We start from the raw sequence: 143692 nt of genomic DNA on the forward strand, positions 1-143692 counted from the left end.
TTCATTCATCCTAATCTGGTGGGTTTTATCTTATTGGATTCGGTTTTCCATTGACGAGCTGAATGTGATAAGAAATAATCTACTCTAAACCAAGAATAAGACGCACCTACAGTATTTATTATACTAAAAACTTGCTATTCATCACAGCCTTGCAGCTTTGCAGCCAAATTTCTTATCATAAACGATTAATTACGTCAATACGTGTGTTTCATATCTCAAATTCCAGCTTCAAACCAATAAGTTTATCAACTAGTGACAAAAGAACCAACGGATTCGTATATAAAGAGAAGGCTCTGTATAACAAGCGTTGTAGACAGGAGAAACCAGCGTTGATGATGAAACTGTTTGTTGCTATCGCTTTAGCGTGCCTGGCCGTTGCGCAAGTAAGTTAAATATATAACTGCTGCCTCATTTGTTCATATTGGATATAGCTACTATACAAAAAACTAACAATCGTGTGAAATTTCATTCTTAGGCCAACGTGCTCAGTTTCGAGTCGTTCTTACCATTGCGTGAAGCTCAGCAACGTAGCCCACGAATTGTAAATGGATTCCCAGCGGCTCTCGGACAGTTCCCGTATCAAGCTTTCCTAGCCGGTCAAACTGCCGGTGGTGGAACCCTGTTCTGTGGTGGATCCCTGATTTCGGATATTTGGGTGCTGACTGCCGCTCACTGTCAAGTCGGTATCGTACAGTTCACCGTTCGCGTCGGTACAATCAGTACTACTGAGGGTACAGTACGTACTTCCGATTTGATCATCTTGCATCCAGCGTACAACGCAAATAACCTGAACAATGACATTGGTCTGATTCGTCTGAGCGAGCCGGTTCCTCTTGGCGGCAACATCCAGGTCGTTTCCCTCCCAGACGCCAATCTGGGTGAAACATTCCTGAACCGTGAGGCCACCGTCTCTGGCTTTGGACGTATTAGTGATGCAATTCAGGGCATTTCTCCTACTCTTAATTTCGTACACGTCAATATAATTTCCAACATCCAATGCATGGGTGTCTATGGCGCGGCCACAATCATCGATTCCACCGTTTGCGCCGTCGGTCGTGATGCTGCTAACCAAGGTACCTGCAATGGAGACTCGGGTGGCCCATTGACTGTCAATGAGAATGGACAATCCGTTCAGATCGGTGTTGTGTCATTCGTCGCAGCTGCTGGTTGTGAGGCTGGTTTTCCTTCCGGATACGTCAGAACGACACACTTCCGCGACTGGATCCGGGAACAAAGTGGGGTATAAAAAAACATAATAAAAACTTCAGAGGTTAAAAGAATAAATTTCAAATAACCGTATATTGCGATAACAGCTAGATGGATCAACTTCTTGGCATGTAATGTCATAAATAAGCAAGCTTCATCAACCTTATTATCAAATGTTCGTCAATCCTCTCAGTAAGAAACGTTATCGCAGAATGAATGAAATTTAATCGGTACTATTTACTTATTTTACACTTTCCCAATAATAACAAACGCGCCGTTTAACCAGTCTACCATTAAAAAGTCACATAAGGATGTCGCGTATACCATAAATACTCACGAAGTAGACAACCGGCTCGAATCTACCCAGCGAACTCGCATCAGTTAATTTTTCTCTTATTTATTTTATTTATTAACGACGTCACCCTAGCCATAGATCATGGTTTCATGTTATTATACGCTGACGACCTAAAACTGTACTTGACTATTCGCAACCCAAGTGACTGCTTTCAACTTCAGAACTGTTTGAATGTCTTTAACTGTTGGTGTATATCCATCGGTTTATCACTAAATGTTAGTAAATGTTCTGTTATCTTGTTTACGCGAAAAAAGTCACCGATTACTTTTAAATACAAGCTATGTGACTCTGATCTTTCTCGCTGTGAAGTTATACGTGATCTTGGCATTTTACTAGTCTCTAAGCTTAGCCTTAACGCGCATGTGGGTACTATCATACTGAAAGCGAACCAAATGTTAGGATTTTTGTTGCGTGCTTGTAAAGAATTCCGTGACCCGATGCGCCTTAAATCTTTGTACTGCAGTTTAGTGTTGCCCGTTGTCGAATTTGCGTGTGTGGTTCACCTGTGCACAGGAATAGGATCGATCGTTTAGAAGCTTCCAACGCAGGTTTACTCGAGTAGCTCTGACCCGTCTTCCCTGATGGAACGACGCGTCCCTGCCCGACTACCCGACTCGGTGCCTGCTGCTTGGAATTAACACGTTGAAACGCCGGAAGACGATTTCCGAGGTTGTTTTTCTACATAAATTACTAACTGACCAAATTGATGCTCCGTTTCTTCTATCAGATATCGCTTACTACGCACCAAGTCGAGCCCTCAGATCTAGATCTTTGTAAGGCGTTTCTTTTCGTCGTTATGTTTTTGTGCTCGTGATCCTTTGCTCCGGATGGCATCCGCTTGTAATTTGTCTGCGCATTCTTTGGATATGAATATGACTGCGGATTCGGTCAGTAGTCTTTTACGTTATGTTCGCGTTTAATTGTTAAGTCTAGTCATAAGATTTATGTAGGCCATAAGGCCAGATAAATTAATAAACTGAAGTTGAAAATTTTACAGGTGAGAGTTAAGGAGAATTCCTCCTCCGCGACCCTCTACCGTGGACAAGGTCGATATAGCTGCCTATAGAACTATACGCGATCAAATCGTTTAAGCTTGCTCATAGAAAAAAGGTCGCAAGGCTGCACTGCTGAAATCGGTTTTATGTAACATATTGTGCGTTATGTGCAAAAATGTCATTGTGTTAACTACAATTACATTGTCGCAACTATCTAATTTACCCCAAACAGATTTCTTTTGTAAAATAATTAACCACTGCAGAATTAATCTGCTGGGGTATATAAATTACAAATAATAAAATGTAGGTTATGCTGCTTGATAGTGAACTAAAACCTTCAATAGAAAGTTTGTAGACAGTTGTTCGACTGCAAGTATTTTCTGTGGTTTATTTTTATTGCTAACTTTCCAAGGTGGTAAAATTTAGTTTTTTTTTTTTTTTGGAAACATTGAACCACACTTACCACCCGCAACCAATTCAATTACGATGTGGAACAGTGATTGATGATGATAGTATGGAAAAAAATCAACACTCTTATTTTTTTTCTCATCAATCTGAAATAATCATTATGTGATCGGGATAATATGATGAAACAATTTTATCTCACTCTGATAACCAATCCACAAGGTTAACATAAACAAAGTGACGTCATTCACTTCAACAAGGCAATGTAGTCTGTTAAGGTTCATTACATTACATTTCAAATTATTCTATCGCTTGTTTGAATAACTATCCCACCAAATTCACATTGAATATAAATCCGTAAGTATGAAAATCCACTCACGAAAACAGAAGATTCCAGAAAACTTTTCACTTTACTTCCGAACTATTGTACTTTTCACAACGATTTCGACTTAGCAGGAGAACATTACACAAATTCGGCTTTATTTCAATTTGTTCAATCGGTTTGTTATTACCGATATTTATCCAACATTATTGTAAACTAAAGGAATTATTTTACTAAAAGAAAAAACATTCTTCTACGAAAATCCCACAGTATTAATTCATAATTTTTATTTTAAATTTTTAATGACACGAGTTTTAAATAAAAAATTAGTTTTCCTTTTTGCGCTAAGCTACGATCTAGTACATTTTTTGACTTGTGAAACGACTTGTGGATTGTGGCAACATAATCCACTTTGAAAACAAGCATAATGTTGATGAAATTGCATGCTTTCTTCATCGGATTAAATACATTTACACTTTCAATTATATTGTAATCGAATACAGTAGCAGTATGCATTCTTTGAATAAATAAAATAATAGTATTTTAATAACAAAAATTGCAGTAAACTTCCTAAATTGTTTAAGTTTTAATATCGATTTTTTTTAATTGAATGGTTCAACATACGAATTCTTAGACTACATTATAACTGGTTGGCTGCCAGCACCCTAGCGCAAATTGATTCTTCAATGTTGTTGTTGGAGCTAACCTTTGGCCCAAAATAAGTGAAATTTTGGACGTTTTCAACAATGTGTTCTTCCTCTTGTACGTCACCCCCGCGTAGGCTTTCGACAATTGTTGGCACGGCCGCTGATGGTGCCACCATCATCTTGGTTTTTCCCTCGTCAATCGGCAGACCGAGGTTATTCCCGCTTGCTCAATCCTTTGGTATGCTTCCGCCACATAGGAGAGTCGTCTTCTTCTTCTTCTTCTTCTTCTTGGCGTAACGACCTCTTGGTCATGCCTGCCCGTTAAGGGCTTACGAGACTTGTTTCCTTGTTGTACGTGGATAGTCAGTCCCTCTCGTACAGGGGAGGGTCCGGTCCCGGTTGGGATTCGAACCCACGCCGTCGAGGTGGTGAGCCTAGGAGGAGGAGAGGACACATAGGAGAGTCTTCTACCAATAAAATCTATATCATCACCGTATGCCACGATCTGGATTGACATATAGAAAATGGTCCCCGAAGTTTCCACCTCCGAGTCTTGGATGGCCCTCTCTAGCGCTTGGCTAAAGAGTATGCAGGCAAGCCTTAGCGGTAGCAAAGGAACTTGAAAGTTTTTCATCCACCTTCAAGCCTGACCCTGACAAGTGACGTTGATCATGGTCATTTTACAAGTCTGAGTATTTTAGCTGAGATTTTTCAACACTCACACAGCTCAAAAATGCCGATGTAGTTAGCAAGGTTCTTACCGATTCATATCGATATACTTGAAAAATAATCGACATATAATGTGGTATCTATTGCATACAGAGCAGATATAGTATTCTGTCTGTATTATATTTTAAAAAAGGTTGTAGATTATTGTTCAAAACAAAATTCAAATACCATTTAATGTCGGAGAGAAACTATGTACAAATGAATTTGTTTTTTTCCATCACTAATGAAGTATCGATACCAAATATAATTGTCCTTTACGAACCACTTTTTAAGCAGTAGTGTTAGTCTATATATGAAAATTTGCAAAAAAAAAAAATTTAAAATGGTTTATGGCTCTGTTGCTTAGATTTCGGTACTATGCGTTGGGTAGCATATCGTTAAGTACTTCTTTTTCGGATGAACTAAGCTTATCCGGAAACTTGATATCGAATGCTACAAGCAGATCGCCCTTCCTAGATGGTTCTTTTGGAAACGGTAGCCCATATCCTTGAATGCGCTTCACAGTGTTAGGTTTGATGATTTCTTGTTTTGTACTTATGCGCAACTTTTCACCAGTCATTGTAGGTACTTCGAATATTACGCCACAGAGAGCCTGCAAATGAATACAGAATGAGAATTATCTAAAAGTAACATTTTAACACGGATAAATTAATTGTGACCATTTGTCACAACATACCTGTTTCAGAGTTAATCGAGCGGTATATCGAAGATCGCTTCCTTCACGCCGAAACCATACGTGAGGCTTGTCGCGTATGATGAATACGATGTCAGCTGGTATTTTACCCTTCGTTTGATCACCCTCTTTCTGGAAGGTTACTTTCGTACCTGACTTCCAGCCCGGTTTGATTGATATGCTGACGCATTTATCTTCTTTTTTCGGGGTACCGTCTGGTTGCATGACTCGCCGAGAAATCTTCATCTTCTTTACACAGCCGTGATAAATCTCCTCCAATGTTACGTACAGATCGTGTTCGATAGGAGGGTCCTGAATTTTTTCTTTCTTTAGCGGTGAATGAACGTTGAAGGAATGTGACCTATCAAGTATATAATATATAAGGTATATAAGTTATATAAAAATAGCTTTAGGTGATAAATTATAAATGAAGCAAATAAAATATACCTAAATGCACCTCCTAATCCATGCCTGTTACCTAAGCCACTTAAGGGCGTGAAGAAGTCATCGTCATTAAAAATACTACTGTTGAATAGACTGTCGTTGTGCATGTCAAAGAAGGAACCAAATGGATTGTTGGAGCCAAAAAACTGGGCAAATGTTGCACGAGGATCACCGTGGAATTCGTAGCTAAAGTTTTGTGACGAATTTGTCGTACCATTTGATGCACCTGTAAGAACAAATCATTTAGTTTGCTCTTAATAGCTGCTAAATATCAAACTACTTACGTCCTTTCAATCCTTCTTCGCCGTACTTATCATACATTTCACGTTTCTTTTTGTCCGACAGCACCTCGTATGCTTCAGCCACTTCTTTGAACTTCTCTTCTGCTCCTGGTGATTTGTTCTTGTCGGGATGATATTTTAGAGCAAGTTTCCGGTAGGCCTTTTTAACATCTTCATCTGTCGATCCTCTTGGTATACCAAGGGTTTTGTAATAATCCTTCCCCATTTCTCGTATTTTAAGGTGGATTTATTGTTAATCGTCGTAAATTTATAAAGAGCACCAACGATTTTATGTGCATCCACTTTTAGAAGCAGCTAACATCAAACCAAATTGTTTCGTCAGTTATCCTTAAATCGTACACTGAGAAGAAATAAAGAAAATATTTTATTACAAAGCAAAGCAATTAACGTTCCACTGTCACATATAAAATGCACATATGACACAAAGGGTCAGAACCCATAGTCGACACATGATCTAGCATGTTTCTAAACAATTAATTTATATTATCAATATTTAGTTGGCAACAATTGCAATAATTTTTTAAAGTTTGGGCTAGCATTAATTAACATTGAATTTATTCACGAACAATTATTATTCAATTCGTAACTCACAAAAAACAGATGGTATCACAAATCATATATGTCAAAACAGTTTTTTTTACTGCACTTTACGTACATCGTAAAGAAACATCAGTGGTTGTTCTTTCGTTTTACCTTACATATTCCATTTACTCTTCAAACATATTAAGTTTAAAAATCAGACATCTTATAGCAAATACTCACAAATACAACCAATTCAGCATGATCTTGAAATACTGCTCTACAGATTCTCTGGTGTTGCTTTCGTAGTTTTCTCCCCATATATTCTGTTCTTTGTCAGACAATAAATGAACAAGAAAAGGGCAGGGGCACGAATAAAAAGAAACTCCCGATCGCTAGACACCAATGAGTAACATTTCAAATTGCCTCTTACCTTCTCCGAAAAACAAAGCTTCCAAGGATACGTTTCAAGATCAAGCAATAAATGAATGCTTGTAAACTTTTTTGTAATTCTTACGCAGACGTATTTAACACCTTATTAAACCACATTACTCACACGAGAATCACTGAAGGTTGCCTTTATTGTTGGCAATATGTAGTATGTAATAAAGCTCACAAAAACCGTCGCGACGGTGTACAACCTTCACCGGTTTGGATTTACTAGTTATTCATCCACTTTCTCCTTGTACTTAATCTATATATTACAATGCACTGAGGATGCACATTAGGGCAATGAGGGTCATGATGAGTTTAATTAAGAAACACTTTTTTCACCTTCGTAAACTTCTACGTCTTTTTTATCATATAAACATATCTTAGCGATAGAGTGCTGGAACGGTATACCACTGAACCGGCATTTGGATACTTATTATTTGCCTTTATCTGTCTTACTAAACTCTTTGTGAACAAGCATAACCCAAGAGGGTAGCCACACCTGCGTTGTACACAACCTGCGTATAACTTGTAGATATTTGTTGATAATCTTTTGTCAAGAAAATTACTGTTAAACTATTTATACTGTATAACTATTTATACTGAAGTTAGTAAAGAACCGTCTAACTTTTTTATAAATTTAGGAACAATGTTGTCAATTTTGCTTTGTTTTGAACAAGGTTCCATTGATACCATACAAGGAACTTGTAACTGGAGTGGAGTCAAGGTGTTTGACGCAGCAATAGTAGAGGTACGCTATCCAATTCTGTTTGCCCGATAATATGTCATAAGTTATTGCCATATGGTACTGCCAGACCATTCCGAGACAAGTAGTTCTTACCATATCAGAAATCATGATATATGAGATAATCCGATGCATCATACCATACATGTGTGAAGTGCAGAGCAGCTGGGGTTCACTAGTTCAATGAAACTTAAGTTTTACTTGTATCTGCTCGACGTGCCAGAAATTGTTAAGGGTAAAGAAAAACACATTTTTTGTCGATCCGTACTATCCAAGAAAGGACTGCTGAGCAATAGGGGTGAGAATTTTGATTGCTCTAAACGCAAAGACGAACGAACGTCATGGTACAGCTACTTCTTAGCGGGTAAGGTAATTAATTTAAATGAAATGCCTTCCAATAAATCTGATAAAACTCAGGATATTCTTATATTTTTATATGAAAGTCGTATCGTCAAATCTTGTTTATAGTAATATTAACAATAATATGATGAAAAATTCAGTAGTTTCTGTCAAACAATTTCTACGTCAAGTTATTATAATATAAAATTCACAAATATCTTCTTTATTCGACTGTAAAATTTTACGCAGCATGGAGGACATACCTATGATATCAACTCTTCTGAAGGATGATCGAAGTTATTCAGACATTGTGAATCATTCGTTTTTCCTTGGAGATATCATCAAAATACACAGCTTCATTCCATATACTAAATGGAATACAGTTCAACGAAAGGTTCGCAGTTTCGTCAATACGATTTTCAACTAGATGTAGTACATTTATCTTGATAGTCATACTTATGAGCATTATCAGATGATGACTTTGGATTCCTTTGGAGTTTATACAGTCATTCTGAAAAAATATGACACAGTTCCTTTTTTTTAATCAAGACACAAAAATACCTCAATGACCTTCCGCTCTAAAACTAATTTTGTTCGCAAAAAAATATCTATTACTTGAATTGTAAATAACCTAACCTGTGCGAAGTTCTTTGAGCTTTGCTGAAGAGCAGCATTTATTCAATGGTTGCTTACATTTGAATATACGAAACACGACACCAGCACTGAAAAGCGGGTCGAAATTTTTGGAAGACGGTATAAACATTTAAATTTTTTAAACAACTATAGTACATTCGCTCTTTGGTTTGAGATATTCGAGGTTACCCAACGGGTCGATACTTTTTCCCTGGAAAAAAGTTTACTCTGTATTTAAATCTTTTTTACTCGAGTATCAACTAACATCCAAGGCCTATATAAATAAAATATAGGGAAACTTTTTTTTCACTTAACAACCATGTTATTAATATGCCATTAAAACATGGAGTATGCGTCACTGTAACCGATAGGAAGTTTAAGTGATAAAATTTCTACTTAGCTAAAGATCAAGCTTCCATTTTATTCTGAACTGCCAAACGCCATCTGGTACAACCTTAGTACTGGACTGGACTAGTCTGGTACCGAAGAGACACAGAGCCCCTGTTTTCGATTCATTATTTCAAAAAAGGAAACCTATCACACCTCCCTAAAAGATTCGTTCACACAGCACCAAAACAACGATATTGCAAGACCCTACACCATCATTTAGTGACTGCCTTACATGAAATAAAAACTGATGGAAGTGTGTCTGCGTGTCTTTGTACCACGAGAAGACCAGTTTGTATCCCCACTCGTGCTCGTTGTACCGAAGAGAAAAGATCACGACGCCCAAACCTAGTAGCGGCTTACACAACTGAAACATATCAACATGAAATTATCATGTGCTTGTGCATGTATATATGCGAAACTTGCGGTTCGCTACAAAATCGATTGAAAAGATGATGACCATAAATGGTATCGGAATTTCAGTGCTGCATCCCTGTTACCCTGGCCCCTTCAGCCATCTAAATTGCGACTAAAGACGAAACTACACAGTATCAATCCATGTCCCACAGTGTTTCTTGTATGCGGCAATATTCGTCAAGCACAGCATGTGTTCATAATTTCAAACGTATTCTAAAAACGACTCAATCACCAATGAAGGCAAAACAACTAAGAGAGTATACGAAAATGCATCAAACACACGATAACATTGATTGTGTGCGAATACAAATCGATAGGCAATAGGTAGTAGCCACCAGAGCCTCGTTTGCCATGAAGTTTCAGAGGTCATCGATTAAATCTCAGTTTGGATCTTTCCGAGTGCTCAGAATGTAGTCTTTCCATTAATGATCATTGGTACGATTTGATAAACAAACATAAAATCAGAACTCACAAGCCTCTGAGAAGCGAACATACAAGATAAGTATGTTGCAGCGCATTCAAGAAAAGTAAATCGCGCACCATAGCTTAAATGGACGGGTTTGATCTCTAGTGAGCAACAGCGAAGTAGACAAAATTGGATGGAACAAACACAAGAAATATTACGGTTGATAATTGCTGTTAAAACACAAACCAGCCGATGAATATTGTTTTATAACTTTTAGCCTTAGATATATTATTTTTTTCAAAAAAGGCCTTAGATTAAATTCAAACCTAGATCTCAAACAAAAATTTCAGATTTTTCTGCTCGACCAGTTCTGATAGCCGCTCCTAAATTGCTTGTAGCCGGTCATTTTGACCGCTCTTTTTAAGACTTTGTAGAGATGAGGCTTTTCTATTTTTGAAGATTTTTCAAATTTTTCAATTTTTGGTTAATGTTTGTTGATAAACCTTGTAGTGTGTTTGTCGGTGATTACGATGTTACGAAGTCAGGTTTGTTTTTTTTCGCCAAATGTAGATTAAAATTATTGTACGATTTGTTCAATATCAGATGGAGAACAGGAATTAATTTTAATCTTTATTTTTGGGAAGAAACAAACCTTACATCGTGAACAAACCCAATAAAAATTGAGATGGATTTTTTGTATGAAGCACTAGAATTTTCTTGCAGAACGGACTTTGCCGACCTCTGGCTAAGTACATTAGCTTTCGAACTAACACTTTTTTTTAAATCATATGTAAAATTTTGAAAAAATAAAAGTTGAATATAATTCAATTCGACATTTTTTGCTTTACACTACGTTAGCTAATAAAAAAATCGTCAAATAATAGCCAACAAATATAATACAAAGAAACATCATGTTGATATTGTTTGGATTCTTAACAGATTTATTGTTTCATCGTGACGCGTGTGTATGTGTACACAATTTGCATCTATGAAACCCGCAACAAACCGGACTCCAATCTGCCGATAAAGTTTAAGGATCGCATATTCGAGTGTATAGAATCATAACGAAGTGCACAGATGCCATGAAGGATTGCAAGATGCCATATTCCGGTTTCATGATTCGATAACTGAGTTCTCAAAGGCGATCAACGCCATTATCCATTGAAAAAGGCTGAAAATACGCATTAGCTCATGTTATTGAGAAATACTATTATTGTGCACGCTTTACCATTCTTCTTTGTGAATAATTGAATTGAGAATAAAAAAATAAATTCCATCGCTAAGGCAAATACATATTCAATAATACAGTAACAAATCAATACGAAATTTACAAAATCAAAAATACATCATCAAGAACGTATAAAAATGCAAATTGTAGTCATCATGATTTTCATAAAATGAAAGTACTCTTGAATATTTTTGAATTATTATTTAAATCAAATCAAAGCAATTTAAATTACTTTCTTTTGAAATTACTCTCAAATTTCTGGTCTATAATGAAATAATCTGTGATGCATAATGAAATTTACATTGTGTGCGTCACCTGTGGGAGCCAAAGATTGGTCAAAATACGTTGGTATCTTCCTCATTGCTAAAGATTTTATTTCAAATCTCATTACCACTGTGGTTTAAAGTTTTTCTGCTGCTACGAACACTATCCCGAGATACTAACCAAGTTTTACCAATACTACATCACATCTCGCAAGCAGTCCGGCTAGTATAAATGAACAAATTCCAAAAATAAAACTCCGTACAAAGCTGTGAACAATTTTTTTTGGTTCTGTTTTTTTTTTTTTACTTTTTCATTTTTGAGGCATTCGGATACACTTGGAAACAGATGAATGCCGCAAATACCACGCTACCTATATCCTCCCTACTTCGAAAGGTTATATACTTGTCCTTAAAAAGAGTGGGAGTAACCTCGTATACACGACCAAAGCTGTTGCTTATTTGGCGATCCCAGAATCTACGATTCCTCAAATATGAAAAGAAATTGGTTTGTAACATTCACAAAGCCACATGATTGTCAAATCTTTCGCATCACTTTGCATATCAACAAACTTTGTGCATAAAAGTTTTTGAAATACAGTTTGCATAAGAATATGTCTTTATTACGGCAAAAATATGGAATATGTTCAGCAAATTGCTGTATGAAATGGGTTTATAAGTACAGGCAGATCATTTTCACTATACTTTTCATTATTTCCACACTAAAACAAATCCTAGCTCCCTATACGGATATGCTGGATATATGGACACCTCAAATAGAATAAGACTAAGCGGCGAGTGTCGTTTCGAAACGCATAGCGTTCACATAGCGTTATTAATATCATCTGTATTTGTTTGGAGGATAACCATCATGGACAGCCGCGCATGTTTCCCTGCATGTGATGATAAAGATTCGTTTAAATATAGACTATTCGCTTCGTTTCAGTATGTTTAAAAATAAAACGATCGCAAAGTTTTGCGAGAACGAAACCGATTAGGGTCAACCTGGTGTAACCTGTTGCCACGATTTTCAAAAAAATTTAGAATAGCACAAAAATCTAGTAGTTAGTTAACTGTGACCAATTCTGCCAATTACAACGATTTATGGCCATTTTTTTTTTTGTAACAATTTTATGTAGGGTGTATATTTTTACTGGTGGCTGCCACAATATTGCTAAAATATGATCGTTGTTGTAATACCGGTTGTTGAATAGAATTATGAGATGAACGATTTTTAATAAAAATATGCATTTTATGATACCTTTTGCTTGCTATAGCTAGGATTTCTTATCTCATCTTGTACACAATGTAAATAATGCTAATAGTTTCGCCAACATTCCATTTCTTTTAAAGATCAATAGCACTTATTGAGACGCATGTAATATGTTGTAATGATATGTAATTGAAACTTAGAACTGCATCAATCAGCTGCCAATGTGAAACAATAAACAATCCCTAATACAGTCCATGTATAAAAAATTGGGCGTACTTTGTTACCTTTGAAACACCGCAAATGACGTATGCTCAATTCGCTCCGTTATGTTGTTGGTAGTTGTTTTTGTTTCTTCGTTACTCGCGAGATCAGGTTTTGGAAGAAATCACGTCACGCTAAGACCGCCGAGACCTGTTCGGAAATATTTTCATGTTATGAAGGCAACTTGGCACATCACTAGTCAATGCTAACTGCTCTATTCGAGTTTCTGATTATTTATTCGAACGTTCCGGGATACAAAAACCATAAAAAAAGACTTGATCGCACCTGTGACACTGCATTTCACTGATGGATCAAAGCTGTTAAACACATGCACACCTAACACCAGGAACACCAAGGACACTGGACAATTCTATAATGCACTGTATTTATCCACTCCCGGTCACTTTAATCCTAACACTAATATTCAACCGTTGGTAACAGCGTAACACTCTCCTAAAATACTGTGCGTATCGGCATGACGCACTGGGTTATTACACACCTCGTCCGGGAACGCTTTGGCATTATAAAGCATAGAGAAAATTTGTTGTGTAGCTTGTTAAAAAATATTTCTTCGCTAACCTTACCCAAGCAACACGATCAATTTAAGGCCAATAGGATACTTTCACAGTTTACCAGAAGGTATATGATGGATGAATGAAGTCGAACTACGACTTTGGGTACTGATGATCATCACAAAGTTGATCGCCCGGCTAGAAAAGACATCCAGTAACGTTTTTACCCCGAAACCCAACCACACACAAGTAAGGTACGAACTAATCTGACACAGATAGCGATCTCGATACTCGTGTCACATATCTTGCAGGTTCGTTCAGTTCCCATGCCATAACATATCTTAACTCAGTTCCGAGAACGCGATCTGCAGGATTCCAAGTAACGTAAATATACAATACCAACTCTTATCCCCAGCCGCAGAGCATGCAGTTCATCCGAATAACATGAATTTATTTTGTAGTGCAAAACTTTTTGATTGAAATAAAATTAAAAGAAATTCAACAAACTTTACACAAAACAGGAACAGCACATTACATTTTCAATGCAACTTGAAAATGTCCTAATGTTGTTTTCAACGAACAAATATACTTTTGAAGTATACTGTTGTATATAAAAAAATGATTTTACAAATATCACAAACAACCCTGTCTTGATGAGAAATTGGGGCTATGCTAAAATGCTTTATTGGTTTTTTTCTGGCGTTTTTTCTTCGATCTCTCCATCACTTATCGCAAACAAGTTGTACTTTTGCACGATGTAAAACAATACAGTAGCTATTTTTATAAAACCCATAATCCCCATTACCGTTACGCCTGAAAGTAACTGCAAAATCTCATACACAACATCGTTTGGTGAAAAAAATAGTCATATTTCATTTACCATACATTTGAATTTCATGAAAACTTTGCGACAAGAAACTACAAAAACATGTCGTTGTGATCATTATACGTTGAATTTAAAGTTAACGCTGCTCCTAAACTACAAATTTATTTGAAAGTTAATATGTTGGCACTAAATATTTGACTTATGAACAATACCACCATGAAATTAAGTATGAATTACTTTAAACCACTTTTTTTAAATAAAAAGTCGTCTCCAACCGAAACCAACAAATACGAGATATTCCATCATACGAAATATATTTTTGTGCAAACTGCTGACACAAGCCGTATATCAGTCCTTTAGCCTAAACATTGACTGTGAAGCGCTCCAGTAGATCGTTGTTCTCTAAAAAACATGCTCATTGGGTTTGCTGTCAGCACGACCTTTTTTCATTTTCTGTCATATGCAAGCTGAACCGCGCTGCATGATTCTCTATATAAGATCAATGGGACACTTGAAGCAGCTTTTCAGTTTGGTGTGAAACGTGATCGTGAGTAGTTTTACCCCTTCGTATGCCGATCGAATGTTGTGATGGTGAAACTTTTATTCGCGTCTACTTTTACCAAAGACAATTAAAAAACTAGTTAAAGTGTTTTTTTTATTATTTAAAAGTGTGCAATTGTGTAAAATATTTCTCCCAGAAGTTCAATTAATTATATTTATTTTGTCTCGATATTCATGTTTCATTACGTCCCATTGAATTGAGCTCCAATACAACCAGCATTAATCCGACTAAATTTAAAGAATATATACATCAATATTAATATCAGCAAATATAAAAAGCGAACAGCGAACTTAACTTGAGTTTTACCGCTTTCGTTACTTGAGCTTTCGTCCTCATTTTGCGCATATTGCATATCAATATTCCGTGACCTTGACTACCATTAGAAGGACGGTTACTTTAGTCCGTGCGTGTACAAAATGTGTGGATATTTTAAAGGAAATCTGGTTTTAGAAGGAACATATTTTACACAGGGTGGCCACCTACGTGCATTTTGATTAGAAGGAAAACTTTTGAGATGCACATTGCACAAGTCCGTTGAAGGTAAACTGCAAAATGTGCAATGTGCTCAACCAGTTTCCTCAGCACTATAGGTTTATTCTTTTGCAATAATGTTAATTATTTAGAAGTGTCAGGATCGAGCCTGAAGATCTTACATAATAGTTTGTTGATTTGGAAGAAGATTAGATGAGATTGATTTAAACAAAATATTTATTTATTTAGTTTCTTTCATTGTGTCAACATGTTAGAAATCTTTATATCTGATGTTTGGTATAGTTTGCATAACCTCAACTTTCAAGTAAAATTTATCTATATAAGGCAAAACAGAAACATGGTCCGATGTTTCTGAACCAGTCTCTCATCGCACGCTATTATTCAATTGAAATTCATAATCAGACATTGCTGGACATCCCAGCATCGTACTCTGGTGAATGTTGGGTATAGTCCGTAAGGCAACGCCTTGTACAACAAAACTCAACTTGCAGACGCTGATATCGATTCAATTCACATCCCATTTCTCCGCAATGTCGATGGTCGGATGTTGCTAGGAACGTAATATCAAGCTGAGCAACAATATGACAATTTATGGCAACGGTTAACCAACAATCCTGAATGTACATCTAGGAAAACTGTTGACTAACTCTGTACACAAGGACGGATTACAATCAGCAAACAGTTATCTATTATTAGTGGTATTAACATATATTTGTTATTCACATTAATGTAACTTAGTATGATCACATTAATCTTACTACTTTTTGTTCGAGCAATCAATCCTGATCTACTTAAGTGCATTGTGCATTGGCTTCGTTCAGGCTCTTTTTTTGGTGTTAGATACACAATGTAATGGAAATATAATAAATTGCATTTGTAATTTCTCACTTGAATTATTAAAAAATATAATGTAAGTTATGAATATAACTCTACATATTTCGTAGAATCCTTTGAACAACAAACACCCTTTTGAACAGGTCACGCAAGTAAAAATGGTCAGCAGTGTGAAAAGAAAAATGTACATCAAAAGGTGTACCTTGGTGGTAATGGGGTTCATTTTTGGTGTATATTTGAGTGCTCCCTGTGCCTTTGCTAGTGAAGATGAATCTCCTGTTGTAAGCTACATCAATAGTGAGGTATTAGGAAGGAAAATTATACCCTATCTCGCCTCTGTTCAGCTTGATGAAAACATTCCAGAGCAGTATCGTTCGGCAACCAAAGCGATAGCAAAGCTGTGGGAAGAATACCGCACACATTTTCAAGGATATAGCACAGTCAAAGGTAAGCCTCATAAGTACGTTGATTTAAAAAATAAAACAAAATTTTATGTAATGCCTTCACGTAAGGTGTTATTGTAAATATTACCTTCCCCAACAAAACATTGTGCTTGCGGATTTATGTTATGTTTTTATGTTAGATGATTAAATCATTGTTAATTTATCAAAATTTGAGATAAAGCCAGTGGTGGATTAACAAACTAGGAGGCCCCACGCGGGAAATCAAACGGGGCTCCCTTTGATCAATCTTTAGGTTTTGATTTTTACAAATATTATATTTAAGCGATGCATCGGCCGCCTAGTCCTAGTCTTTTTTGTTCATTTATTCAAGATTGAGGTGTGTATGCAGGATTTAATTACGTCATATTGTTTCTTTTACTCAAAAAATTATGTGTTTTTTACAATTCGAGGAATAGTTAAGACTATCAAATTATTTTTAAAAGATTTATTTATTTACAAATAATGCAAACATAAAATTGAAACTATGGTACAGGCAGAATGAAAATTCAGATATTAATATATTCAAATAAACGAAACATTCCTCGCTTGTAAATCCTAAAGTAAGTGTAAGTTCTAAATATTTTTTTTATGACACATTTATGATGTCTGTTGCATCAATATTATCTAAAAATTCCCGTTCTTTATAAAGTATTGCTAAACTATTCAATTTTGTTTCACCCATCGAATTACGCAAATAGGTTGTTACCCTTTTCAAAACAGAAAACGATCTTTCTCCTGAGGAATTCGAATTGGTATAGTTAATAAAATTTTTAGATTTACCTCAATGTTTGGAAAAGTGCAGGTCATTTCTTCGTTCACACGGTATTATATTATTTTAAGAAAGAAGCTCGTTTAATTTTTCTTGTACATTTTGGAAACCAACTGCTACATTATTTTCTTTAATAAACAATCAAAATTGTTCGATTTTATCCTCCTAATAATTTACATCAATGTAATTTGCGTAAACTTCTTTTAATTTTACACAGTTATATTATCGCAAATGCTAAAGAAGGTATTGACTCTGAAATCATTCAGATTTTTGTCTGTTCCTTTTCGAATTCGCTCATTCGAATCAAACGATAAGCCAGTTATTCTTGTAGCTTCCCTTTCGATTTCATCAAAATTAGTTCTGAAATTATTTACAAAATGTTTGAAAGATCGAAGTAAAATTGACCATTTTTTTATTTCGCATTCTACGGATTGTAGTGACGTATTGATCGCATTCATACATTGCAAAATTCTATTCCAGATTATGGTCATTGAATGAATTTCAAATTTAGATATTTTTATTAACAATGATTTTGCCTTAATATTAAATATTTTATTTAACGCTTCCCGGATTTGCTGAAATCCAGCTTTGAATGCTGCAATTATTTGTGTGATCCACATTGCCCTCGGGGCCCCCAGATGGGTCGGGGCCCCCCACGGCCGCTTAGTACGCTTACCGTTAGAGACGCTGCTGGATAAAGCATTTAAAAATTTGAGCCCTAGTGTTTGATTTTGGAGACTAAGTTACATGATTGTTGAACAATATTTTCAATCTAATCCCTTTCCAAAGGGTTCCTTTTTTGTTATTCTTTAGAGACTAAATTGTACCCAAACGCTAAAATGTTCAAACATTACAAGGGATGGATCGAGTCGAGTACATACGACTATCATGCAAAACATTTTCCGTGTGAGCAATTATGCCAAAATTCGTAGATGACGAAAGTTTTTCAAACTTTTAAGTTAGGACTTCCCAACACTTTCGTTGCTGTTCCGATTTTAAATAAAATGGTACTTCGGAACTACCCATTGGCTTATGTACTCATCATATTGGCAATTCAAATTCAGAGCAAAGCATTCCGCTATGCAAAGAATCGTAGCTCTTTCTAAGAATGGTCTATTGAAAAATTTCGATTATCATCTACCTAAAACTTTTAAAATTTTATCAATTTTATTCAGGTCGTAGACAGAATATTTCGCAAAAGGCTGTTAGAGTCCTTCTTAGCCAGCACACTTAAGTTTTTTACAAAATTAATCAAAATCAAAAAAGAATAGGAAATTTTAACTGAATTCAGGGACGGAGGGTCCGCGACAGCCGGTTAGAAAATCGACCCATGAGCGCCGGGGCTCCCCTGTACGAGAGGACTGACTATCCACGTACAAAAGGGAAAACTTTCTTTCATTAGGTTTCTACGGGTTAATGGTAAAACCGCCAGTACCGTCCAGTTTTAATATGTCACACATTCTGAGAAGCCTATAGCATGTTGAGTCCTAAAAGCAAAGGAGTTTGTAGTATAATTAGTTTCTTCTGATGTACCAATAGTTTTTTTTCTATGTTTTGTGTGTGTTGTTACAATGTTACTCTACGTTTCTTTTTATTTTCTCCATGCACTTGGTATTCTCAACGCTATGTACAAGCTAGCATTCAATCGATCGATTTTTTCCTCTTTTGTTTGCACATACACCCTAGTATTGCATTGTAATGCAATTCTTGTATATAGTAAACGGCGACACATCTGCATGTATTTGGCTGGAATTAGTATTCGCCTTTTTACCTTGGTGTCCTCTGAAGTCTTGCTATGATGAGCTCTCTGTGCATATTTTATAATACAAATGATATATTTACTCGCTGCAATTTCCATTGATTATTTAGTAGTTCCAGTTCAAGTCCGATAGCATTTGAATTGCAAGATACTAATTTATCGAGATCTGTTAGTATTCAAAGAGGTTTTAATATTGTACTTGTTTGTTTTTTTTTTAATTAACTTAATTGTTTTTTCTTTCTTTTCTTTCACTTAACAGATGTTCCGTTTACGTTAATAGTACCAGACAAAATCGATGCAGGAGCGTTGGATAGAAGTGAATTTAAAACCCAAGAGTTTTTGTTTGAACATACAGTACCTGGGGCACTAATTGAAGTGAAAGATCAAAACACTTATATCAATTTGAATCAACGTCCCGTTCATATCAACTTGTCCTGCATTGATATGTTAATGGCTTACGAAATCAACGAAAGTGCCAAAGTACTCACGAAACGCAACATCACCGAACATCTTAGCCTGGTGTTTATAGTGGGCAACCTTACAGATTCTGGCAACCACAGCGTATCCGCCAACACTAAGCTTAATAAACGCAATATTAAGGAAAACAACAGGTAATGTGGCCTTTTATCGGGAAAACGTAAATCCATTTTAATCCCCTCGTTTGCTTCTTCATATTACAGATACAATGAGCCACAGCGTTTGGAGATGAAAAATGTAACCAAAGAGCAAGTTACCAGCAAAGAAAATCGAATTGGCCAAAATTTAATGAACTTTCTAGCCAGTATGAAATCGGGAACAAAAGTATTTCAGCATTTCTTCTCCAGTTCCAATCTTAGCCAGCTGGCAGATCACAGCGCTTACATGGTGTTTATACCATCAGACACCGCATTCCAGCGATGGCATCCAATCGACTGGGGTTTTTATCCCTTTAGTGTACAGGAATTCACAGACACGGTTCTTCGGAATCACTTAGTGCGAGTTAAACAGCCGCTACGCATGGCAGATCTGCGTGCGACTTCTACAGAACACAGATTCAAAACTCTTGGCGGGGAATACGTCGTACTTAAGAGTAAACGTGAGTGACGGCAAATAAACTGTAAGCATAAACTCGACATGTACCATTTTTTCTTCCACTTGTAGCATCTCCCAATGTGAACAACGTCAGCATCCTTTCCGATTACACACTCTCTAATGGCATCGAAGTTTACATTCTTTCAGAAGTCCTTTTCGTATCGGAGGCAATTGTGTCACGCCTCCATCAGGTAAGTAGTCACACGGATTTTTATTTCAAAACCGACGAACTGCTTTACTAATGAAACTTTTTTTTACATTTTCAAGATGCACAAAGATAAAGAAACACCCCCTTTGTTGGCCTTTCCGTGGTTTGGGGCACAATTTCTTTCCCATTCGTTCTTGGCACTGGAAAGAGACACACGATTCACGCAAATAACTCGATTTCTCAATACGGCAGATATAGCTCAATTCATTTCTGGCTCTAACTATACGTTCTTCGTACCCACGGACGAAGCCTTTGAGCGCTACAGCTTCGATTTACTCCCGGACAACGTGCTAGCCTCGGAAAAAGGAGTAAAAATGCTGCTAAATCATTTCATTCGCGGCCGACTGTACGATCGTGACTTAAAAGATGACGAAGTTATGGAAACGGTTGGAGGGATGCCTATAAAAATTCAGCGATCTTTCGAGAACGTCGTCCGCGTTAATAGTGCCCGTATTGTGGAATCGGAGGTGTTTGTTTATAACCTCGGAACTATGTTCTACGTAGACGACGTATTATATCCAAATCTTCTAAGGGATGAAGTCAAAATAATCACTAACTTTCGTAATGTCGATGGAAACGTTCCAGATACTGTCGCAGGTATTGACGGTTTCACAACCGACCAAATTCCCGTTGGAACTGATCGGCCACTGTCCTCCACTTTTCGAGCTTTAATTGGGCTTCTCACTACCAGTGCCGATGTTGAGTTTATACCAGCGGAGGTTACCGAGCGAGCTAAATTAAGTAATGGCGAACAATTAAAGCTAAATTACGAAGAAATCATAACTCCCAAGGCTCTTCCTCTGAACTATTTTTTTAATCCCAAAAAATAGAATTTTCTTATTTAGCAACTAATTCACATTTATTATTTTGATTCTCCATTAGAATAAAGTTTTCGAAAATGATTTTAACTATTTTGTTTAAATAAAATCTAGAAAGCCTCTAAAACAGTTATGAAGACTACAAATGTTGTTATCAAACCCGTCTGCATTTAAACATGCATCATAGACCTTGAATCCCAATAATGAGCTAAACAGAACAAAAATGTAAAACAACTATATGATTGCCATCCAACCTAGCAACTAAGCCCAGGAATCTCATTAAGTTAAGTTAAGCATAGCCGTTTAGTTATTCATTTTCGATTTGGTATACATTAAAAAAAAAAATGGTTATAGATATTGTTCAAAATCGGTAGTGTTTGAATACATCGGATAACCAAGAAAACAAATAAATTTAAAAGCAATTTGATCACAATGCAAACATACACAGAAGAACGGTGAACAATTATAACATTTATATGATAAATTCGAAAAAAAATTTACTTCTCCTTAATCACAAGAAATATCCGAAATCAAACGGTTATTTTTTATTATTTAAAAATCATTATTTGCGTGTGACCCCAGGTCTAACCGTGCGCTAAACATCCCTACAACACTTCTGCGACCGAAATGTGCTCACCGGAAATGTCAAAGTAATATTACCCCGTGTGACAGGCGGCTGAACTCCAAACAAAAAAAATGTCCATACAAAATGAATGTGATATTTTCTTCTGGTACTCGGGGTCCACACTGCAGCGCGACGTGCCGTTTCAAAAGTAGCCCAGTTTCGGCAGAACAATCGCGCAAGCCAAGCGCGACAGAGGTAGGGGAGTATGTGGAAATATGTATCACATTGGGGCGCAAACTCGGCTAAAATTTTTTGATGAATTTTGAGGTAGTAATGCATGATATTTGTTTAGCTACGTATTTTATGCACCCTGAGTGAGTTTGGCGCTTCTACATTAGAAATTCACTGAGAAAACAAACTTAAACAGACAACGACGATATGTTGCCCCGCCGTAGGAGGTATATATTTCTCCGTCATCTCCTACTTGTTGAAGAGCAGTTTGTTTACGTTTCGGCACCCAAAAAAACGTTGGTAAAAATATTATTAAATGAATTACATTTGTGAAGGCTAAAAATAAGTAGTACAACGAAAAATCCGATGTTTCGTGGATAATATTGCTCGTTTTGTTCGCGTTTGTGATTCGGTTTGTTTACGTTTTGTCCAGCTGTCGGTTTGTTTACGTTTCAAATTGACATTTGACAAGAGCTAGCGCGACGACGAAATTTTCGCTGCTTCTACACTAGCGCGATTTGTGCGACATTTTTTTTGTATGGAGTTCTGCCGCCTGTCATGCGACGTCGCGTTTCGTGACGGGACGTCACGCTGTAGTGTGGACCCCGAGGTAGAAGATAGAAGGATATTTTCTTCTAGTAAAAGGATGCTCGAGATATTGTTCGAAAAACGTTCTTCGCGCGAAAAAACGTCCTACTTTTTAGTGTGGGAGCGAAAAAAATGTAGCACGGGGTCCACACTACAGCGCGACGTCCCGTTTCAAAAGTAGCCCAGTTTCGGCAGAACAATCGCGCAAGCCAAGCGCGACAGAGGTAGTAGAGTATGTGGAAATATGTATCACATTGGGGCGCAAACTCGGCTTAAACTTTTTATTGAATTTAGAGGTAGTAATGCATGATATTTGTTTAGCTACGTATTTAATGCACCCTGAGAGAGTTTGGTGCTTCCACATTTGAAATTCACTGAGAAAACAAACTTAAACAGACAACGACGATATTTTGGCCCGCCGTAGAAGGTATATATTTCCACATCATCTCCTACTTGTTGAAGAGCAGTTTGTTTACGTTTCGGCACCCGAAAAAACGTTGGTAAAAATATCAATTAAAACGGAGTTTGATAACTGAATTTCATTTGTGAAGACTAAAAATAAGTAGTACAACGAAAAATCCGATGTTTCGTGGAGAATATTGCTAGTTTTGTTCGCGTTTGTGTTTCGGTTTGTTTACGTTTTGTCCACTATACTGAGTACCAACGGATTATTTTGCCCGTGGAACTCACGGTTTAGAAGCATCTCGGTAAGTAACCACCCAACTGGCGAATTTTGTCTCGTTATCATATCGTTACCATCTCGTTTGTTAATTTTCGATCTCCATAACGAGACAAAGTGTTGCACCAAAAAAGGGGGTGGGGTGCAACATTCAATCGGTTATTTTGTGGTGGTGTTAGTGCCAAACAGAGGATACGAATGTGTGCGTGCTATTTCACCCTAATGGCACGCACACAACTATATAATCCATTTCGGATGTCAAATGAGACGGAGAAGACGGTGTTGTATTCTGCTCGAGCCGCCAACGCGGAAATTTTTATTTTTCGTAGAATTCCTCCGCTTCTTCAACATTCTGCTCTCCCAAGGGCGGCTTCTTCCTCCGGTGTTATTTCTGTTGAACGAAACAAACTAAGGAATAGAATTAGTGAATCGCTGTTATAAATGGTTATGATTTTGCACTACCACTTTGTTTACTTACCGATTCTAAGATCCGGCCAACGCATTCGTGGACGATCGAACTCCCCATCCGTTTCCCGGACCAGATCGCACATGAGCTGACACTGTTCCCGACTTGTTGATGGATCCTGTTAGTTTCCGTTTAGACGCCATGAACATTGAAAATTCAACACACTCTTGAAGGAACAACACTTAACACTTTTTCACTCGACTGTTCTAGCGCTGGATGTTTCGCAGACTGAAAACTTAATCGCGTCGCGATTGACAGTTGGTGCGTGGTGGCATTCATACAGACGACCTTTTTTATTCTCTACATGATTGACCGACATAAAGTGCACCAACACACATTCGGGTTGCTGTGCAGTGTGGGAATGCTACACGATCGACTCCGCTATTGTAATGTGTCAGACTGAAAGGGAAGATGTGAAAGGGCAGATGTGACTTCTCCCCTAGCACACCGATTCATCATTAGAACGAGAAGGAAGACAAAGTGTGCAAGAGAAAGCTGACAGTTCTGGACTCGCGGGGGTAGGAATCTGTGGAAACGGGGCAATGTTGCATGTCGCCGTCAGTTGGGCAGTGTGATAGAGCAACATCATGACCGTTTATAACAGCGATTCGTGAAATTCATTTCCTTTGTTTGTTTCGTTCAACATAAATAACAGCGGAGGAAGAAGCCGCCCTTAGTGCTCCGGGAGAGCAGAGTGTAGAAGTAGAGTCCGAATTTAATGAAGAATATAAATTTCCGCGTCGACGGATTGCGCAGAACACAACACTGTTTTCTCATTTGATATCCGAAACGCATTATATAAATGTGTGGGTCCGCTATTGCAATGTGTCAGACTGAAAGAGAAGATGTGACTTCTCCCCTAGCACACCGGTTCATCATTAAAATGAGAAGGAAGACAAAGTGTGCAAGAGAAAGCTGACAGTTCTGGACACGCGGGGGTAGGAATCTGTGGAAACGGGGCAATGTTGCATGTCGCCGTCAGTTGGGGATGGCCTGCTGAGTGTATCAACGGTGTTGCACATCGTTTGAAAAGTGTGGGCCAATGAGGGGTGGAAACAGGTGGAGACGGGAGAGACGTAGACGTGACACGGAATTTTGAGTTACCGCTGCCACCTGGGCTGACGGCGACATGCAACATTGCCCCGTTTCCACAGATTCCTACCCCCGCGTGTCCAGAACTGTCAGCTTTCTCTTGCACACTTTGACTTCCTTCTAATAGGATCCATCAACAAGTCGAGAACAATGTCAGCTCATGTGTTAGAATCGGTAAGTAAACAAAGTGGTAGTGCAAAATCATAACCATTTATAACAGCGATTCACTAATTCTATTCCTTGGTTTGTTTCGTTCAATAGAAATAACACCGGAGGAAGAAGCCGCCCTTGGGAGAGCAGAATGTTGAAGAAGCGGAGGAGTTCGACGAAAAATAAAAATTTCCGCGTTGGCGGCTCGAGCAAAATACAACACCGTCTTCTTCGTCTCAATTGACATCCGAAATGGATTACATAGTTGTGTGCGTGCCATTATGGTGAAATAGCACGGACACATTCGTAACCTCTGTTTGGCACTAACACCACCACAAAATAACCGATTGAATGTTGCATCCCCACCCCTTTTTTGGTGCAACACTTTGTCTCGTTATGGAGATCGAAAATTAACAAACGAGATGATAACGATATGATAACGAGACAAAATTCGCCAGTTGGGTCCTGCTTCAACCTTCGACCCTGGATTTTCGTACTCATTCTTTTGGGACTTAGTCAATTTTTCATACAGTTTTCATTTTGCAAAACTTAAAGAAATAACGTCGATTTGATCAATGACCAACAAATTGGTTCAATTTCAAACATATTGTAAAACTAATCAGATTAAACGTAGTAAAAAAGAATGTCCATAATGCACTTTAAATGATTTCAGCACATTTTACAACATTAATAAACATAGAAAAGAGATTATGCGTTCGATTCCATCATTTTCAATATGATTTACGTCCATGTATTTGAAAATAACAATGAAAATCAAATTCACACTTCGACCAGATTTTCAATCACTCCGTGCTAAGCCAAACCGCCTACATTATTATGGGATTTGGTTGTTCTGTGGACAAAGTTTATTGCGGGTGGATAAATTATTTTTATCACCGATTTTTCATGCAATTGTTAAATAGGCGAAACCTCAACCACGTACAAAAAAACATTATCTAATTTAACAAAATTTAGGACTCACGCCGTGTAGGACGTTTTCGCAGTCATTCTACTTCGTCCTGCTTCCCATACAAAAGTGATGTTTGATGTTTGTTTCACGTACCACGTTTTTAAGGACAATTTTCTCAAAATCGTCTAGCGGGCAGAAGGAAATGTCTAGCGTAGTATAGCAGTCATGACGATGCTATGAGCTCACCTTGTGCAGGACACACTTTGCTGAACAACTGTCAACTGTCAACTGTCAATATATTTCCTGAGGGAATGCCATATACTTGAGATACTTTTACCTTCTAACTAAACGTACCTAGATATGTTTTGGCAAATGTTCCAGGATTGCTTTGCAGTGCTCTAGTTAAAGAAGGAAATTACATATCAGAAATCGTTTTGAAGAATGCCGCACGGACATTCTCATAGCGCAGGCTGCGGACATGAAGCCCTTGGCATTGAAAATGAACTCGAAGTTGGCATACAGTATAGTTTGTATGAGAAAATTGATATGAACAACTTGGAATGTTTGAATGAAGAGTTGGAAGGCTCCGGGAAAACCGTATTTAAATCGTATTGTGACAGATTGAATCGCGAAAAGGCATGCTGTTGTATTTTTAATAGGAATAGGATGGAAATTATTTAAAATTTCCTCTTTGTCCGCAGTTCGTTAGAAGTGATGCAGACGAAGAGCTCCTGTTCAACATACCATTTACGGGAAACGTGAAGCTTAAAGGAGTCATCATAATCGGTGCGGACGATGATACACATCCGAAAAAAATGAGGTTGTTCAAGAATCGTCCTAAAATGACATTCGATGATGCAGCAGTCATTGCAGATCAGGAATTCGACCTAGAACGAGATACGCACGGCGTAATAGAGTATTCAACAAAGTGAGTAAAATGCAAATGTGCATGTGCTAAAGTTTCACTAAATTGTATCGAACTGAGAAAATAATTAACACTTCTGCATTCAACATTTCCTTTGGTTATGCCGTCTATTAGGGTAGTGTCATTTGCAAACGTGCATCATCTGTCCATTCATATACCATGTAACTACGGAAACGATTCTACGACGGTTTACTACATTGGACTGAAGGGGGAATTCAGTGAGGCGCAACACCATGGCGTTACAATTTGTACCTACGAGTCTCGACCAAATGTATCCGACCATAAAAATAGTCTCTTCGACTCGGTAAACCACCAAATTCAGTAATAAACTACTCCGATGTTGTTAAAATTTATATTTTTACTTTTATTTACGTAATTATCCGAAACTGAATCATATATAGTTAACGAATAAGAGAACACCCTAGATTCGTCAGATGAATAATGTTCTCATTGTTCACACATTGAAGCCGCCGCAAACCCATAACTATGTAGAAAATTCGATTAAGGCTACTTTCGATCAGGAAACCTGTGATATTGATAAATCCAGTAATAGTTTGTAAATGACCGACCAACATGTACAGATTGAATATGCTTTTTAACTTTGTGATAAAGCCTAGCGCACAGGAAATCAGAAATTTATTTGACTCAAAAAGAAATTTTAATTTTGCAAAACAACACACATATAGAAGTAAATCTTAACAACGATTTTCGTTTCATCCCCCAGAACTTGTAATTATTCTTTAGATGAGGATAATGCATTGCTCCAGTTATGATATATATGGGTAAATCATTCTTCTGTTTCGAAAACACATAAATCATTGCAATATTACTTGATACGCCTACAGACTATACGATAATGTTTATATTTTGTGTATGGAGAATTGTATTCTAATGCTTTGGTGGCATCGATGAATATACTAATATCGCCAATTCTACGATTGTTTCAATGCATATTCAATAGATAAAGCTGTTTAGCTCTTTTTAATTTAATGTTGATTTTCACACTACACGAATGACAACACCAACAACAACATTGTAAGAATATATCTAAGTCAAAAATGGTAGCATTAGTCAAAGTGATTCGTTGTACTACGCCCTCATTTATGCCGGTGTCTGTAAGAAACATACTAATTCATTCATTCATTCATTCCAAATCAAATTGTGTAATAAGCGGCGGTGTGGATGGTAGATCTATTTAGCAATCAAATACATACGTGTATTGGAATGTTGCTATTTTCTGATTCACTACTAAATCGTCTTCAATTACGTTTCGTCTACCATTGCGTGTTACATTCAAGTGTTACATTTCCATTAAGTTCTCAACAAGGATAATTTTGACTGACTATACGTTTTTTGATAATCTGTCGAGTTAGATTACTCTAATGAACATGAAAAGCCGTAAATATATTATCGGTGTCTCTTATCGACTGATGTATGGCAATGTAGTAAGAGTTTTAAACCATTCAATGCATGCTGACGACACATCACATTTTAAAGGACGCAAGAAACTGTGTCCGATGTGTCCGATGTAACTATCACTCGATACATTTATTGTTGATTTTGTATTTTCAATACATTTTCAACAACTATCACCAAACACCGGGCCTTTTTGGCTTTGATGATATTTTATATGGCAAGTCGTTCTTTTAACTCACAGTTAAGTTGAAAAACTATTTTGAATTGCATTTATCAGCTTCTTGAATTTCCCTCTTCTTCGATGTATGCATGCATTTAAACACTATCAAGATATATACAATGCTTAGCCGAAATGGTAAGGCGAGTAAAGATAGATCGTATTTTATTAAGAGAAGGACTCTTTTAGCTTTATGAACAAAACTGTTATTTTCCTGTCTTTCTTTTGTTCATCATTGCTACATGTATGAGCAGCAAAACTATGTAATCAAGTTTCGTTGAATATTATACGTTCGATGCATACAACAGGAGTACGGAATCAGTCATTGTGGCTTTTGGACACGATGATATGAAATAAATTACGTTATTAGATGTCACACAATGAATTTCGAAATCACCTGATGAAATCGAATTTGGATTTCACACGAATATGCCAAAATCGATGATACAGATTCCTCAACTTAAATATATCTTTTGATTCTGATGTATAAATATGTGCATACATATCCAGTAAATATCAAGAGTATTTTTTAATCAATTTCGATATTGGACAAAAAAGACAGAATTCTGCAAAACTTTAATTATTAGCACGTGACCACACAACACAACGGTAATAATGATGTATGTTTGGATATTGCTATGCGATTTGTGATTACTTATTTGTCGGTTTTGCCATTACTATCCCGTCTTCGCTAAAATATATACAATTTCGAACGAGATCTTCAATACTACTTAACTACCAAACAAATGAAAAGAAACCAATCTCTATGTCACGGATGAAATAAACGCAGTATTAAAGAATGTTTCTTAATGTGTACATATTAAGCACCAACAAAACCGTATACTTCGAGTACACGTATCTCAAAATCTCCGGAAGCACAAAGTGGTGGGTTGTTGAACGTTTGGCAACGGTCGGTCTTACCAAAACGTATGTTTTCATCCATCCAAATAGCTTGCCCTTCACTGTCATAAGGCAAAAATAAAAGTATAAATTAAAACTTCATACCACTATACTCCTCCATACTACATACCCGCCACCGATGGTTATCATCTTGGAATCTGCTGCCATGAATAGTTCAGAAGCATGCCCCAATCCAGTGTCACCTTCAATACCGACCCAGGGGTATTTTGCTCGTTCTGGGTAGAGTGAGAAAAGAAACGTTTCTCCCGTACCAAAGTATGCCTGGCGCTGACCACGATCGTCTTTGAGATTTCGTTCATACCAACGAGAGGAGCAATAAGCACCAAACACCTGAAAAGGGAACAAAAGCAAACAAAGCAAATATAATCAAAATTGTTGATACTATATATTCTCTCGATTCAACATACTTCGTTGTTGCAGGTTTTGATCATCAGTAGTGTTGGCTCATGCTGCTCCACCCGTACGTAAAACGTGGTCAAAGAACATCCATGTTCTTCAGTAGTGTATAATAACACAGGTTGATACATCGTTATTCTTACTGGCAGCCAAGACCAAAGCGTAAACAGCTGTTCAAAAACAGAAAAACGATAAGCCATGTGTTATTTACTGAAACCATATAACACAAACACAGCACGTTAGATGGATGGGTAGTTTGAGCAAAACGCAAAAGCAGCTTTTAGCCAATAAAACTCTGCGTTGCGCATTATTATGAGTATCAACTAGAGATGAGCCCAAAGAGCGGGAACTATACGGATCGATCCCATCCTAGGCGCGATCGACGGATCCCGATTCACAAAGTAGCGATCCGGCGGATCCGACGGATCGTCCGTTCAAGCCAAAACCTTGCATGAGATAGTTCTCTATCACTCTGACCTTACAAACTCTTTCTTCCTGGTATCAGTGGCCCATGACAGACCAAAGAGTAAAGGCAGTTTTACTCACCAAACTCCAAAGGGAGTCAAGTCGACGATTTCCATTCTCATAATCACGGTCTCATTCAATAAAAGCCTGGGCCCCTTCCCAGCGGGACGTTAAGTCTCTTTCTCAGTGAATAAAAGTCTCCCTTGGCTCTACGATGTGTCCACGATCCGTCCACGATCCGTCCACTATCCGTCCAAGATCCGTCCAAGATCCGTCGGATCGCCCATACATTCAAAAACCTGGAGAAGTCACTCTCACTGACTTTGGAAGGGGGACCTGACGGCGATCCGTCCACGATCCGTACGGATCCGGCATGTATTCAAAAGCCTGGGAGACCTTGGGCGATTCATTCACGATCCGTTCACGATCCGTCGGATCGCCCATACATTCAAAGTCTGGGGGACTCATACCAAGCGAACATTTTGTCTCTTTGCTCACCATTGTAGCCAAGCTTGGTGAATAGGTGAGGTATTCCTTTCTTTCTTCTATCCTGGTTTGTTATTTTCATTTTCGTCTATCGCTCTTTAATCGACCTTCCTTGGAGCTTGCCAATTGATTTTATGTTTTAGGTCAAGTTCGTTCATTGACGAATGCGCACGTTATTTTACTGTTATTTTGGTCATTCGATTTGCGTGTGGTCGCTTCAACACTGTCGCTACATTTTACTCTCCCGCAGGAAAGGGGACAAAGCTACCGGCAAATTAAATGAATGAGTGGAAAACTGTGAAAAATGAATCGTTGCCCCTTCCCCCCTCAGGCGTAATGAGTATAATATCAATCAGCTAAACAATCCATTTGCATGGGGTATGCCAGGTTCGAGAATGTATGGGTGATCGGACGGATCGTGGACGGATTGTGAATGAATCGCTCAAGATCCCCCAGGCTTTTGAATACATGCCGGATCCGTACGGATCGTTGACGGATCGCCGACAGGTCCCCCTTCCAAAGTCAGTGAGAGTAGTACCAAACGTCCCACAAGCATAGACTTCTCCAGGTTTTTGAATGTATAGGCGATCCGACGGATCTTGGACGGATCGTGGACGGATCGTGGACGGATCGTGGAGGGATCGTGGACGGATCGTGGACAAATCGTCGAGCCAAGGGAGACTTTTATTCACTGAGAAAGAGACTTAACGTCCCTCTAGGAAGGGGCCCAGGTTTTTATTGAATGAGACCGTGATTATGAGAATGAAATCGTCAACTTGTCTCCCTTCGGAGTTTGGTGAGTAAGTTGCTTGGTGAGTAAAACTACCGTTACTCTTTGATCTGTTATGGGACACTGATACCAGGAAGAGAGAGTTTATGAGGTTAGAGAAATCTATCTCACTTGGCGGTATTTTAGAGTGTTGAGAATGTATTTTTTTCTTTTTCTCACGATCCGCGAATCGCCAACGGATCGCGGATCCTTATAGGGATCGATCTAGGATCGCTCAGTTCGTGGAAATGAATCGTCTTGCGCATCTCTAGTATCAACATCAATTGCATGCACGAAATGTTAATTTCAAAAATTCAATGAGTACAAACAACACTTTGAGTAACAATTTTTTGATGATACTGATAATGTCAAAGTAATATAGTTATTAACCAATAGCGTTGAATTTTAGCAAAAGCCTAAATAGTAATAGCGTTAATTTCCTAATAAAAGAATTTTATTTATTGTTTGTAAATTGACCACTAGATAAATTAATGTTAAAGTTGAGAAGAAAGAAGGTAAATTGATATGAACTAAACGAACACATTTCATACGGTTTAATTGCAGTTTTATTTAGTTGTTCTTTCTCCAATGTATTGGTGTGTGTAATTTAAAAATTTACACATCATATATAAAAAAATGGTACCAAACTAAAATTCATTCTCTTAAAAACAGCACCAATACGTCCTTCGAAAAATGAAAATAATGTTATATGAAATCACTTGAAAATAGTTCTGACAAACTTAATTAATTGGGTGTCCAAACCGACTAGAAAAACATAGCAACTGTCGATACACTTTTTATTAACCCAGGATAGCATAATAAACTTACAGAAACCAAGCGAACATCAAACCACTACTGCAGTGAAACGAAATATTAAGAATCTCATCATTGGAACTTACTGTATCCTGATCACTAACTTTGCTTTTTATTGCTTGTATTGGGAAAACTCCCATTGACAACACACGTACATCGGGAGAATGAGCCCCCTTACAATTGATAAGTAACGAAAATTATGTTTTTTTTGTATTTGTGTGTATTGTGTGTTAATTTCGAGCGGATTTTTCGATCGATTCGTTTCGTTTAAAGTTTTGCACAACATGTGTTTATTTATATAAAACCGTTTTTACCATTAGTCCCGAGTTTTGCAGCATAAATACATAAAATAATTTGTTTATTGATAAATTACCAATTATCGTTTATATGTGGCTATGGCAGCTAAAAATAGTAAATCAACAATCTTTCAAAATGCACAATGTCACAACGATTAACAAAAAACTAATATTTACAACTTAGGCCAAAACAACGATAAATAGGATGTAAATGAAATTCACGATATATAATGCGCATTGGAAATTATATTGTAGACAATTATTGTTAATATGATTGCATTCATGGTTCGATTAGGCGAGCTATGATGCTTTATTAGATTAACCCAATTATTTTAGCGAGCAACTTATGCATGAGTAAATCGTACTTGGTTTTGGAGTGAAACGAAATAACCAAGTTAAAATAAGACAACCAAACAAGATGTAATATTTAAATCATCCACAGAGATCGTACAACAATCATCCGAGTACATTGAAAACTAAAATAAACTCAATTCATACCATTGCGCGGCAAGTATCTAAACCTTCCCGATACTTCTGTTACATAAAAATGGTTTCAACCAGGTCAGAATACGCGAAATAAGCCATCGTAACGTTTTCCCCAACAACAAGCGTTAGAGTGGTTGCCGGGATAGACAGAAAAAAAAAAATAATTTGTGTACAATACAATTTCTTTTGTTGGCTTTACAAATTAATCAGAAAGCAAAATGTTTGAAAGAAGCTTGTTTCAAATTCAAGGTGACTTTTTCAATCCTCCATACAAAATTAGCATTTCACTTCGCCACCGTCTACAACATTTTGTTAGCAAGGCTAAACCTGCCTGAGAGGTAATCATTGACCCAACTATTTGTGTATAGTTATACTCCAAAAAATGAAATTTAAAAAAATTACATAAAATTTAGGAAAAAACGGTCCTACTATCCAACGAAAACTTACCTCTCTTATTGTAAGGGTATGCGACATCATTTGTACGTTGATCTGGGATTGACTCGTTGGTAAATTATCGCTAGAACGTGATCTCACCATTTGTTTGGGTCCGCTAAGAACAGATTTGCTTTTGAGTAGCATTTCAGTCTTCAAAAACACTCTAGATATGTACGTAGAACTGAAATTGAAAAAAATATTATTCGTAAAGTATTATTAACGAATCAGTTCTAAAGTATTTTCTTCGCCCTACCTAAGAGCTCTTATACTAAACGCAGTTCGTAGCAGCTTTGCTGGCGAGACTGGTATGCTTTTACAAAACTTTGGAAGGGCATTGTCGATATCGTTTTTGATTGTATCCGCATCCCAATCTGTGTTGTTGACTGTTACATGCTTATGAAAAAGTATCAGAATTGCCAACGAGACTCGGTAGAATACTTTTATTCCTTCGTGGAAGAAGCAATCCATCACTCGAACCAAATGTGGAAATGGAAGTCCACCTAATATCCACCAACACCAATCCATGTAGATAGATTCCGACTTCTGCCCGTTGCACATAGATGATAAATAGTTAAAGGCAGATTTCTGAAAAACAAACAATGTTTTTGTAATTCTTTTAAAAAAGCATAAAAAGTTAACAAACCTTACCGCATGTTTTTTGGCAATTTGCATCACAGTCTTCCAGGTAACTTCGTAAAGTAACTTAGTTTGGGTAATAAATACTTTTTCCTTAGGGGTCACCAGACTCGCCATGCAGTGATAGCATTCCTCCTCTAATGATCGCATGGGGAGTATGAGATGAGTAAAAAATCGTATGTTTAAAAATCTGTTTAACTGTGCACCATCAAATTTTGACAAAAAATAACACATAAAAAGGTACTGTCTAGGCCTAGGTAACGTACGCGAAAAACTATTTTTGTCTCTCACTATCACTTGGTAGTCCAATAACTAATGACCAATCAAGTAAATCATATAAAAAAAGAGAATTTGAGGTCATCGTGATTGGAATGACCGAAAGCGACGGTAACCTGTCAGTTTTCACCACGCTGTCCCATACAAAAAGTAAACAACATTTTGATGATATCGACACGGCCAGCCATTTTTTAGCATTTTTCAATGTGTTGTTCACCTTTTGTAATGGACAGCGTCGAGAAACAGGTAGCGTCGTTTTCGTATCAGCAATCATGACGACCTCAGATATTAGATCTCTTAGAACCACTGGTAAGAAAGAAAGTTAATAACAACCAAGAAACTATAACATTTGAAAACTTTGGTCAGACTATTAGTTTTGATAATTCTTTTCAAATCACCTATACGAAAACCTGCTATTTGATTGAACTATCCAAACACATTGATATTTAGAATATTTTCCAACTACCGGGTTGTGCTAAAATAACATTTCAACAAGCCGGTGTATTGTGTGTGTAATGTATATTGCTCATGTTTCTCCTATCAGAGGCTGCAACGAATTTTCACAACCGCGCAAATAATTTCATGCTCACGACTTCACCGATGGATTCACGTGTCCCGCTTTGACGTATTGGTCAAGGTTTTGTCGTTAAAGATAACCGTTCTCTGCTGCCTAGGGGTTAAACATTCTTTATGTTAACAGAGATTCATACTCATATATTGTATAAACACGTTTATACAACTATGTACAAACTTCACATAGGACCAAAACAAAAACACACTAATAAGTGAATTGGCTTCCTAAACTCAACGAAATATAGCAAACCCTTCTATATAAATGAAAAAAATATGTGTCATGTTCTATGGCACAGGGGAAAAAATAGAATGATGAATATACGATTATTTTCGGTTTCGGTAATACGATTATTTTCGGGTGATTGGAATTTCACCAAAATTACATTATTTTGAGTCGCGAAAACAAACGAAGATGACCGATTTGTAGACATTTGTACGTTGAGCGGTAGCGTAAATAAAGAATATAGACGTCGATTTTTCTTATCGTTTCATGGTCGTTAATCGAAAGGAAACTTAGCTTGTAATGTAATTTAACTTACCAGACATAAAGTGCAGCAAAATGGAGGTAATAGGGTAGAGCGTAGGACTAAAAGTAATGTCTGGGCAAGCGTAACCAAGAACACTGACCACTCGATCGGCAACTGCTCGACCTTTTCGTGTAAGGTGATAAGGTAGACAATGTATTGTGTCTACAAAAGGTGGTAGCATGATGGGTTTCTCGGGTAGTTCCGTAGTGCCGAATACCTGTAACAATTAGTAGAGTAATATTGGTTCGTCATCCTTCAATTCTTAATCTTTTAAGACGGAAGTCTTACCTGATTCACCATATCCCAGTAAAAACCGTCCAGCATGCTTTTGCCCACGTGATGCTGAGCACACAGAGCAGGCCATAGTTGTGAACGGATTGGTGAATTGGTTGGCCATGAATTTTCTCTTAGCACTAGCTTTGCCTCTCGTTTTTTTCCTTGTTGTAGCATATATTGCACATCTTGAAATGTTTTCAAGCTGGGTTTTTTACCTAGAAAAAGAAAAAGAATAAATGTTAGCTAACGCCGCAAAATGTTTTTACTTAAATATCAAGGCATCGTTTATAGTGAGTAAAATACAGCACACGATAAAGCTATTGTTGTTCGATATTCCGTCATGTTCATTGCCGACGACGATAAAATGCCATGGTTGCTCTAGCCTACATCATAGAAAGATTAGAAATGACCACTGTACTTTGAGTGACGTGGGTATGAATCCCATCTCGACTCTCCCCTGTTACGAGAGGACTGACTTCGGAGCATTTTATGAATTTGTGTGATTGCTTTTTGAAAAAAAATCGATAGAAATGAAGGCATGCAAACTAAATTTGCAATTATAAATAAAACTACTCAATACAATATTTCCAATATGATATTGTACGTACAAATATGTATTGTACACATGGTATATATGTATTTTACCATATTCACACTAACTTCTGACTAAATAAAAAAAAAATCGGAATCCTAAAATTCTCAGAAAAGGCATTTTATCCTAGAGCAGATACGGTACAAAAGAAAATTACAAATACATTGAGTCGTACACTTATTATTATGTCCATAACTTAAAAAGAGTTCATGTTTATTTCGTCACGGTGTATTAAGGACAGCAGTCCGTTTAAACCGTTTACATCATGGACCAAAATCGTCAACCCGCACCAAGACAGAACTATTCCCTGCAAAAGGGAAGTAAGTGAATGAACCATTTCATTTTAGGTGAAAAACGAACGGAACATAATCTTAGGAAGGTTTTCTACTCAATGAGTTTGGTGGGTTCCGAAGCTCTGTTATCTCTAATCCAAATATATAACAGCCCAAACTAAATTAAAATTCTATGTTCAAACTCTAAACAAATTAGAAGGAATCAAGCTGAAAACCAGTGTTTTCAGATAACGAATACTATAGATATCACCCTATAGAATTTACCACATAAGGATTAGCTATATTGATGTTCGCAAATTTGGAAAAGGTCGTCATAGGCAATGAGCCGTCATAGGCAAAAATTTCTTGCCGTGTATATTAAAATATAAATCTTATCTTTCGATCAATTTAAGCCTGTGGACAAAACCATAGAACACTTTTAACCTTTGTTTTGACAGCAACATGACAATATCGTTGTAGCTTGCTTCTTTGAATTTTGGTAAAACTAGATAATAATTCACGCCTAAGTATTATTGCTGATTACATTATTCTCTCAAATTGTACTAAATTGTTTTAGTCAATTCATCACTCTTCAGCATCCCCAGTTATCATTTCGTAAGGGAATCGATGGGAAACATATCTAAAGTTGGAAACATGAAAAAATGCATTAGTGAATATTTTTTTATTTTTTTGCCTTTACATGTGATTCCAACGATTGCGTGTAATTCTGTTTATACCATAAATTGTATCGAAATCCCTGAATATTTGCTTCTTAAGCACATATGCAAGCTATGGTTCAAGTAGTTTTTTAACCTTGTACGCTAAAGCTAAGCTATTCATCATCCACATCCATCCGTGATTCCCGAGATCTTGTCTAACGAAGCAGATACTGAGTTAGCAAAATGGGCTTAAATAATATCTACAATCAAATAACAGCGTGTAACACTAAAAAGGCTAGTCTAATGGGAAACATTACAATCTGGGTATCTACAACTGGAGAGAGTTTACTTTCTATCTAAGATGTTCTTGCTTGTGTAAAGGCAGAACTTTACCGACCACTGGTTTACAGCAACAAATGTTGGCAGGCTAGACTGCTCGCACAAATACAATAGCGCGAGGATCATTAAAAACGAACAACTACAGATACGTAAAATACACTACACAACCTGGGTAAGATTGACCACTAAGTAGTTTTCGTATGTTAAATATTATGACTAATCCCAATAACGATATAATTATCATACCTTTGGTCGTCAACAATTGTAGATTAAAACAAGTACATTTGGTGAGCTTGGAAGACTGTAGATATTGAAGCTCAAGGTACAGATCGCAGTCCGGATCTATATAAACGGACGCTCGTTTGCTGAGATTTTCTATCGATAAGCCGTCCGGTGTTTTAGCCACCATTGTAAACTAAATTGGAAAAATAATCCTTATAGGATTTCTTGACCACGTACGATTTATAGCACTGTTATGTTATTATTACACTGTTACTGAATTTTTATTCACTTAAAATCACCAATCACTGCGCTATCAATAATCACTTTACTCTACAATACTGCATGTTTTCATTTTGGTTACACGTGTTAGTAAACATTGAATAGTACATAGTGAGTAAATTATCAATATTCACTGGTCTGTCGATGCACCACAAAAATCATATTCTTAGTTGGAATAGTTTTTTAGGTACATCGTATCCTGAACGAGGATCCTGTAGCATATTTTACAATACACTAGCAAAACCGATGTTATTGAATGCTGTATTCTTGGCCCATTCTTTTTCATACAAATGCTGATGACCGACTGATTGAGATTCCTGAAGCTCTCTGGTTTGACTATCAGATTCATTTGCTGAGAGATGAAACTGTATGAGTATTGTTTACAAAAGAATGCATACAACAATCGTCCAACAGTACTCTGTTCTTCTGAGTAACGCAAATACTTCGTAAGTAGTAGTGAAAATAAGACTGTTGAATGATAAGCTTGATAGCTGGTCGTACCTACACGCTTTTAACGGTGTATGTTCGAGTATAGTGCTAAGATCAATTCATCCTGCTATTTATAACCATACCAAATGTTTACAAAATGTCAATCACACTTAGCAGGCTCACAAATGTAGTGTAGCGAAACAAACGTCAAACTCTTGCGTTGTCCTGGTCTCATTCTTTCATTCAGAATGGATTTGAGACACAAATCAATTTTAAAGTAAAATATTATTTTCTTCTCGTTTATCTACTCTTCAGTAATAATCGTATTAAGAACTCAGCGGCCGTCAAGTATATTCCTATTCCATCTTCATTGCTGTTTGAACAGAACATACACAAAACTTCCTTGTGGATTGCTTTGTCTAGGAACAATTGCATATTAATCAAGCAACATACGCCATTGAGCACGAATCTTATTCCATTCATGACAAAGAGAAAGCTTATTGATGTCATCAAAACGTCTCGTTCATCAGATCTTACAACATATGGGGCCCTAAGCCAGATCCCATTTGATAGTTCAATCGTTTGATGCGTGTGCAACCCAATCAAAGACTAGTAAAGTGTTTTACGAACCTTTTACTGCTAAAAATAAGTTCTGTCTTCTGTCTCGGAACGTATAAAACTGGCAACACATAACACGTGTGAAAAAAGGAAAAGAACCCCAAGCGAACATAATTGCACAAATTATTAAAAATTTTATTGGCTCAAGCCAATGTTTTTCTCCAAAGATTTCCTGTGCTTTGCACTTGAGTTTTTATGATTTTTTCTGTTGTATTTCGCTTTCTACTGCCAATTCATTTTTTATGGTATGAAAACTTAAACGTTTTAAGGAGATTTTCTCGATTACATATATTGTTATGTTACTAAAATTCTACTAATGTTGCTTCAATTTCTTTCACTGAAGACTTGCACTAAATATTATGTACAAAATTACGTTAAACTAAAATTTTCTAGGGTTGTGGGAGCAAACCCAAATGTGATGTTATATAAGCCGGATTTATGCACGCGAAAATACGAACTTTCAAACAGTTTTAAAGTTAATACTCAACAAAACGCGTCGTTTACGCGACTTTCTTGTGGACTGCTTCGGTTATAGTATGATTGGTATGATTTTTCACATATGCAACTAATTCGTAGCAAAGATTGCCACCAATAAATGCATCACGATTATAATGGCTTAACTTGAGTCACTAGTACGTTAGAAAAGAAATCCGAAGATCAACACCAGTCAACCACTACGAACGTCATTTGCACATTCTCGACTAAACCACCAGACCGATAGAGAAAATCCAATCGACAGCTCAATAGTTTTGTATTGGTTGACTTCACTCACTAACCCATGGCCTGTAGTGCCTCACGCGCTAATCAAAGCCATATTCAAACACGCAACCCTGCAGCGTGTAGATGTCGCAGCGTACATCACACAACAAATTAGAGACTATAGTACACAATACATATTCCGTTTTATACAGTACAACCGGCTCGCTATGCTTACTCAACACATCGCATGTGGATTTATCTGTCTTGCGTTTCGGTCCAAGTGGCGTCAGGTGAACTCTCCAACTTTTCTCGGGCCGTTTCTCGCAGGCCCGTTCGGTTTGCACCTATCTTATTTGAAAGCTCACTCTCAGAGGGCTACAAAGTGGATACAGTTCATACAGTTCATCGTAGTTGAGGTAACAATACACTGTTTTCAGGGCCATTTCGTTCGCATCAAGCTGCTCTTTGCCAGTAGTAGGCAGTGAATTGCACGCGCAAGGTTTTTGTTTGGCATCGTTAGGAACCAGTTTGGGTTTGTTATGTTTAACTTTGCCGTTATCGGTAGCAACATTGGCGCGACAACAACGCGACCTTTTCTCGTCGCGCCAATGTTGCTACCGATAACGGCAAAGTTAAACTTAACAAACCCAAACTGGTTCCTAACGATGCCAAACAAAAACCTTGCGTGTGCAATTCACTGCCTACTACTGGCAAAGAGCAGCTTGATGAGGACGAACTGGCCCTGAAAACAGTGTATTCCGTCTTTTTATTCCACTTTTGGTAACCGGATCAAGAAAAAGGAAAGGTACAAGTAACGAGTATGTGAAAAACCAAATCGTAACGCGGTCATCTGATGTGTGTATATTCCAAAAAATGGTGTGAATAGTAAACAAATAAGAAATGCCAGTTAAAACACGGATTTTGGTTCATTACAAGTAATACATTTTCTTTATGCAGCAATAAGTACAGCAATAGGATAATTTTCGATTGTTTAGATTCGCAAACATGCCGATTTGACCAATAAGAATAACTTATGCATTGCTTGTTTATCGGCCGTATTTTAATTGATGTGTGTGTACGTAATTGATACTAACAACAGGCAAAATTGAATAAAAGAGTCATTCTTTAATTTCCTTTTCATAACCCTATGAAAACCGCCTCATAAACCTCTCATAAAAGTCTCGTAAGCCCTTAACGGGCAGGCATGACCAAGAGGTCGTTACGCCAAGAAGAAGAAGAATAATAATAATAATATTAATAATAATAATAATAATAATAATAATAATATTAATAATAAGAAGAAGAAGCAGAAGAAGTGTACCGTTAATTTCGGCTACGTAATCAACCTAGGGAGCGCGGCATGAGGGGGACCCACGGGCTCCCAGGGGGATGGGGGTATATGTATTGAGGGTATTACAATTTGGAGCGCGGAAACGATACACTTCTCGACACTGCCCCATACAAAAGGTAAACAACACTTTGAAAAAAGCGAAAAAATGGCTGGCCGTCTCGACGATCCAAAACGACGCCACCTACGTGTCGAGACGATGCGCGGAAACGAAACGATGCGGCTAGCCATTTTTTCGCTTTTTTCAAAGGTGTTGTTTACCTTTTGTATGGGACCGCGACGAGAAATCTGACAGTTCGTATCGTTTCCGTCCTCCCAATTAAAATACCCTCATATATTAGTGTTGTGCTTAATATAAATCACCTAAGATTCATTCAGATGGATTCATGAATCTTTAGGGATTCGAATCTTCAAAGCTTAATGAATCTTTCGAAACCTTGATGAATCTTCATTCTTTCATTTTTCATGGCTCTGTCACGAATCTCCACGATTCTTTCGATAGCGTGGATGATGCGACCAAAAAAACAGGGGGACCCTCTACCCCCATTTTGCCTATGACTTTTCGTCAGTTGATGCCAAGGTGTATAGATATAGAAGGTGACTTTATGTCGCTCTGGAAGGGGTGCCATATTTGAGAAGATGATGATTTAATAATTTATAGAGGTTTTGAGCCGGGAGGCTTCTTTCACCTCTTATATTTGAGAAGAGTTATGTCAAAAGCCCAATTCTTTTCCGATAACCCCCCTTAACCTTCAGATCTACAACCGCCTACCTGGGTAAGTTTTGCCCTTTTATTTTGCAATTACTTCGAATTGAACAGTTATATCGACTCGAAATTCCTGGAATGCCTCAAGCAACATGTTTTCTGTCATTCTGCCGAAAACCGACTTTTTATTTTTATTCTAAGTATTTTTTTACACCATTTTTCCATTTATACCCCTTAAATCTACAACCGCCTACCCGGGTAAGTCATACGTTTTGTATCAGAGTTTTTATTTTTCTGTACCAAGACAAACCACCAGTAGGTGAAAGGAGGTGCCCCTCGGGTTTTTCTTTTTATATTTATATTGAAAACAATCCTAATTTATCTAAGCCACACTATGAAAGACTGTTTTACTCATCGAACTCCTCGAGCAATAAGTAATGAGATAAACTCGAAGACGATCTACAAATATGCAAATTATGCTACATATTGGACCACACAGCGGCATCGAAAGCATTCTAGGTGAACTTTCATCATTTGTTACACAAAATAATAATTTATTAATTGCAAGAAAATCATGATGTAACGGGTTGAATTAAATACAAAAGAAACTGTTATCATTTGAAATAAAACGATCGAATTTATGTATATGAGCCAAGTTTTAAAATGTTAAGGCTTAAATATCAGATGTAACAATGTATAATGAAGAATTTCCTCCAGATATGCCACCGAATTTACTGAGGAACATGAACATTTCCAAAACGTAAAATTTAATAGAAAAATATTTCTAAATCTTTAAAATTTCACTTTATAAGCAAAAATGTTGAAAGGCACCTAGAAGTTACTTCACCAGAAACTTAAGAAGTATAAACAAACACAATTACTTATTGAAAATGTATGGTTTATAGAGTTAGCGATTGTAGATCTATGGGAAAAAAATATATTTAAATGAAAAAATTACTTACTTATCGAATTTTTAATGTTATTATTTGAATGGGATGTGTTAGAAAACATTCTTAAGTATCATCACTGAAAATTTCAACTCACTACGGCATCTAGAACAAAACATATTAGCTTTGAAGCACAGCAAAATGCAAACCCCCATACAAAACGTATGGCCTACCCGGGTAGGCGGTCGTATGTTAACGTAGGTATTTTTGGTCGTAGACCTGAAGGTTAAAACCCACATGAATCCCCCAGAAGTGTTATGTCATGAAATGTCATTTTACACTGGACGACTTCACCTTCTAATTTATACACCTTGAGTTGATGCACGTTTGGGATTCATGAATCTCTAAAACACAAAGAGTCATTCAGATTCATGAATCTGAATCTGAATGACACAACTCTAGTGTACATATTAACAATACAAACAACAACAAAATCACATCGATTCCAAAAGCATTAAGGTACATTCAAAAAAAATTGTTTAATTATCAGCACGGTCATCATGAGTCTGTGTTTTGATTATTTGGCTTTTACTAGTTATTCAAATTTGCTGCATTATAAATATGTTTAGTTGTTACAGCCAGATACAGATAGGACTGACTGTTACATACAGATAACTTTTAGTATCGCTTTGAATAATCTCAACAGATTCTTTTTTTTGTTTGACTAATGTATGCGTTTGATGGTATTTGTAGCAACCGACCAAGCGTTATCACAAACATCGACTGAATTATACTGATATACGGATTTAATATACCACGTACACCAACACTTAGGTTGTCAGGTACGCATGTATATACAAGTCACGTGGCTATAATCAACTGATTCTTGTAAGCACCGCAACCAAAACATGTTACGGCGATGTTTCATTTAAGATATTTTTGTCGGAAACCCCGTTAGGTTTCAAAAAGCTAGCATAACAGAAGAAAAATATTACTAATTTAACTTGGACTAAGTCACAAAATATCAACACCATATCATTCATTTATTTATTTGCCATTTGTTATGCACAGCATAGTCGCTTTACTTATCTAAACCATATGCTACATTAATGTAAAAACCTTGACTTGAATTTATCTATCTAGCTACAATACGATTGAAATTGGCTTTGGTACCAGCAGGCTTAACGTACAATCAAAGGTGATTTTGTATTAAGCGGTACACGTGAATGGCATGTAACAGTTATTTGTGAATCACACATTTCAAATTATGCAAGTGAGTGGGAAAATTACGCGTAAAGCAAGCCGGAGGCGTTGCGAACTTGTACACGCGAACAAGTTCGCAACGTCTGCGGCTTGCTTAAAGAATCAAACCCAAGGCAAGTAATATTTTTTACTACTGATCAAGATGATCTTCACATAGATCATAGAACACATATCGATCAGTTGATTCAAATTAACTGATTCAAAACTAGGGTATAACAGAACTGTAAATGATTTAATAAATTAAATTAAATTTAATAGATTAAGTTTCTAAAAAAAACCTCATCTCCTATGCTAAGCTATAGAATAAATTTTTATCTTGTGTTGAAGGAAATAGATCCAAAAGCAAGAGGTGTAATGATAACACGGACATCGGAAACAAAGATAATTACACCAAACAAAAAAAGGTAACCAGGTAGCACCACATGATACTTTTACAGGTCAGAAGATTAACTAATAAAAGAATTGCAAATTACGTACCTGGTGGTGTATCGGTTATGACTGAGATGTTTGTTGTATCGACATGGGGCGCAAATGCTTCGTAAATGTCAGCCTCTTCTTCAATTCCGCTCAGCTGTTCTGCTCCGATTGCATTTACTGGCATGGTGAAGAGTTATTCCCACGAAATTCAGTAAACTAACTGTTTGAACTCTCGTTAGTAGTTAGTTATTTGTGATTTCTATTCCATAAACACGAAAGTTGTTCACACGACAGGTTGGGTTGTATTCCTACGAAATCCAGTAAACTAACTGTTTGAACTCTCGTTAGTAGTTAGTTATTTGTGATTTCTATTCCATAAACACGAAAGTTGTTCACACGACAGGTTGGTACTTTTGAACTGAATTTCTGGCAACTTTGGGCAAATGTAACAAAAAAGCACTTACACATGAAATGAACAGAACACGGTGATGAACCTGGCGCACTTGAACGCACTGAGCAGCTCCCGACGTGACGTTGGGTGGCACATGTAGTGATTTACAGTGCTAGCATATTATGCGCCCACGTCGAACCGTACTCTTCATTCAATTGGTTATCTTCTCTATCTTTGCTTCTGTTTATCTGCACCGTATCGGTCCAACGCCGTCAAAGTCGAATGATAATGTTACATTGACAATTTTGCACTGTTTTGATAACAACCGGGTAATGCTCAGGCAGTTCAGCTTTTGTTTCACTTATTCAGTTTTGCAGCACCATTACATCAAAAGCATGTACATTTTTGCAAATAATTGCGACTTTTTTACAACTTTGTGCACTCCCTAATCAAACTAGAACAGAAAAAAGCGTTTGTCAGCTTTTTGTGATAACTGTGACGATTTATCGGGATTAGACACATTGAAACAAGCTGACCATTATCTCGAAAGCAAGCGATGCTGTAACTGACGGTCACATGTGGTGTGAGAGTGCGTATATTTAACGACTTTTGAAATTAGTGTAGCAACTGTTACTCATTGGACTACACTATTTTGCTTTAAATTTGCACTGTTGAACTCATTTACTTTAAAGCGCAATGCTTACAAACTTGTTTGGAATAAATGAATTCCAGCTGCTGTATTACCGTTCCAGTCACGGGCAGGTCAAGTTTTACAACAATATAGCGAATCGCTTATGGGGAGGACAGTGGCACTCCCAGACGAATACAAAACGCATGCATCTCGCCGAAGAACTAGTTCCAATAATTTAAGTAAGATCCTCGAACAGCATGATGAAACCTGTCGAAAAAGAAAACGAAACATTTAGAGTAAAGAAACAACTAACAAATAAAAAAAACTAATTGATTTTATCGAATTCTAACACGGGGTCCACACTACAGCGCGACGTCCCGTTTCAAAAGTAGCCCAGTTTCGGCAGAACAATCGCGCAAGCAAAGCGCGACAGAGGTAGGGGAGTATGTGGAAATATATATCACATTGGGGCGTAAACTCGGCGAAATTTTTTTGTTGAATTTTGACGTAGTAATGCATGATATTTATTTATCTACGTATTTTATGCACCCTGAGTGAGTTTGGCGCTTCTACATTGGCAATTCACTGAGAAAACAAACTTAAACAGACAACGACGATATTTTGGCCCGCCGTAGGAAGTATATATTTCTACATCATCTCCTACGTTCTTGAAGAGCAGTTTGTTTGCGTTTCGGAACCCGAAAAAACTGTCAATTAAAACGGAGTTTGATAACTGAATTACATATGTGAAGCCTAAAAAAAAGTAGTACAACGAAAAATCCGATGTTTCGTGAAGAATATTGCTCGTTTTGTTCACGTTTGTGTTTCGGTTTGTTTATGTTTTGTCCAGCTGTCGGTTTGTTTACGTTTCGAATTGACATTAGCGCGACGTGGCGTTTTTCACTGTTTCTACACTAGGCATCGTCTAGCGCGATTTGTGCGACAGTTTTTTGTATCTCGGGGTCCACACTGCAGCGCGACGTCCCGTCTCAAAAGTAGCCCAGTTTCGGCAGAACAATCGCGCAAGACAAGCGCGACAGAGGTAGGAGAGTATGTGGAAATATGTATCACATTGGGGCGCAAACTCGGCTAAAAATTTTTATTAAATTTTGAGGTAGTAATGCATGATATTTGTTTAGCTACGTATTTTATGCACTCTGAGTGAGTTTGGCGCTTCCACATTTGAAATTCACTGAGAAAACAAACTTAAACAAACAACGACGATATTTTGGCCCGCCATAGGATGTATATATTTCCACATCATCTCCTACTTGTTGAAGAGCAGTTTGTTTACGTTTCGGCACCCGAAAAAATTTTGGTAAAAATATCAATTAAAACGGAGTTTGATAACTGAATTACATTTGTGAAGGCTAGAAATAAGGGTATAATCCCAAATGAAGCCCCCCCGTCGCCGCATCGTCGTCATTTTTTCCACATGTGCGCCTGAAAGTATGCAATAGGTGGCACATCAATTCAGTTTGAATATTTGAACAGTTGAATTTCCGTTAGAAACTGTAATGACTTGAACTAATCGGTAAAACTAAGCAAGATGGAGATCATAAACCAATGAGTTGGACTGAAGAAATGAGTTTGAAACGGCGGCGCGCCCGCAGCGAGCGCAGCGAGCGGACTGCGCTAGGTCTACCGAAAAAGGGAGTTTGTTATAAATTTGTGAAATAAGGGGGGCCCGTGGGCCCCCCTCATACCGCACCCCTAGGTTGATGGCGTAGCCGAATTTTGATACACTCATGTAAGTAATGCATGAGGGAGTTTATGTTGTACATCCTTTCCAGTATAATCATCATCTTTAATTTAACGTGAATTCAATTCAAACGGTTCACACAACGGCACGTTTCACCAATTGCATACCTTTACGGTGCATCCGCTCACAAATGGTGTAGCCACAACAGCGATTTCGGCTGGGGGGGCTTCATTTGGGATTTTACCGAAATAAGTGATAAAACGAAAAATCCGATGTTTCGTGAAGAATATTGCTCGTTTTGTTCGCGTTTGTGTTTCGGCTTGTTTACGTTTTGTCCAGCTGTCGGTTTGTTTTCGTTTCGAATTGACATTTGACAAGAGCTAGCGCGACGTTGCGTTTTTCGCTGTTTCTACACTAGCGCGATTTGTGCGACATTTTTTTTGTATGGAGTTCGGCCGCCTGTCAGGCGACGTCGCGTTTCGTGACGGGACGTCGCGCTGTAGTGTGGACCCCGAGTATGGAGTTCAGCCGCCTGGCGGGCGACGTCGCGTTTCGTGACGGGACGTCACGCTGTAGTGTGGACCCCGTGTACCGCGTCACCCAAATATGGGTGACAGCATTAACTAGTTCTAAAAAGTTTTTGACCCAAAAATAAATGAAAATGCAACATACAAATTATTGTAATATTTTATGTAATTTTTTGGGAAGCTAAGTTTTTGCTTGGCCTTCGAAAACAATCGATTTAACAAATATTATAAACAAATTGTCATTTAAAAAATCGAACTAAAAATTGTGCTAAAACGCTTGGTACGCAACGTGTTAATATGTAACGCCTACGGCCAGCTTAAGCTTTTGGTCGCTAGCCCCGGTTTTCGTTGCTGTCAAACCCCAGTATGATGACGAAAACCAAGGCCGGCCTGTACCTATTTCGTTCAAGAGTTTTTTGTGAAGAACTCGCACAAGGATGCAAATATGTTTGTAAATAATTTTTAAACCAACTGTCACAACACTGACGGAGCAGAAAATAGCTTTGACCCGACCTGTCTTTGAATTATCTTGTTTAGCAGCATTAATGAACGAATCTGACAAGCGCGGGAATGTTAGTTTATACCACAGCTAGTTATTTAAGCTACAATCCAAATAAAACACTTATATCGAATATATTTGTTTCCGATAACGATAGCGTGAAAATTTGATGATGTAATAATGTAAGTTTATTAAACTTTTCTTATGACACCACTCAACTCGTACCGGCAGATCATTTAACACGTTCCGTACCGCGTCACCCAAATATAGGTGACAGCAGTTCTCGTTCTAAAAAGTTTTTCCGGCCTGCTACACGAGCCGCAAACTCCAACCGCAAACTCAAAAACCGTATAAGTTTACGTCAAAATCTTTGCGGTTCGTGTAGCCGCGTTTTGCGGTACCAATTCTGTGAGCCACGCTACACGAGCCGCAAACTCAAAAACTTTGCGGCGCAAAGAGGTTTTTGCTTTTGATTTTTCAATTAACTCAAAAATCTTCCTTCAAAGCAAACAAGATCTTATATCAATGCACACAAAAAGTAAAAGATGGATAATTTGTTGATGAGTGAAGTGTGGCTAACTACCCTATCGCGGGTCATCGAGTTGAGTACCCAAAACTTGCAACAACGTAACAAGCGTATTGTGCGTAGGCAAGAAGATGGCAACCGTTTGCTGGACAATACTGTAGCAGAGCAAGCAAATGAAACTATAATTAACTTTCTTCGCATGAAGAAGGAAGATTTTGGAAGAAGGAAGTTACATAAAAAGTGGTAGGATAAAATATTTTAATCTTTATCATTAAACTTTTTGAAACTTTTGGATAAAATCAGTTGGTGGGCCGGACTTTGCCAACCCCTGATCTATAGTGAATTTATAATTGATATTCTAGCTATAAAATGACAAAATATTACTGTAGCTACAAAATAAACACGTAAATTTATCACCATATGTTCGATTATTTTGTTTTTGAGATTTGTTATGTTTACATTTTATTTCTTCTTCATCTTCTTCTTCTGGCGCATTTGAGTTTGCGGTTAGCTGCCAAAAACTTCGCGGGTGCAGTTTTCAGCTCACGGAGCTGAAAAGTTTTTGACGCAAACTTTTCGGTTGTTCCCCTCTTTGCGCCGCAAAGTTTTTGAGTTTGCGGGTCGTGTAGTGGGGCTCTTTGACCCATAAATAAATACAACAACATAAAAATTATTGTAATGTTTTATGTAAATTTTTTGGGAAGCTAAGTTTTTGCTTGGCCTTCGAAAACAATCGGTTTAACAAATATTATAAACAAAATGTAATTTAAAAAAATGTACTAAAAATTGTGCTAACGTGTGTGTTAACACGTTGCGTACCAAGCGTTTTAGGGGGAAAAGGCCTAAATTTTAAATGGTATATGATGATGGTTGTTCTAGGTTTTGAGTTGCATATATTCAAAAACTGATCAAAGCAGTTTAGAAATATTGGTCCTGCTGACCATACTTTGCCGAATCTTGAATTACATGTCTAACAAAGGGAAGCCTGGTTAAATTACAAAGGTTTGTAAAAATCTTCGGTCAATAGGAAATTTGTGGATGTGCAGACACATTGGTGTCGGGATTCATTAAATCTGGTTTGGTTTTCTGACGACAAAATGTTATGCTAAAGTTGGCTTTGTCACTACGTAAATCCAGCCATTAAGAAGTCCGAGGAAACCAAGTCCGAGTAAGTTGTGACTAATCGATAAAAGCACTATGAAAAAGACAGGCCATGGAGCACAGTATAATACTAGCGGCTGCGTGTGACCGGTCGACTGCGATTGGCTAGCGACATTTGTGACGCCATCATGGCCAACGTTGTGTAAAAAAGATACCCCACAAAGAAATCCATCGTAAGGATCGTTATTCTCATCACTGATTTTAAATTTTGCTCGATTGTGGAACTGTAAAAAATTATTAAAGACTGTTTTTGAAATAATAAACTATTTCGCCCAAGGGATCGATATAATAGTTTATACAAAAACTAATGTTATTTAATTGGAAACTAATTAAGTTCCAAATAAGTCAAATTCGCACAATCTAGCTATCGTTAGTTATGTGCAGTACATCCCAAAAGTCAATAACTAAGAATAAATTATCTTACCTTTCTTCATACACATATACAAATGATACGAAATTATCGGGTGAAAGAACGGTTATTTTCTGCAGACGATAAACCCAAATAAAAATTAGACCAGGTACACAAAAGACATCTGGAGACGTAGTTGTAGGCCCTTAAGATTTCAACCAATCCGGCACGGAACACAGTTTCGCCTTCCACTCTGCAATCAATAGGATGAGAGTCTCACAACAAAACAAATTAACGCGAGTTTATCATTAAAACGCCAGATCGATTTGCTTACAACAAATCACTGCAATCAATGGACTGGTTTGGCAATTGACCCTTGAATAATCGTTCTGCACGGCCACCAAGTGGCTAGAAACAAAATACAGAAGATTACGCTCGCACCAAAATTGGTCAACTGTCATTCGTTGGATAAACACGTTCGTACACACACACAATCACTAATTTCTTGGAGTACACTCTTTGCGAACGTCGGATGATATACACAACTTAAACAATTCAACGCAAAGTATCTCGGACTTTAATGATAGGTACGTAATTTCGTGGCTTGAAAGAAAGAAACTAAAAGCAAAGGAGCAGAACAAAAATTAACGTTGAACACAATACGTTTTCACTGCACAACATTTAGCCAACACACAATCATTCGCAAAAGCTGATGCTTCACTACGAATGGCCGAGATTAGTCAAATCTGAAAGTGGCTTTGTAGCGATATGGACTAAAATCGTTATTCATGCAGCAACTTAAGGGATATTAAACCAAAGCACACAACATAACATACTGAAAAAAGAGCCACGGAACGATTCGAGTTCAGGTGTGGCTATCCGGCTCACATCACAAATATATCACATGTATTGCTATAACTGAATAACAATTTTACTTCAGAATGCAATTTGGTTGTTTTGGACAACTGCGTAAAGTATCGCAAAACGCCAGCGACACTTGAACTGATTTCGACTAAATATTCGTATGACGAAGTGAAGAGCGATAGAAGTTTGTACATAAATCATGCTAGTATTGGTGATAGTGTTGGCAGAATAGAGATTTGGAAGACTTGAAGATTCGATCCTTAGACCGATTCCAAAGATTTGAATCCCATCTGACTGATTCCAAAGATTCGATTCCAATTTGACGAATTCTAAAAATTTGATTAGATTGGGATTCGAATCACATTTGATTTGTTTGGGATTCGTACCAGATCTGATTTGTTTGGGACTCGATTTGATTCGGTTCTAGCTTACAGCCTTTTACGATGGATAGCGTAAGCTGAAACTCGTTGATCGCTTTTGTGAACTCCGTTATCGCACCTTGACACCGGAATATGACATCTTGCAATTCATCATCGCGTTTGTGACCTTCATTAATTCACTGATTCTCATTCTATTTGAATTTGATATGACTCGAAACAGACATGAGGTGAGTTGAATTAGTCACGAAAGGCAGCGCACGTCAGCTCTCGAACAAGCCAAACACGACAAAAACACAAGAACAAACCCATACAATCATATGGAGGTGCTTTGTCAACCTGCATAGAACATGTCAGACAAACAAGTCATACTCGGGGTCCACACTACAGCGCGACGTTCCGTCACGAAACGCGACGTCTCCTGACAGGCGGTCGAACTCCATCCCTGGTGGCAAAATCATCATGCTTTCTCGTTCTGGCGGTATCAATTATCAATTGCACAGAATGAGAAAGCATGCTGATTTTGCCCCCGGGGGCGGGGACTGCACCGTCGCGTAACGCGACGTCGCCTGACAGCCCTAGTGGCAAAATCAGCATGCTTTCTCGTTCTGTCCAATTGACAATTGATACCGACAGAACTAGAAAGCATGCTGATTTTGCCGCCGGGGAGGCGCTGAACTCCATGCAAAAAAAATCTAGCGCGATTCGCGCGACATCGCGCAAGGTTTTTTATAGCATGGAGTTCTGCGCCTGTCAGGCGACGTCGCGTTACGCGACGGTGCAGTCTGGAAAGCGTGAGATACAAAAAAAATGTCGCACAAATCGCGCTAGTGTAGAAACAGCGAAAAACGCGACGTCGCAATAGCTCTTGTCAAATGTCAATTCGAAACGAAAACAAACCGACAGCTGGGCAAAACGTAAACAAGCCGAAACACAAACGCGAACAAAACGAGCAATATTCTTCACGAAACATCGGATTTTTCGTTTTATCACTTATTTCTAGCCTTCACAAATGTGATTCAGTTATCAAACTCCGTTTTAATTGATATTTTTACCAAAATTTTTTCGGGTGCCGAAACGTAAACAAACTGCTCTTCAACAAGTAGGAGATTATGTGGAAATAAATACTTCCTACGGCGGGCCAAAATATCGTCGTTGTTTGTATAAGTTAGTTTTCTCAGTGAATTTCAAATGTGGAAGCGCTAAACTCACTCAGGGTGCATAAAATACGCAGCTAAACAAATATCATGCATTACTACCTCAAAATTCATCAAAAAATTTTAGCCGAGTTTGCGCCCCAATGTGGTACATATTCCACATACTCTCCTACCTCTGTCGCGCTTGGCTTGCGCGATTGTGCTGCCGAAACTGGGCTACTTTTGAAACGGGACGTCGCGCTGTAGTGTGGACCCCGAGATAGAACAAAACAGTTTGATTTTGTCGTGTACCTTGTTTATTCTGCTACCTTGCTGCTTGGTAGAGTGACAGTTCATCACGACATTGGCAGACCTTTCGAACAGTTGAGGGTATTTTAATTGGGAGGACGAAAACGATAGAAACTGTCAGATTTCTCGATGCGGTCCCATACAAAAGGTAAACAACACCTTTGAAAAAAGCAAAAAATGGCTACCCGCGTCTTTTCGTTTCCGCGCATCGTCTCGACACGTAGGTGTCGTTGTTTTGGTCCCGGGCTAGACCCCGGCGGCGCAAAATCGTTAAAAGTGCACCGCTTAGAACAATTGCAAGGTGTACTGTTATGGCTTCTGTTAACAAGACCTATACGAAGGTTACGCGAGGAGCTCTACAAAAGGTCTTTCCCTGTTATTTAATTTATTTTCACGGTGTATACAACTCAAAAAGATAAATCCAGGAGTTTATTTTTACCATGATGATTTTATTGCAAGTTTTGCCTGTACATACTTTTAGTGTTCTTGGGTCCCATTTTTTATCTGCAACCATATCAAGCTGCTTCGAAGAGTTTAACTTCGTACGGGATCAGTCTTCGGGTATGCGTTGGGAGCAAATATCTCACCCATCCAGCTCTTCCTGCTTAGATCCGGTGCTGGTCCGTTTGTTGTTATTTCTAATTAGCACTGCGGAAAAGAATGAATAAACAATTAGATACATGATTTGAAGAAGTTTAGGTTAACAAACAAATCGTTTTAAATGATTAATACGTACTTATAGTTTCCATAAGTTGAAGATGATATTTTGTACAGAGACGATGAAACTTCTTCGTCGATGCTGCACTGGACGTATTGCGTTCCAATTGTACACTTCCCAATAAACCTAAACTTTCTTTAACACGCACCGTACAAATTTGATCTAAAAACTTTGTACTGAACAAGTTTCCAACTATATTTGACTTTATTTATCACAACACCAACAGCTAGACGAGAATGCAAATTCCGTGCAGCTTCTTCGAGCTTCAGCAGACATACACACCCGGTGTGGTGCACATATCCACACACGGGAAACATAGGCTGTTCGTTTTGACAAAGTACAATTTGGCCGCCGGGGGATTCTCCTCTTCCTGCTGGTTCACATTAAGCGCCTGAAGCTATGCAAAGCGCGACACATGCATTCGTTTCGAATTTTTGAACGCTAACGGTTCGCTTAAAATAACATAACGGTTTAAACTACTCACCCAGAGGAGGTTGAATGCGGGTTAACATACTTTTACATGTTAAGTTACTAGTAAGTAAACTATACCACACATGATGGACAGCATGAAACAATGAGTTTAGCCGAAGAAATGATTTGGAAACGGCGGCGCGCCCGCAGCGAGCGCAGCGAGCGGACTGCGCTAGGTCTACCGAAAAAGAGAGTTTGTTATAGTTTTGAGAAATAAGGGAGGCCCGTGAACCCCCCTCATACCGCACCCCCTAGGTTGATTGCGTAGCCGAAATTAACGGTACACACTACGATTCAAATACTCGTAGGTTGAATTTAACGAATTAATGTATCACCAATTGCATACATTCAGTTTAATCGTCCACAAGAGGTGTAGCCACGATCGAAAACATGGCGGCCGGTGCCTCATTTACTCTTTTACCCTAATCTCCCGTGGAGGTTGAATGCGGGTTAATATACTTTTACATGTTAAGTTACTAGTAAGTAAACTAAACCACACATGGTGGACAGCATGAAACAATGAGTTTAGCCGAAGAAATGCAAGCGAAGCGAGCGGACTGCGCTAGGTCTACCGAAACAGAGAGTTTGTTATAGTTTTGAGAAATAAGGGGGGCCCCAGCTGGGAAGTTGCTGGGACTCTTGCTGGAAGTACATGACAGCAGCAAAAAATTTGAATTTCTGTCAGCCGGGTAGTTTCATTTGCTTGCTCTGCTACAATATTGTCCAGCAAACGGTTACGCACAATACGCCTGTTGCGTTGCCTGTTGCGTTGTTGCAAGTTTTGGGTACTCAACTCGATGACCCGCGATAGGGTAGTCACGCTTCACTCATCAACAGATTATCCATCTTTTACTTTTTGTGTGAATTGAAATAAGATCTTGTTTGCTTTGAAGGAAGATTTTTGAGTTAACTGAAAAATCAAAAACAAAAACAGCAGAGACTGACGCGTGCATAGACTGTCAGGAACTTTGCGCTTGCATTGACTGGCGACAGAATTGGCACCGCAAAACAAGGCTACACGAATCGCAAAGATTTTGACGTAAACTTATACGGTTTTTGAGTTTGCGGCTCGTGTAGCAGGTCGGTTAGAACCCACCTTGCCGGCACTGAATGGTTTATATCGTATCGTGACTGTTTGATGGATTGGGATTCGGATTTGGGAATTCGGATTACCCATCCCTAGAACAAAGCTGCGGTGCGCCAAACTGGAATCAACAAGTTTCAAAAACTTTGGTCCCAGCCAAAGTGATTACTATCCAGGTGGGTTCATCCCGAACAAATCGCCTTGATTTTTTTAGAAAAATAAAGGAAACATTTGACAATCGTTCCGAGTTTTGTTTATGTTTACAATTTGCCAGTTGTTGTTTCCAAAGGTTTTTCCGATAGCGTTAGAATGCCGTGTTTATCCTGTTCAGCTGTTTTTGGCAAAAATAACTCATGGAATGGGAAAAATGCGATATAATGAAGATATTGTAGTTTTAACAAACACGTTTCGTGTAGCATTGTAGCAACAAAGTGTTAACATACAGTCTGACAAGAAAATATCCGTACAGTCACCAATTCCAACTTTAAGCCTAGTTATCTCAGCGACTACGTGACCTAGGACAACCATTTAAACGACATATCGTAGATAAACTTCTATTCTATCCAATGAGGTCTTAACATTTCGAAAAAGTTACTTGTAGGTCACTTTGCTCTAACGAAACCCCAAAAAAGGCTCACAACCAATGACAAAAAAGTATTCCTACACCCAACTTTTTTGACCATATCAACCGGGTTGGTGAGGTTCTATTACCCAGCGAACGGCGGTACACTGAAAATCGAGCAGTTTTTTGCCTTTTTCTTTCGGACCCCCCGATATCCGCTTAACGGGGGGTCGGATTACACGCACACAACGTTGAGTCAGAGGTGACACGCACACCAAGCGCGCCAGGCAAAAAAAGGGCAAAAACATAGTTGCTCTCTTATTCCGCTCGCTACTATGCTCAGCCCCCAAGCTTTCTCCCAGCTCGTCTTCAATTCTCACCAATGCGTCTTTTTCTACTATTTAGTCGTCATGTTGTCTCGATAGGATAAGTCAGTGCAATAATCACTCTGGGCTATTTGTCAGTTGGCGATGCCCGAGGTTTAACATCCAATATTAACCTAGGAGGAATGGACATCGTTTTCCATGACGTTCCATTCTCTCTCCCATCATGGCGCACTACCTTGCTCTGCTCAGGTGTAAGCACGGATGGTTTCGCAAACAGCTGTTCGTAGTCAATGATATGAATGGTGTATGTGTTCGATGCATGCATGGGGATTGTTTTGATTGCGGAATGAAATTGCGTCAAGCTAATGTAATGAAATTGCATGCATGAAACTAAGTAATTTCTTTATTTGTCGTTTTGCTTCTTCATTTTCTTTGTTCTTCGTACGTTTTACTATAGAATTGAATGAATGAAAGGACTACATTAAAATAACGATTAAAAATTTATGAATTGCAATGGGTTGAAATATGGTAGTACTGCGTTATCACATTAGCACAACAACCGCAATAAATCCGTTAATCGCTGTATGCATGTTGTACGGGTTGATTAAGGTAAATTCAATTTACGTATGCTCGTGTCAGCTTGAGTAAAGGTTCATCGGATTTCGGTTCAAAGAAGTGAGCCAAAGCCTTTGGTTAATAATCGCCATTCACATTATTGAAACAAACAGAACCGTGCAGCGATTGCTACTAATTTCGAACGCTTGTAAATCTGGAGACCGCTGCATTGCTCAGCAATCAGCTGTGCCAATAACATAGAAAAAAAATCATAACACATACAAACAAACACAGGTCCAATAAGAGTGAAAAAGATAGCACATTTGAGGCATGCTCTTTTTGCACATAGCAGAAAGCATTGAAAGAGAATCCGCAACACGCATACAATGCATATGCCTTGCGCTTCACGCACACCATCAACCGGTTTTTATTCCGCGTTAACCGCAAATGCATGGCCCAATGAGGAAGAAAGAGTCAGGGCATAGCATCAATAGCATGCTATCTCGATCTTGTCCACAGTGGAGGGTCGTGGAGATGGGATTCTTCCTACCCCTCGCCTGTAAAATGAACTGATTCGAGCAAAACCGTTCACAGGGTAGTCAAATTATCAACCTAGCCATTATTTCGAGTTGTTAAGGATCTTAGGTAAAATCCCAAATGAAGCCCCCCCAGCCAAAATCGCTGTCGTGGCTACACCATTTGTGAGCGGATGTACCTTAAAGGTATGCAATTGGTGAAACAAATGCCGTTGTGTGAACCGTTTGAATTGAAATCTCGTTAAATTAAAGATGATTATTATACTGGAAAGGATGTACAACATAAACTCCCTCATGCATAACTTGCATGAGTGTATGAAAATTCGGCTACGCCATCAACCTAGGGGTGCGGTATGAGGGGGGCCCACGGGCCCCCCTTATTTCACAAATTTATAACAAACTCCCTTTTTCGGTAGACCTAGCGCAGTCCGCTCGCTACGCTCGCTGCGGGCGCGCCGCCGTTTCATACTCAGTTTTTCACTCCGACTCATTGGTTTATGATGTCCAACTTGCTCAGTTTAACCGATTAGTTCAAATCATTACAGCTTCTAACGGAACATCAACGGTTCAAATATTCAAACTGAATTGATGTGCCACCTATTGCATAACTTTCAGGCGCAAACGTGGAAAAAATGATGACGATGCGGCGCCGGGGGGGCTTCATTTGGGATTTTACCGGATCTTAAAGTATGATGGTAACAATTTTATATCATCATTTAATGTGAAATGGCCGGTGAAACTAGGCAAACAGCTGCAACCGATAGAGCACTATATTTTTTATGTGATGTGAAGGGAACCTAACTTGGCAAGTTGATGAACCCTGTGGCAAATATCATGCTAAGTCTCAGGAACTTATAATTTGTCGAATAAACCAGGGTATACCTAGACTAAACCCTGCAAACAGACATCTTTCGTGGTTATTCAATCGCTATGACGGGGTGATTGCTCGAAAAGCTATGAAGTCCTCCATACTTAGAGTTCTCCAACATGACGAACGAAGTGTCTAGATCACCAATCATATGATTTGGATTACAACTCTTAAGAAGGTTTTTTGGAAATAACAATAACATTGCATAATTGTGCGTTACAATTTTTTCGTTTCTAAGGAAAGAATAAGGAAGACTGGGGATTTGCAAATCGCTGTATTTTGATATCATTGGCGTGTCAGCACAGTGTTTTATACACTATATACAGACTTCATACAGACAAAATTAAGCAATTTTGGCCAAAAAAACGAACAACAATAGAGACTTTACGTCGAACTCAATCGTCAATACGAGCAACGTTGTTCTAACTATAAAACACAGTTGTTGAGAGTATGTGTTATGGTGTTCGGAGGCCATTAATAGAACTGGAAACATTGAACTAATTATAAATCATCTGTGGGACATGGTCTACTTCGCCCATTTTGTCACTTGGACAAGCCAACCCTTGGTAAAAGTTTAGATGATCTACAATGTTCTCTCTGAGTAAAATAACGATCCTAAGAATAGGCCATGTATTGTCCAAGAGTGACCACTTTATGAGATCATACAAGTGTTGAAGATACTTGAAAAGTGTCCGGAATCGATTTCTATACAACATTTGTCGAAAGATGCCTAGATTTACCATCAACGGAACATTATCCTGATCTTAGTAGACATCTTTAGAACTATTATGGAATCGGGTCAAATTTCCAGCATCTTTCGAAAAGAAAACTGGTAGAAATTATTTCTTGGCACTTATAGGCTATTATTGAGGCAGGTGGCATTGATTGCACCATATTGGCACATCATGTACGGATGGCACATCATTAATACTCATCATGTACGGATACTTTTTTGTCATCGGTTTTGAGCCTTTTTTGAGGTTTCGTTAGAGCAAAGTGATCTACAACTCACTTTTTTGAAATGTTAAGATCTCACTGGATAGGATAGAAGTTTATCTACGATATGTCGTTCAAACGGTTGTCCTAGGTCACGTAGTCACTGAGATAACTAGGCTTAAAGTTGAAATTGGTGACTGTACCGATAGTTTCTTGTCAGACTGTATGTGCCTTTGGACGACCTAACAGCTTTACCCATCTCGTCCAACCTCATTTACTAGATGACTTTGCAATATATCGTAGATGGAACTCAAGGTGTATAAATATAGAAGGTGACTTTATGTCGCTTTGGAAGGGGTGCCATATTTGAGAAGACTTATGTCAAAAACCCAATCGTTTTCCGATACCCCCCCTCAAAACCAATATGAATACCCCAGAAGTGTTATGTCAAGTCATGAAATGTCATTTTACACTGGACGACTTCACCTTCTAATTTATACACCTTGGATGGAACTGTGTCCTCAGTAAAGTTGTGTCTAACTGTTCATCTCCACATAGCGAACTCTCCTCCGTCGAACTGTCGAACTCAGTTCCCGCAACAGCTGGGAAACTCGTAGGAAACTGGTAGGAAACTCTTGACAGCACTAGCAAAGCCCCTCGTTCTGACGTTTAATAACTGACGGATTAAGAAGAAGCGAAGAAGACCGAAACAAATGCGTGTCCACTTAGCGAACTCAGGAAACTCGAAACTCCATACAAGTTTGACAGGAGTTTCACCAGAGTTTCCTATGAGTTCGCTATGTGGAGATGAACAGTAATGAGGGCAGAGTCTTCCGGTAACCGTATCAACTGGAACCAGCAGCTTGCTAACGCGTCGTAATCCTTTTATTGGTAAACAAAACCAGGAACGATTGCCAAAAATAAATTTCAAAATGGCTGCAACGACAAGGCCTTTGAGCTCACCTCCCTTAGGACCCACCTTGGTCACAGCTTTCAATAATGACTGAAATATCTAATTTGTTAATAATTTTTTAGTGGCTCGGTCAATTTCAACAATAGACCCCTCAAATGAAAGGTCTTTTGAAAGCAAATAACTTGATACAACAAAGCTTCTACCTCGATAATTTGTTTAATTAAATAAACATTGAATGGGGTGTAGGTACAGATACCTTGGTTGGTAATTTCAGCTGAAATAACAAATTTGTTAATAACTTCATGAACGCTTAACGGATTGATACATATGACCCCTCAAATAAAAAGTCTTTTCAGGACACATAACTTGTGCTACAAAAGATCTTTCTGTCTTATTTAGTTTTTGAGAAAACTACTCTACTACTACTACTTCTTGGCGTAACAACCTTGTTGGTCATGCCGGCCCGTTACGGGCTTACGAGACTTGTTTTCCCTGTTGTACGTGGATAGTTAGTCCCTCTCGTACAGGGGAGGATCCGATCTCGGTTGGGATTCGAAACCACGCCATCTAGGTGGTGAGCCCCGGCGCTCATGGGCCGATTTTCTAACCGGCGCTACCGCTCGGCTGTCGTGGACCCCCCTAAAGTAATTGTTTGAGAAAACTAATTGTGTGGAAAAGAGACCGCACTCTAGCACTGGAAAAGAGAGAGCTCTACCGGGAGCAAGGTTGGTAAGCCTCGATTACTGAAACGCAAAAATTTGCCAATTTCCCGCTAGGCGATTTCGAGCAAATCGTCCTAAAAAACGTTCTACGTGACACAAACATCGAGCAGTTTTGTATGATGAGTAGGACGAAGTAGAACGATTGCTCGAAAAACGTATACATTTGTTTCATGCCCATACAAAAAAAGTAGGACGTTTGTTCGCGCGTAGGACGTTTTAGAACGATATTTCGAGCTGTCTAGCGGGTTGTTAATTACTATTGATTCTTTCAACCGATTTCCTCGTTGGGGCTTCTTTTGGGTTTTTACCCAAAACTAACTTAATATCGTAGAGTGAAACAAATCTTTAACAAAGTGAGACACTTGGTAATTTTTATGAATATTCAAATCGACTGTAATCACTTTTCGAGCTGAAAATTGAACAGTTTGTTACGTGCAATTTCCGAATCTGTCCAAGTCCAAGGATCGCATGTCGTGCCGTGTCGTAAACCAGAATGCACAACACGTAGGGGTGGATGGGGTAATACGCACCCCTTAAGGAAAACTATAAAATTTTCTAACAACTTGGCTCTTGATTATTGATTTTATCACTGGATAGGATTCTTAAAGGTTCAAACTAGTTACCAATTCAGGAATGTTTGCTTTTTTTGCTAAGAAAAACGTATTTTTTTCAGTTTTGAAAAAGATCAATTTTTGATCGATCTGTATCTGGTTGAGGCAAAACGCACCTTTGCTAGGGGTAATACGCACTACAACAAAGCACGATGGAACGAAGCCGGGGTAAAAATCAAAAATTCATTTTCGGATTTCAGAATAAATTTTCAAAATAAAAGTTTTTCCGTAAACGTACTAAAAAATAAAAAATAATGTATGTTGAATGAGATATGTATTTATGTATCAGTTTTTCGTCTTTATCGTTATTCGCATAACATCGAGATTACTCTCAGTTCGATCGCCATCTACGATGCTATGCGAACAACGACAAAAACGAAAAACTGATACATAAATACATATCTCATTCAACATACATTATTTTTTTATTTTTTAGACGTTTACGGAAAAACTTTTATTTTGAAAATTTATTTTATCATTTAATTTATTTTATACTTTTACGTATTACTTGAACAGCGAAAGCAGGATTTATTCTTTTATATGAAAATTGTCATTAAGTTAGTTGAGTCGGAGTGTTATAATTCATTATCAAACTTAAGGAAGGAGTAGAAATTCACTGCCTGTTACTGCAGGATCTGGCGCAACTCGTTTTGCTTTGCTGTGAACAGGATCAGGATGTCCGAGTACCAATTATCAAGGAGTAAAAGTACGACTGCATTCTGTTTTAACGTTTGCTATGAGCACTGAAGAAGTGCTCTCGTTCTACAGCACTGCTGCGAGAGAACGCAACATGCGATCTCTCAATGTCACATAGCGCTCTCCCGGGGGAGCTGCTGAAGGAGACCAGCACGCTATCTGTTCAAGTGGCCAGAACGGGATCGCCAACGCACAGTCATAATCTGGGAGCGAAAAATGCGGGTATTGCTAGCATACTCTTTCATTATTGATCTCCTATCGTTTATCTCTGTCCGATTCATATTTTGCGACATCCGGGAAGGTGAATGCATAAAAAAATTTTAAAAATGAGATATGTTTTCTTAAACTACAAGATGAAACTAAGAAATGACCCAAAAACTAGATCCTCTGTTCTTCCAGGCTCTGAGAAACAGCCCGTCAAAGTCAAGATTTGTGAAAATATTGCGTGAAAAATTGAAAAAAATCCATCAACTTTGAAGGTCTGTAACTCCTATAATAATGGCCGGAATCAAATTTCACGCACAGTTTTGGAAAGGTATATTATCATGCTTTAAAATTTGTTAATAGTTAAAGTAAATTGAAATGGAATGTTACAAAATATTAAGCATTGTTTCGCAAAACTGATGAAAGATTGTAATATGATGCATACCCACTTATAGTCTAGAATGTTTTGTAACAATAAATGATAGTTTTTTTTTGCGCATACGCGCGCATCTTTACGTTATTCTGTACTTTATATGTGAAGCTTATAGTTTATCACGTACTAGGAGTCTCCATCTGCATCTGCATGCCATATGCAGCATCATGTGTGGTAAGAAATATATGAAATTCTCAATCAATAAAATATAGGTCGAAAATCGTATCGTAAAAATGTGAAGCAGGATAGTGGTTGAACATCACGTAAAAGGGGAAAGACAAGCCAAGTCAATGGCAAAGAATGAAGTTTGGTTTGGTTTGCATTGAATATATTAGGTCGCTTTTTCTTGTTCTACAGCTCACAAACCCATCTTTTTATACCCAAAATTCCTATTAATAAAGTACCCTACACTAACATTTTGTTCTGTTTGTCCCCCCTGGTACTATGTACCCAGCCAGCAATATCTGTCAAAAACATAGGCGAGGGCGAGTAAAAGAAAAATCCCCGCCGCAAGCGGACTGTCGATGTTTGAATGTGTGCATGGGACGGCGATGAATTCAGTGCAAGAGGAGCTTTCGATATGGGCATTACACGAGACGCCATATTTGCCCACCTTTGCGTTGTGAATTGTGATCGACTAAACATGTTTCTGAGTAATTTCAATTTTAAATATGTGATTTAGTGTTCTTTTCGTGATCAGTAGTGTTATATATGTGAAACAGATGGAATAATGAACAGCCGCGTTTGCTGTTTGTGTTTTGGAAGGCAGCTGCCGGCAGCTGTTCTTTGGCGCTGTGCTGTCCCGGATGACTCTCAACCGCTGCAGCCGATAGAGAATGCATCGTCTGTATCACATATCCCAGCATTCTGGCGCTGTGATGAGCAAGAGGCCTCTCAACAGATGCAGCCAAGAAGTCATACCCCGAATCATCCCGGCATTCTGACGCTGAGCTGATCCGGACGCAGAGCGGTACAGTCGATGGAAAAGGCATCTCCCGGATTTTACACGGAGACAGGATGGACATCTTAAGTGTAAACGTATTGTTACCGTAACGAATAGTAATATTGTAATTGTAATTGTTGTTATTTGAAATTCAATGTATATTTATTGAAATAAACGAATATGTGCATTGAAATTATGAATTTATTATTGACATAAATTGAATAATAATAAAATAAAAAAATGGCTGCCTCTACTGCTTATGTGTGCGTGAAGCAGGTGTTTACATGTGTGCGTGCACCCATCGGCTTGGATTGACGGTCTTTCGTGCTTCCGTTAAGCTGGCCGTAAACGTTGCGAACTTGTTCGCGCGAACAATTTGACAACCAGGCATTGCCTATGTTAAGGAAAGGAAAGGAAGATATAAGAGGATATCTTCCTTTCCTTTCCTTAACATAGCCAATGCCCGGTTGTCAAATTGTTCGCACGAACAAGTTCGCAACGTTTACGGCCAGCTTTAGACCCGATTGCGGACCGTCACCAAAAATTGACAGATATTGCTGGCTGGGTAGTTCCAGCAAGAGTCCCAGCAATCTGCCATGGAAAAACTTGCTGGTACTACATGACAGCTGCAAAAAATTTGAATTTTTGTCAACCGGGTTGTTTACAAACTGGTGCATTTTACCCCGACATACTGGGTGCATATTGCCCTCATTCATTATTCCCCACATTTTCAACTAAAATATGAGTAAATTTGCATGCTTTCCGAAATTTTCATGAATAGTCTCTGTCGTGATCGCCAGACATTATTTCTTCTATTTTTTATCTTTTTTATTACTTTCGTTTCTTTTTTTATTCTCGCACCACTGTACTCTTTAAAGTCCACCGCAAGTCTGTTCTCTTCAAAGTCAACCACAAGACTGCCGCCCGCAATCGAGCTCGCGCTTTACCAGCTCGCCGACGCCGGTCCCCCTGTCTTCCTCTTATTCGGTCCTTCTCTCTCAATTTCGCCCGTTTTTTGGCTAAGACCCGCGTTTCTCTTCCTATCTCTTTCTCTGACTCGGTGCATCTCTTCCTATTTCGCCCCAACCACTACAGTCTCAAGCACTGATTCTCAATTCACTAAATTTCGTATTCCTCGTGGGTAAATATCGGTTTTTGCACTTAATATTCCTTAGCGGAATGGTAAGTTACATTATAACAAAAACTGTCTGAGCTGAGAATCATTTTGTTTTGCGTTTATTTCGCGTTTCTGTTGATGTAGAGCTATCAAACTCACAGGGTGACCATATTTCAGGTTGATCTTGCAGGGTGACTACTTTTTACGCGTTGAAAACTCGTTTTTCAATGGAAATGGGAAAGGGTGCGTATTGCCTCAGGGGTGCGTATTACCCCAGCCACCCCTACATTTGTTGTTTACATCATTCATACTAGCCAGTTGCTATTCGTGAGTACGATTTAATCTGGCTACTACATGGAACTTCCGCCAATGAAATGGTCGTGTTGTAGGATTATAGTTCCTACCACCAAACTTGACATGGATTCATGCACAATTAAAAAAAACACAATTGAAAATCCCAGCCTGCCAATGCCAGACTAAACTGCTTCTGATGTTGGTTGCAAACAAAATGCATGGTGGTTAGATATATTAACATCTCGAATAAGGGAATGTTCAAAGCAATTAGCAATTAAATACGAAATATTGATCTTTTATTCCGACGAAATCGTTAAAAAGCATTTTAAAGCAATTCTAAAATGTATTCTAATATTTTCCCTGTCTTTTGCGCGTCTAAGTTTTATCTGAAATTATACGTGAACAGCCGGTACTACAACGTACTAGAATGTTAAGAATTGGATTATTGGACATGTTTCATAAACGTTATCAGTTTTGATGTAAATTATAAATAATTAGATGGTTTTGAACATGTATATTGAAGTTTTATTTGAGCATTGTGATTTCCATATATATGTATATTCATGTATTTAAGATCTATGAGCGACAATTTTTATGAAATCAGATTGCACATCTCGTTGTTCTTACGGTTTAGGACATGAGTCAATCCGTTAAAGTTATATAATTTAGTTTTTTTGTACACTGTGCTTTGTTTCCATCCAACTAAGAATACAGTTTTGTAAAACTGTACTTTCATTGTATTTTTTGGTTGCACTAGCTGCATACATAAAACTGGATCGCTGGAAAAATCAAGGGCAGATGTAAGGTGAAGCTGTGGTTCCTGCACCGTACTAAAGTTGACCGCAATTGAAGCGAATGCGGTTTCCGCGGACAAGGAACCAGTCATGGTGATGCCAGTACTTGAAATGTATACAAAAATATTATTAATTGAGTACCATTCTTCGTTAACCAGTATACAGAAGACTAACTTTTGCTCGACTTTTGATTGTGCATTTCGCCCCCACAGGCTCATAGTAACTTGACCGTTAAGGTCGATGGAAATCGCACCAGTCGCCGAAAGACGCAACGTTGCTCCGCTTTGCGAGTGGAACCATTCTTCATTGTCCTGCAATAACGTGGTCGCCTGATAGGCTGGTGTGCGTTCTGATGCTGTGCCGCTCCACACATGTCCCATTAGTTCTCCTTTTCCACTGAAGAAGACTAGTGGCCTCATGACTGTGCCTTGTATAGAAAGCTCCATACCAGCCATTGTTTCCTCCTCTTCGACGTCGTTGGATTCTTCTGCATCGCTGCTGACAAACGATGACAAACCTCCGGCGAACAATCCTAGAGTGAAAATGCTGGTTTTTTCGTCGTTTACATTGAGCGTCAGATCAACAATGCCTCGCTTGAGAACACCTCCACTCATCTCTTGTAGGCTGGAAATCGAAGCATTGAACGTTGGTGGCTCTGAAAACTGTCGACTTAGTGCCGTGGAAAGCCCTTTGGGGACGAGTACATGATAATTATTTAACGTAGGGTCACCCTCGATAACCTTTTGAAGCAATACGGCAAATTCTCTGCACTGCTCAGCAAGCATTCGTAACTTCTGCAACATATATTGCTTCACCTCGAAGGATTTGTCGTTTGATTTCAATAGCTGCATCAAATGCATCAGTTCGAAGTAGTTTGGTTTCATATCTAGTAAAATATCGAAGGCTAAAGCACGAGCGCTAGAGTCGTATGGACGGAAGACTTGAAAGAGAATGGCATCAAAACTTGATTTGAATTCATCGTTCCACAAGTGAACGGAAAACGATTTGAGGCCTTTCATAGCGGCTACGCTTATTGAACGAGGAGCCTCTTGTACAAGCTTGAGAAGCATGTGCGCCGTAACAGGGTTTTTAAGGTTGTGAAGGCCACGAATGTATCTTAGTTTACAACCATCTTTTGTACAACCTTGAATTCTTTCCATTATAAATGTAGTAACTTTGCGTACCAGCTCCGAGTCATAACCATGCGCTTCAACTTGTGCGTACCGTTGGGTAACAGAAGACAGACATTGAATCAAGCTATCGGCCAATTTTACATTTTTTGGTTCATTCTGGGCTAACTGTAGCAGATCTTCAATGATTTTCTTCTGCGGTCGGGTAGCAATGGCGAGTGCCTGCAGATACCGTTCAGCAAGCGATGTATCTTCCTCATTCGAAGCAACCCTGAATTCGGTTTTGGCAGCTTCATGCGAGGCAACTGTTTGGGCTGCCCCAAGGATATCTAATAATTGTCCCTTAAGCGGTTGGGAAGTTTTTGCTTTGAGTATACGCAACAGTTCTTCTACCGTGGCTTGACGTGCTGCTTGAACCAACTCTATCAGTGTTGTCGATGATTTTCCCGTGCCAATGTCGCCGTCTGTTAATGATTTTTGGTACTTTTTGAAAAATGCTACAGTGCTCTCGCATTGATCGCCAGTACATGCCGATCGATAGTTTTGTATCTGCAAGGTATCACTATCCAGATATAAGTCCTTTAGTACCTCTTCAATGCTGGACCCCTGCAAAACAACAGTGTTTCTAGAAATTCCTATCGCCTTCATTTCAATGGTCGAGTCATAATGTGCACCAAAGTTATCAAATGCGTTGAGCACATACTTCGCGAACTCTCGGCTGAGAACCGTCTGAAGGCACCCTTCGGTGGAGACCGTAAAATCGGTGTTACGAGATATTTTGACTTTACTTTGCAACGGATATTCAGTTCGTTGTATGCGATTCGAATTAAACTGGCAGCTTTCTTTTGATTTGTGGTATCGCGTCGACGAACGAGATGTATACGTAACCTTACATAGACCAGACGGATCCTCTTCTAAGTATGTTCCATCCAGTAACTGGAACTGAAACAGCGCTCCAATCGCTTTCTTCGAATTCCTTACCAGAACCGAATCTGATTCAGTAAAATACACAGCGTTTATGCGCCCCAGCTGCCACCAAGCATAGAAAGGGGTTTCTATGCCTTCCACTGACCCAGGTTTTGTATCAGGTAGACTGGACACTGCTGGATTTTTAACCTAAATAGAATAAATAGATATAACAATAGATGTACCATGAATATAGATTAAATAGATACAACGTTAAAAACGGAAATAATTAGATTCCTGTACACTATTTGCAGGCGATAATGCCCTTATTAGACGAGGATTTTATCTGTTATCTTTGCCCAGACTTTTACTGTCAAAGTAGGCTTTAACAGAGCATTTGACATAAAAATGATGCCCGCTCGTGTAATAACGCCAAGTTCCACAAAATGGGTTTTGCTTCATTTTCATTTATTGATCATTTTCATGTGTGAATTTATAGCGTATTGTTCATCCTAGAGTAATGAACAAAATCTGTTCTTCTTCTTCTTCTTCTTCTTCTTCTTCTTCTTCTTCTTCTTCTTCTTCTTCTTCTTCTTCTTCTTCTTCCTCTTCTTCGACGAGGATTTACTCCATACGGCTATTGAATCCAGCTTCCTGAGCCTTCGCAAGCTAATCTGGAGACATAACATAGACCTCTACTATTGGTTAAGGACCGCGTACTAAGGCCATATGTCCTGATTTTCTGTGGTTATTCTGATTTTCTGTAGGCGTCTACCTCCCCTTTCCCAAATTGTGTGCTGCAAAGAGCAGTTCTTTGGTGATTTTAGGATACTTTTTGAAGTGTTATACTTTTTAATGATGTCTGAATCTGTTAGTTTGCTAATGTAAGTCTAATTTTATATGTTTTGAAATCTTTTTCCATCGTAATGATGGATAAATGATGACGTTTCGTTCCAACAAAGTAGTGTGACGCATATTTCAATAAAAACTTCAATAATATAATAAATCGAATTATCCGAGTGCTTCTAACGATGCCCAATAGTCTTCTGCATCGATAATAACAAATATCAAGTGTCGAAACTAACTTACACACCACTTTAGCTAACAAAAATACGATGAAATATAACTGTCCGACTTTGCGATTGGCCGTCAAAATTCTGACTTTTCCCACTCTATTGTTTATTGCGCCGTTTGGGTACGATTTTTTTCGCCGTTCTTTTTGCACGTACTTCGTAGGAAGGTGCACCAAGAAGATGCAATGAACAAAAATCATTGTTATCAATTCTAAGTACTCTAAAATCGACCACAAAGTCGGACGCATGCTCATTTTTTGAGCGTCCGGATTAACTTTGGGCCCAGTGTATTTCCTTCCGTTTGTCAGATCGCACGAAACTCGTGATCCGCTTGATTACTCAAGCAGCACGAGATGTACGGCGGCTATGATTTATCTGACTTGAGCTCCAGCTCGGCGTCATCATGCGGCCGTGCCTTAAGATAACCTTACTTTTCGCTAACTATTTCAGGTACCCCGTGCACTGCTAACGATCCGCTCTGATGGACTGCCGAACTGGAACTCCAAAATCTGTTCCAAATATCAGAGCAAAAAGTAAACAAATCGCCACTTTCACATAAAAATTCTAATCGAAACAAAATCGGAACCGGTCGTGCCCGATTCCGATTTTGAGGAAGGAATGTATCTGTCAAACGCGTTTGGCAGAAAACTTCTGGGAAAATATTACAGATAAAGTCCTCGTCTAATAAGGGTAAAAAGGACCATTAAACTTCACATCCGTACCTGAATCATCAATAACCTTGAGTCTTGAGTACCCCAAACAGCACCAACAGTTATAACAGCTTGGAAGTGATATCCAACTTGCTTGGAGTCATTGTTAGCGGCCCCTACTTGCAATTTGTTGGATAAGCTAAATTGTTGTTCAGTCCCGACTTGGAATGTTTCGTCGAATGCTAGTTTTTACAAAACCGAAGAAAAAAAAAGAATATTAGAAGAATAAAACTAACTGTATACAACTTTTGTTTGTTCTGTAAATACCATTTCTACATGTTAAAGTAACATCATTTTGCTACATTACAATATGCGTTAATTATAACGTCTTATCCTGATTATTACACATAACATGGTATAGTGTTAATCCAACTATCTAGCGCACAAAACGCAAAATTATATAATACTTTTGCATTTACTAAGTAAATAGTAAATTTTACTTGGAACAATACATAAATAAATAATACAAGTCCAGAAAAAGCAAGTCCTGGTGTGTCTTCACCAGGTGTGAAAAAATACGCAGACTGTATTTATTATCTGGGACCATTACTCACCTGGAGCTAGAGACCGCAACTCTGCAATTGGAAAGATATGTCAATAAAGTGAGTACCAAAAACAAATATTTTTGCAGAAAATATGATTCAGTAATCAAAACATTGAGGAATTTCAGAAAATACTGAAAAATATAACAACAGTCAATTCAAATTCTAATTTATTCAACCTAAATTATCATGAAACAACAGTTTTGAATTATTAGATTTCACTAGAATTTGAGGGAGGGTAATTCTAAATGCTTCTTCAAATATCTTCAACTATAATACTTTCCTCACCACTAACATGTATTCTGCTGATTTATACACAGGAAAAACAACACGAAAATACTCGTAGAAAATATTTCACAAATTTTTAAAATTAGGACGTATTTCAAATCGCAAGTACGGAAACATCCAAACAAAATGTAGATACACTTGGCACAAAGTTAATCCGGAATTGGTTCTTCCACCCCTATCCCGAATTGTGTACTGCAAAGAGCAGTTCTTTGGTGATTTTAGGATACTTTTTGAAGTGTTATACTTTTTAATGATGTCTGAATCTGTTAGTTTGCTAATGTGAGTCTAATTTAATATGTTTTGAAATCTTTTTCCATCGTTACGATGGATAAATGATGACTTTTCGTTCCAACAAAGTAGTGTGACGCATATTTCAATAAAAACTTCAATAATATAATAAACCGAATCATCCGAGTGCTTCTAACGATGCCCAAGAGTCGTCTGCATCGATAATAACAAATATCAAGTGTCGAAACTAACTTACACACCACTTTAGCTAACAAAAATACGATGAAATATAACTGTCCGACTTGCGATTGGCCGTCAAAATTCTGACTTTTCTCACTCTATTGTTTATTGCGCCGCTTGGGTACGATTTTTTTCACCGTTTTTTTTTGCACGTACTTCGTAGGAAGATGCACCAAGAAGATGCAATGAACAAAAATCATTGTTATCAATTCTAAGTACTCTAAAATCGACCACAAAGTCGGACGCATGCTCATTTTTTGAGCGTCCGGATTAACTTTGGGCCCAGTATACATATGGAACGATAGTTAAAGATGTGAAGATTATTAGATTTAGAATAAATGTCATTGTGTCGAGATAGCTTAACAATCAGCCCTTCAGGAAAGGAAGACTTTGCTTCTTTCTTACGATCTATGCACTTTCCTTCACATACGCATACCAGCATGGCAACTATCCTTATCAGTAAATACAACAAATCGACACAGCTTGCATCCGAGTTTCTCTTTCCCCCAAACACCGACAAGCCGGCGTCCACGTAAAACCAAGTTCACTGTGCAAGGTTATCACCAGCAGCATGCTCTGATGTCTTTGGCCGTCTGCTTATGGCAGCTACTTGCTTGGGAACACTGATTTTTCGTGTTAAACTCACCAAATAAAGATAGCAGACCAAATAGCAGTAACCACATCTTCACAACGTTAGTTTTCCAAGTTTCCGGTTGCTTGGAAATAACTAAACAGATTGAATAATATTGTAACTAAAAACACGAACCAACAAATAAAAAATACGCCACGATGGGCTGATGCTAACTAGCCTGTTGACTTCTTCGAGCTGCATAAGCTTACTAAGTTGGAGGAGGCTGGCATTTCATTTAATGTTGTTTTTCTACGTCGGACCGGATCACGAACACATTCGCATGGCATGCACCAACACTTCCATTCCGTGTACGGACGCGTACCGGGTACGTATGAATACATCTACAAAGGCATCTGTAAGAGCCCCGCTACACGAGCCGCAAACTCAAAAAGTTCGCGGCGAAAAGAGGGGAAAAACCGAGAAGTTTACGTCAAAAACTTTTCAGCTCCGTGAGCCGAAAACTGCACCCGCGAAGTTTTTTCAGCTACCGCAAACTCAAATGCGCGAGAAGAAGAAGATGAAGAATAAATAGATGTAAACATAACAAATCTCAAAAACAAAATAAACGGACATACGGTGATAAATTTACGTGCTACGGTGATATTTTATCATTGGCTGGCGGGAGTCATGACTGGCAACAGCATTGGTACCGCAGAACGCGGCTACACGAACCGCGAAGATTTTGCGGGTCGTGTAGCGGGGCCCTAACAGATTGTGTGTGCGACAGAAATCTTTGAATGAAATAGCTCTTTTAGCTCTCTGTACGATACACGCTTTCCAGACTGCACCGTCGCGTAACGCGACGTCGCCTGGTAGGCGCTGAACTTCATGCAAAAAAAATCTAGCGCGATTATTATTATTATTACACCTTTTACCACTGTTTAGCGCGATGGCCAAGGCGCTTAGTGACACCGTCCAAAACATTAATACGATCGCCGGAGATATTAAGACAGCGCGAGCGCCGTTTAGCAACTCCATGTTGTTTTTGAAAAGGCGACCTTAATGAAAATAAATTTTAAAACTCTTTATGGAAATTAATATTTTCATTTACAATTTTCAGAAAGAATTTCCCGAGACATTTTAAAGAACTTTCCCGCTAAACAAAAAAGTATTCTAAAATATTGATACGTAACGGAAAATTCAAACCACGATATGAAGCATCCACCTCTACAATCGACTCTTTGAACAAAAGCGCTCACAAAAGGCTCGGAAAAATGACTGCCGCTAAAAGGTGCGGCGAACGGTCTAATAGGTGCGGTCAACGCGCAAAGGGTGCTCCCATTATCTTAGAAGGGTCTGTCATCTTCTTAATGCTTTGAATGGAGTTGCTAAACGGCGCTCGCGCTGTCTTAATAGCTCCGGCGATCGTATTAATGTTTTGGACGGTGTCACTAAGCGCCTTGGCCATCGCGCTAAACAGTGGTAAAATGTGTATTATTTTTATATTTAACGTGCAATTTTCGAATTGTTTCTGTCAAAATTTGTTTAATTGGGAATCAATACAGGAAGCCAATAGATGTTTGTGATTAAGCTTAATAAAGTCGTACATTTAATGGCTATGGAATATTATTTTCAGCATAGCCGCATATATTTGTTATTGAATTTCTAATTTGTATACTAAGATAGGGATTCTAGTCTAGCATGTGTATATTCTAGCAGCTCTGTATGGCCATGAATTGTGAAAGATGGACGTTATCCCACAATCAACATATTTTATTCGAGCTGCACACGATTCTCATGATTTATGCGTTATTTTACCGTCGACTTTGGTTACCTGATCTTCGCGGTTGTCATGAAGAAAAAAAATAATAACGGCCACATATAATACGATCGTATAGTAACAATCCCGGTTGACTGAAATTGACATTGTTGCTGGTATTATGTAGTTCCAGCAAGAGTCCCAGCAATCTGCCATGGAAAAACTTGCTGGTACTACATGACAGCTGCAAAAAAATTGAATTTTTGTCAACCGGGATGTTTTGAAACGTCGTTATAGCGAGTTAAAATGCACTTGTTTCCATTTCAGCAGGAACTTGAAACTCTGTAATCGGAGATTTATAAAGGGGGCTCTGTTCTTGATATTTCGTGTGTTGTTCTCTTTCCTTTTCGAACTTAGCAAACTTTCTTTGATCGTCGTACATAAGCTTGACTCTACAGCATATAAGAAAGAGAAGCCCCCCTACAATAACGGATGTCGCTATAGTTAGACCAGCTGTCAAAAGATTTACCGATTTGCATTCAAAGTCTTGCACTTTCAAAAATGTTTGATGATTTGCGCCAAGTTCATAGGAAAACTTGTAGTCGCATACGTCTTCCTGGTTACTGAACCTCAAAGTGCAATTGTAGGATACTGTAATTAGAAGAAAAGATATATTCAATATTAGTCTGCCATCAAAACTTATTTCAATAGAACGTACCATTTTCGGGAGGAATAAAATCTAGCCGATATAGTCCAATTTTTTCTCGGCAAGTTTCATCCAAATCATTGCAAGGGAGATCGTTCTTGCGATTTACAGCACAACGCACGCATTCTTCATAGGATGAACAGAGAGTAGACTGTTCACCATGTTTTGTTTCGCAAAATGGTCCAAAAAATGTTTCATTGCAAGTACAACGACCGCAAATGCATTCCCCGTGGCCAGAACAACTTTCTTCATTCAAAGGACTTTTGCAACTACTGGTGTCAGTTGAACAATCACAATTATCGCCAGTCCATGAGTCATAGCAGATGCATGATCCACAAGAACATACACCATGATCTGCTCCGCCGCAAATTTTACCATCGGTTCTATAACAATACGAACAAAGTTGTGTTATATTTTGTACTTCACCCCAACGATCTTTTCGGGCTAAATTAAAATTACGAGTGGTTGAATAAAATTTAGTTTTTTAATAAATGAAAGAATGAATTATACATACCTTGTACACTCGTTACATTCGCAATGTTCACCTTCATAGCCAGGGTTGCAGAAGCATTGTCCACAAACACATTCTCCGTGATCAGAACAAATTGGACCGTTGCTTAATTCATCGCCATCACTTGGTGCAACGCACTGGTCAAAAAGTTCTTTACGATTTTGAGAATTTTGCAAATTACACTCACATGTCTTTCCGATCCTAGAGAAGGAAAATAGATGTCAGTAAATGATTATGTGCAACTTCAATGGCTAAGGATATATAAATAAAAAATTTTATAAAAAATAATAAAATAAAAAGTAAAAATTAATGTCGTAAAAGTATATGTTAAATTTGTGTCATAAAATAAATTGATTTTTTCACTTGATCATACCATCCAGTGTAGCATTGGCATAGTCCGCATACATAGTCACCGTTAAAGTTACAAAGCTCACTTAATTCGAGGGGCATTTTGTTCACTTCGCAATCACATGTATTTCGAAGATCAATTTCAAGTTCCACGGCTTCGTTACTGATTAGAGTTTCCTCAATACGGACCGTCAGGTTCTGCAAACATAAACATTAGATTTTTAGTCTGTATTTTTAAGCTGAATGGAAGGTAAACCTACGTTGAATGCGGGATCCTTAGGGTAATCTAGGAGCCGTAATTCGACATGAAATTCAAATGTTTTACCAATTTCAATGTTATCACATCGATTAATTGGTTGTGGTTCCTTATACAAACCACCACAATCCGTTGAATATCGAAGTTGTAGATAATCGGGAGAGTTGTCCGTAAATTCGACTCGTTTTACAAATTCACGATATCCATCGTTGACCAGCTGAAGAATGTTTGACGAGTCATTTTGAAGGAGTCCAACACTGGTAAATTCGGGCATGAGCTCGCTCAATCGTTTGTAGTAGATCTGCTCTGCTTCTGTCACGGCAAAAATTACCGCCGTCTTAGAACGTAGCAAGACGCGCCAGATTTGCTCCGGTGATGGATAATCATACTTTAGCGCATCGACAATGTTGCCGGCATCGTCAAGATGACATTGCTTATCGTTTTGCTCCACGATTCCAGCAAGCAAGCCATCGCCAGCCATGTGCATAAAACCATCTGTAGCTACAAGTACTATCTTTCGTGTATTGAATCCCCATCCGATTTGTTTGTCGCAAACCAGCACTTGCATCAGTGCGTCGAGGCCAGCTTCCAGGTTATCTACGTTTCCAGTGATATTGCTCGCTTTAACCTGCGCTATAAAACCGTCAATATCGCGCGTTATTTTCAACCGGTGCCGAAATTCATAGGTGGGTTCACACTGATCATTTTCTGAATAGCATGGATTTTCCAAGCGATGAGGTTCTGATTGAATAAACGGAATGGCTGGTTTATCAGCAAAACTTCCATATCCTAGACGATAATTAGCGGTCAGATTTGCCAAAGCCAAAATTAGTTGATTGCCCATGCTCTCTAGTGTAACTTTGTCGTCTCGCATCGACCACGTAAGATCCATTAGATAATACATATCAAGCGGATAGTTGTTTGCCGGTTTGTAATTGAATGAAATCGTTACTGGTGCCACTGTGAAAAGAGCAAAAGTTAAGATTAAGTAGTATCTTATATAACTTCTCCCACGTAACACTCACATACATTTGCCCAAGCGCAGTTTAATTTTCTGTGGACTTATCTGTACTGCTTCTAACTTTTGAGCATCGAAATCGCGATGTGGCTCACTGTTGACGGTTTTCTTGAAAAAATACTTGTCATTTGTCTCGATCTTAGAAGCATTGCAGTTCGATTCAAGAAGATCTTTTTTAGGCATGCAACGTGATTTACGCATCTCGTATAGCTAAAATATAGAAAAGGTTTTAGGTTTTAAGCATCTGTTATTTACTTTCATAAAGAAAAGTTAAGACCTCGAAGCTTAAAAATGTATTTGACCCCAAGGAAATCATTCTCAACTTTTCCGTTTATTCAATCACGGTATTAATTAAGAATTGATTTCTTTCGCTAAAGGTCAAATTTTCTCCCACCAGCATTTATTCTTTCAATGCTGAGTCTGGACATATAACTTGAATGATTTTCGTGATAGTTTTGTTAAAAAAGGGTTCATATAATACGAAACGGATTTAAAATGTAATGAAAAAATGTTTTGTATTAATGTAATGTATTATATATTAAAATTCTTCGAAGGTTCATTGGTAGAATTGGTAAAGTGCATCTATATTTTTATATGATGCGTTGGGCTAGAATGCCTTTGGACATTGGACTAGGGCAAGAGCTTAAAGATCATTCTCATTGATGTAATCCAGGGGTCGGCAAAGTCTGACCCGTTAACCAAATCCGGCCTTCCAGCACATTTCATCCAGCCAGCTGGAGATTGTGAGTAGAACTAATAAGAAAAAACAAAGATTTGTTTACCAGAAAAAACAAAATCGCAACCATGTCATCAACATTGGTATGGAAACAAATGTGAAATCTCCAGGAAATCTACTAATTTGGTTTTAAAAGAAAATTTATGTAATCTCTTAAAATTTACTTCTTACAGCAAATAATTTTCAAAATGACAAAATACAGCAATCTGATACTATTTGTAAGTGGTTCTACGAATATACGGAGATATATTGCAAAAACAGGGTCTTGTAATGGCAATATCATGTACAGTTGATTTCCGACTTACGCGGATAATGGGGACCAGAGAAATCCGCGTATCTCGAATTTCCGCGTATCTCGAATATTGCTTGGCACATAGCTTATACACTGCGTCCCAAAATGATAGCCTCACCCAGTTTTTTCACTCATATGCTATTTTAAATGATCGCAAGGTAAAATAAACGACAGAAACATATTCCTTAATCTAAAAGAAATGTGTTTCACTTCTAATTTATCAGAAAAAAAATTTAATTATAACATTTTGGTCAAAAATTTAAAAAATGGAGTGTCCCATAATGATAGCCTCACTTCAAAAATCATTCAAATTAACAAAGCAACCCAGTTCCTAGCCACGTTATCCGTTGCCAAAAGTAATTTTTAAGTTCTCTTACTTTAATTTGTAATTTAATTTTAACATTGGAAGCAGAAAACAACTCTAGGAACGAGAAAAAAGTCAAATTGATGCTTATCGCTTTAATGGCAAGTTAAATCATGAGATTGGTGTGCTAATAAATAGATTCACAAACGTCATTAACGATTATGTAAAAGATTCCAGTTAATATGAGCTTCAGAAGTCTCCTGGTCGTCTTCAAAATCTTTCCTCGCGTGATAATCGGAGGATTTTTTAAGTTGCTTTCAGTTCAACCAAAGGTTGCCATAGGACAAAAAACGATTTCTGGTTGAATGTGCACAAAAATGCTGTGTTGCGAGCTTTGAATTCATGTTCTGATATTGTAAGAGAGTACATGAAGAAAGTTTCTGTCCTCAAACTTCACCAAAAAGTCGATAGATTGGAGTTTGCTATAGCACATATGACATGGAAGAATGAGTGAAGAAACGTAAGTTGTCACTTTGTAGTCTTGTTCAAATTTTAAATTGATAATTCATGTTAGGTGGATTATATTGATGAAAAAAAGCTAAATATTGATGGATCGGATGGTTACATCCATTACTGGCGAGATTTAAGACGATAGCACGATTTTTCTATCGTCGCAATTTTGAAGGTGATTCGGTCATGATTTGGGCTGCGTTCAGCGGTCATAGTAGAAGTGAATTGGATCTTGTACCAACACGTATGAACAGCGATATGTTTATCGACATCCTGGCGAATCATTTGAAGCCTTATCTGGAAAATCACAACACTCAACAGCTCATTTTTAAGCAAGAAAATGCTGCCGTGCACACAAGCAAGACAACAAGAACTCACCATGCATGATCGAGTATCGAAACAATGTCTTAGCCAGCCGTTTCCCCAGACCTTAAAACAATAGAAAATGTTTGTGGAAGGCTAGTTCAAGAGATTTATGAAGATGGGAGACTATACGAGACCATATAGGAGCTTAAACTTGCTATCCGAACTGCTTGGCGTTCCTTATCAGTAAATACGTAAGAAAAATTATCGGAGAGCATGCCATCACGAATTTTTCAAGCAATAAATCGTAATGGGGGACCCACTGATTATTATATCATGACTTTTGAATCCATTTATGCTATTTTTGTTGATAATTTAATCAAAATCCTAAGTGAGGCTATCATTTTGGGACACCACAGATTTTAGTTTTTTGGACCGAAAGGGATTGTTCATTCGTTTTTTTCAACAATATTTATGCAAAGTAGTCAGTGTATACTTACAAATATTTGTGTATTTTTTGAAAAAAATTATATGCTCGGTATTCGCCCTGCACAGAAAAAACTAGGTGAGGCTATCATTTTGGGACGCAGTCTACTAGGAGTTAAGAGATCGAGCTCTTGTGTACATGTATCATAGAATATTCAAAATTTTACATTGTCCTTTAATATGAATGCAATGCAAGCGTATCCAAACAACATAAATTGCAATAAACGAAATAAAAAGCGTAAGTTATGCAAATGTGTATTGTACATCTCAGGAATTTAAATCGATGTAATAAACCCAATCTACTGTCAAATTTTGCAAACCGCGTATGTCGAGTACCGCGTATGTCGGATATCTACTGTATGTCCAATTTTAATTACCCTATTATACACCGTTTTACAGCTCAGGTAAGCATCGTTCAACTGCTTCTATATCACCGTTCAACCGCAAGTAAACATTTGACGTCCAAGAAAAATACTGTTGCCTATCTGTGCATGGTCCAAACGTAAATGAATAAAGTTCAAACGCAACGAAACATCTGATGCATCCCAGCGGATACGTTTATATGATAAAGGTTTAACTTCGTTTTGTTGATTTCATTTGCAAAGACCATTAGAATAAAAATAAATATAATTTATAACTAATTTACATTTGTATAACTCAGTGACATTAAAATTTTATGATAATCTGCATTCGGCGTAAAAAATTCTTGATCTTCGTAAGAAGTCGTATAACAGTTGTTGTAAGTTTTCGTGGATTTCGGGATGGCATTTCTTCATTATTTTCGTCTACCATGTTCATCAATAACTCACTTGAACGATTAAAAAAGTTCTTTGTGCTCCGCAGCTAATTATTTACCATAAGATTTCCCACTCAATGATTGTTTTCCAACGAATCATTCAATGATTGTTTTATAAAAACCGATAATAGGACGAATCTGGGCAATATTCCGGGGGGTGCATTGACATCGTAGGCATCAAATGTTTCGTTGCGATTGAACTTTATTCATTTACGTTTGGATCAAGATGATTAAATACTGAATAGGAGACTTTTTAGGAGATATTTTTTAGAAAATGGCGACCGTGGCTTTTGACAGCATGGTGATAAACAGCATAGAATGTAAACAACTATGCAAGTAAGCAGAAGGTACGTGAGGTAAAACTTCGACACATTTGGTCGAAAAATCGGTGACCCACTACAGCCGACGGCTTCTTAAACATTTGCCATGCGAACAAAATGAAAGCAATTGAAGAATCGGTTTGTTTGGTTCTCAAGCGTTGTTTGTTTATCTTCTAAGGACGATTCCCGCCAAATTTGAGTATCAGCATACTGTCAAAAGCTATTTTTCGATTTTTTGCAGTCTAGACGTCAAAATGCTCTAGATTCCGCTACCTTATATAGTGTGTATTTATCTTGGTTTGGATCATGCACAGATAGGCAACAGTATTTCAGTTGGACGTCAAATGTTTACTTGCGGTTGAACGGTGAAACAGAAGCAGTTCAACGATGCTTACCTGGGCTCGAAAACGGTGTAAAAGTAAGGCTATAATGGCATTGTCAAACTGACAAGGGACTGTCAAATTTGGACACTCAGTTTGACAAAATAGTATCTCTTGGTAGTGTGATAAGCCAGGACATCTGAGAGTGGGAGTTAATGTCATTCACTTTCGGTTCATACTGGTTTCAGCAGTTCGGAACTAAAATACTGAAAGATTATAAATTTTGTAATAGAAACACGAATCACCTTCAAATCATGTTAAACGCGTCACAGACAGGAAATTCCACACAAAGACAGCTCAGTGATATGAGCATGCTCGTTGCACTCGAACGTCATTCTCGTACGACAGTCCAGTGACTTCATCATGTCGCCATTGGTGACTAGTGTTAACGCAGTAAGGAAGAGTATTAAAAGTTCTATACCGGTAGCTTTTGTCATAGTGGTGTGTTGTGTATTAGTTAGATTTTTAACAAACTATTATTGCATAATTTGAGAAGATAGTAATGATAAATAAATACTATATTACCTCATCAGTGCACCACGCACATCCGATATCAGCATCGAGGCAATCGATACAATTTTTTTGGAAAAAACACTTGGATTGCACCAAAAAGCTTCCCGCTGAAACAAAAAAAAACAAATTCCATACATTACCTTTCAGTACATAAAAATTACTTACAAACGATAAAAGAAAGGCCATCGATGCGTCAATTGTTCAAAACTGACTAAATTTTGCCGGGAACCACTGAGTCTTACTTTGTGAATACACCGCATCTAATAGAATAACTGATACAAGGAGCGATATCAGACTGACGGAAGCCATAGTTGGACACAAACTGAACCATCATCGGATAAGCATTTTTAACTTTCAGAAAGTACAACCACAAGCCTGATAATGTGTATGGGTACCATTTGCCATCACGTTGTAAATTGAAACTGCCAGTTTAGTTAAGATAACTGGCGGCTAGTGCATCTACAGCCTCGTGTGAATCACACTTTAAAGATAAAAATAGGAACTGATAAGATAAGCGACGTTCACGGAAAACAAACAGAAAATAAACAGCACGTCCACACAATTATGTCAGCACATGTTGTTGGACTACACAGTTATTCTTCAACCTATGGTAACACGAACACTGCTTGCTCTCGGATAAAACTCCTGCCTGGTAGTTGATGCAGAATGTTTTGTTTTTATTAGCAATTTGTTTTGTCTACGTCGGCGGTTTGTTAAACATGCTTCAAAAACACATTGTCCACAGTTGACGAAGTTGCTCTTCGTCAAGCAATATGCAATTCGCGTGTTTGCTTCCCTTTTCTTTTTTTCCTCATTCGCCTATGTTTACAAAACTGCATGGTACCATCACACCAACGAGGTGTTATCGGAGCGTAAGGTGGTTAGTAAATGTTGGTTATAAGAAATAACTAAAATTTTCTCTAAAATGCTAGCTTTTCGGAAACTTCAATTAATAGTTTATTAATTGCATTAAAGATCACACGAATATTGGTGTTATATATGTTATGTCCCTAATATCATATTTCGAATTGCAGTACACCTTATAGAGTTCGTCGTTACAACCGCTGTGTCGATCATACTGTAGGGATCGAGTATAGGGTAAAAGAAAGATAAGGAATAGTTAAAGTAAAAAGAAAGAAGAGCGTAACCAAGATAAATACACACTATATAAGGTAGCGGAATCTAGAGCATTTTGACGTCTAGACAAAAAATCGAAAAATAGTTTTTGACAGTATGCTGATACTCAAATTTGGCGGGAATCGTCCTTAGAAGATAAACAAATAACAACGCTTGAGAACCAAACAAACCGATTCTTCAATTGCTTTCATTTTGTTCGCATGGCAAATGTTTAAGAAGCCGTCGGCTGTAGTGGGTCACCGATTTTTCCATGGTCTAATGTAATACTCTGGTCAAATACTTTAGAGCATTTTGACAAATCGTCGAAAGAAAAATACAAGAAACCTTTGACAGTCCGGTTGATGTTGTTTGCTTTTAGAACGACCGTTGTGTTGTGGAGTGCTATTGCGGTTGTGGTAATTGTGTCTGTTTTAAGTAAAATTTTGCGTAATTTGAGCGCACACGAAGGCAGATTTGCAAGGATGCTGCTCACTGCCACGGTTATTTGGCCGTCGGCGATCGGGAGTACTACGTCCGGAAGATGCTGTCTCGGTTTCTTAGGCTACTGAAGATGACCAAAGATCCCGCGTTGCATATTGCTATTGGTCAGGTGTTTGCGTACACGTTGAAGGGTCTTCCGAAGTGCGAAACGGTCAACGGAACAGTAGGCAATGTGGACGACGAAACGCTGTCTTCCCGGTTGACAGAAATTGACATTGTTGCTGGTACTATGTAGTTCCAGCAAGAGTCCCAGCAATCTGCCATGGAAAAACTTGCTGGTACTACATGACAGCTGCAAAAAATTTGAATTTTTGTCAACCGGGTTGCTTCTTAATCAAGCTAGTGAAGGAATTGTCGTCAGTGCTCGTCGTTTTCCCTTTGTTTATAAACAATATTTGACATTTGAGTTTAATCAATATGGTGGACATGAAATCCCCTATTCCGTAACCGTAGTCATTAACTGTGGATTTTTCGACCAAATGTGTCGAAGTTTTACCTCACGTACCTTCTGCTTACTTGCATAGTTGTTTACATTCTATGCTGTTTATCACCATGCTGTCAAAAGCCACGGTCGCCATTTTCTAAAAAATATCTCCTAGAAAGTCACCTATTCAGTATTTAATCATCTTGAACGTAACGGAATGATAGTATGGCCAACGGCATGCATATAGGCCCTTCCAGACGATGGCAATCTTTTCGTCAATCTTTCGCACACATTCAAACATGGTTGTCAGCCATGTGCAAAAATTGCGGATTCTGTCCATACGATGGCAATCAACGTTCATCAATGTTACCAACAATGTTTAAGGTTTCTAAACATTTTTCATGGCATATAGTTATCTTGGCAAAATATGTATCAATAGAAAGTAACAACATATGGTAACTAGTTAACATCACAAAAGTGAATTTAATTAGTGGCATGATAGAAAAACTGAACCAACACTTGCCCACATGAAACTGACTCGTTCTAATTAATAATTTACTTAAGGTTCGTACAGGATATAGCTTAGCTTCGTTACCTTGTTGAATGCCAAACGGAACGCTGTCAACATTGTTCGACATTGCTTTCTAGCTTATCCATCGACCCATGGATAGCTCGTCAATTTGTTCGGCAATGTTGCTTGGCACACACATACAGTCAACGAAATCATGTACGAATACGGTAAACGTCAACATTGCCGAGAAACATTGCTGTCGTCTGGATGAACCTTATCTCGGGGTCCACACTACAGCGCGACGTCCCGTCACGAAACGCGACGTCGCCTGACAGGCGGCTGAACTCCATACCCGGGGCCACACTACAGAGCGACGTCGTCTGACAGGAGCTGAACTCCTCCTTTTATATGGAGTTCAGCTCCTGTCAGGCGACGTCGCGCTGTAGTGTGGACCCCGAGTGATACAAAAAAATGTCGCACAAATCGCGCTAGACGATGCTAGTGTAGAAACAGCGAAAAACGCAACGTCCCGCTAGCTCTTGTCAAATGGCAATTCGAAACGTAAACAAACCGCCAGCTGGTCAAATCGTTACCAAACCGAAACACAAACGCGTACGAAACGAGCAATATGCGGCCACCCTAAACACAAATCTACATAAAATGTAAAATTCATACAAACTACTTCTTCCTTCTATCGATACTGTTGCAGCTCCGCATTGAACTGTTTCACCGAGGCTGTTTACAAACCAAAACAAACGCACACGAATTTGAAGTTTATCAGAATGAAGCGGCATGAGTTGACATCCACACACAAGGTGTTGAGAATATGGCTGTGTGTGTGAGTAAGTCCGCTAAAGAGTTGACATCGAAACCGAAAATGTTGAGATCAATGGCAAAAGCTATGAGTTCTATCGTAAAACGCTGTATCCACGAAACATCGGATTTTTCGTTGTACTACTTATTTCTAACCTTCACAAATGAAATTCAGTTATGAAACTCCGTTTTAATTGATATTTTTTCCAAAGTTTTTTCGGGTGCCGAAACGTAAACAAACTGCTCTTCAACAAGTAAGAGATGACGGAGAAATATATACCTTCTACGGTGGGGCAAAATAAAGTCGTTGTCTGTTTAAGTTTGTTTTCTCAGTGATTTTCAAATGTAGAAGCGGCAAACTCACTCAGGGTGCATAAAATACGTAGCTAAACAAATATCATGCATTACTACCTCAAAATTCAACAAAAAATTTAGCCGAGTTTGCGCCCCAATGTGATACATATTTCCACATACTCCCCTACCTCTGTCGCGCTTGGCTTGCGCGATTGTTCTGCCGAAACTGGGCTACTTTTGAAATGGGACGTCGCGCTGTAGTGTGGACCCCGAGTATCAGGCAAGATCGGAAACGAGTTTAAATTCAAATCAGGCGAAAAGCAGGATGACAGAAAATTCGAATAAGGCGAATTAGCGAGAGAAGTGAGAAAGAAAGAGAGGGATTCGGAACACACGAACCCCCTTGGGCTCGTCAGTCTTATGGTATGTGTCGTAAAGAAAAGTTAAGCGATGGAGGATCGCTTAAAATAAAGATAAAAAAAACCGTAAAAATTGTAGAAGGTGCAGCAGTCGTTTTGGAAAGAAAAGATGATGCTCAACAGTCACGACACATACCTGCCTTTCCCTTAAGGATCCTTAATACCCTTATTAGACGAGGAATATTTCTGTCCGTCGATTTTGGAATATAGTTTCAAACGCCCATTGACAGCAATATTGAATACAAAAAATCGGCACTACCGGTTCCGATTTTCTTTCGACTACTACGCTAGGATTCGTGCCCGGTTCCGATTTTCTTTCGACTAGAATTTTTATATCAAAGTGGTGATTTGTTCATTTTTATTTTATTTTTTATTTTTATTTATTTTATTTATTTATTTGCACAAATTGTCTGCCGCAAGGGTTACACAATGCTTTGATACTATGAATAGACTTATAGTTAATAGGGTAGGAAAGAAGAGGAGGCGCGAAGGCGTGAGCGGAAGTGTAACAAAGGACGATTGTAGTCAAACAGGTGGTACGAGCAGTTGAAAGCAGAGAGCGCTCGAAGGAACGGGTCGTTGGATCCAAAACGCGTATGGCGGGATGGGATATGCAAGGGGGGTCTATCGCGCAGGTGACGTGTAGGGGCATAAAATGGGACTGTAGTAACTACTACAGTTTACTAGTAACTTTGGTAAAAATACCAATGAAAAGTTAGTTTCACAACTGAATTACATTTGTGGAGGCTAGAAATAAGTAGTACAATGAAAAATTCGATGTTTTGTGGAGAATATTACTCGTTTTGATCGCGTTTGTGTTTCGGTTTGTTTACGTTTCGAATTGACATTTGACAAGAGCTAGCTCTTGCGCGATGTCGCGTTTTTCGCTGTTTCTACACTAGGCATCGTCTAGCGCGATTTGTGCGACATTTTTTTGTATGGAGTTCAGCCGTCTGTCAGGCGACGTCGCGTTTAGTGACAGGACATCGCGCTGTAGTGTGGACCCCGTGTTAGGGCAAATTTTCTCTTTAATTTGTTTATTGGTTTGCAGAGTTTTTATCTTTGCAGATCAAGATTAGCCGCCACTTTTATTTATTTTTTTTGTTATGTAAATGATATTCATTAACATTTCAAACAACGTTTCAAATGTTGTATTGGAAAGCTAGACTCTTCAAGCTATTTTAACTTTCCTAACTTTAAACTTGAATTTCCTAACTTTAAAACTCTCAATACACTTCAAACAAGTATAGGTTCCGATGAAACCTCCGATTCGGATACATGCAGAGTTAACCCTTTATTAAAGTTTTTAGTTTCAGAATAATAATGTATTATACTTTATTTCCATATTCATTCCATTTATTGCAGCATATCATACTTCATGTACTGGTCCCCCGATTTTATAACCCATGGTTTGCCTAACAAAATGCTAGCAATCACAAGGAATTTTTACCTGCTTTTTTGACCATGGCAAGATGCTGGCAAATAAGTTTTTTTAAGGCTATTAACACAAATCACTGCCCAGTGATTTCTTTTAAGAACTCCAGCTTACATGCGTCAGAAGAAACATATATGCTTTTATCTCTTAAAACTTATAGTACACGTTCGCCCGTGTACTGTCGATGTACCAGTAGTGGAGATGACTTCGTCGTGTTATTATTTACTGTGAACGAGGAATTCGCAGTGTCTCCCGTTTTGTCACAATCCGAACTATCCATTGGAATTATGTTATGTTGAGGTGCGGCGTCCGGTACCAGCCTTCGTAGGAATCCTGAATTACATCCCCAAGGAAATATCCTGCAAAATTGTAAATAGAGTAATTAGATATAAGAAATGAACAAGCGCGCACACACAGGGTCCGATAAAATATATCTTCTTCTCTATATCTATAAAAATGAATGTTTGTATATTCGTGATGCTAAAACTAAAAATCGGCTGGACCAATCTTGATGGTGTCTTAGTATGATTTGTTCCTTTTTACTCAAGCAAGGCTTAGGAAAAAAGAGAATTTGAAAATTCCCAAGGAAAAGCCGGAAAATGGGAAAAGTCGGTAAAAACGGCTTTTTTCCATATAAAAAAAAAATTACCTTCTCTAACAAAAACGGTAGGACTTATCCCAACGAAGTCTTCTGATGATTTGTTTCTTTTGGCCTAATAAAAACAATGCAAGTTGGAAAAATCCTTAGGAAAAGCCAGAAACCCAGAAAACTTGAAAAATGCTTTTTTCCCAAAAAAATTGAAACTTATAAAAATGAGTGTTGGTTTGTTTTTAAAGCTAAAATTCAAAATTGGCTTAGCCATTCTTGACGATGTAATCAGATTATTTGTTCGTTTTTATTCATGGCAAGTTTAAAGAAAAGACAACTTTAACGTTCCCTAACGAAAAGCCGGAGAATGGAAAGATTTGTATAAATTGCATTTTCCATACAATCAAATTAAATGTACGATGTATAACTAAACTAAGAAACTGCTTGGCCAATCTTAACGAAGTTTTGGGATGACTTTTTTCCTTCTTAACCATACCGATTAAAATTGTAACAAATCATGAGTGCGAATTCACAGATCATCGAATAATTTCATCTCGGTTAATCAACAAGCGATCGCCTAGATCACGTATATTTAGTTCTGATAGGTGTTGAATGTATTTTGTTGAGTGGTAGAAAAGAGATTTGTTGCTAAACACATAGTTGGGTATTTAAGTTCAGGGAAAACTATCAAACAATTTTGCAAGTACGTCGCCGAAAGGGATATGTCGGTTTTGGCCACTAAGAACTCTTGAGTCAGGAGTACAGCAAGCAAAAAAAAAACTTAAGAAACAAGATTCCAACGTGCAGCAGCGATTCTATTCTGAGATTATTGCTTGATTCGCAGTGACTTCGCATATAAATTAAATGCATCGGAGAAATGATTATGCAAAAGCAAGGGTACCCGGTACATGGACATAGAAGTGTGTTTTAATTTTGCTTTAGAACAAATTTACACAATCCATCGAAAACGAATACCTTCGATTTGTTTGAGCCATTGCGGATAGCGATGAGTATGGTGTGCAACTTTACGAGAACACAATTACACTTGCTGAAACATGATAATTACTGGAATCTATGAATGAACTGCAATAACTAAAGCGTCTATACTTAATATTAAGATTATTTCGATGAAGCCACAAAAAGTCCCATTGATTGTGAGATACGTATAAAAATGACATCGCCGAAGATATTTCACATCACTTTTGAAAGGGAAATTTTGAATAAAAAAATCATTGATCTTCAATGAAGCATTGGTGTTGATTGAAAATGGGAGTTTGTTTACGAGTAGCATTCTATTGACTGAGAGCCACGCTACACTCAAAAACTTTGCGGCGCAAAGAGGGGAACAGCCGAAAAGTTTACGTCAGAAACTTTTCAGCTCCGTGAGCTGAAAACTGCACCCGCAAAGTTTTTGGCAGCTAACCGCAAACTCAAATGCGCCAGAAGAAGAAGATGAAGAAGAAATAAATGTAAACATAACAAATCTCAAAAACTAAATAAACGAACATATGGTGATAAATTTACGTGTTTAATTTGCAGTTACAGTAATATTTTGTCATTTTATAGCTAGAATATCAATTATAAATTCACTTTAGATCAGGGGTCGGCGAAGTCCGGCCCACCAACTGATTTTATCCAAAAGTTTCAAAAAGTTTAACGATAAAGATTAAAATATTTTATCCTACCACTTTTTATGTAACTTGAGAACATCAAAATCTTCCTTCTTCCGTCCAGCAAACGGTTGCCAGCTTCTTGCCTACGCACAATACGCCTGTTGCGTGGCCTGTTGCGTTGTTGCAAGTTTTGGGTACTCAACTCGATGACCCACGATAGGGTAGTTAGCCACACTTCACTCATCAACAGATTATCCATCTTTTACTTTTTGTGTGAATTGAAATAAGATCTTGTTTGCTTTGAAGGAAGATTTTTGAGTTAACTGAAAAATCAAAAACAAAAACCTCTTTGCGCCGCAAAGTTTTTGAGTTTGCGGCTCGTGTAGCGTGGCTCACAGAATTGGTACCGCAAAACGCGGCTACACGAACCGCAAAGATTTTGACGTAAACTTATACGGTTTTTGAGTTTGCGGTTGGAGTTTGCGGCTCGTGTAGCAGGCCGGTGACATCAAAATGCCAGCAACTAAAAATGATTTATCACAAATGTTTATGTGAATGCCCCATAGTATCGAAACTAAGATTGGTTGAGTGCACGTACAATTTTTGCTGCTTAAAAAACCTATGCTAATGACTCCAGCTGGACCATTGCGCTCATATAAATTGATTAATCGTATTGAAAATGAAAAACAAGCCGTGAATTGTTCACTGGAATTTTAAAACATTCTTTGTCTGACATGCCGCGACTTAAAGATGGATCTGTTATTGTTATGAGTCGATATCTTCAGACACCAAATCAATGGGGCTTCCCTTGAATTGTAATGCTTTGTTTTTTTTTCAATATTAGTGTATTATTATTATTGGACGAGGTGAACTTCGTTGGGTCAGCTTGTTATATAATATAAATTTGGATACTAAAAGAAATCTGGTTATTTGTTGGTAGAAACTATCAGTAGCTTTTGATGATTTACAACTTTTTTGTATAGCGCTTCATTCACTTTACAAATTGATATCCCCTTTCTCATTAGGTAAAACAAACTCAGGCATTCAGAAGTATAAAAAGGGGAATAAGTATGTGTGAACGTTTTAGTTACATAATATCCGGAACTTGTCGATCGTACAGCAACAACCTTTGATTCTTTGTGGGAATTGATCTTAATATTTTTATAAATGGCATGAGATTCTCTAATCACACTTTGTCTCTCTTCGAGAATAGTTACTGTGACTTATTCTCGAACGGTCTATTGTAGATCGATTGTCTGCCGTTCGGTATACTGCCCGGTTGACGGAAATTTTAATTTTTGCTGCTATCATGTAGTTCCAGCAAGAGTCCCAGCAATCTGCCATGGAAAAACTTGCTGTAACCACATGACAGCTGCAAAACATTTTTGAATTTTTGTCAACCGGAAATCGTCTCAGAAATTAAGAATATCGCTTTGAAAAATTTCTACTCCATTTATTCAAATTACAAGCTGACCCAACGAACTTTGTCCCATGATCAGTTTTGCAGGAACACTCGCACATAGTCGATTACCTCACGTTACCATTCACGATCCAGTACAGGATAGATACTTCATTGTAGATCATTCTTTTCAGCACATCAAAAAGATCAATGTATTCAAAGTGTAGAAACTTTAGTTCTTGCAGTTCGTTCATCGATTCCAGCGAGCATAATGTTACAGCAATTGTAACTGAACATCTTCTTCTTATGTGGCACGACATCCCCTAGTGGGACAAGGCCTCTCTCCGAAGAGAGTTTGTGTGACCGAAAGACGGTATATTATAGATCGGTGGTCAGCCGTTCGTAATACCGGAGGGTGCCAGACTCGAGATTCGATCCCACACCTGTGGTGTGGTGTTTCCTCGCGCTACCGCTGCGCCATGGGCACCCCCCAACTGTAACTGAACATGCTTCTCGAAAAGTTGTACATACCATATTCGTCACAGTCCCGTATAGCTCAAACCAACTGATGGTAGTCGTTTTGGGTGGGTTGTCTAAATTTGTCCTAACGCAAGAAGGTAACACACCTGGATTTCCATGTACTACGTAGCCTTATTTTCGCATAACTATTTCTCCGATGATGCATTCAATGTATAACATCAAAGTAACTGCGAATAAAGCAACGATCTCGAATCGCTGCCCCAAGTAGAAAAAAATAGTCAATCTTGTTACTTGTGGTTTCTTTTGCCTGCTGTACTCCTGACTAAGGAGTTCTCGGTACATGTTTCAACCATCCTCCAAAAAAGCTGGAAACTGAAATAAAAAATAGAAACTGTGGGTTGCAAATAACGTATCGGCTCATTTGATACTTTCGTGCGTGTTTTGAATGCCTTACACAATATAGGCCAATATGATATGAAGTTGGTGTTTTCATACAAACGAAGTAGGATTACCGAGTCCGCTGGCTCCATGGATCAGAAATTTTCGCAATTTGATGTGATGGAATCTTGTTCACCTTCCGTAGAAAAATGTGTACGTGCAGCAAACCTCTTTTCTGCCACATAACAAAATACATGCCACCAACACCTATTAGAACCAAATATACGGGAACTAGGCGATCGCTTGTTGATTAACCGAGATGTAAAAACTCGATCAACTGTGATTTAGGATTTCGTAATTTGTCATAATATTAACGCTAAGGGAAAAAAATGATGGTAGGAGTTATAGTGTAATGTTAGTAGAATTGAAAGAAAAAATTGTAAAATTGATAGATTATATGGAAAAAGCTGTTCGTATCAGTGGCGTCTCGTGAGAAAATGAGATGGTTGTGCACCTTCAAAAAAAGTAATACCTTCTTAGGTAAACCATATAACATGGTTTATTAGAACCAGAACACGACACACGAGGACGAATTTGGTCAGGATGTTAAGTAAAAGAATAGTTTGAGGAACCGTGAATGGTCTATTTAGCTCTGCAATCTTTAATTGCTACTAAATGGATCTACATGAAAAACGAGTTTAACAGCTCATCTACGATGTCCTGCTCAATGTTGATGTATACATTGACTGGTAATTTCACCCTAAATAGAACAATTGCATGAAAAATCATTCGAATGAAACTGTGTGCACCAGCAGTATTGCTTAGACATTTTTTAATTAGCTTTTAATTGTTGGCTATATTTGCGTGTTTGTTTCTTCGATTTTATTCCAAAGTTTTATTTTCTTCCAAATTTACTTCACGAACGTCAATATCTACTCGATAAATATATCCGCGGTTAGTCAATATCTGTGAATCAAATTTTTATTTGGTAAGTCAGACTCGCCTCGGGTCCAACCTGGGTACAATCTAATGTGCACAGGAAAGGCACCTATACATCGACAATTTCACATGGACGCATTCAACACATGCACGAGAGAACTAATGTGTACATATACGATTGGCTGGTGCACTGGCAGAAGTGCCCACCCGTAAACAAAACTGATCGACTTTCCAACTGGATTTTGACTCTTGCTAATAAGAAAACTAGCGCTTCTTGACCGTTCGTAATGAGAATGGTATTATGAGACTGTGGTTAAGAGAAATGTTCTTATTTGATTAAAGATGCTCGTTTGTAGCAGCGGTGCACCAGCAGAAGTGCCCAGCGCAACGTTGTAAAGCGATACAAACAAATCGGGCACGCCACACACACCGCGGTTGCCGCAGCATCTCAAGCTCTACCGCTCCAGAGCTTTTTAAACCGCGTCAAGTATTCAACCCAGAAATGGTGGGTTTTTCGTTTTGTATGGGAATGACAACGCAGCGCGTTGTCAAAAAATCTGGATCGAGCACTTTTTTGAACGCCAGAAATGCCTTCAATTTCAAAAAAAAAGGGACGTTACAATTTTTGATACGAAGTTAATTTTTCAATAAACGATACCATGTTATTATTTATTGTTCGTGTTAAGATGGTATTCGTTATTCGCGATATTTTTAGTAGTTTATTATTCCAAAACTTCATGTGAATAATAAATGTTTCTTATTTTGATTTTACTTTCCCGTGTTGACAGTGGTGAAAAGGATGGAAGGAATACTTCTAGAACAATTTAACTCTCTCGATGTGTTTTCTGGTTTGGTGGTACTTTAACATCCGGCATCCGGCGCGGTTCCTCCCGCATTTCCCATTCCATGTCTCTCACCGCAGATACCGCTTTCTCTCCTCAAGGCTTCTGTAAACTTTTTGCCACGCACTTTCCAAGCGTTTTCGTTGGCCAGGCTCAGTCGGCGGCCCCTGGCTCTACGGGCCTTGCTCATACCCCCCGTGACATCCTCACTTGCAACCTGCTGGAGATCAGCGAGGGTGTTTAGTGTGGTGCCTAATAACGGGCACTTGCTGTATGCTAACCATGTAAAATTATTCCTTCCCGTATCCTCTCCTTCCATCTTCTTACTCCTTCAAGAATCCCTCAATCGCTTTGCACATTCAATTGTTGTGTTATATCCTTCAGACGATCCGCTGGGGTGACCCACCACGACTACTGTATTGGTAGCGCAGCTTTGTCGCGGGTATCGGCTATCAAGGACCTTGGAGTGTGGCTGGAAATCACCTTGTCCTTCTGCGTGCAGATTGATGATGTGGTATTCAAGGCCAACCGTACTCTGCGGCTTATTTATCCCCTAGCGTCGGAGGTACGGGACCCACGCTGCTTGCTGGCGCTTTACTGTTGTTGTAGTTGCGTATGCTTCCGTGGTATGGACCCCAACTGGTGTCATTGCCTTGGGACGGTTAGAGGGGGTGCAAAGACGCTTCACGCGTCTGGCCGTAAGGTGTCTTCTCGGCTACAATGCCTGCTCCCTTCTGGCTCACGAGTCACGATGTCTATTGTTGGGGCTATCCACGAGTCAGACTCGCCACCGGTACACTCAAGCTACTTTCATCGCCCAACTTCTGCACTCCACTGACGCTCCGGAACTCCTGTCCCATATTCCTCTCTATGTCCCTTCCTATATCCTTCAGGAAAGGTCATCTCTCTGTATTCCCACAATCCGTACACATTTCTCCCAGAATGATCCATTCTGTCTGCGCCATGTCTTCCTTCAATAGCTCTAGTCACCTGTTTGATTACAACGTCTCCATCCCTTCCTTTCGCTCACGTCTTACCAATATAACAAATTCCATAATCAGAAAACGTTATAGAATGTCTTCATAGAATGGAAAATATAGCGTCGCATACATAAGTGTAAATTTATAACGACCTAATACAGTTCCCCTATCATTGAAACGAGAGTATTAGAACACTCGTTTAGTTGTCCGTTATAGTTAACGTTGATTATTTGAATTGTTTTGAAAAGACAATTCAGAGCTTTCGGTAGAACGGGACATCTTTGGGAAAGAGCGAGAGGCTTCGCGGCTACGCAAAACGCGCTAGGATCAAGCAAATCGAGTAGTTTCTGCGTTGTCAAATTTGACAACGCGCTGCGGAACGCGGTCTGTGTGGCAGCGGCGAATAATTTTGTGATTCTTTTTATAAATGAATGACTGTGCAGTGCACAGGTTGCTCAGGTGGACGAGACGCCACTGGTTCGTATTCTTCCATTTTTCGGCTTTGCATTTGTAATTTTCTTCCTCCTTTCTTCCATTTGTAATTTTTTCCCTAAATTTTGTTTGGTCCAAAAAGATCAAATAATCCCCAGACTTCTTTAAGATGCGCCAAGCAGTTTCTAAGTTTTAGTTGTAAATTGTATGTTTGATTTTACGATATGGAAAAGTCATTCCCATTTTCCGGTTTTTACTGAATATATTTTCAAAATTTAGTTTTAAAACTTCCTTGAATAAAAGCGAACAAATAATTCGAAGACATCGTCAAGATTGGCCCATCAGAATTTGAGTTTTGGCGTCAAAATCACTCATTTATTTATAAATTAACGTTTCTACGAATTTTCAAATTTCTCGGCTTTTCCTTGAGAATGTTTAAATTTTCGTTTTTACTAAGTCTTCCTTGGATAAAAACGAACGAATCAAACGAAGATATCGCCAAGCCAGCCATGGTCCGGTCGATTTTGAGTTTAAGAGGCACGAACAAACAAAAATCTTCTCTATATCTATAAAAATGAATGTTTGTTTGTTCGTGATGCTAAAACTTAAAATCGGCTGAACCAATCTTGATGACGTCTTCGTATGATTTGTTCCTTTTTACCCAAGGAAGGTTTAGGAAGAAAGAAAAATTGGAAATTCCCTAAGGAAAAGTAGGAAAATGGGAAGATTCATAAACTAAGAAGCTGCTTGCCCAACCTTAACGATGTTTTGGAATGGTTTGTTCCTTTTGTACTAAACAAGATTCATCGAAAAAGAAAGGTATTAAAATTAAAAATTAATGAAAATAGAAAAATTCATAAAAACAGCCTTTTTCCATATAATTGATCAATTCAGCTATCAGTTCAGCTGCAAGAACTAAAGTTCCTACTCTAAACACAATCATCATTTTGGTATGCCAGCTTAAAAAAAGTTGCATCAATCAGTTGAGTCTAATACGCTGTACGACAGTGAGGTCACCGTACAGCTCGTAGAGCTCGTCGTTATAACGGCTCCTCTATTGTCCCTCCTCACATACGGGGCCAAAAATCCTCCTGAGCATCTTCCTCTCGAACACGGCTAAGAGGGTTTCGTCAGATTTGGACAGAGTCCATTTCTCGGAGGCGTATGTGAGCACTGGCACTGTGTATGTTCGGTATAGTCCCAGCTTCGACTGTCTTGACAAGTATCGTGAGTGGAAGAGATTTCTCAGACTGTAATATGACCGGTTGGCTGCCAGCACCCTAGCGAATTTCATCTTCAATGTTGTTGTCGGTGCTGACCTTTGACCCAAGATAGGTGAAATTTTGGACGACTTCAAAAGTGCGTTCACCTAGTTGTACGTCACCCCCGCGTAGGCTTTCGGCAATTGTTGGCAGGGCCACTGATGGTGCCACCATCATCTTGATTTTTCCCTCGTTTATCTGCAGTCCGAGGTTATTCGCCGCTTGCTCGATCCTTTGGTATGCTTCTGCTGCATAGGAGAGTCTTCTACCAATAATATCTATATCATCAGCGTATGCCAGGATCTGGATTGACTTATAGAAGATGGTCCCCGAAGTTTCCACCTTCGAGTCTCGGATGGCCCTCTCTAGCGCTAGGTTGAAGAGTATGCAGGCAAGGCTTGGTGGTAGCAAAGGATCTTGAGAGTTTTCCATCCACCTTCACCTGACAAGTGACGTTGGTCATGGGCATTCTTACAAGTCTGATTAATTTAGGCGGTTTTCCAAATGAGCTCATGGCTTGATACAGTTTTACCCTGGCTATGCTATAATATTCGGCTTTAAAATCAATGCCAAACAAATTAATTCATCGTATTGAAAATGAAGACGAAACCATGAATCGTTTAGGAGAATTTCAAAATATTCTTTAGATTTTTCTAATATGCTGCCGCTTAAAGATGTTTTAGATATGTGTCGACATCGTCATGCACTGAATCTATGGGGCATCCCTTGAGTTATAATCAGTGGCGTCACGTGCACCTGAGCAACCTGTGCACTGCACAGTCATGAATTTTTTAAATGAATCACAAAATTATTTGTTTAGTAATAGTATTGGAATTTACACTTGCAACAGTTGCGTTCAAAATTTACTTAACGCTTTACTACGCTGCGCACTTCTGCTGGTGCACACTGCTACAATCAAACATCTTTAATCAAATAAGAACAAATCTCCTAACCACATTCTCAGAATGCTCTTCTCATTACGGAGGGTGAAGAAGCGCTAGTTTTCTTATTACCAAGAGTCAAAATCCAAATGGAAAGTCGATCAGTTTTGTCGTATATGTACACATTAGTTCTCTCGTGCATGTGTTGAATGCGTCCATGTGAAATTGTCAATGTATAGGTGTCTTTCCTGTGCACATTACATTGTAGTCAGGCCGGACCCGAGGTGAGTCTGATTTGCCAAATAAGAATTTGATTCACAGACATTGACTAGCCGCGGACATATTTATCGAGTAGATATTAACCGTTTGGGTTTGGAAGAAAATAAACATTTGAATGAAAACGAGTAAATAAACTCGCAAACATAGACAACAAGCAAATAAAAAATGTCTAACAGGTAGATTCGAAGGATTCGAAGGTAGATGAGCTTTTAAACTCCTTTTTGAGTTGTAGTAATTAGAGTTATGTAAATCTGATTCAGATTCATGAATCAGAATGAATCTCTGCCTTAGATATGTATTTACAATGAATGAATTTGTGTTCAACTTTTCTATACTTCATTTTTCAAAGAGGTAGTTATTTTCTAGAAAATTACACAAGTATTAAATTTTATACTCACCACTTGATAGCTAGCATCACCCTGAGGTAACCAGGAATTATAACATATTTTTCGTTTCTCTGAACACCTTCTATTATTTTGTCAGCTACATCGTTTGAATCAAGTGTCGGAACCCATCTGCAATAGAAATTTATACGATTTGAACATAGAGTAACAAATAATGTTTCAAAAAGTACTGTACCTAAGGAGACTGTATTATTATCGTGCTCTGTATACAAATCCACTTTGCTATTTAATTCCTTTGTCTAATTAAACTTTGTTTATTTAAATTCCATACAACATTGAATGATGAGATTGACATTCATAGTTGATTTACCATAGTAACACGTTCTTTAGCTAGAAGCTTTACAATGGATAATCAAAGATTTTTTTTAATATACTCGAATGATTCTGTAGAGAACGTTATGTTTGGATCGTACTTTTCGCACTGTTGTCCATTATGTGTTACAACTAAGCTTAAACAAAAACATGATAATTATCTACGACATTTCCTTTTTTAACACTACTTTGATGCGTAGCCCACTAATGTTTAATGCATGCATTAATGTTTTCATTTTCAACGTCCACACAGCCGCAAAACTTTTCACAGAAAAATAGTAAATTTACGATTTAAATTAACTTGCACATTTTATTCTCGATACTGTGGCCATAAATCCTTACGTTCTGTCGACCTGTCAGCTTTTAGCTGAATTTTCCTTTTTGTTTATAGCTTTCATTGAGCTATCTTTTCGAAATAACAGCTGGCGTTAGATAAAAAGGTATCTAACAGGGGGTTTGATTCAACATTTTTAAATAAATTTTCATGTTCTTGCTAGACATTTCCTAACGGGTTCGCTGAAAACTCCTCAGCGCGAACAAAAATACTGCTCATTTATGTAAAGGCCGAGGCGGGCTGAAACAAAATTAGGAACTCGAAACAGCAAATTCTGCTCGAAAAATTGCTCCAGTGTTTGAAAAATCTCCTAATTTTGTTTCAGCCGGTCTCGGCCCATACAAAAATAAGAAGTTTGTTATGCGTGCTGAGGAGTTTTGAGCGTAACCGTTCGGAAAGTATAACGGGTTTTTTGTCGCTTGTGACACCAGTTGATTCTTCTTCTTGTTCGTCTTCTTGGCGTAACGACCTCTTGGTCATGCCTGCCTGTTAAGGGCTTACGAGACTTGTTTCCCTGTTGTACGTGGATAGTCAGTCCTCTCGCACAGGGGAGGGTCTGGTCTCGGTTGGGATTCGAACCCACACCGTCGAGGTGGTGAGCCCCGGCGCTCATGGGCCGATTTTCTAACAGGCGCTACCGCTCGGCTGTCGCGGACCCCCCCGCGGACCAGTTGATTCATAAAATGTATAACTTATCATAGTATCCACACTTACCTAGAGTTGACATCATCGAACATGCCTGTTGACTGTATGAAATATGGGCAAATTACAGTTGTGAAAACACCTTGCGCTCTCAGATGTTCAAGTTCCAATCGTAAAGCTTCGTCGAAACCCACCTGCAAGACATAGAAAAAACTGTGAAGTATGGTTTAGAGTACCACAAATTCTAGCGATACTTACCGCAGCAAACTTACTGGAACAGTAGTCTACCAGTTTAGATATGCCAACATGGCCGGCCAGAGAAGCGATCGTAATTATATGACCATGATCATGTTTCAACATTGCTGGCAGGAAGGCTTTTGTCGTCTATCGTTATCAATAACATAGGAAACGCAATAGATTAATCATTTAAAAATACGACCAAATAATTTCCCTAGAAAGGATTTTAAATAATACAGGGAAAAATTGGAACGTAAAAACAAAGGAGGGATTTGTTGGGGAAAGCAGGTGGGAGAAAATAGCTCAGAGCTATTTTCAACAATCTGTCCTATTAAAACGAGTAAAATAGAACTACAAATAGCAATTAAGTTACAATTGAAAAGCGCAACCCCATTCAACTGATTCCGTCGGTACATCGGTTCAGGTGAGATCATCAAAGATCTAAATGCTATAAAAATTATGAGAAAGAAAGAGAGAATTGCACTTTTTAATATTACGCGTTACGTTTAGTGGAAAAACCTGGCCTAATAAAATGTGGTTCGGTGCTTGTAAGTTAGACTTCATGTAAAAATAAGCCAATGCAATGTGTAAATTCAGCATAATGGCATAATGGATGCCAAATTTTCATCATCCTACCCGTTTTGTAGCACCTATTTCGGCTCGTTTTGTAGCGTCAAAAAATGTATATAAAAGAGACCGAAACACAAATTTGTCAATATGTAAAGAACACATTGGATAGAACAGAGATGTATCTTCAACAATCTATTCCATTTTTGATCCTTTGTTATGGATCCGTTGCGATACTTAATGTTTAAATAATACTGTATTCACTACTCTACTTGTTTCACTAACTGTCATTAATACCCTATTCGTGCTCTGTATTTTTAACATCGAACAATTTTCAAAGTGCTTTATAGACACCAAGTACTCATTCAAATTCTATGCGATTCAAGTGTAGCGCTCGAACGTGAAAACAACAATATTAAAATAAATTGTTGAGAAGTATTAAACTTTTGTTTGGAATTTGACTACGTGAAAATTATTTTTTGACAACCACCCCCGCGAACCCTGCATGGACGTGAGCGATAAAAACAAATAAAAATGTATTGTTGTATTGATATTCAACTCGGGCTCATCGCTTAAATGAGATCCCACTACAAGTAAATAAATAACTTACCCAGAAGTGTGCTAGAACGTTCACATCAAAAGATCGTTCAATCAAGTGATCCGGAGTGTCTAAAAGAGCGCGACCAGAAACGACACCAGCATTATTGAACAGCAGTGTTACCTATAAGTACCCAAAAAATTCCAATAAGAAATTTCAGACAGGGGCCGGTGAAATTGTAAGGTTTTTTTCAAGAATTTGAACATGAATTAGATATTCTTAAAATGTGATGTAAATTTCATAGTCATGAATATTTAGGTAAAAGGGTAAATGAGGCCAGGGCCTAGATCCTCGTCCTCCTATTACGCTAAAGGTTAGCTTAAAAAAATATTACGGTTTAAACTAATCATGCTGTTGCAAAACAGAGCAACGGCATGACAGCTGCCGTCAACGCACGATTGTCACCGAAACGGTAAAGTCGAAAACGATCTAAACGGTACATGGTATATAAACGGCGCGACCATTGAATTTGTCGGTTATTAGAGAATAAAGAGACACGAAAGTTTTAGCTCACTCGAGCTAGTGTTCTTAAAATCAAGTGTTACCTTTTTTCTTCTGTTGAAAATAGCTTTTCAACACATGCAGTGTAGGTGGAATGCAGGTTTATATACTTCTACATATTATTTAACCTTGTAAATTATACTACACAAGATGGAAAGTATGAACCAATAGGTATGTATGAAATTGGTAAAAGTATGAAAGTTCAACTCAAATGGAACTGAGGTTGATTTCGTAGAATAACAAATTTACAATTACTGAATTACGATGTGACAACCGTCTTAACAAAATCAAAACGTACTGAAAATACAAGAGGGAGTTAAAATGAACATGAAAAAAGGTAGTTTTTAGATTAAACTTAATTAGAGCGTACATTTGTGCTACACATCAAAAACTTACATCACCAATGTCTTCTTGAAGTTTCTTCGCATTTTTATAAACCTCTTCTCTGTTAGAGATATCGACTTTGTATCCCTTGCACAGTCCTCCCAGGGATTGTATTAATTTCACAGATTCGTCAAGACCTTCGATACATAAAAAAAAACATGACAAGAATAATTAATTAAACATATTTGACAATCTTACAAATGTAATTGAATGTATATTATAAGTATGTTCATGTAAATGCCATTTTACTTTTGCTAAATGGTAATGAATTTACTAAATGGTAATGAATTATATTTAGACAGGTATAAATGGTTTCTTTTAAAAGGTAAAATCTTCTGAGTCAATCTAGAAAAACGTGGCTTATAGATGGCCTATGTTTCCTTTCTCCACCCTAAAAGCACAAACGTAAAATGTTACACAAGTACAAATGTTCATGTTCATCATACCTTTAAAGGACAAATATAAAGTAAATAAAAAAGTACATGGTGGAGTGACACGTTCAAGGATTTGTATTGAATATGATATGGGTATGGCGGTGGATAAGAGGTTCATATTTTCGTTAATGAATTTTTCATTACTTTATTGGAGCAGTGCAGTTTCAAACTTGTTCTCATAATGCGATCTTGTTTATGAACTGTTTTCAACCCCTACTATAGATATGTGTGTGAGACAAAAGAAAGTTTTATTATAAATTAATAATATCATTTATTGAGGATAGCTAAAGGAAAATGGATCGATTTACTTGGTCGTATCAAGCCCCGAAAGATGCCCAAAGAACTTTTTTGTCTTCTTCGCAAAGACGCTCAATAAACTTTCCACCCCGAAACGACTTAATGCTTGCAAAAAATATCATTCCCACCTTCCCTCTCTTTTTTTCAGTCTGGCTGATCTTGGCCTAGTGAACTGGTATCTCCCGATGGCCGAATATATCACGACATTCAGGCTTAGCATTTTCCTCGAGCCACTTTTGTGAAATCGTTACGAATGTCAACAGGTATTTTTACCAAAACCGGTGCTGATATGTACACTGTGCCAATCGGTAAGTGGGACGGTCAAAAAAAGCACACTTGTCTGACTTTGCGATCAAATTTAGGGTACTTAGAATTGATAACAATCAATTTCGCTTATCACATATTCTTTGTCTATCTTTCTACAAAGCATGTGCAAAAAGAGAGAGTAAAAATCAGTCACCAAGCGGCGCAATGATCGAAAAAGTGCAAAAAGTCATAATTTTGCCAGCCAAACGTAAAGTTGGACACTTGGGATTACCAAGAATTTCTGCGGCTTAAGTGTTGTGCAAGCTAGTTTAGGCACGTCAAATCATTTTCTAATGATTTATGATATACTTAACCATTGTTATATGTACACAAAAAATGAATTTTGATAAATTATTTACACTTTGTGGTTGAAATATGTTACACCACTGAAAGGAATGAAATATTATCTTTTTTATCATATAAATCGATTAAAAATGCCGAAAGTTATCGAGTTTCATCAATTTTACCTAAGTTCCTGATTTGCGATACACTAACAATCGATAAAAAAGCCCATATTGACAAAAATATAACATGAAATGGGTCATCTTACAATAAACTTTTATCAAAAAACCGATGTGAGATTCATCAAAAAACCAACTGAATTGAAGACTTTTCCTCTATTATAGATGTTTAAGAATTTAATAAAATAATGAAAGCATTTAGAAGGTTCCAAACTATTTCCAGAACATACCCAGAAACTGCAGAACCCGCAAACAACGCCTTTACTTTTCAAAACCTTATATAGACGATGATTTTAGATTATGTTGAAAGGTACTCTTCCTATCTCGTACAAATGCATTAATTTAATGTGGTAATTGTCGTCACAGTAAGTATGACTTACATATGAAGCAAACATATATACTTTTGGTTAGAAATGCAGGCAGTTTTCGAACGTAAAACGGAGCTGACGAGTTTTAAAAAAATTGTTGTTTTAACTTCTATTCCTTGGAGGTCATTTGTTAATGTTGTAGGTGTTTATGTGATCAGAATGAACTGAAAAACTTGTTTTTAATTAAAGTACGATAGGTACACATCACAACGTTCATATGATGACGAAAATTATGACAGATGTTGTTGATATAGTTTGACTATTCCAAGATTAAGAGTTCCGCAAGGTAAACTATACTCACTGTAAGCTACGAATAACACAAAAGTTGCTTCTCTAAATCTGTCTCAAAGTTCTGAAGAATCTTTCTGAGTCTCCAGCTTGAAATCCAATAGCCGATCTGAGCAAAATTGTACAGTATACTATGTTACAAACACTGTATAGTATAAATTGGTAACAAAACAGCAATAGGAAGAAATTTAAGTAGAAATGTCCAATAAAGTTAGAAAAAAACTGTTGTCAAGCATCAACAAACAGTCATAGACTACAACAGAAATAACATTAAATACCAAAAACTTCTAGAAATAGTTCAACAAACCACGTATTAAACCTGAAAAGCAAGTGTCCAACTTTACGTTTGGCTGGCAAAATTATGACTTTTTGCACTTTTTCGATCATTGCGCCGCTTGGTGATCGATTTTTACTCTCTTTTTTTGCACATGCTTCGTAGAAAGATAGACAAAGAAGATGTGATAAGCGAAATTGATTGTTATCAATTCTAAGTACCCTAAAATTGTTCGCAAAGTCAGACAAGTGTTCTTTTTTTGACCGTCCCACTTACCGATTGGCACAGTGTATATACAGTAAAACAAAAAAATATCCGTACAGACACCAATTTCAACTTTAAGCCTGGTTATCTAAGTGAATATGAGAGCTAGGACAACTATTTAAACGGCATATAGTAGTCAAACTACTATTCTATACAATTGGTGATTAATATTTCGTAAAATTTACTTGTAAATATCTTTGTTTTAAGACCCCACAAAAGGCTCAGCATCGATGACAAAAAAGTAACCCTACATGATGAGTATTTTGATATTTATTGTGCCAATATTTTACATTCAATGCTTGGTCTGGCCTCCACTTGCTTCAATAATAGACTGCAAGTGCCTAGGCCATTGTTGTAAAATGTCGATATTTTTTGTAACATTAGCTGTAGCCTACCTGTGGAAATCATTGTTCATTAAAAACAGTGAACTTAATCATGAAACGAATTGTGGATTTATTACGTGAACCGTCTAAAACTATCATCGTAGCAGCGTATGAAGCGCATCCACGTTCAAATGAATGTCTTGTGAATGTCGTTTGAATTTTTCATACGCAATGTAAACCTTGTTTTTCGGTAATTACATTTAATTTCGTAACGACAAACAAGCTTAACACATCAAAATAAGTTAGAAAATGTGATTTATAATTGTTGTAATTATATTTTTGAATTTCAAACTGAAAATCTTAGCACTAGCGCTGCAAACGCACACAGGTTTGAGTGAATGACTTGTTTGACTGGTGGATATACGAATGCTAACTAGGGGTAAAGTGCCCACTTTGAGAAGGATCCCAACAAAAGAAATCGTTGCACTCATTCTACCGACCGTATCACGATAAACTTGGTATGGTAATGTAGAGGGGGTCCGCGACAGCCGAGCGGTAGCGCCTGTTAGAAAATCGGCCCATGAGCGCCGGGGCTCACCACCTTGACGGCGTGGGTTCGAATCTCAACCGAGACCGGACCCTCCTCTGTTCGAGAGGACTGACCATCCACGTACAAAAGGGAACAAGTCTCATAAGCCCTTAACGGGACAGGCATGACCAACAAGGTCGTAACGCCAAGAAGAAGAAGGTAATGTAGAGTAGCTATCTAAGCATGCATTCAAACTCATATTCTCAAGTTTATTTGATGTTTTCATTGAAAAATTATCAATTTCCAAACACGCTTTTTGTCGCTATTTTGGCCCACCTGTATACCACTTTTGGTCTACATAAAAAATGATTATTTTATGTGTTTCATGGTTTAAATATTCGTTAAAATAATTAAGAAACTTCTATTTACTTTTACCGTTGTTAAATAAGTAAGATTAAATGTTTAATTTGATATTTTTCTTCCATATCATCATCAATGGGTTTTCCAGTTATCTGATCATTTCAATGTTTGAATTTAGCGTACTGTTCCACTTTGAGTAATGAACAAAATCGGTTGCAAACGATAGAGCAAAAAGTAAAAAAATCGCCACTTTGAGATAAAAATTCCAGTCGAAAGAAAATCGGAACCGATCGTACCCAGTTCCGATTTTCTGACAATGGCGTCATTTCTGTCATTGGCGATTTGACACTATTTTACAAAATCGAGTAATATTGGTGGTCTAAAAAGGGTATTCTAGTGGCATGCACTCCAAAATTACATGCATGGGCCAAAGGTCCCACACTATTGCCAGATCATTTGAAACAAGGAAAAATTATAACGAACGAATGAATGAAATTTGAATGCAGAGTTTCAAACAGATGTCTACAGTTGAATTTCAATGAATTTCACCGTACTTAACACTGGCCAAGGCATTATACTACCAAGTTCTGAATCTTAGCATGGAATTTACCACACTTTAACTACACAAGTTGATTCCCCTTTACATCCGATGAAACAGATAGTTCTCTGACGGTTGCAGTTGTTTGTCTAGTTTCACCGGCCATTTCATGTTAACCGTGATATTAAGCTGTTGCCACCATGCCTGAGCCTTAATAAAATAACTTGAAATATTAACAAGTTTGTTACTTTTACTAATACGACTTCACCAAACCGGAACATTTCCTCAATAAATTCGGGTGTACTTGTTTGTCATCGATGTCGTGCCTTTTTTTGGAACAACATACCCTACAAATAATTTTTTTGAAATAATAAGTACTCATTGCTTAGATATCTTACATTGCCATTGTTTATCTACAATATATCGTTGAAATTGTTGTGATAGGACTCGTATTCGCTGAGATAAGCAGGATTAAACTTAAAACTAGTGATGATACGGATACAGGCTGGCCCCGGTTTTCGGCGATCTCGGTTTTCGTCGGTTTGACAAATCGTTCGAAGCTGGTTTATAGTAGCAATGCATTTGATTGCATACGATTCAATGCATTTTGTATGACAGAGGATCCGAACATGGACTCATAAACGAGTGGTGCAGATTTTCTGCTTCAGACTACTTTGCTCAATCAAAAATGTCTTTCAATTGAAGCACTGAATGTATTATTGTAAACCTACACGACATGGAAACCAAAGAAGTAAAACGGAATATAAAACGGTTGATGATAATTGATTTGATGGTAAAACACACAAACTTTGTTATAGTTTGATCAATCAAACTTCATATCAACCACTGAAAATTCAGACGAGAAGAATGTACACAACCAACGTTTATTTTGTGTCAGTCAAGCCTTGAGAAGGTATTATAAACGTAAAAACTGTAATCCGCTAGCCTCGGTTTTCGTCGCTGTCAAAGTCCCGTTTGGTGACGAAAACCGAGGCCGGCCTGTACTTTATAATCCAACTGTTTTTTAAAAGCGTTTGCCGCGATGGTGATCATTGTTCGTTCCTACGATGATTCATGCGATGATTATACGATATCATAAGAAACGTTTTTATGAAACGTTTTGGTAAAAGAAATCTGAAATTTAAAGTTTAATAATTAATTAATTTTGCATAAGAAAATTCATTTTTACTTTCGTTAATCAACGTAGAAACGGTCGACGACTGGCATCCCAGCATTCACAACCACGAGCAGTTGACCTTGATTCTTGTGCATTTGCAATGCAACTGCTTTGTACTCCAAAACAGCAGCCGCTCTTTCAAGCATTTTTATTCTATCTTACCATCTCTTTTGTTCGCTCTTATTCACTTTTTTATAACGCTTTTTTAGCTTGCTTGCTCGCTCGATACCAACTTGTTTTTCTAGATGTGCATTTGAAAGGTCGTCGAGCTTGCCACTCGACTCACACCAACTCCACTTTGATCAGTAAGTTCGACGACAGGTAAGCAAGTAACCTCGGTCATCTTTACTAGGCGCGACACTATCTTCATTAGGGTTGTTGTATCCTTTCTTAGATACCTCTACTCGTTTTGTCGTTATCTTCTGTTGTTGATACAAGAAAAGTTGAATTGAAAGAGAATATAAATAATTAAATGTTTTTGTTCTTGTGGGAATTGTTTCCAAACTATGACACACTCTATGGCACAAAATCCAGAAGTACTGAATTGATTTTACAACCTACTTCTCTTTAATTGATATACTTATTGAGTATATATATAAAAAGCTCCCAACTTTGGCACTAATTATTCGGAGTAACAGAGACTTATTTAAATCATGCTCGTCAATTTGGCCGCTATTTTAATCTTTTACACATTTTTGCCAAATAAAAATACAGTATTCGTTTCTATAAAACGCCATCCCATTTCGTATATCTTTACTTTTATCCTTCTTTAAAAATAATGAAAAAGTTTCTTCTATTTGGCGGAACGACCTTGTTGGTCATGCCTACACTATTGAACTATTAATAGGAGTTGAAAACAATATTTGATCGTGTTCATGAGGAGCTTCCTTTTATAGAGCTCGTGTTTGCTTCAAATATTTGTTAGTTAACTCCCCACACCATAGAAAGATATTTTACTCATCGAAAAGTTTTGAGCAAGATATTTTGCATCGTAATTATATGATACCTCCATAAGTTTCAGCTGTTTAACTGCTAAAGAAACCATGCTACAATAATTGTTTACACACTTACCTTCTTGATTAATATCCCACAGCACTACCTTAACTCCCAGTTTTATGAGTCGCATAGCGAGCAACCGTCCCAGTCCACCTCCACCGCCTGTCACGAGAGCTATCTCACCATTCAAATTTTTTTTGGGTATGCCAAAAATTGTATAATAGAACGCCTGAAAATAAATTCGTGGAGAAATAGGGATATGAAAATAAAAGTGTTTAACCATATCTCGTGAAGGGTATTAAATGTACGAACAACAAACGTAAACGTCCCTGGTTTTCACGGACAATTGTCACCATTGAAAAAAGCAAACAATTGTGGAAAGTGAAGTCGACAGCGGAGAAGACTCGTATGTTTACTGCCGATCAGTGGCCATGGTCATGACATTATTTGTTATTCATAAAAAACTAACATGACGTATTTACTTTGTTCAATTGTATAATATCCATCTTCAAGGTTAAATTTTCCACGGTCAGACATACGTACATTTAAGATCATTTGCTGGACTACCCCAGCATCATTTTTTTTTTCTATTTTTTAATAAGCTTTGTTGTACTTTGGGTGTATTCAAGGTTAGACAATTTGTTCATTGGACTTAGGGGCGCGATGACTTATTTTTTTATTCATTGCCTAATCAGCAATCTTCTCATGTGAACTGGATTTTCATTTGAGTTTCAAGCACAGACATGTTTGTGAATTATAAATTCGCTGCTGCGGAATACAGCGCATGGGTGTTACACCCATAAAAATCTTAATTCGATTAATCAGACTGGTGCTTAAGGCTAGAGCAATTTTCGAAATCTGATATTGCCGCCTGCAGCTGTGTGAGAAGCTACTAGAAAATATTTTTTCTTAAGCGATTGTGAAATCCTCTTCTTGCACCATAATGTTTTCCATTAAGGTAAGTCGAGTACAAAGCGGACTCATTGCACCTTAAGAAAAAAATTTAAATGCAGACACTCTTAAGGGTATGAACTCACCATTTCAGGCAAAAATGGCAAAGGAAAAAAACGTGCTTACACAACCTTGTCTTCACTATGGGCCACAAAAACCTGAAACTACACAGACATAGGAGGAGGACGATGGAGGAAGCTTTACAGTACGTTGCATCTAAGTCGACGAACCATCTAAACTTGAAACGAATGGTTGCGTAATTGTAGGAAACACTTGCATTTTGCACGTACGGCCAAGGTGTGTGCGTGTGCCTTTACCATTAGACTAGTCTGGCCGGTAAATGAAGTTTAATACATATGCTATTCGGGAAACTATCTGACATACATAAGTAAAATGTGATCTCAGCGATCCGAGCCATAAGATAGGGGAAGAGATATTTTATTATGTGTTGTTATATTACGCTCACTTTAAGCATATGTCACTTTTATTCGAAATTCAAATAATTTTCATGCAATATTCGAAAAGATACATAATATTTGGAATGCCTTATAGTTATGCATAGTTTAAATTATTAACCATATTTGACGACAATAATTATAACAACGATTGATGTGTAGTTTTTGTAAAAACTATCATGGGTTTCAAAACATTCCATGGTTTCTAGTGTCTAGATTTTGTTTATTTCATAACGGACAGTAAGTGAATATGTTTACTAAAATTTTAAATACCTACTTGAAGTATGTATCCTAGTGATGCCAACAAAAACACTAGCACATCCACTATCGTTGCACCGATTGATGGCTTTTTCCGGGAAGGATTGATCTCGGTTTGATCAAATGAGAAAGGTTTTCCGTTCGATGATAACATGTTCCAGCTTGATAATCAATATCCTATTTAGTTGAACAGCTACGATTTTGGATGAACTTTATCCAGGATAGATTTTGTTGCTAGAACTCACTCAAACACTTTCACTATTGCCACTTTTCTGGGGTGTGCATTTTCCACTTATTATAGTAATTATTTTCAAACTGGGAATATTACGAATATTTTCATGAAATTTAATTAAGTAAAATGCACTTATTTGAAAATTGACATTACAAATAAAGAATTTAACATAATGTCTTCCCTGTTCGTCCGAAAAAAAAGGAATTATATTATGTAACAGATGCAGGCGAAAGACTATAGGATACATACGATCAAAATCACACTTCATGTTACAAACACTCGATTTACATGTAGTCATAAGCAGTTGGTAAATAATAATATTACATTCATCACTCTACAAGTGTTACGGTGTTCTCACGTACTTGCGCAAAACAGTTTTCAATGTATATCACTGGTTTTTCTAATGATCTAGAATTTCGCCTAACCGGATGTATCATTTGAGTAATTTTATATTTCACTGTGTGCTAATTTTCCACAATAGGCGCAACACAATTACAATCTATAGCGTATGGGTGTTGCATGTTGTTTTCCACATTTCACCTTCATGTTGTGTGTGGTCTTAACGTTGATAGTATCCTCTCACAGTGCACGCATAACTCGATGAAATTAGGCAACATGTTATCATTTATGTAATAAAAAAGTGTACATGACCTTTCAGGAGCCAGCAAAGAAATATGCAACAAATAGTTGATTTTAAGCAAATCTTCACAACCACATAAAAGCGAACGGTGTGCAATGCAATAAATTACTCACAAATGTTTTAAAACTGCGAAAACGTAAAGCTTGCTGAGATAAAAGCAACAAACCCTTCGTACGTCATATGAGACTAAATTGAACGCTTTTCTAGAACAGCCGACAAGGTACTCACGTTCGCTTTCCAAGCTCGTAACGATCGCAACCAACATAAAAACGCGAAACTCCACCACACTCTACGGTTGGCAAGCAACTGAACGTGAGGACGGTGGTAATTGAAGTTTGTAATAACCTGCCCCTACAGTTGTCCATCTACTCTTGTCGAAGGTTTCGCTTCGTTCGTGCTTGCGTCTCGAGCGACGGCCTGCCATGGCCACTTGCACCACCGGTCTTCTTACATCGGAGCTGGCATATTTCATAGTTTGCTTTTTTCCATCGTCGTTGTACAAAACCATGGCCGCAGACCACGACAATCTTCCTTTTTGACTCTGTCCATTCGCCATTAGCTCGTCTCAGAAGTATTTTCTTTTTATTTACATCGAATATTCACTCTCCTCAGCGTTAATGCCGTCTCGTTGACCAATATGTTCTTTGGGCATCTTTGTTTAAGTCCACCAATAGTTCTACACGTCTTGTGTTTAATTACAAACCTGGGATGAATAAAGTTTTTCTTGTCTGTAGCTTGTGATAACCATGCGGATTAAGATGCGATACGTTCAAGGGAGTAACTCCAGTAACTTGTCGGAAAAGAATGCATATAAAACCATGTCTGTTTTTGCGATTGTTTTACTGTAACACACTTCAAAGTTTCATCTCACTATTGGTCATGACACTATTGGTGAATACACACTTGCAGAAAATTTATTCACCCATCAAATGGTAATGATTTGGAAAAGATAATTCAAATCCCAAGAACAATTCTTGAGATTATACTAGCACAAAAGTAACTTGTTGGAGTTGGAGAAAATAAATCGTTTTCTAGTTGAATTTATTCTACATCTACGTATATGTATTTAACTAATGATAAACTATTTAAAAACATATATATTACACCATTGTTCGAAACGTTTTTTTTACGAATCCTGTTATTTAAAAAACTTATCTCAATACAAGACAGGTAAGTAGAATTTGATTAAAATTTGGTAAATTTTCAAAAGGCTAGTGCAAGAAGGGTTTAAGAATCTAAAGATCAAATCGTAATGATAATAAATTTTATAGCATGTGAAAATGAATGTTAATGTCGAATAAATGTTAAAAACATTCCTCTGTAATATCACAATGTTTTCAATTATATTTTTAATACTCTAAAACAGTACTTGCGAAAAGAGATATAAGCAGCGTTTGAAGTGTTTTAATGAACACTTTGAACACTTAAGAAAATACTACAAATTTTCTTTAAACCTTGAAAACATTTCCATTTAAGAAATTTTAAAAGGCGCATTTCAACACTATTCCATCAGTTTAATCTCACACTCACTTTACACTTCGAAACTTTGCTAATATATCTTTTAAATAACAATTGGAATCAATGAGCATTTAAAAGCACATTTCCACAAAATATACCAGTGATTACGATAAGGGGCTGTTCTCGTGAAGCTACCACCAAAGACTGAACCACCTGAAAAAAAACTAAGCAAAACAACACACAGCCTTCTCGTTTGACAGAGCGAGTCGTACTGCGCATGCTGGTCCAACATAGACGGTGATGTTCAGTCAAAAACGTATGCGGAGGTTGTTGGTTTCATCATCTTATTTTGAAGGAGGCTTGAGATTGTTTTCTTTTGCATCCAACATTGTTTGCAATTTATGGTCCTTAAATCCTATCCTAAATCCTAACGGACGGTTATCATTTAGCGGACGTATAGTATAAAAGCTATTGATCCATAGAGCCGATCCATAGAGTCTTTGCAGCAGTTATGTTGAGAAATCTTTTATCTTGGCATTGATTTGTAGTAAAACGTGACAATGAAAGTGTGTACGCTTGGTTTCATTGAATTTGGGGAAAGGACAAACTCTCAACTGATCTTCAACGTTCCGCAATACTATGGTGTGAGCTTTGATTCGCACCACAACGACCGAACCAAGAGGCCAACACTGCAGCCCGTTGCCATTTAAATTTCAATCTTTGCTCAAGTAAAGCTCAATCTCAGACAACACTGCGCGGCGACACACAGACATGGTAAGGCAAAACAAGGGAGTTCAGGCGCACCTGAAGCAGAATAAGCATTAGAGAAAGGAGGTCAATTTCATTATGCGTACCAGGTGTGCCAGGTACCGTCCACTGAATGCCGTTTGTTACAATGATGGCTTAGTGCAATCACTCCAAATGCTCATATGTACGCGCGTTAGTGAGGTGGTAGTCAATCGAGCACTAGCTACAAGATCGAATAACGATCATAATTACAGTTGCCAAATGTGGTAATCTTTTTTCGTGCCGCATATTTCGACTATCTAGTACTGAAATATTATTTTGCTGCATAAGATACGAATAAATAATTAAATGAATACAATAAGCCAATTCATTCAAAACACAAAATTTAATTTTCACGTGTATTTACAACGCAACCATTGATGTTGATAAAATATTTAAATTTATAATGATTTTGTCCAGTAGTATCGTTAGTACACTCTGTATTTATTTTCTTTCTATCCTTCATATCATCGTTGTTACAACATAAAATAAATAAAGAAGGTATGTTTCACAAAATATTGCTTTTTTTCAATAAATAAGATTATAAAACCGGTATAATAAATACTATACGCTATGAAAACTGTTTACAATGAATCACACAATTTCTCTTACTTCATTCTGTGCCTCTGTAAGTTGAGCAAATTCATCCAGAATATTAAATTTGTTTTTCGTTTTGAATGTTAACAAGGTGATTGTTCTTCCGGAAGGCAGGGTAACAATTAACGACTGGTAGCCGTGGCCATCAATCATGTCACTCTTCGAATAGTAAACATCGCTGAAACATGCAAATAAGTTGATGACAATAATTTTGTTATAACTAATCACTTGAACAATAATCTTAAACGTACCCAGTTTGGAAGGAAATGTTGTCTGTCGCGTACTGAGCCAATGAATCAATTGCTTTGTTGGCGCTGTCCAGGTACGCACCAAAAATTCCTGAAAACCATTGCTCAACACTTGGCCAAATCATGCGACCAATCGGCGTTAGAATAACTTGTAGAATCGGAACCATTGTATCGTATCTAAGTAAAGGTGTAGAACTATCGTCTCGAGATTCACTAAAACCAACTCCAGTTACTTCACTGTCTGCAGAATTTTCCAAACCAGTCAAATATTTCCAAATCGGTAGACCATTTGTAGGTTGAATACAGACGAACAATGCTGCAGTGAATACTGCAAGAACAACACTTGGACGCTAAAAACAGAGCCAAGAAATATAAGAAATCTATTCTTTGCATTAAAGTATAACCATAATAATATGAATTACCATATTTAAATTGAAGTAAACCTTTGGTTGAGGTGTTACCACTTTGATAGCAAAACTGTAACTGAACAATTTTCGAAGAATTCCCATAACATTTGGAAATGGTAGAGGAAATGTTAAATTGCAAAAGTAATTAGGAGCATTATACACATATACACATAATAGGTAGGTAGAAAATGAATCCAACAGAGTCAGTTCAAATAACCAGCTCCAGCAGGTAGTTCTGCCCTTGGTAGTTGGCCCAGCCCATGGTCAATTTAGCAGTTATGCAGCATATTTCGAACAATTAAAAGAAGAATATGCAGTCAAGGCAAATGTGGAAATCAAACCGGTAAGTCATAGAGCGTATAAACATGTTTAAGTGGATAGATCCATTGCTTTCAAGGAATTTTACTGTCCTGTCCTGTAGTAACTGTATAGGAAATTATGGGTTATGTATGTAAGAAATAACACAGAAAGCTTGTTGCGAATAATATCAGACTGTAAGCCAACTCGGGATTTGTTAACGAATCGCCACATTATCAATAAGCTCAAGTGCTATGTTTAAGGATTTGGTTACATTCAATACATTGAATTACCGATGAGCAAAACTAAATTAAATTTGCAAACAATAAAAGTAAACATTTAACTGGTTTTCTGTAGCTGCCGATTTTTGTTGTGGTTACACTATTTGTTAGACAAACCGAGATTTATGCAAAAGGTGATATAAAAATTGCAATTTTGCCCACGAACTCTCCTTGTTTTACAGATTTATAAGAAATTTCCATTTACGGTAGACCTAGCGCAATTCATTTGGAGGTAAAATCCCAAATGAGGCTCTCCAAACCGAGATTTTGGCTACACCTGTTGTGAGATGGTAAACCTACCACATGTTGCGTTGGGTTTGAATTAGATATCTCGTTAAACTAAAGTTTATGGTTATACTGGACAGGATGGACAAAATGAACTCCCTAATGCGTTGCTTGCATATGTTCATGTCAGCTTCAACTAAACAATAAACCTTGCGGTATGAGAGGTGCCCCGCTTATTTTACAAATTTATATCAAACTCTCTTTTCTCTTTGGTATACCTTGCGCAGTTCGCTAGGTGCGTTCGCTGCGGGCGATTTCAAGCCGTTTTATTCCGTTAAACTAATTGGTGTTGTTGGGTTTGCGACAGCCGAGCGTAGTGCCGGTTAGAAAATCGGCCCATGAGCGCTGGGGCCACCACCTCTACGGCATGGGTTCGAATCCCAACCGTGACCGGACTCTACCCCCTGTACTCGTAGCCCTTAACGGCGCTGGTATGACCAACAAGGTCGTTACGCCAACAAGAAGAAGAATAATTGCTTTTGTCTAGTTTAACCGTTTAGTTCGAACCGTTTTTACTTCTAATGGCGATGTAAGGCTGGTGTCAGTGCTTTACCGCACGATCTTTTGACAGGCGAAAATGTATGGGATTTGACAGCTGCAAGGTTCGCACGATTTCTCCGCACGACAAATTCAAAATCATTTGATTTTATCGGATGGACGCATCCGATTTTATCTGTCAACAAAGTTGGACTTTATAAACTCGGAGTTGTGCCTTGCATCTAAGAAAAATAATAAAATTCATTTAATCGTCTTCGAATTTAAAAAATTACAGAAAAATTGGCGGACCTGTCGTCCGACAAAACATCGTGCGGTAAAGCAATGACACCAGCCTAACGGTTCAGAGCACTTCGCACTGAATTCATGTGCTTCCCCTTGCCCACCTTCAGGCGCAACCTAGGAAAAATATGGCGACGATGCGACGAAGACTTGACTGTTTTAAGTTAGTTTGGAAGTTTAAATTTTCAATTCTTCTCGGTAATTCTCGTGCGTATGAAGCATAGGTATAGTATATACAACCCCAGCAAATTTAGATAGATGAATAGGTCTTTCAATAGGTATACCATTGGGTGGGTAATTCAGCTTCAGCATTCAGCGATCGGGTGCTTCATAGCACATGTTTGCTCGTTGGGTTGTTTGGGTAGAGGTCATCAAAACGGTAAACCGATTTTTCCCGATTCTTGTCCGTATACGGAATGGATATGTGTTAATGCACACCATGCGAACGTGTTCGTGATCCCGTTGACTCTCTGAGGGAAGCAGAGAGAACTACTAGAAAAACTAAAGAAAATGGTAAAAATATATTAACTTCCTCAAGACAAAGTTACGTGTCTCGAATATACCATTCATTTGAGGGGTCATTTGTCAAAATCGGTTAAGGAACTAAAAAGTTATTGGCAAATGGGCATTTTTGAACATAAATTGCAATTTAAAGTTTCTTCGCCTTTTTTACCGTAAAGAGCTATTTCAAACCCCTGGTTGTTGTGTGAACTCAGTAGCATTTCGACCGTAGGGTGTATGGGAGTAAAAAGTGTATCGAACTTACTATCTATAAGCAGTTTCTATCCTGCCATCGCAGTGAGTGAAGCAAAAAGGCGCTTTATAAAAGGATGGTGCTCAAATTTCGTGGACTTTGAATAAGAAATCAATCCCAAAAATCATAATATGAAGAATAAGTTGAAAAATGTGTAATTAATTTGACCAACGTGTAAAAATTTTATTATTCTCTAACTGTTAATAATATTGGGTCCACCTTGTGGATCTAATAACATCTAGTTTAATTTATTGCAAATTCATCGATTCTTCATGCTAATGTGCTCGTGTTTGCGTTTTATTCTGTTACTCTTGATGTTAAATTTGAAACTGTGCCTTAGGTGAACATGTATCATTTATTCTACCCCAGCAGTGTTAAGTTGGAAAAATACAATCCATACACTTGGAGTCTCCTTGTGATGGCGTAATCAGAGAACAGATGAACTGTGATTTTTTTAAATGTTTTTGACGTTCCAACAATTCTTTTACAACATGTGAAAAGTGCCGCAGAAAATAAATTCAATCATACGGCTTATCATATACAAGTTTATTGCTTTGCATTTTCATCTATAAAGGACGCGAGTAGTAACCAAAGTTGTATTTTCTCGTTGCCAAAGAAACCTTGAGAAGTATTATGTGAATGAATGTAAAACGATTCTATGGCCGAGTGATCGAAAGAAAAGTTATCACAAAACTATGCTGATGTCAACGAATGTCATACGGTGGTTGAAAAAGGATGATAGGGAAGGAAAATATTGTTCATATACCCACACATACTAGACGCTCGTTGCCTAAGGGGAAATGTGGAATATACACCATGTATTTCTACCAAGAATTTCCACGTGCGTGCATGTGTTGGTGATTTATTTTCAAACCTTATGCCGTGTTTCCCGGGGGGTTGTCCTCATTTTTAATTTTTTTCATGGTACGATTCATATCGATTTTGCATGTCTCATTCAAAACCAAGTACAGAATTCCAACGACACTAAAAATGTACTCCTTCAGAGCCGCTGAAAAGGGAAGTGACATTTTAATCACAATTTTCGTTTTTCATCACTTTGACTTAGATATATATTTTACACCAGTGTCAGTATTTCTCAATAATCGTCAACAGCAAAACATGTTATGGCATTCATTAATATAAAAATGGGTGATTAGGTGATAAAGTGAGGCCCAAAAATAATATGCTCAGTCTAGAAAAGTTGTGCTTCCTACGAGCACTATTTATATCAAAAATCCAAATCCCAAGCGGAAGACCGACATCTGACTTTGGGCTATTTTTAGATTACCTATTGCTGTCTTATTCTGGACGAAGTGGTGATTTTACTTCCGATAAAGTCATTTTTCTATCCGAAGTAGCAATAATTTCATCCTTTTAAAACGTCAATGATGCGTACAATCATTTATTGGGTTGCTTTACGATGATTAACGGACTTAACACGTTGACTGCCAACAAATGTTCAGACTTTTTTCAAAGCAATAACAAGTAGACTAAGATTCTCTTAAGATAATTTTACACAAATACTAAAGCCTACTTCTATATTACGTCAATACTATATGAGCTTCGTGGCAAGTTCCGAATTGTCAGTCACCCACTATGTGGGTCAGTGGCAGTCAACGTGTTAAATATGTGGATACGTAAAAGTTATATATTTCAATATGTATCTCACAGAAGGTCTATGAAACAATAAAATAACTGTTATTTATTCATGATTATGTAGATTTGGAACTGCTGCGACCGAAAAATGGTTTCGTCCTATTGATTTAGTGTTAATGCTGTTCAAGTATTGTGAAAAAATTACAACATTTATCAGTTACCAGTTTTTAAACAGCTATCACTTATAGAGGAACTTATATTTGAACTGTAAAAGGACAACATTGTAAATAGTTGTGTAATTTCAGTCCGTTAATTGCGCGATCATTCTAACGAATACGCTGTGTTTATAAATATGTCGGTAAAAGTTATGGCGTCCGACAGAAAATGTGATCCAGGTACGTTTAAACCTTAAAATTTATTTTTTGTGTGATATCAATTCAAAATGTTTGATAGATTAACAAAATCAAATTAACCCTATCTCGCCAACTCTTATGAGTGACAATTTTACTATTTCGTACTTTATTTACATTGTCATTAAACATGTTTGTTGTAAAAATCTATGTCACTTTGGTTTATTTGGTTAATTTAACCTAATAGTGCTCAAAATCTGGTCAAAAGGCAACTATCATTCAACGTAAAGAAAAACATTTGTTTTCTTTTTGCAGTTATTTCAAAATTAATAACATCTTTAAAAGAAACGGAAAGTTTAACTGACGAACAAGATCTTGGATTTCTACAAAACTTACTACAATCCAAAGAACTGAACGCACTTGTCAATGTACATAGTAAGGTGGCCAAAATCAACAAGGACGATCGCCTTGCCCCCCTTCTATCTGCCTCAATGCAGGTAATTTTTATCATATGTTCGATTTTGTGCAGCACTTATTGTGATTTAAAAAAATATTCTTTATTTATATCATTTTGCGTGTCTCAAAGGTTCTCTTGGAAATTTTAGAGCTGCTCGCACCAAGATGCCACGTTTCTCCGCTTTGCAAAGAGATCTTCCACTTACTTCAGACGCCACACTTACAGGTAAGTCCTACTTCAGAACCATGTATCCAATTTGTTGACTTTATCTATGGTCAATTAATGGATCGGTATATAAAAGATGATCCATGCATGATCTTTTAACTAAATTAAAGTATCATTTACATTGCGAATATTACAAAATCAATTGTGATAATTCTAGGTTTTTCAAAAACATTGACATGAAAGCTGTTCACAATAGTCAATAACACACTCTCCCTTTCAATGATACATTATGGTTCTCTTTTACAGAGTCTTCTCTTTGCACATGATTCAATCGCTCAAAAAGATTTTTATCCTCACTTGCCGGATATTCCAATTGAGGTGGACGAAGACGAAGAAACTATAAAAATCGTACAATTGGTGAAAAGCAATGAACCATTGGTAAGTTATATCAGTAGCACACATGTTACAGATGAGTACAAAAAACAATAGTTCGTTTGTTAGATTTATTTACCCTTGTTTATCCATGTTATCTTGCATATTATCGAAATTTGAATATAGCCCAAACTACCTGTGGGGGTACCCATGGAGCAGCGGTAGGGCTCGGAAACACCACGCCACAGGTGTGGGATCGAATCACGAGTCTGGCACCCTCCGGTATTTTACGAACGGCTGACCACCGATCCATAATTTATACAGTCTTTCGGTCACAGTAACTCTCTTCGGAGAGAGGCCTTATCCCTCTAGGGGCTGTGTGCCACACAAAAAAAAATCGAAGAAAAGATTATTATTAACTCAGGATTAACTAACCCAACATAACACAACCTTTTAAGAACAAACTATCCACACACTTTTAGAAACCATAAAGTCTAAAACATTTCATTTGTTCATACATTTCACTTATTTCACAAGCTGATCAAACATTGATAATTTTCTTCGCTCAAACGACCAAATGGCGTTGGTGAAGGTATCGTTTGGAAGCCAATGCTTGACGTTAATCTTTCCTGAGACTCTACTTTTTATTTACATAATAAAAATCAAGAGTGGAAAATAAACAAGAAGTGCGACTCCGTGTTCAATATCGCTGACGTTGTTTCTGTTTCGAAACAGTTATAGCTGCATTTCCTTTTTTATGATCATTCTGGTGTATCCCACCACGGAAACTTGTGCCTTTTATTCCATGATTTGCTGACGAGTGCACTCGCATAATTGTCCCAACGCCAGATATGCTCAGATTTCCATTTTGAAGACTTATTATTTTTAATCAGCCTTTCCGCAATGTTGTTTATGTTATAAAAATATGATATTGTAATGAGAAACACAAACTGCAACTGTTCCCTTTGGATCTTCTACATCTTCTCATGTCGATTCAACGAAACTTAGAAGAGGTCCAGACTACAGCGCGACGTCCCGTCACGAAACGGGACATCGCCTGGCAGGCGGCTGAACTGCATATACAATTTTAGCCGAGTCCTATCTTATTCGCGCTTTGATTGCGCGATTGTTCTGCCGAAACTAGGCCACCTTTGAAACGGGACGTCGCGCTATAGTCTGGACCTCGTGTTACTCGGGGTACAGCGACGTCGCCTGATATAAAAAAACCTTGCGCGATGTCGCGCGAATCGCGCTAGGTTTTTTTTGCATGGAGTTCAGCGCCTGTCAGGCGACGTCGCGTTACGCGACGGTGCAGTCTGGAAAGCGTGTTACGATAGTCTAGCATTAAAAACAAATAATTGGCCATTCCAATCAAATTCGCCATTAATGTCGTGCAAGTAACCTTTTGTAATTAGGTTTCTTTTAATTTCACCTGCTTACATATAATTTATAAAATCACACAATAATTTATTTCGATCTGAACGAGTGTTAATTGAATAACTTTCATATTTTGCCAATATAATGAACATTTTATTAACGTTTACAATAAATTGCTAGTGTCAGGTTATTTGTTTAGTTTTATAATAGTTTGAATTACTCATTTAAACATTCTCTATTTTATTTTGCTATCTCTGGGTTACACCATAACCCTACGATTTACCTCCCACAATCGTTCAAATACACGCAAGCACTATAGTATTTTGCGTTTAAATGTTCTTAGTTTACCGTTTCGTGCAATTCTAATTATACGACAGAGGATTGAAACCATGAAATAAAGCCATTTAATTTGCGTGAATCATTGAAAACCCTTTTTTTTCTGCTGCATTCAGTGTGCTGGAGCACAAAGTGCCGAACCGATCGTTGTAAGTATTTGCTCTCCGTATTGAAAGAATCCGTATTGAAAAACTACGAATAATGGATGTTTTAAATTTTAAATTCGAAAAAAATACAATCCAAAGAGATGTATGTTGTGTAGCAGTGGTTTTATTTTTTCTTCAAGCAATCTAAGGATCACTTATACTCATTTATCGGTGTAGGTAGATCATAGAAATGTATGTTAGTAATAATTCTGTTAAAAGAATGTTTTATTTAGTGGAAATTCTATACACTAGGGTTTTCATGGTTTCATGGATTGTTTGCCATATTTCATAAAATATAATATTTTTCAATTAAAACATTAAATAAAGGTTAAAATTTGTCAAGAATGCGCTAAACACGTTGCCTGCCTGCAGATAATTTTTGACAGCCGTCTGTTCTGTGAATTTTTGCCTCAGAAATAAAAAAAAAACATGCCAAAAACATAAAAGTTATAGAAATTACGAAAAACGTACGTTTTTTGGTTAGTTTAGTCTTTGTTTGGTTTTCTAAATCCATCAGTTTAATAAATTTTAACCAACATGATTATACTAAAAAAAATTCTAAAAACACTTGGCAGTCAAAGTGTTACAGCGCAATTCTTTTGGTCAAGATAATCTATTCTCCAAATATGTTCGAAAAATTAAAACCAAGTAAGGTAATAAAATTTCCAATTCTGGTTTATTTTTTTGCAGGGTGCCACAATTAAAACAGACGAGGATACTGGTAAAATCATTATCGCTCGTATCATGCACGGTGGTGCAGCAGATCGTTCCGGGTTGATTCACGTTGGAGACGAGGTTATCGAGGTGAACAACATAAACGTGGAGGGTAAAACACCTAGTGACGTCTTATCTATTTTGGTAGGTATGAGAATATTCCAGGTTTTGTTGAATTCTTAGCATCATTGCAAACATTATCGAAGAGCACTTGGAAGAGTTCAAGAAAACCTATGATGATTACCTTATTGAACTTATTTAATTTAATTTTTTTTAATTTAATTTTCACTTTCACTGTGAAGCAAAATTCAGAAGGTACAATTACCTTTAAGTTGGTTCCATCTGATGGAAAATTAGATCAACGTGAAAGTAAAGTTCGCGTGAAGGCATACTTCAACTACGAGCCAGAAAACGATCCCTACATCCCTTGCAAAGAAGCTGGCCTAGGATTTCAGCGAGGCGATATTCTGCACATTGTTTCGCAGGTGAATGCAGTGGATTGTCGCTGGGTATGTAAAGTATAGAGATACTGATAGAAATGCATATATGCAGGACGATTCGTACTGGTGGCAAGCTCGAAAAGAAGGAGATAAGACAACGCGAGCCGGATTGATACCAAGCCGTGCGTTACAAGAGCGTCGCATACTGCACGAAAGATCCCAGAAGGAATCAACCGGAGATGCCAAAAGTGGGTATTTATATCACAGTTTTGATATTTATTTGCAGTAGAATAAATCATAATACAAATCTCTAACAATAACATAATTTCTTCCAAAAAACATTCATCTTGAAACATGTCTAACATACAACGGAATGCCTGATTCCCAATCATCTTGATATTGTACAACCTCATATTTCATCTTCATTCATCTATAACAAAAAACACATACCGCCGTGCCAAACACAGAAGGTTCATGTGCCTCCATCTGCTCAACTCCACCTGGTTCACCTAATCCGAATAATACCTGTGGTGGACCGAAAACTAAAAAGATTATGTATGATATAGCGGAAAATGATGACTTCGATCGGGAGATGATCGCCACGTACGAAGAGGTGGCGAAGCTGTATCCCCGCCTCGGTATTTTTAGACCGATTGTTCTTATCGGAGCTCCAGGCGTGGGAAGAAACGAACTAAAACGCCGACTCGTTGCAAGAGATCCCGAGAAATATAAAAGCCCTGTGCCGTGTGAGTAACTACTTATATTTTTGTATTTGTTTTGTGCACCACTTACATTACATTTTTGGACGTCAATTAATCTTTATCTTCCACAGATACCACCCGTCCAATACGTCCTGGTGAAGTAGCTGGGCGAGAGTATCTGTTTGTAACACGCACAAAGATGGAAGCAGACATTGCCACTGGGAAATTCATCGAACACGGCGAATACAAAGGACATCTGTACGGAACTGCTGCAGAAAGTGTCAAGAGCATCATCAATGCAGGATGCGTTTGTGTTATTGGACCGCACTATCAGGCACTGAAGTCACTGCGGACCGCACAACTGAAGCCGTACATTATACATATAAGGACGCCAACATTTGATGAACTTAAACAATCTCGCACGAAAGCCCGGGCGCGCTCAACATTTGACGAAACTAACTCAAGAGGATTCACGGTATGGTAGAGTGACACTTTAAATAACAATATAGTAGTAATTATTTTATGTTATTTTTAATGATTTCAGGATGAAGAATTTTTGGAAATGGTCAAATCTGATGAACGAATAAACCTCCTTTACGGCCATTTCTGTGACGATGAAATAGTAAACGAAGATCTGACGGAAGCATTCGAAAAGTTGGTCAGCCTTGCAAACAAGAGTGAATCTGAACCCCTCTGGGCGCCGGCCAGCTGGGTGCAGTAGAAACGGTCTGCTGAAAGCGAACCCAAATGTAATAATTATTCAAGAATGTTACATTTGAACTGTAGCGATCGGTTGTCACTTTTAGGAAAGGTTTTGATAGGTACACACGGCTAAAAATCGATATTCGGCTTGGCGAATTGTATGGTTTAAATAACGTTTGCCGATCTGACGAACTGTTTATTTTACGAAGGAAAGATGGTTGAGCATTGTAAACTAATAAATTTGGAATTGTTTGTTTTTTTATTAAATAAATGTTACCCATTAATCCAATGTCGACGTATTTTGTTTTCTAGCAGTTTGCTTCAAAATTATTAAAATGTGCAGTGAATTGAATAAAACCATTTTTTCTCACCTGGCGTTAGTCTTTCCTACACGACGTACAGCGCGATTTCGCCTGACCTCCATACAAAAAAAAAACCTAGCGCTATTCATGCGATATCTCATAGGGCGGGGGACAATATGGAAGACAACATGACTTCAATTTTGGGTATGTAGACTACGGGACTGGCTGGACTACGTTGATAAATAGTTAATTGAGGCTATCATGATTCAAAGGACCTAAACGATGGTAACTGTCCATCCTTGGAAAAAAATGAAAAGATGGCTAAAAAACATGTATACAACAGCGAGAAGTCGATAAAATATCAACCATTTTAAATATGCCGTTAACTATTAAGTTAAAATATCTGTTTTCTCGACTCTTTTCTCCACCACTTCTACACCGAATATCGCCGAGGCGTCAAGCTAGTATCCAATAATATCTGAATTCACTGTTGTCCATTGAGAAGAAGGTTAGATAAGAACTATTTAAAAATGTTTGAACATAATTTAAAAATTCTTGGTCCAGAATATCAGATGCTCGGAAAAAAGTGAAAAATTGTAAACGCCGGACACTTTTCATACTTATCATTGTATTCCACTCATCTACCTGACGTTAAGAATCTTTTCATTTGACTGTGTCTGTATCTGAGCTCCCCCCGTTTTAGCTTCTTTTATATATTTTCGTATCCAGCGCATGACACCGGACGATCCAAATTTTAATGTGTACCGATGTTATGCACCTTTTCAATTCCCCATATATTGACTATACATATATACATTGTCCTTATAACTAAGATTTCAAAAGCGAAGATTTGAAAACCATGTTTAGTTTTACGTAAGTTTAGAAATTGTTAATTTTCTTTGATAGTTTGTGGTTTATAGTCTGGCTTAATTGCTTTCGCTAAACTTTCGGCATACAGTGGCAAACGTTGAGTCATCTGAAATCCCCAGAAATCTTTGATTTGACGACAAAGGTTTAAATCCATCTCTGCCACGAGTAGTCCGTCCTTCTCTCTGGATAACCCTGGAGTGCGTGATCCATCCGGAGCCGCCACGTACGACGAACCATAGAAGGGACCGAAGTCCTTGTGAGCCGGCATGCCGTTACCGGAGGTAAATTCGTTGGGGAATACCTCTGTTCCGACACGGTTTATCGCCACCGTAAAGTAGCTGTTAGCTATGGCCGCATTACGGGCCTCAATACCCCATAATGGTTCACTGAGACCCCCCACCTGAAAGGAGACATTCAAAAGTGACCAGTGATAGATCAATTTTAACCATGTTTTCAACTTACAGTTGCCGATGGATTAAACACAATCTCCGCACCGTTTATTCCGAACATCATCCAATTTTGTGGATGGTGTCGCCCATAACAAATATTGATTGCGATACGACCAAACTGAGTCTCGAACACCGGATGTCCTGTGTCACCCTCAAAATAGTAAGTCGATTCGTTAAAGTCACCAACACGCGGAATATGGTTTTTACGATGTTTTCCGATTACGGTGCCATTGTTCGAGATCACTACTGCAGTATTCCAAATTGTGTCTTGATGGTTGGCATCACGTTCTAGAATAGGGGAAACAATAACCATATTATATTGCTTTGCCAATTCCTTCAGCATTTTTGTCGTTGGTCCATTTTCGACATCTTCGGCAAACTCGCACCAAGGAAATTTTTCTCGGGTACAAAAAGCAAACGGCATCGCTGAAATAGGTGAATAGAGCTTCAAAAACAATAATGGGCAAATATTACATCATATTATTACTCCATGCTTCTTGTAGACAAACAACGTTCACTCCAGCAGTGACCGCAACTCGTAAAATGTTTGCAATCTTCTCGTGAAGTGCATCCCGTTGGACATGAATCGGTGCCGTTGTTGGAATATCCACTGTATTCTGTATAGCAGCTACACGAACGAATCTAGGTCGACGAAGATCTTCCTTCCGAGCCGTAAAATAGTATCCCTTCAATTCTACATCAACATCCTTGGCCAGAGTAATGGTTTCTTCTGAAAATTTCAGCTGGTTACTAAAACAAATGTTGATTACTACACACATCACACATCCTTTTAATCTTCTAATCTGCAAATCAGTACACTTGTTTGAGTAATATCTCATGATAAATGTTAGTTACATATCCTTACTGTGCTCATGATAAATGTTTATTAGTATTCCTTACTTGTCTCACATAAGAAGTCGATGAAGTCCCAATTAAAACAGTGGTAATATAGAAAATTCAAATAAAAACATTGCCGCATTAAGTTTAAATTAATGTTTGCACAAATGTTGACCAACAAAAGAAGTACAATACAAGTACCAATTACTGGTTAATTTTTGGAATCTGTTTGCAAAACTGTTGAAATGAACTTTAAAGTTACAGCTGGATTTATGGAAGAGTAATGACTACTAAATGGACTTTCATTTTCGCTGGTTATAATAGGTACGTATAAAAACAAATTATTTTAAATTAAAGTAAATTGGACAGAGACTCAGAAAAATAAACAAAATAACAAAAATGGCTTCTACAAGGCAGAGCGATGTTACTTATGAAGCTTAGTAAAATCCAAGTTCCAAAAATCGCGCCTATCTTGAATCAACATTCTTCTATCGAAATCTACCTGGCGAATATTCGAGTTAATTGTTTCTTATCACTTCCAGCCTTGTGCAATTACAAGTGTCCTGTATTGTTATTTACATATCTTATCGTTGTACTGCAACAATCATGAAAACACTGAGAGACGTGTACTTCTTCTACAATATATTGGCTGAGATCTGAATTCAAAACGTTCTAGTTTTGTTATTGCTTCGACGTGCGCGTTTTGAAGAATGCAGATCCGATATTCGATATGTGCGCTACAAATGTGGCAGCGTTTGGTGGCATAAAAATACCACCAGCTCATTAAAATTGTAAATGTCTATTTTTAAACTTCAACGGTGAAAAAAGCGCTTTACATTTCGGGACAGCTTTGATTTTTCTTCTCTATGGTAAATAGTTCCTTTCATTAGGTATACTTACTCATCCGATCTTCCATAGAGAACCCTCTTGACTTCTCGCAGCTCCTCCGGTGGAATGTACTTATTCAGTGTATCGTCTAAACTTTTGAAATTACCGTCCGCCATGTTACTACTGACGATGTAACTTCGCTTAAAGTTCTTTTGCAAACTGTGTGTCTGTTCAAAATTTGATTTCTTCTATACAACACGGTCCAGATTGACTACCTCGATGAAAGATTACAAATGTGAAAACACGACGTGTGCGATGCAACACATGCATCAGCGTTACATTCAGCAGATGCGGTTTTACTACCTTTAGTATAAACAAACAATTATTCACAATTCTCTGCACGACACAAATCCGCTCCGCTTTCGCCCTATCTCACAGAGGAGTAGTAGTAGTATGTATGGTTTATAGAGGTTTTGAGCCGGGTGGCTTTTTTCACCTCTAAAAATCTCACAGAGGATGATGATTTAATAGTTTATAGAGGTTTTGAGCCGGGAGGCTTCTTTCACCTCTTTCTCACAGAGGACTGAAGCGGGTCGGGTTGATTGCTCAATTTATATGGCGCTCGCAATCATGCAGCAGCAGCGAAGATAAGAAAAAAGAAAATGATACCACTTTGCTCCTATTGCAGTACTCCCTCGAGTACACATCTACATCGTAGATCGGCGCATTAGTATAGATCAATATTATGACGATGTCATCTTATGTCATACCACCCCGCTACACGAACCGCAAACTCAAACAGTTTGCGACGCAAAGAGGGGAAAAGACGAAAAGATTACGTCAAAACCTTTTCAGCTCCGTGAGCTGAAAACTGTTTACATTTATTTCTTCTTCGTCTTCTTCTTCTGGCGCATTTGAGTTTGCGGTTAGCTGCCAAAAACTTTGCGGGTGCAGTTTTCAGCTCACGGAGCTGAAAAGTTTCTGACGTAAACTTTTCGGCTGTTCCCCTCTTTGCGCCGCAAAGTTTTTGAGTTTGCGGCTCGTGTAGCGTGGGTCTTACACTACGACGGAGTGTCAAAATCGCTACGCTACGATGCCGTGTGGACGCTGCCTTACAATTACATTAACCTAGGTAGCACTTCTGACAGAGTCAAAATTTGACGTTTTGTAATCCAGATGATCTGTGGTTTGAAAACACAGGTGAACATCATAAAAAATTAACACAAATTTCATATGAAGAACTAAAAACTATTCGTTTCTATGAAACTCACATGACATGTTAAATATAAGACTTATTTAAATCAACAATGCGTGGATAATGGAGGCACCATGTGACTTGCTCTTGTTTTAATGGTGCGTCCTACCCCATTGTTAACATTTGGCTATTTTACATGCTAGGGCGTCTTACCCTACCTCGGCTGTTGCATCTTGCCCCACTCTGAGGACCGTCCGTTTTATGTAATTTATTCAAAATTTTGAGAATTTTAAAACAGTTTCTCTTCGGTATTCGTTAAATACCATTATCAGGTAGTAAAAGAAGGCCTCGGTGTTTAAAAAATATAATATCAAAGCATGCCATACCTTACATAAAAGTGACAAAATATTAGATCATTTAGAGCAAATTTGGTTTTTTCTCGTTTTCTTTTTGAAATGGCTATTTCGTGCAGTGAAATTTACATAGGCTGTAGTAAATACGTTGATGAACATATTTTATTACTTAAATTATTTTTAAATGGCTTAATTCAGCGTAAAACAGGCCGGGGCATCTTGTCCCACAGGGACGTCTTGCCCCACCTTCCCCTACCTTGTTTATTCTGCTATCTTGCTGCTGGGATGAGTGACAGTTCTTCACGACAATTGGTAGAGCACCCTTCGAACAGTGTCGTGTTTGTCTGGTTTGTTGGGCTGTTCAAAGAGCGCTGCCTCAGTCTCATTTGGGCAAGTGTTGGTTCAGTTTTTCTATGATGCTACTAATTAAATTCACGTTTGTGATGTTAACTAGTTACCATTTGTTGTTATTATCTATTGATATATATTTTACCAAGATAACCTTATGCCATGAAAAATGTTTAGAAACCTTGAACATTGTTGGAAATTAGTTAATTGAAATAAAAGCATATGTGTATTGAAATTGAATGAATTTATTGTTGACATAAATTGAAAGTAAATAAAAAAACATTGGCTGTCTCTGCTGCTCATGTGTGTGTGAAGCTGATGTGTATATGTGTGCGTGCGCACACCGGTTTGGTTCGGCGGTCTTTTGGGCTTCCGTTAGACCCGATTGCGGACTGTCACTAACATTTGACAGATTTTGCTGGTTGTGATTGATGAACATTTATTGCCATCGTATGGATCAAGATAAATACACACTATATAAGGTAGCGGAATGTAGAGCATTTTGACGTCTACACTGCAAAAACTCGAAAAATAGTTTTTGTCAGTATGCTGATACTCAAATTTGGCGGGAATCGTCCTTAGAAGATAAACAAACAACAACGCTTGAGAACCAAACAAACCGATTCTTCAATTGCTTTCGTTTTGTTCGCATGGAAAATGTTTAAGAAGCCGTCGGCCGAAGTGGGTTACCGATTTTTCGACGAAATGTATCGTGTATTCTATGCTGTTTATCACCATGCTGTCAAAAGCCACGGTCGCCATTTTCTAAAAAAATACCTCCTAAAAGTCACCTATTCAGTATTTAATCATCTTGGTATGGACAGAATCCGCCATTTTTGCACATGGCTGATAACCGTGTTTGAATGTGTGCGAAAGATTGACGAAAAGATTGCCATCGTCTGGAAGGGCCTTATCGTGATTTGTCAACGGTTCCTGTTAGTTTTACCGCGTGACCACATTAGGCGTACCATACCAAAAACTTGGTACGGTCGAGTGACAGCGTACCAGAGCCGATGGTGCGCTAGAAAGAGAGAAAAAAACGGTTTTTACCACCTGGGCCGCACCAGTTTTTTGGTATGGTACGCCTAATGTAGTCACGCGGTTATCGACGCTGTCCCATACAAAAGGAAAACATCACTTTTGAAAAACATGAATATTTCATTTCAAGCCATTTCATGGCCATGGCATTAACAGTCATATATGAATGTGCGCGGAAGATTAACGTAAAGATGGCTACCGTATGGCAAGGCATCTGGGCGATTTATTTGTTTTTTATAAATTTATCCATTTTAAATGGAATGTGCTCTTTCACAGTTTGTTTTATATTACTAACATGAGTAGCAAATTAGTAGAACTTGCTGTTCATAAAAGAATCTTTGAAACCGACAGCGTTTTCAAGTTACCATAGCAGCTACAAAAGTATAAAATTTTACGATCTAAATAAATGCACTTCTGTCATATACTTCTCGAATTTTCTTCAATCTCCTCCACTTCAAATGCAATGCTGGTTATTTACCGTGGAATTAAAAAAAACTTGTTTTCTCATTCGAAGGATATCAAAACTACTCCTTTGCGTACATTACTACCTTCCGAGTTAGGAATCGATTTCACTACACCATCCTTGGTAGCCTTTAGGACATGCTCCATTTTCATGGCAATGAGCACAGCAACAGGCATACCAGTCTTTACAGTATCCCCTGGCTTGACGAAAACCTTGTCTAGCACACCGGGCATAGGTGATGTAACGCTCGAAACATCCAAATTGCCCATGGAGCTCTCAGTTGCAAGAAAGCGTGGTTGAGCTATTTCTCCTTCAATCAGGCCGTGCTAGAAAAAAGAGAAAAATATTAATCGAATGATCTTGCTTTGTATGGGACATTTTACCTCATCGAAAAGGGTCACATTTTCGTCAATGATAACTGCGTTGTAGCATGATACATGTCCCTCGATGTTGGTTTCTAACAAAAAACGATTGGAATGTGGCTTTCGCCGGACTGAACTTATTTTTATCCAATCGCCACCATTTATGCGGACGGAATAGGCACCACCTAGAGTCTTGACTTCCACCGTATACGTTTCTTGACCAACTTTTATTGTTATTGAACGGGCCAAGGTATAATTGGGCCGAAAATTGTATTCCGTAGCGAACGATGGAAGGGGGTTTGACCCCAAGCCGCCAGAGGATTGCACTCGATCATTCAATATGTAAGCCAATGCCATTTGTGCCACCTTTGAGGGTGGAACAATCTTTTTTGGGAAAAGTGTAGCCATGTGCTGATCGATGAATCCCGTGTGAACATCAGCCGATTGAAAATGTTTGTGCTTTGCCAGATCGATTAGAAAATTAATATTTGTTTGCAAACCTGCTATTTGAAAGTTCGTTAGTTGCTCGATTAAAAGCTGAAGACTACTGCCACGGTTTTTTCCCCATACCACCAGCTTGGCAATCATTGGGTCATAATGAATGGACACTTCGTCGCCCTGTCTAACACCTGTTTCAACACGAGTCGTAGCGGACAGTTCTGGCGTCGAAAGGTAATCCAATGGGCCCGCTCCTGGTAAAAATCCTCCGTTCGGATCTTCTGCATAAATGCGTGCCTCGAAGGCGTGCCCTTGTTTACGAATATGTTCCTGTGTCATGGGTAGCGGTTCACCAGAAGCCACTTTTATTTGCCATTCCACCAAGTCCGTCCCAGTAATCATTTCGGTGATTGGATGTTCCACTTGCAGTCTAGTATTCATTTCCATAAAGTGAAATGAAAGATCTTCTTTGTCAAGAATAAACTCGACAGTACCGGCCCCAATGTAATTAACAGCTTTTGCGGCACGGACGGCCGCTTCACCAAGTTGAACACGGAGTTCTTCCGATAATCCCGGCGCCGGTGCTTCTTCAATTATCTTCTGATGCCGCCGTTGCACAGAACAGTCCCGTTCGTAGAGATACACCGCATTGCCATGATGATCAGCAAACACCTGCACTTCTACATGGCGTGGTGATCGTACGTATCGCTCCAAAAGCATTACTGTATCTCCGAATGCCTTTTCAGATTCCGTTCGAGCGGATTGTAGCATGGGTATAAAATCAGCCTCTGTCATAGCAATCCGCATACCTTTGCCACCACCACCACGTACGGCTTTAATCATCAATGGGAATCCAATCTTTCGTGCTTCCTCCATAAGATGCTCGTCGGATTGATTTTCACCGTGGTAACCATTTATGATAGGTACCCCAGCAGCGGACATAATATACTTCGAGGTGCTTTTAATGCCCATATCACGAATTGCGCTTGCCGGTGGTCCAATGAAGATTACATCTTCTTGTTGGCACAATTCAGCAAATTCCACATTTTCTGACAGGAACCCATACCCGGGATGTATCGCCTGGCAGTCAGCTTTCTTGGCAACCTCTACTATGTAATCTCCCCGCAAATAGGACTGTTGCGATGCTGCTGGACCAATGTTGTACGCTTCGTTAGCCTGCAATTAAACATAATTAACTGTTTCTCTATATGTACGCATAAAACTCTTCAATTATTCCAATATAGGTATTGTATTTTACCATTTTTACGTGAAGAGAGTTCGCATCAGCATCTGAAAATACGGCAACGGTCCTTATACCGAGCCGATTCGCCGTACGCATCACTCGGCATGCTATCTCTCCTCGATTGGCAATTAGCAGTTTATTTATTGGACGTTGAGGCACAATTTTGAGGTTGCTTGGGCAAGCATTCGAGAAATAGCGATAACTAGAAAGCAACGTTCATTGTTAATACCATTATTAATACACTTTTTGTAAATGCCCGATCTCACATTACATAACAAATTCCGATCCTGGAGAACTTTACTTACGGAACGGAAAATATTACATAACCGTGCTGGACAATCGATTAGCGTAGATCAAAGAACTAAACAACACTAGCCAAAAATGAGCAATAATTACATGAAAATACTCACCAACTCGCCGCGGCTCTTAATTTGAGGAACATTTTGTGAATCTTTCTATGGCAAGGTGGATTTAAAGGTCTCAATGTTTACAGATGCGCAACAAGCCACATTTAAGCCACATGGAACACTGGTTGATGTGTTCAAAACATATGGGTTCATTTTAATGTTGCTCCTGGGAACTGTCAGTTCCATTCTATTTTGATTGGTTCTTTGAACTATCCTATTTGGAAAATCTATCAACAAAATATGGATATATGTAGTGATAAATTAACAAATTAATAGGGTTAGGGTGATGCCAAGAAGTATACTACTAATATACTATGTATTAAGCAAACAAACTCCTTCAAAATGCATGACACCATGTGTTTGAACTTATTTCACACATTTTATAAATGTGTGTAAAGAACCCACCTAAGAAATATTCTTTTTGATCTACAGATACTTAACATAAAGTGGGGATATAATTCTCCACCTTATACCGTATCTCAAGAAATAGTCATATAAAGCCGTAATGGCCCTTTCCTGTTCTGTCAATAGCATATATATAACCTGTCAATCCAAAACGCATTTTATCCTCCGAACAGGGTTAACTTAATTTATTTTCAAGTAACTACAATCGGTCCTATTTATATTGCGTGCCCAGGCATTCTACCACAATAAGTTTGCTATCGACAGTGGCGGCATTCCTGGTTCGGATCCTTTTCTGAATCCTGGAACAAGCATAAAAATAATCAGATCGATACCACTCCAATTCAATCCACATTATAGTTTATGTGCAAAAGCGAACTTACCTAGATATAACAGCGTTGGGATAAAACCCCAATGGAAGGACGTTTTAACCACTTCAAACACGACACCAAGTCGTTCTTTTACATCCGAAGAAAGCGCCATTGCACGGAAAAAATTCTTGACGGTTTGTAGAAACACGAGAAGCGAAGCTCACTGAGCAGAATAGTGTTGGCAAAATCGGGATTCGGAAGATTCGAAGATTCGATCCCTACACGGATTCCAAAGATTCGAATCCCATTTGACGGATTCCAAAGATTCGAATCCCATCTGACAGATTCTAAAGGGCTCTTCCCAACCAAAGTGATTACTATCCAGGTAGGTTCATCCCAAGGTGTATAAATATAGAAGGTGACTTTAGGTTCATCCAGACGACAGCAATGTTTTTCGGCAATGTTGACGTTTACCGTATTCGTACATGATTTCGTTGACTGTATGTGTGTGCCAAGCAACATTGCCGAACGAATTGACGAGCTACCCCGGCGGCACGAAATCATTAAAAGTGCACCGCTTAGACCGCGTCCACACGGCATCGTAGCGTAGCGATTTTGACACTCCGTCGTAGTGTCAACTATTTTTTATGGCCGTGGCTAAAGCCTCTCGACCAGCATTTACACTACGACGGAGTGTCAAAATCGCTACGCTACTATGCCGTGTGGACGCGGTGTTAGAACAATTGCAAGGTGTACTGTTAGGGCTTCTGTTAAGAAGACCTACACGAAGGTTTCGCAAGGAGCTCTACAAAAGGCCTTTCCCTTTTATTTATTTTATTTTCAAGGTTTATACAACTCATAAAAATAAATACAGGAGTTTATTTTTACCACGATGATTTTATTACAAGTTTTTGCCTGTAAATAATTTTAGTGTTTTTGGGTCCCATTTTTTATCTGCAACCATATCAAGATGCTTCGAAGAGTTTAACTTCGTACGGGATCAGTCTTCGGGTATGCGTTGGAAGGAAATATCTCACCCATCCAGCTCCTCCTGCTTAGATCCGGGGCTGGTCCTTTTGTTGTTATTTCTAATTAGCACTGCGGAAAAGAATGAATAAACAATAAGACACATGATTTGAAGAAGTATAGATTAACAAACAAATCGTTTTAAACAATTAATACGTACTTATAGTTTCCATAAGCTGAAGATGATATTTTGTACAGAGACGATGAAACTTCTTCGTCGATGCTGCACTGGACGTATTGCGTTCCAATTGTACAGTTCCCAATAAACCTAAACTTTCCTTAACACGCACCGTACACTAAGAACTTTGTACTGAACAAGTTTCAACTATATTTTACTTTGTTTATCACAACACCAACAGCTAGACGAGAATGCAAATTCCGTGCAGCTTCTTCTAGCTTCAGCAGACACACAAACTGGGTGTGGTGCACATATCGACACACGGGAAACATAGGCTGTTCGTTTTGACAACTGGCTAAACAGTACAATTGGGCCGCCGGGGTATCCATGGATCGATGGATAAGCTAGAAACATTGACGAGCAATGTTGACAGCGTTCCGTTTGGCATTCAACAAGGTAACGAAGCTAAGCTATATCCTGTACGAACCTTAAGTAAATTATTAATTAGAACGAGTCAGTTTCATGTGGGCAAGTGTTGGTAAAGTTTTTCTATCATGCCACTAATTAAATTCACTTTTGTGATGTTAACTAGTTACCCTATGATGTTACTTTCTGTTGATACATATTTTACCAAGATAACTATATGCCATGAAAAATGTTTAGAAACCTTAAACATTGTTGGAAACATTGATGAACGTTGATTGCCATCGTATGGACAGAATCCGCCATTTTTGCACATGGCTGACAACCATGTTTGAATGTGTGCGAAAGATTGACGAAAAGATTGCCATCGTCTGGAAGGGCCTTTTATGTCGCTTTGGAAGGGGTGCCATATTTGAGAAGAGTTGTGTCAAAAGCCCAATCCTTTTCCGATGCCCCCCCTCAAAACCCTCGTGAATACCCCAGAAGTGTTATGTCAAGTCATGAAATGTCATTTTACACTGGACGACTTCACCTTCTATTTTATACACCTTGGGTTCATCCCAAACAAATCGCCTTGATTTTTTTAGAAAAATAAAGGAAAAATTTGACAATCGTTCCGGGTTTTGTTTATGTTTACAATTTGCCAGTTGTTGTTTCCAAAGTTCTTTCCAAAAGCGTAAAAATGCCGTATTTATCCTGTTCACCTGTGTTTTTTTGCAAAAATAACTCATGGAATATGAAAAAATGCGATTTGAGGAAGATACCGTCATTTTAACAAACACGTTTCGTGTAGCATTGTAGCAACAAAGTGTTGTGCCAAACATATGTGCCTTTGGACGACCAAACCGCTTTAGGCTGGTGTCATTGCTTTACCGCACGATGTTTTGTCGGACGACAGGTCCGCCAATTTTTCTGTAATTTTTAAAATTCTAAGACGATTAAATGAATTTTATTATTTTTCTTAGATGAAAGGCACAACTCCGAGTTTATAAAGTCCAACTTTGTTGACAGATAAAATCGGATGCGTCCATCCGATAAAATCAAATGATTTTGATTTTATCGTGCGGAGAAATCGTGCGAACCTTGCAGCTGTCAAATCCCATACATTTTCGTCTGTCAAAAGATCGTGCGGTAAAGCACTGACACCAGCCTTACCCATCTCGTCCAACCTCATTTACTAGATGACTTTGCAACATATCGTATATGGAACTGTGTCCTCAGTAAAGTTGTGGCTAATGAGGGCAGAATCTTCCAGTAACCGTATCAACTGGAACCAGCCACTTGCTAACGCGTCGTTATCCTTTTGTTGGTAAACAAAACCAGGAACGATTGTCAAAAATTAATTTCAAAATGGCTGCCAGGACTAGGCCTTTGAGCTCACCTCCCTTAGAACCCACCTTGCATTGTAGCAACAAAGTGTTAACATATGTTCCTTTGGACGACCAAACCGCTTTACCCATCTCGTCCAATTTCATTTACTAGATGACTTTGCAATATATTGTAGATGGAACTGTGTCCTCAGTAAAGTTGTGGCTTATGAGGGCAGAGTCTTCCGGTAACCGTATCAACTGGAACCAGCCACTTGCTAACGCGTCGTTATCCTTTTGTTGGTAAACAAAACCAGGAACGATTGTCAAGCATTAATTTCAAAATGGCTGCCACGACCAGGCCTTTGAGCTCACCCCCCTTAGAGCCCTTCTTGTTCCCAACTAACAATTGACAAGCATCTTTGGAACATTCTGTCTGATCTTTAGAACGTTTTTCCACCTTCCAATAAACCGCTACATTACGAACTGTAACCCAAGGTGTATAAATATAGAAGGTGACTTATGTCGCTTTGGCAGGGGTGTCATATTTGAGAAGAGTTAAATGAAAGAAGAGTGCTTTAAATGATGATACTGTACGGATGCAAAGCAATATTTGTTACAATATTTTAAAATATCTTATTTTCCTCCCGCTAGCTTTATTGAGAGCAATTCCTGACGCAATATTCAAAACATACGCGACCTCTCTCTTTTACAGATCTTGTGCAGAAATATACCGCCGTCAGAATTGTACAAGGTCTATAAAAGTGAGAGGTCGCGTATGTTTTGAATACTGCGTCAGGAATTGCTCTCAATAAAGCTAGCGGGTGGAAAATTTGATGTTTTTGAATAGTGTAACAAATACTGCTTTGCATCCGTACAGTATCATCCTTTAAAGAAGGTCAGTTTGTTGATTATGCGGTAGTTTGACAGGTTTTGCTATACCATGGTATGAGCAGACCTCTCACTTCACAGATCTTGTGCGGCCGTCAAAATTTGCGTCCCTCCAACAGACCGCGTTTCAACAGTAGGCAAGCGAGATTCAGTCATCATGCGCCGCGTACCACCGTTGATACTCGCGTTTCCACCGTTATAGCGCGCCATTGCACAGAAGGCGGGCGCGCTTCCACCCTAAGTGGAAACGGGTGTAAAATACAGTAGATATCCGAAATACGCGGTACTCGACATACGTGGATTCGGAGATACGCGGTTTTCTAAATTTGACAGTTGATTGGGTTTATTACATCGATTTAAATTCCTGAGATGTACAACCACACGAATAAATATGAAAATTACACATTTGCATAACTTACACTTTTTATTTCGTTTATTGCAATTTATGTTGTTTGAATACGCTTAATAAATTTTTAATACGCGCGAATAAATTTTTTAATATTCTATGATACATGCACACAAGAACTCGATCTCTTACCGGCCTGCTACACGAGCCGCAAACCCCAACCGCAAACTCAAAAACCGTATAAGTTTAAGTCAAAATCTTTGCGGTTCGTGTAGCCGCGTTTTGCGGTACCAATTCTGTGAGCCACGCTACACGAGCCGCAAACTCAAAAACTTTGCGGCGCATAGAGGTTTTTGTTTTTGATTTTTCAGTTAACTCAAAAATCTTCCTTCAAAGCAAACAAGATCTTATTTCAATGCACACAAAAAGTAAAAGATGGATAATCTGTTGATGAATGAAGTGTGGCTAACTACCCTATCGCGGGTCATCGAGTTGAGTACCCAAAACTTGCAACAACGCAACAAGCGTATTGTGCGTAGGCAAGAAGATGGCAACCGTTTGCTGGACAATACTGTAGCAGAGCAAGCAAATGAAATTATAATTAACTTTCTTCGCATGAAGAAGGAAGATTTTGATGTTCTCAAGTTACATAAAAAGTGGTAGGATAAAATATTTTAATCTTTATCATTAAACTTTTTGAAACTTTTGGATAAAATCAGTTGGTGGGCCGGACTTTGCCAACCCCTGATCTATAGTGAATTTATAATTGATATTCTAGCTATAAAATGACAAAATATTACTGTAGCTGCAAAATAAACACGAAAATTTATCACCATATGTTCGATTATTTTGTTTTTGAGATTTGTTATGTTTACATTTATTTCTTCTTCATCTTCTTCTTCTGGCGCATTTGAGTTTGCGGTTAGCTGCCAAAAACTTCGCGGGTGCAGTTTTCAACTCACGGAGCTGAAAAGTTTCTGACGTAAACTTTTCGGCTGTTTCCCTCTTTGCGCCGCAAAGTTTTTGAGTTTGCGGGTCGTGTAGCGTGGCTCTAAAAGAATGAATAAAGAATGAATTATTTCAGTTCGACCAAAGACTCGAATGCGTGCACTTCCTTTAGTTAGACGTTTCCAACAGGTTATGGGCCCAGGCAACGTGGATAAGTGATAATTCGCAGAAGTGTAGTAAACAGACATCGAAAGGTTTGAGAGTGTGAGTGATCATCAAACACGTGCAGTAATTCGAAGAAAACGTGTGCAGCAAAGAAAATGGAGGAGAAGTACGGAGTAAAAAGGCTAAACGCGACCAATTGGTCCACGTGGAAAATTCGTGCGGAAATGCTTCTAACCAGAGACCTGTGGGGCACAGTAGAAAAAGATGCTCCACAAGGAAATGAAAAAAGGGAGGTATGGACACAGATGGATAAAAAGGCGAAAGCCACATTGATCCTCATGCTAGAAGACGACCAATTGTCGATCATCAAAAATTGCCGAAGTGCAAAGGATGTATTCGACACCCTGAAGGCGCATCATGAGAGAACAACCAGGTCCATGCGCGTGTCACTCTTAAAACGAGTTTGCACAGCAAACTTTATAAGTGGTGGCATCGCAGGCCACATTAAACAATTCAAAGAGTTCTTCGAAAAACTCGATGCCCGGGAACCGCCCTCGATGAAGATTTGAAAGTATGCTTTCTTCTCCGAAGCCTACCGCCATCATTTGATGGATTGGTAACAGCACTGGACAGCGTGCAGGAAAACGCCATTTCCCTGGAATTTGTCAAGTCCAAAATTAGCGACGAACATATCAGATTGATGGAGCGGACGAGTCGAACAATGGAGGAGCGTTCGTGGTACAGACCAACAGAGGAACAATTATTTGCAACTACTGTAAGAAGCCCGGACACATAAAAAGAAACTGTCGTCTGCTGCGGGACCAATACTAAAGAAAATCGGAAGGTACAACAACAGCAAATACAGCAGTGCTTGTAAGCTACGCCAATAACAACGATTGGTTTATAGACAGCGGAGCCACAGAACACATGGTGAGGAATAAAAACCTATTTGTTTCTCTTGAAACTATGGACACTCCAATAACTATTGGAACAGCCAAGTATGGCACCGAATTGGTATCCATACAGAAAGGGATAGTTATTGGTTACAATGAGAATGTGAAGTTTGCATTTCAAGACCCAAAGGGGCTGAAAGTGATATTTGAAAAAGGTAAAGTGGAAGTGCAGACCAAAAATGGTGAAACAATTATGACTGGTGAAACGAAGAATAAGTTATATATATATAATTATAAACTGGTATAATTACCCTAAGTAAACTAATTGTCGTTACTGGCAACACGGCCACGCGCGGCGAAGCTAGCTGGGAGATCGAGAGACTACGATCGCCCCTTTTTGATTCGAACCTCCGAGCGAGCAGGTCCAGCTTAGCATTTATTATTCAAAGTTAGATTAAGTTTAGTTTAGGTTAGGTTTAATGAGAGTATAATAAATTTATAACGTTTTTTGAAAACATAATTGGCGCTGTAGACTACAGTTAGGTGAAAAAAGTGCAAAAGTAATCAAATATTACACACTTCAAGTGGTACCCGCTTTGGCGTCGGCAGCTGAGGAATTATATTCGCTGTTCGATTCGAGGACCCTCCCTAACACATTGGACCATCGGACAAGCACGTGAGTACATTTTTTTTTCATTAGTGAAAGTGAAAGTGTATTCAGTTTATTTCCGGCACTACTAGATAGACCGAAATAAACGGAAGTGTTTGTGTCCACACGTGATTCTGTGCAAGCACTACCAGATAGACTTGCCAGATAATTCTTTTGTTCTTTTTTTCTATTATTGGCATTTACGGAAGGCTTGATAAGCACGTGGTCGATCGAAACGATCACGAAGCATTAGCTCGACCGATATTGCTTTTGTTTTATGTGGAAAAGAAACGAGAGAGAAAACCGAAACTCCGTACCAAACGTTTTTTTTCTAAAAGACTTATCGGAAACCGATAGTTTGAGTGGAGACTCATCTGGAGATTATTCCACTACATTAAAAGAAATCGATCTCCCCAAAATAGAAAATCTCTCCATAAGTTCAGAAAAAATGGAAGCAGATCAATTACAAAAGCTAACTGATAATATGGCTCGTTTGCAAAATGGACATGAATTGCTCATGCAAATGATGCAGCAACTGGCATCAAATCAATGCACAGCACCCATTTCTATATCCGAGCCACAACAAGATCAGCCTATTGAAGCAATTAACATCGAACATTTTTGCAAAATTCCCGATCCCATCAAAGCATTACCATCGTACGAAGGTAATCGCAAACAGCTAACCGCATGGCTTGATACGGTCGAGAAAACGTTGAACCTATTCAAAGGCAGGGTTGACGACCGCGTGTATGAAATGTATGTCATGGCAGTGAATAATAAGATAGAGGGCAGAGCAAAGGACATTCTTTGTATGTCGGGCAATCCATCTGACTTTCAACAAATCAAAGAAATTTTGATGAACAGTTTGGGCGATCGCCAAGAGGTTGCAACGTACAAGTGTCAACTATGGAAACACCGAATGCAAGACGGAATGAATATCCATAAATATTATCAGACAGCTCAGGAAATACGTGTACACGTAGTACAAAAAATAAAAATGACCGCTAAGCAGACAAAAGAGTATAACGATAACTGGTCAGTTATCAATAAATTCATCGATGAAGATGGTTTAGCTGCTTTTATTGCTGGTCTTAGAGACCCTTATTTTGGATATGTGCAAGCTGCGCGTCCTTAAGATATCGAGGATGCATACACATTTTTATGTAAATTCAAGTTTCAAGAAAAAACTAATTTTCAAAGCAATAGCCCTTCATCATCATCTTCATACAAACCATACGTTAAAAACCAACCGAATCAGTTTTCAAAGCAACTTGGTAAGCCGAACCAGCCACAATTTTTGAATTCCAATAAACAAAGTCAACCACACCCTGAACCTATGGAAGTTGATCCCTCCCTTAGGAGCAGGTATACACAAAATAAATCGTCGGTCAATAACCTAGAAGTAGATCCTCAGAACAAAGAAACAATTCAATCAAATTTTCACGTGGAGCATCTAACAACCAGTATAACATAGATGATTCCGATTTTTTGCCATATTTGCCTGTATACGATAGCAAGAAAAACAGATTCATTAGATTGCTTATCGATACAGGGGCAAACAAAAACATTATTAGACCCGGAATAATAGAAGAAGAGGAATTGGCTAATAACGTGTCCATAAATAATATTTTTGGAACACAAACCGTATCGAAAAAAGGTAAAATGAAACTTTTAGGGCCAGATATACCTGAACAAACTTACTTTGTGCTCGAGTTTCATGAGTATTTCGATGGGCTCATAGGTTCAGAGTTCATGGCTCAGACGAAAACTACTATCGATTATGAAAAAGAGAAAATTTGCATAAACGGCGTGGAACTCTATTTCAGGAAGTATTGTGCAAAAAAATATTTCTACAATACTATTACTGTGGATACTGATCGCGATGGTGACTGGTATGTTCCCACATTCCAACAATTGATAAACGATGTAGTAGTTCAACCGGGATTGTACTCATCGGTTAACAAAAAATCAACTATTAATATTATGTCTAAAAGTAAAATCATCCCCAACAATTTCAGGTTAAAACTAACTGTAAATAATTTTGAAACCATTTCACCCATTCCACTTTCTCGTGATATCTCACCTAAACGAGAATTCATTGAAAGCCTTATTCGAACAGACCATTTGTCAAATATGGAAAAAAATAGATTGATTGATATTATCATTAAAAACGAAAATATCCTCCTGAAAACTAACGAAAAGCTAACAAGTACAACTTTAATCAAACATAAGATCAATACAATAGATGAATCGCCCGTTTACACCAAAACTTACCGCTACCCGCACGCTTACAAATTTGATGTAGAATTGCAAATTAAAGAGATGCTTGAAAGTGGCATCATTAAACCTTCAAATAGTCCATACTCCTCACCAATTTGGGTAGTTCCCAAGAAACAAAACCCAGATGGTAAAAAACAAGTTCGCGTTGTCATTGATTATCGGAAACTCAACGACAAAACAATAAGTGATAAATTTCCTATGCCCGAGATAGAAGATATCTTGGATAATTTAGGCAAATCCGAATACTTCACAACTTTGGATCTTAAATCTGGTTTTCACCAAATTGAAATGCATCCTGATCACCAAGAGAAAACTGCATTTTCCACAAGTTACGGACATTTTGAGTTTACTAGAATGCCCTTCGGGTTAAAGAATGCACCTGCTACGTTCCAGCGTGCAATGAATAATATTTTATTGGACTTTATTGGATCGATCTGTTTTGTGTATTTAGATGATATTATTATCGTTGGAAGCAGTCTTGAAATCCACCTGGAAAATGTTAGCAAAGTATTAGAACGACTTTCGAAATTTAATATTAAAGTACAAATAGATAAATGTGAATTTCTAAAGAAACAAACGGAATATCTTGGACATATAATTCTCCTGATGGTGTGAAACCAAACCCTGATAAGGTCAAGAAAATTCTAGAATGGCCTTTACCAACCAACGAGAAACAGATACGACAATTCCTTGGTCTATCCGGATATTATCGCCGTTTCATAAAAGATTATTCAAAAATCACGAAACCTCTTACAAATTATTTGAAAAAGGAAAACACCATCACCACTAACAATCCGGAGTACAGTCGAGCATTTAACAAACTAAAAGAAACAATAGCATCCGATCAAATACTCGCTTATCCTGATTTTAAGCTTCCATTTATTTTGACTACCGACGCATCCGATTTTGCTATAGGAGCTGTTCTTTCCCAGATTCAAAACAAAATCGAGCGACCTATTGCATTCGCAAGTAGAACTTTGAACAAGGCCGAAGTGAACTATTCGACCATTGAAAAAGAAGCACTAGCCATCATATGGGCTATTCGAAAATATAAACCGTACTTACTAGGCAATGAATTTATATTGTATACGGATCACAAACCACTAACCTTTATAAAAAGTTCATTGAAAAATAATAGAATTCTACATTGGAGATTAGAGTTAGAAAACTACCAGTATAAAGTGTGATATCCACCAGGCTCGTATATTGCTGAATCAACGCAAACGCCGCGAGTCAACGGGCATCGGTCGCCACACACGACCGTCTCTATTCAGAGTCCGATCCATACTCACTACCCTCTATCCGTGTAACCCGAAACCCAGGATGCCACATCCTCCCTTTGGCAAAAATAAAGCGTTACCTATTCCCACAATTCTCTACTCTCTACACCCATGTTCAAAGTACCGCTTCGGTGGTCTTATTTTCCTACCGCTACGCCCTTCAGACCTCGGATTCTCTTTGAATGACTCTTCCTATCTTCCCTCGCATTACGGTCAAATTTGGCAACTTGGTCCCGATCCCTCAACTCCTCGTCTTGAGGACGTGCTGAATCAACATTAATATTGGGGAGCAGATTCCTCACTGCTCTACCAAACAATCAATTGTGCTGGAGGAATTTTCGTCACGTGATTGCGGCCATGAGTTGTATGCAACCACATAGTCAGCCAAAACATCCTTCCAATTCTGTTTTTTTTTTTTCCAGCCTAGCTACAGTTACCGTTTGATTCGCATACCCTTTTAATACCTCTTCTGGATGCACCGTCAAATCCTGGCCAATAGTGTGGAACTTTTGTCTTATTATTTGCCACCCCTGGGTCGTGATGGTATTTCCCGTGGCCCCGGAGTCGATTAGGAATGTGAACCTCTCAGAACCAAGCACGCAATGTACCAACCGGGGATCCCCATCGCTATTGGAATCGAACTGCGGAGTCATAGGGCACCCGGTAATCATCTATTTGATTTCACCGGCAATCAGCACCAGCTTGATTTTCACCTTACTCACCAATACCAAACCGCTGTTCCGTGCCACCGGCCTAATATTCATGTTTCATCCTGTTTCTTTATTCGTGCATATGGGCTACCGTTTGCCCTTCAAGCAGTCTAAAACAAAAACAAACAAA

The 143692-nt window shown here is 38.2% G+C and overlaps 12 protein-coding genes across 17 annotated transcripts; 4 read left to right on the forward strand and 8 right to left on the reverse strand.

Annotated features, from left to right (window-relative positions):
- Nucleotides 1-335: 335 nt before the first annotated feature.
- LOC131280961 (brachyurin-like) lies at nucleotides 336-1246 on the forward strand. Its single transcript, XM_058310206.1, has 2 exons — nucleotides 336-383; nucleotides 476-1246. The coding sequence occupies exons 1-2, from the start codon at nucleotides 336-338 to the stop codon at nucleotides 1244-1246; spliced, it is 819 nt and encodes a 272-aa protein (XP_058166189.1).
- A 3545-nt stretch (nucleotides 1247-4791) lies between these two features.
- LOC131290495 (dnaJ protein homolog 1) lies at nucleotides 4792-6419 on the reverse strand. 3 transcript variants are annotated; one of them, XM_058319662.1, is made up of 4 exons: nucleotides 6061-6419; nucleotides 5816-6002; nucleotides 5336-5699; nucleotides 4792-5251 (listed from the first exon to the last, which is right to left on the reverse strand). In XM_058319662.1, exons 1-4 carry the CDS (start codon nucleotides 6281-6283, stop codon nucleotides 5015-5017), a joined length of 1011 nt encoding a protein of 336 aa, XP_058175645.1. In that variant the 5' UTR covers nucleotides 6284-6419; the 3' UTR covers nucleotides 4792-5014. The 3 variants fall into 3 exon arrangements, with proteins under 3 accessions (XP_058175645.1, XP_058175630.1, XP_058175637.1); XM_058319647.1 differs by having other exon boundaries at nucleotides 5336-5693; nucleotides 5780-6002; XM_058319654.1 differs by having other exon boundaries at nucleotides 5336-5696; nucleotides 5771-6002.
- Nucleotides 6420-16356: 9937 nt separating this feature from the next.
- On the forward strand, nucleotides 16357-21224 carry LOC131293659 (uncharacterized). Its single transcript, XM_058321734.1, has 5 exons — nucleotides 16357-16591; nucleotides 19375-19726; nucleotides 19796-20190; nucleotides 20256-20377; nucleotides 20454-21224. The coding sequence occupies exons 1-5, from the start codon at nucleotides 16357-16359 to the stop codon at nucleotides 21222-21224; spliced, it is 1875 nt and encodes a 624-aa protein (XP_058177717.1).
- Nucleotides 21225-26273: 5049 nt separating this feature from the next.
- Nucleotides 26274-27171, forward strand: LOC131281077 (PITH domain-containing protein GA19395). The gene is made up of 3 exons (XM_058310329.1): nucleotides 26274-26529; nucleotides 26595-26821; nucleotides 26933-27171. Exons 1-3 carry the CDS (start codon nucleotides 26335-26337, stop codon nucleotides 27141-27143), a joined length of 633 nt encoding a protein of 210 aa, XP_058166312.1. The 5' UTR covers nucleotides 26274-26334; the 3' UTR covers nucleotides 27144-27171.
- A 1431-nt stretch (nucleotides 27172-28602) lies between these two features.
- LOC131282314 (GTPase-activating protein skywalker) lies at nucleotides 28603-44786 on the reverse strand. 3 transcript variants are annotated; one of them, XM_058311732.1, is made up of 12 exons: nucleotides 44619-44786; nucleotides 38801-38812; nucleotides 36907-36928; nucleotides 35819-36021; nucleotides 35543-35747; nucleotides 34167-34291; nucleotides 33772-34103; nucleotides 33531-33699; nucleotides 32388-32474; nucleotides 29780-29938; nucleotides 29482-29702; nucleotides 28603-29413 (listed from the first exon to the last, which is right to left on the reverse strand). In XM_058311732.1, the coding sequence occupies exons 1-12, from the start codon at nucleotides 44718-44720 to the stop codon at nucleotides 29272-29274; spliced, it is 1779 nt and encodes a 592-aa protein (XP_058167715.1). In that variant the 5' UTR covers nucleotides 44721-44786; the 3' UTR covers nucleotides 28603-29271. The 3 variants fall into 3 exon arrangements, with proteins under 3 accessions (XP_058167715.1, XP_058167716.1, XP_058167713.1); XM_058311733.1 differs by lacking the exon at nucleotides 32388-32474; XM_058311730.1 differs by lacking the exons at nucleotides 36907-36928; nucleotides 38801-38812; nucleotides 44619-44786 and adding an exon at nucleotides 37915-38077.
- Nucleotides 44787-65513: 20727 nt separating this feature from the next.
- On the reverse strand, nucleotides 65514-71591 carry LOC131293660 (microsomal triacylglycerol transfer protein). The gene is made up of 5 exons (XM_058321736.1): nucleotides 71555-71591; nucleotides 70165-70185; nucleotides 69623-69792; nucleotides 65966-68037; nucleotides 65514-65896 (listed from the first exon to the last, which is right to left on the reverse strand). Exons 1-5 carry the CDS (start codon nucleotides 71589-71591, stop codon nucleotides 65590-65592), a joined length of 2607 nt encoding a protein of 868 aa, XP_058177719.1. The 3' UTR covers nucleotides 65514-65589.
- Nucleotides 71592-73519: 1928 nt separating this feature from the next.
- On the reverse strand, nucleotides 73520-80818 carry LOC131281482 (integrin beta-nu). The gene is made up of 7 exons (XM_058310820.1): nucleotides 80730-80818; nucleotides 76089-76287; nucleotides 75064-76019; nucleotides 74829-75001; nucleotides 74459-74656; nucleotides 73957-74327; nucleotides 73520-73889 (listed from the first exon to the last, which is right to left on the reverse strand). The coding sequence occupies exons 2-7, from the start codon at nucleotides 76276-76278 to the stop codon at nucleotides 73540-73542; spliced, it is 2238 nt and encodes a 745-aa protein (XP_058166803.1). The 5' UTR covers nucleotides 76279-76287; nucleotides 80730-80818; the 3' UTR covers nucleotides 73520-73539.
- Nucleotides 80819-86384: 5566 nt separating this feature from the next.
- On the reverse strand, nucleotides 86385-108716 carry LOC131281030 (estradiol 17-beta-dehydrogenase 11). Its single transcript, XM_058310282.1, has 8 exons — nucleotides 108582-108716; nucleotides 106974-107127; nucleotides 100296-100420; nucleotides 99411-99521; nucleotides 98255-98380; nucleotides 98069-98190; nucleotides 96703-96819; nucleotides 86385-86589 (listed from the first exon to the last, which is right to left on the reverse strand). Exons 1-8 carry the CDS (start codon nucleotides 108714-108716, stop codon nucleotides 86385-86387), a joined length of 1095 nt encoding a protein of 364 aa, XP_058166265.1.
- An 8439-nt stretch (nucleotides 108717-117155) lies between these two features.
- On the forward strand, nucleotides 117156-122740 carry LOC131294303 (MAGUK p55 subfamily member 7). The gene is made up of 11 exons (XM_058322350.1): nucleotides 117156-117315; nucleotides 117586-117767; nucleotides 117857-117952; nucleotides 118199-118330; nucleotides 120094-120126; nucleotides 120814-120981; nucleotides 121140-121322; nucleotides 121390-121525; nucleotides 121745-122023; nucleotides 122110-122453; nucleotides 122523-122740. The coding sequence occupies exons 1-11, from the start codon at nucleotides 117273-117275 to the stop codon at nucleotides 122697-122699; spliced, it is 1773 nt and encodes a 590-aa protein (XP_058178333.1). The 5' UTR covers nucleotides 117156-117272; the 3' UTR covers nucleotides 122700-122740.
- A 1056-nt stretch (nucleotides 122741-123796) lies between these two features.
- On the reverse strand, nucleotides 123797-126388 carry LOC131290076 (beta-ureidopropionase). Of its 2 annotated transcripts, none has more exons than XM_058319470.1 (4): nucleotides 126039-126388; nucleotides 124789-125031; nucleotides 124315-124727; nucleotides 123797-124252 (listed from the first exon to the last, which is right to left on the reverse strand). In XM_058319470.1, exons 1-4 carry the CDS (start codon nucleotides 126052-126054, stop codon nucleotides 123872-123874), a joined length of 1053 nt encoding a protein of 350 aa, XP_058175453.1. In that variant the 5' UTR covers nucleotides 126055-126388; the 3' UTR covers nucleotides 123797-123871. The 2 variants fall into 2 exon arrangements, with proteins under 2 accessions (XP_058175453.1, XP_058175446.1); XM_058319463.1 differs by having other exon boundaries at nucleotides 124789-125051.
- A 2896-nt stretch (nucleotides 126389-129284) lies between these two features.
- Nucleotides 129285-131933, reverse strand: LOC131284690 (methylcrotonoyl-CoA carboxylase subunit alpha, mitochondrial). Its single transcript, XM_058313557.1, has 4 exons — nucleotides 131817-131933; nucleotides 131422-131608; nucleotides 129747-131339; nucleotides 129285-129689 (listed from the first exon to the last, which is right to left on the reverse strand). Exons 1-4 carry the CDS (start codon nucleotides 131846-131848, stop codon nucleotides 129405-129407), a joined length of 2097 nt encoding a protein of 698 aa, XP_058169540.1. The 5' UTR covers nucleotides 131849-131933; the 3' UTR covers nucleotides 129285-129404.
- Nucleotides 131934-132413: 480 nt separating this feature from the next.
- LOC131281593 (mitochondrial import receptor subunit TOM7 homolog) lies at nucleotides 132414-132740 on the reverse strand. Its single transcript, XM_058310936.1, has 2 exons — nucleotides 132599-132740; nucleotides 132414-132517 (listed from the first exon to the last, which is right to left on the reverse strand). Exons 1-2 carry the CDS (start codon nucleotides 132696-132698, stop codon nucleotides 132456-132458), a joined length of 162 nt encoding a protein of 53 aa, XP_058166919.1. The 5' UTR covers nucleotides 132699-132740; the 3' UTR covers nucleotides 132414-132455.
- Nucleotides 132741-143692: the final 10952 nt, after the last annotated feature.

This window comes from Anopheles ziemanni, chromosome 2, assembly GCF_943734765.1.
Source record: "Anopheles ziemanni chromosome 2, idAnoZiCoDA_A2_x.2, whole genome shotgun sequence".
Taxonomy (NCBI): Eukaryota; Metazoa; Arthropoda; class Insecta; order Diptera; family Culicidae; genus Anopheles; species Anopheles ziemanni.

Bases quoted from the DNA above. Each gene is read 5' to 3' on its own strand.
- LOC131280961 (XM_058310206.1), top strand. From the start codon at position 336: ATGAAACTGTTTGTTGCTATCGCTTTAGCGTGCCTGGCCGTTGCGCAA. The intron at 384-475 runs GTAAGTTAAATA...TTTCATTCTTAG, and splicing joins CGTGCCTGGCCGTTGCGCAA to GCCAACGTGCTCAGTTTCGA.
- LOC131290495 (XM_058319654.1), bottom strand. From the start codon at position 6,283: ATGGGGAAGGATTATTACAAAACCCTTGGTATACCAAGAGGATCGACA. The intron at 6,003-6,060 runs GTAAGTAGTTTG...TTGTTCTTACAG, and splicing joins CGAAGAAGGATTGAAAGGAC to GTGCATCAAATGGTACGACA. The intron at 5,697-5,770 runs ATTTGCTTCATT...TTATATACTTGA, and splicing joins GGTGCATTTAGGTATATTTT to TAGGTCACATTCCTTCAACG.
- LOC131293659 (XM_058321734.1), top strand. From the start codon at position 16,357: ATGGGGTTCATTTTTGGTGTATATTTGAGTGCTCCCTGTGCCTTTGCT. The intron at 16,592-19,374 runs GTAAGCCTCATA...TTCACTTAACAG, and splicing joins AGGATATAGCACAGTCAAAG to ATGTTCCGTTTACGTTAATA. The intron at 20,191-20,255 runs GTGAGTGACGGC...TTCCACTTGTAG, and splicing joins CGTCGTACTTAAGAGTAAAC to CATCTCCCAATGTGAACAAC.
- LOC131281077 (XM_058310329.1), top strand. From the start codon at position 26,335: ATGCCGCACGGACATTCTCATAGCGCAGGCTGCGGACATGAAGCCCTT. The intron at 26,530-26,594 runs GCATGCTGTTGT...CTTTGTCCGCAG, and splicing joins ACAGATTGAATCGCGAAAAG to TTCGTTAGAAGTGATGCAGA. The intron at 26,822-26,932 runs GTGAGTAAAATG...GCCGTCTATTAG, and splicing joins GTAATAGAGTATTCAACAAA to GGTAGTGTCATTTGCAAACG.
- LOC131282314 (XM_058311730.1), bottom strand. From the start codon at position 38,077: ATGGTGGCTAAAACACCGGACGGCTTATCGATAGAAAATCTCAGCAAA. The intron at 34,104-34,166 runs GTAAGGTTTGTT...TTTGTTTTTCAG, and splicing joins AAATTGCCAAAAAACATGCG to AAATCTGCCTTTAACTATTT. The intron at 32,475-33,530 runs GTAAGTTTTCGT...ATCAATTGTAAG, and splicing joins ATACCCTTACAATAAGAGAG to GGGGCTCATTCTCCCGATGT.
- LOC131293660 (XM_058321736.1), bottom strand. From the start codon at position 71,591: ATGTGGTTACTGCTATTTGGTCTGCTATCTTTATTTG. The intron at 68,038-69,622 runs GTACGGATGTGA...TATTCTATTTAG, and splicing joins CAAGGTTATTGATGATTCAG to GTTAAAAATCCAGCAGTGTC. The intron at 65,897-65,965 runs GTTAGTCTTCTG...ATACATTTCAAG, and splicing joins CAATCAAAAGTCGAGCAAAA to TACTGGCATCACCATGACTG.
- LOC131281482 (XM_058310820.1), bottom strand. From the start codon at position 76,278: ATGCGTAAATCACGTTGCATGCCTAAAAAAGATCTTCTTGAATCGAAC. The intron at 75,002-75,063 runs GTAGGTTTACCT...TTATGTTTGCAG, and splicing joins CTAAGGATCCCGCATTCAAC to AACCTGACGGTCCGTATTGA. The intron at 74,328-74,458 runs GTATGTATAATT...GTATTGTTATAG, and splicing joins GAATGTAACGAGTGTACAAG to AACCGATGGTAAAATTTGCG.
- LOC131281030 (XM_058310282.1), bottom strand. From the start codon at position 108,716: ATGTTATCATCGAACGGAAAACCTTTCTCATTTGATCAAACCGAGATC. The intron at 100,421-106,973 runs GTAAGTGTGTAA...TATGTATCGAAG, and splicing joins GTGGGATATTAATCAAGAAG to GTCTTGACGAATCTGTGAAA. The intron at 86,590-96,702 runs GTGAGTATAAAA...ACAATTTTGCAG, and splicing joins GTGATGCTAGCTATCAAGTG to GATATTTCCTTGGGGATGTA.
- LOC131294303 (XM_058322350.1), top strand. From the start codon at position 117,273: ATGTCGGTAAAAGTTATGGCGTCCGACAGAAAATGTGATCCAG. The intron at 121,323-121,389 runs GTGAATGCAGTG...GCATATATGCAG, and splicing joins TTCTGCACATTGTTTCGCAG to GACGATTCGTACTGGTGGCA. The intron at 122,024-122,109 runs GTGAGTAACTAC...TATCTTCCACAG, and splicing joins ATATAAAAGCCCTGTGCCGT to ATACCACCCGTCCAATACGT.
- LOC131290076 (XM_058319463.1), bottom strand. From the start codon at position 126,142: ATGGCGGACGGTAATTTCAAAAGTTTAGACGATACACTGAATAAGTAC. The intron at 125,052-126,038 runs GTAAGTATACCT...CATTTGTTTTAG, and splicing joins CTCTATGGAAGATCGGATGA to TAACCAGCTGAAATTTTCAG. The intron at 124,253-124,314 runs GTAAGTTGAAAA...GTCTCCTTTCAG, and splicing joins TGTTTAATCCATCGGCAACT to GTGGGGGGTCTCAGTGAACC.
- LOC131284690 (XM_058313557.1), bottom strand. From the start codon at position 131,848: ATGTTCCTCAAATTAAGAGCCGCGGCGAGTTG. The intron at 131,340-131,421 runs GTAAAATACAAT...GTTTAATTGCAG, and splicing joins ACTCTCTTCACGTAAAAATG to GCTAACGAAGCGTACAACAT. The intron at 129,690-129,746 runs GTAAAATGTCCC...TCTTTTTTCTAG, and splicing joins ATGTGACCCTTTTCGATGAG to CACGGCCTGATTGAAGGAGA.
- LOC131281593 (XM_058310936.1), bottom strand. From the start codon at position 132,698: ATGGCGCTTTCTTCGGATGTAAAAGAACGACTTGGTGTCGTGTTTGAA. The intron at 132,518-132,598 runs GTAAGTTCGCTT...TGCTTGTTCCAG, and splicing joins CCCAACGCTGTTATATCTAG to GATTCAGAAAAGGATCCGAA.